Genomic DNA, 144,179 nt, shown 5'->3' with positions numbered 1-144,179 from the left:
TCGTTGGTGTCGAGCTTCTTGAGTTTTGTTGGAGATGCCCTCATCCAGGCAAGTGGAGAGTATTCCTTCACACTGTAGATGGTGGGCAGGCTTTGGGAAGTCAGGGGGTGAATCACTCGCTGCGGAATTCCTACCCTCTGATCTGCTCTTGTAGCCATTGTATTTATACGGCTAGTCCAGTTAAGTTTCTGGTCAATGTTAGCATCCAGAATGCTGATAGTGGGGGATTCAGCAATGGAATGCCGTTGAATGTCAAAGGGAGAAGGTTACATTATCTCTTGTTTAAGATGGTCATTGTCTGTCACTTGCCACTTATCAGCCCAAGCTTGAATGTTGTCCAGGTCTTGCTGCATGTGGGCAAAGACTACTTTAGTATCTGAGGAGTTGCGAATGCTACTGAACACTGCCATCATCAGTGCACACCCCCACTTCTGGCATTATAATGGAGGGAAGATCATTGATGAAGCAGCTGAAGATGTTTGTGCCAAGGACACACCTTGAGGAACTCTTGCAGCGATGCCCTGGGACTAACAGGTACAGCCATATACCTTTGTGCTAGGTATGACTACAACCAGTGGGAGTTTTCCCCCTGATTCTCATTCACTTCAGTTTTACTACGGCACTTTGATGCCACACTCAAGTGCTGCTCTGATGTCACTGCCACCTCACCTGTGGAAATCACCCCCTCTGTCCATGTTTGGATCCAGGGTCTAATGAGGTCTGGAGCCGAGTGGCCCTGGCAGAACCCAAACTGACCATCGGTGAGTAAGTGATGCTTGATAGCATTGTCATGACATCTTCCATTACTTTGCCGATGATGCGTATAGACTGATGGGGCAGTAATTAGCCAGGTTGAATTTGTGGGGGTTTTTTTGTGGACAGGACATATCTGGGCAATTTTCCACATTGCCGGCTAGATGCCAGTGTTGTAGCTGTACTGGAACAGCTTGGCTAGAGGCGTAACTAGTTCTGGAGCATTAGTCTTCAGTACTGCAGTTGGGATGTTGTCAGGGTGCATAGCCTTTGCTGCATCAAGTACCTTCATCCATTGCTTGATATCACGTGGAGTGAATCAAATTAGCTGAAGAATGTCTTCTGAGATGCTGGGGACCTCAGGATGAGGCTAAGATAAATCATCCACTCGGCACTTCTGGCTGTAAGGATTTCAGTCTTGTCTTTTGCACTGATGTGCTGGGCTTCCCCAGGTTATAATTGTTCACCATCATTTACGACTTGATGTGGCAAGTCAGCAGAGCTTTGCTCGGATCCGTTTGTTGTGGGGTTGTTGAGCTCTGCCGATGGCATGCTGCTTCCGCTGTTTAGCATGCATGCAGTTCTCTGTTGAAGCCTCACCAGGTTTGTACCTCACTTTCAGTCTGTCGGGGTCAACAACACGGGAAGCTAGCGGCTGGACGGAAGTTTAGAATGACTCATTTAATGATTGGGTCATGGAGGGCTGTGGTTCCCAGAATTCACAGCGGCTGGGAAAGGCCCCTATCTGTAGCACAGCTCTTTGTATACTCGCGCGGACCAAACTTTCGCTTTGATAATTAAGATCAAGTTGCTATTTTGTTGCAAACTGAAGTCCGTTTTCCTTTGAATCGAGTTGTTCTTTTAAATAACTAGCAAACATTAGCAGTGGGTGACGTCACACAAAATGGCGGACGCCCGTTTGCCCAGCTGTGATGACGCCACGGTGCTTTATTTACGTCACAAATCCGTAATTGGTTGATTCAGGGTCAGGGGTCACGGGCCCTCGGCAGCCTGCGCTCAGCCCCTGTGACTTCTGTCTCAAGGCTGTGGCCGAAGGGGTCAGTCCTTACATCTTAAAGGACAGTGCACGCAGCGTGTTTTCCCGAGTCTGCGGAATGGATGGAGACCTGGATTCACAGTGATGGCGGCGAAAGATAAATCTAGCTTAGAGAGCCGGGCGTCCAAGAATGATGGTGGTGAAGGAGAAGAGAGGATAGAGATTGAGTTCAAACATCAATGCCACCTATTCCCAAATATCATGCCAAGCCCTTCAGAAGGGGCGTTCATGCTGCCCTCCCTTAACCTCGTGTGATATTCAAGCACAGGAGACCTCGCGCCTGAATCTATTTGTTTATTTATTTATTTAGAGATACAGCACTGAAACAGGCCCTTCGGCCCACCGAGTCTGTGCCGACCAACAACCACCCATTTATACTAATCCTATATTAACCCCAGATTCTCTACCACATCCGCACCATTCTCCTACCACCTACCTACACTAGGGGCAATTTATAATGGCCAATTTACCTATCAACCTACAGGTCTTTGGCTGTGGGAGGAAACCGGAGCACCCGGCGTAAACCCACGCAGACACAGGGAGAACTTGCAAACTCCGCACAGGCAGTACCCAGAATTGAACCCGGGTCGCTAGAGCTATGAGGCTGCGGTGCTAAGCGACTCAGCATTAGAAGGAAAAATACCGGAAGATTCTCGGGTCTGAACAGAAACCTCCGACGATATGGACGGGAGAGAAACTTAGGTAGTGGAGGTGTGAAGCTCACCGGCGGATTCCTGGGGCGATGTTCTGTAAGTTCACGGAGATGGTATCAAAGGGAATGGAGCAGGGAGAGCGGATCTTGGGTGATGTTCTGTGCGTTCAGGGAGATGGTATAATAGGGAATGGAGCGGAACAAAGATTATCAGGGAAACATGTGATGGAGGGGCGAGAGTAAAGGGCATAGCAGAAAAGGTGGAGGCAAATAGTCGGCACATGCAGAAGAGAAAAGTGATGAGTCAGTGTGTGTTTGTGTGTGTGTGTGTGTCGGACCGAACCGGTGGGCAGTGTGTGTTGTGCGTATAACAAAAAATACAAAGATGGTGTCTCTTCATCAGCTAGGCCTCAGTATCGTCGTATCATTTCCATGGTTTGTGCTCTCTGTTGTGTGAGATAGGCCCCAGGCTCTGGGAATCAACCCAGGCAGTCTGCCTCTATGTTTGTCACATAGGCTTCAGGCCCTGGAAATCATTCCCAGAGGCTGTCCTCTCCGGTGCATTAGATAGGCCCCAGTCTGTGGGAATCATTCCTGGGTTTGTTCTGCCTGTTGTATCAGACGGACTCCAGGCTTTTCTAATAATTCCCAGCATTTACGCTCGATGGTATATTGTGTCAGATATGCACCAGTCTCGAGGAATCATTCCCAGAGTGTGTGCTCCCCCATGTGTCTGTGTTATATCTAATCTTTTTTTTTATGGGGACAGTGTAGAGGGAGCTTTACTCTGTATCTAACCCCAGTGCTGTACCTGTCCTGGGAGTGTTTGATGGGACAGTATTCTTCCACATACTACACTGTATCAGGCTGTGATGGAGCAGAGCGCTGCTCTTTAATACAACCTGACATGTGACTGTGACAGACCATTAGATCAGAGAAGTCAGCAAGGTGCTCTAGGTCTCTGTGCGGTCATCCCACCTCTGGGGATTGGCATAATTTCGCAGAGGAAAAAGGTGTCTTTACTCTGATAGGACTCCGGATGGCACAGCAGCTCCTTCACCAAAAGGCCTTGGGTTCAAAAACAACCCAGGCTGAACTGGTGAAAAATAGCTGTAAGGAAAGGGCGAAAACGTGTAACAGGAAACATGAAGCAGTGTTGATGGTCTTAGGGCAAATAACTCATCGCAGTCCAAGTTCGTGCATTCGTTATTCAAGATTTATTAACAATTGCAAAAGGAACGTTTTGCAGAGAACTTTTGTTTTAAAGAAAGAATCCAAAATGAATACGACAACTGTGTGTCACATTGAGAACAGAACACATGCGGTCTGCTATCTGTAAAACTGTAACAGACCAGGAAGAGAAAACAGGGCTCAACATAAAGGGAAGGAAACAATTGTGAATAAGGAATAGTTACTTATTTACACATGAAATTCAAACAACGATGAAACTCGAAGATACATTTACATTATAGCCAAGATTATCTCATACATTTCAAACAGAAAAACGGAAATATTGTTTATGGTTTTCTCAGCTACAGATTCAGAACCATAAACTGACGGCATTTTTCTTTTACAGTTTGTTTGGTAATACAGAGATGTTAAAAAAATGAGGAAAATCCAGGGCGGCTCAAATTCAATCGATCACCTGATCTGTAAAAGAGGGTCAAAAGAATGAAGCAAAGATTTCGTGTTCCGGGAAATTCATCTCAGAGTTTTTTTTTTAATCAATGAAAATTTTAGAGTTTTGTTAAACAGCTTCAGTCAGATTGAAGTGTGAGTGGATTGAATATTCACACCTTCACCAGAGTGACAGCAGCACTGTAGAAAATGCTCAGGAAGAACAGGATGATGAATGTGGAAGCGGTTGTCCAGGTGTTGTTTCTCTCTTCCTCATTGTCTTCAATCCAGATGTGGTCTGAGGAATCTACAGGGATGTAGAGGAGGAAATATATTTAGATCGTTTATTAATCCAGTATATAAGACTGCTATTTTGCATTCGCAGTCCTCGTCCTTCATTTTGTGCTTGAATTCAATTTTCACTACATATCTACTGTTGTTAATCACATTCAGCAATCTATCTCTGTTACTAACTCCACAGCCGTGCTTCCTTTATGAACCTCGCCCAGGCCGTGTTGGAAAATATGTCCGTTTTTTTTTCAGTGTCAGGCGCTGTTTTATTTTGGATCAATTTCGTTCTATCATTAGAGATTATTATGGTGAGATATCGAGGGAGGTTTACTGACCGATAACAATTATTTTGAAGATAGCTTCAGATAGCTACTTATTTGGAGATTGTCAATTGTGCTGGGTAAGCGATCGGAAGTGAGTTCCAATCTTGTTTGTTTATTTGTGATGAAAGTGGTCATAAATCATTAATTTATCTCAGCTTCTAAGTGAGAACATTGTTTCATTATGATTGCAGGTCCAACATGTATTAGGGAAATTGTTGGAGATGGTGGCTGTTCCAACAGTACATTTGAATTCTGCCCTCTTCTATAGTCTGGCGTTTTTCTTAGTGCGCTTTAGTGCTTGTGTATGTTTGTATGAGTATTTCTTGCTTTGCAATACTCTGTTTTTGTGTATCCATCTGTGCGTGTGTGTGTTAATGGGTGTGTTTATTTGTTCGTTTATGTACCTAAGTGTGAGTGTATTAATGTCCTTGTTTATATGTTGATAGCTGTGTGTATGTGTCCATGTATATTCATGTGTGTTAATGTGTCAATGTGAACTGATATGTGTATTCCAGTGACCGCATGTGTGTGTCCGTGTGTGTGTGTATGTATGTATGTTGTGCCTACCTGTCCATGTGTGTGTATATGAGCGTGTTAATATTTGTTTATGTGTGAATTTGTCAATCTGTGTTTCTGTTTTGGTGGATGTGTTTAAGTGTCCCTGTAAGTTAATGCCTGCTTATGTGTCAATGTGTGTATATGGGTGTGTTAACATGTTTGTTTATGTGTGTTTATGCCCCCATTAGTGTGATAATATGTGTGTTCATGTGTAAATCTTCACACTTATGAATTAATGCGTGTGTGAATGTGTGATTATTTGTACATGTGTGCTGATGTATGTGTTTATGTGTCTGTTTCTTTATCCATGTGTGTGTCAGTATATTAATGTTTATTTGTGTGGGTGAGTATGTTCATGTGTCTATTTATCGATGTGTTTCTTTGTGAGTTTGTTAGTGTGCGAGTATGAGCGTCCATGTACGTGTGTTAATGGTGTATCCTAGTCTGTGCTTTTATGTCTATGTTTCTGTGTCCGTGAGACTGTACTAAAGTGAATGTTTATGTTTATGTTTGTGTGTGTGACTATGGGAGCGTTTATATCAGCAATTAGGTTTGTTCGTGTATGTAGGTGTATGTGTGTGTTTGCGTTCGTGTGCCTGTGGATTTTTATCACTTTTCAAGTTCCACAGAAAACCAATAATCGGGTCTGGCCTTGACGGTGTGCATTGTAGAAAACATTCTTCACCGTTCTGTGTATAAATGTATTCTGTGCGAATTGCAATGTGACATCTGCTGAATGCATTCAGTAATGCAACTGATGGGCCTCAGAAACTGACACACACATGGATAAAGAAACTGATGGGCCTCAGAAACATCAGGAACACAAGCGTGAAAAAAACAGAGGAGGATTCTATCACCAGTTAGATTTAGACTATTAAAATGAAATGTGTTCGAATAAGATTAACGGGGAAAGGTTTAAAGATATTATGCTACATGAATATATATTTTACAATTTTATTCCCATGCGGAAAGCTTAAAACCTTTGCATAGTGAGCTAGAAGCCGACTTTGTACTGATGGCAACTGATGGTTCATATAATCTCTCTGGGGAGTGGGAGTATAGTGGGTGAACAAATGTCCTTGCTCCTTTCCCTGTTGAAGAAATTGGGGAGAGGACGTACAGTCGGTTCACAACTGCCTTTGCCCACTCTCTATTGGAGAAGTGGAGTTACAATGGATTAACAATTGCCCTTTCCCTGTCTCTGTTTAGGAAGTGGAGTTGCAGTGTGTTAATAAGTTGTCCTTTCCCCTCTTTCTAAGGGGGGGGCTTTTTGGTAAAGTTCGTGTTCGTGTGTGACCCTCATTTCAGTTCCCAGTGAGTGTGATGCTGCAACTTCAAACTGACCCCAATTCTGAAGGGATGGATAACACGAGAAGCCGGAACATCGAGATCTATATGTGTTGCAGTTGTTTGTTCGAAAAGGGAAAATTGCAGATTTCCTCCCAGAGGCAGGAACGTGACTGAAGTTACTCTACGGAATCCTGTAATGAATCTGCTTTCTTCCGTCACTAACCTGTGGTGTATCTGAGCTGGGAGCACTGGTTCTACAAGACCCGAGAACTGCAAATATCCTGCTTTAGATGAAAAGACCAACCCTCAGCAAATGTGGGAAGCAAACTTAATTCAGCGTTGTGTATTTAAATCGCGATTGTAAGAAAAGGTCTTTATTGGTTTTTATTTAAGAATTGAAATGCAATCGAGAGATTCTCATTGACATGAATTAACAGTGTCCAACAGTGCAAGGGAAATGTTCACAAAACTGGGTTTACCGCTGGATTTATTAACTGTTCTGTTGATGATCTTCAAGGGGATCGCTTCATGTCCCACCACACAGGAGTAAGAAGCGCCGCTGGCCCACTCCTCCGCTGCAATGGATAACAGGCTGTAGATGAAGTAGGAGCTATTGTCGTTCTCTGCCATCACCTCGGTGTTCTTGTAGTTGCCGGAATTCACCGACTTGTCATTGACGGTCCACTTGACGAAGATCTCTCGGGGGGAGAAACCTCTCACTAAGCAGGTGAGGGAGAGGAACCTCTGAGCGGAGACTTCTTCTGCCGGGGGCAGGAGGATAGACACGGACGGTTCCCGCAGATCTTTAACTGCAGAAAAAATAAAATAAATGTCAATAAACTGGAGAATTCCAGAGACAATGAATCCGGTGGCTGGATGTGAGAGAAATGTTTAAAGGTTTTCTTTTCCCCTCTGGGGCCTGTCCTGTTTTCCAGCCCGGAGCAGAGGCGGGGGCAATCTTTCTTGCTGAGAACGGAAAGAATTCGACTGGAAAATTACATCGAATTTACAGCACAGGAACAGGCCATTCGGCCCAACTAGCCTGTGCTGGTGTTTCTGCTTCACACGAACTTCCTCCCACCTTACTTCATCTCCTTCTATTCCTTTCTCCCTCAACTACTTATCTCGCTTCCCCTTAAATACATCACCTATGGTTCCAGAGAGGTGCGTTAGTGAATTACAATTACATTATCGGACTAATCCATTCAACCACTTAATAGGACGAATTGGGCCTTGCACAAACACCAGAAATGGACACAACCTCTCACGTATTGCTTCAATCTCTCCGCTCACCTTCTTCCTTGTGGATGGACTCTCTGAGAGGAGTCGGCAGATCCTGATGGCTCACCACGCAGTAGAACTCATTCCCACTCAGCCAGGATTGTGTCGAGATGTTTACGGTGCTGATCACACTATCGGGATCCTCTCCGGGTTGGACGGCAATCTCTGATTTCAAAGGCTTCTTTTCTTGGGTCCAGGACACGTTGACTCCATAAGGAGCATTAGACACGACGCAGGTTAAGGTCACCGTCGCCTCCAGTAAGATAAAAGCAAAATACTGCGGATGCTGGAAATCTGAAACAAAAACAAGAAATGCTGGATTCACTCAGCAGGTCTGGCAGCATCTGTGGAAAGAGAAGCAGAGTTAACGTTTCGGGTCAGTGACCCTTCTTCGGAACTGACAAATATTAGAAAAGTCACAGATTATAAACAAGTGAGGTGGGGGTTGGGCAAGAGATAACAAAGGAGAAGGTGCAGATTGGACCAGGCCACATAGCTGACCAAAAGGTCACGGAGCAAAGGCAAACAATATGTTAATGGTGTGTTGAAAGACAAAGCATTAGTACAGATTAGGTGTGAATACACTGAATATTGAACAGCAGCAAGTGCAAACCTGAAGAAAAACAACCTGAAAAAAACAGTGGGTAAGCAAACTGAACAAACTAAGATGAAATGAAATAAATGCAAAAAATGTAAAAAGGAATGCAAAAAAAAAGGAAGAAAAAATAACTAAAAATGACTAAAAATGAAAGTAAAGTGGGGGGCTGTCATGCTCTGAAATTATTGAACTCAATGTTCAGTCCGGCAGGCTGTAGTCTGCCTAATCGGTAGATGAGATGCTGTTCCTCGAGCTTGCGTTGATGTTCACTGGAACACTGCAGCAATCCCAGGACAGAGATGTGAGCATGACAGCAGGGGGGAGTGTTGAAATGGCAAGCAACCGGAAGCTCAGGGTCCTGCTTGCGGACTGAGCGGAGATGTTCCGCAAAGCGGTCACCCAGTCTGCGCTTGGTCTCCCCAATGTAGAGGAGACCACACTGTGAGCAGCGAATACAGTATACTACATTGAAAGAAGTACAAGTAAATCGCTGCTTCACCTGAAAGGAGTGTTTGGGGCCTGGGATAGTGAGGAGAGAGGAGGTAAATGGGCAGGTATTACACCTCCTGCGATTGCAAGGGAAGGTGCCCTGGGACGGGGACGAGGTGGTGGGGGTAATGGAGGAGTGGACCAGGGTGTCGCGGAGGGAACGATCCCTTCGGAATGCTGACAGGGGAAGGGAGGTCCAGTAAGACCTGTTCTATTGATGGTGGCAGTAGTTTAATTACTGAATCATTGCAGGAGCAAGGAACTGTAAAACAGAAATGAAAGTCAAACAAAGATTCATCTTCAGAATCAGACACCAATATTCAGCCTTCACTGTCTCTAGGAGAATAAATCAACTTCGAGACATCAACCTCCAGCTGTTGCTTAAATAATATCGTTTATTGGAAGGACAACAGCCTGAAAAAGCTTCCTGGAGATCCGATAACAGTTACTGTGTATTTGCACCCAAAGAAGCCTGTAATGGGCTTTTAAGCAAGTACCCCGGCGAAAAAATCGAATAATTGCGGGAGAAATTATGTTCCGCACTAAAGAACTTTCTTCCTGAAATCCCTGGCGGAGCAGGCTCGAGGGGCCGAGTGGCCTACTACTGCTCCTAATTCGTATGTTCGTATTTCCGTCCGTCTATCGATCCTTGCACCAGATCACATCTCCGCTGAATATAATGGCTCTGTCACCCAAGGACACGAGCTATACATAGAATTCACACTGGCTCAAAACGAATGTCAAATGAAACTCTGAATTTTTAGCCCAGCAGAAAACAAAGTTAAGTTTCTGGCGCCTTGTTACGATATTTGGGGAGATGAAAATATGTAGGAACCAATCGGAGGAGGGGTGAAAGGTCGGGAAAATGCAGTTCCAAGGAATCTTTTTGAGGTGGAGAATGTTTTGCAGTAACGGTATAAGGCAGTTTGCTAATATCTGTCCTGAGTGAGAACTCATGTGTCAGTCTGGAGTTAGAGGGTCATCTGACCAGAGGGTTGTCATAGAGACATAGGAAAAATAGTAGAATATGATCAGACAACTCAGGATACACCAGATATCAAAGCCACCTCACTCACTGTATGCCATCAAAGCAAAGGGAACCATTCTCTGGTGATGTGATGACATGTTGAACCGTGAGCTATCCGAACTCAGCACTCACAGCGGAATGAAGCATAAAAACTACATGATGGCGAATTAGAAAATTATTCTGTGCTTTGTACTAATTCCAATAAATTATTGAATTGGATTATCATTGGAACACAGAATGATCCGGAGCTTCCTCCGTTTGCTTCTCTTACCCTGAGATCCGGTGATGTTTTGGCTTTGTGTGACCCCTTGATGGGAGACCTGGCAGGTATAGACCGTGTTGGTGAACCATTCCCCGGCGGGGACTGTCAGCCGACTGGTTGCCGAGAAGTTCCCGTTCACTTCACAGGCGGGAGAGGTGACGAAGCCCGAATCCATGGGTTGTCCATCCTTCAACCAACTCACGGTTATTGACTCTGGTTGGAAATCGATGATTGAACACACGACAGTTGCAAATCTTCTGCTTGTGATTTCTTCACTGGAACTCTGGGTGAGGATAACAGTTGGATGGACCATGTCACCTTTACAATCTTCAAGAAAAACATGTTAGACATTTCTGGAAGAAATTAATAGCGAAAGCAAACTGTTCTTACATTTTAACAGGTTCTTTGCTGTCAAGCAGACACTAACTGGAGTTTCCAGGGATCAGAACTGTGCACAGTACTCTAAATGTGGTAGAGCCAAAACTCTATACAAGATCATTAAAACTTTTCTGTTTTTCACAGTTTCCTCAACACCAACCTGGCATTTCCTTGCTCCAGACCGACTCGCCACGTCGAACCTCGCAGTAGATTTTGCTGCTTCCCACCTCTGACTCGGTGATGGTTAACTGGCTGCTCTGGGTGTAGGTTCCCTTCTTGTGCAGCACTGACGGGTAAGTCTTCAATCCAGTGGTGATCGGCTCATTATCTTTCTACCAGGAAACGGTGGTGATTTCGGGGATGTAGTCCATCGCCAAACAGCCGTAGGCCACGGAGCCGTCTGTGTTGGGTTGTTCACAGGAGCAAAGACCGTAAAGAGTTGGGGGGAGACGGTGTCGCTGGGAAAGAATGGCAGATTGAACAGGTTAGACTCTGTGATTCACGTTCATTAAGTTACAAGACAACTCGGAATTTGAAACTAGCTCGAAACTGATTCCAATATTTTCCGATTAAAATCTTCATCCGCATTTGAGCTTCTACCACTTCCATCATTCGATGATCATCGCCTGTCGATCCCCTGGTCAGGAACACACCTCTCTTTCCGGATCTGTCACATTACAAAAGAGCCTTTTGACGTCATCTCAATAAAGTCCCTTTCATTGGATTAAACTGGAAGTAGGGATTTCCCGCTATTCCTGCCAGTAGTTATTTCGAAGCCAACAGCACTTTGTCAATAAATAAAATACTTGGCACTTATTAATTGCAGTTTTTGGAAATTTGCTCTCTGTAAATTGACTGCTGGGTTCCCTCACCCCTCCACCCCTACCCCCCAAAAATAGCGACTACTGTTAAAAAGTGCCATCTCAATGGGTGCTTATAAAATGAGCTTAAAGCTTGAAACTTGATACCAGGCAAAGTAATTCCATTAATTTCCCATAAAAATCTACAGTGGCATTTGAGCTTCTTTGGGTCGTTGGTGAACCAGGATTATAAAATAATAGAATTGATAGCAGAGAATGAGGCCATTCGGTCCATCAGGCCTGTGAAAGGTCATTCCAGTAATCCTGCTGACCTTCCAATCCCTAATCTTCTTTTCAAAAGTTCCATTTTATCTAGTTCTTATGGATTCTGCCGACACTCCTCTTTCTGTTAGGAGAATCCCAGATCCTAACAACCCCCTGTGTAGAAAAGTAGATCCATACCCTCTTCCTTCATTCTTTTGACGCTGATTTTAAATCAGTGCTCTCGACAGACCAACTCACTGATTTGGGGAAATTGGTTTCTGAATTTCAGTATAAAACCATTCATTATTCAAAACACCTCTACCAGACTTCATCTTAATCTTCTATGTCCCCATAACAATAAAGGACTTTTGCAATAAATGGTTGAAGTCTCCTTTAAAATATTGACTGAACCATTTAGTACCCAGATTTCAAAGCGGAATTTTTACACAACCTAGCTTTTGGAATTAAAGTTTTAGATGAATCTGCATTGATTCTAGGCTATCGCTTTCCTTCTCAGTACTTGAGGATTGTGATTTGTGTTCTATCTTGTTCTCCTGAATGGATCTCTCCCGAGTTTGCTTTTCCCTCCAACTCAATTAAACCCGATTCCTAAAATTGGTCATTTGAAACGATGTTGTTTAAATGGTCCAGTTAATTTTCCAAAGTGTCTTCCCACCTCTCACCAGTGAGAACTGGTGTTGCTGACTGTGTCGTTACAGTCACCTCTTGCTGCTGGTTAAACCGACCTTAATGTGACCATCAGGATAGGTTTCTTCTCTAAATATCTGATATTGACATCACTTACACATTATACATCGAGTGATGTATACAGTAGGTTCCATGCAAGGAAGGACAAAAATTCCTGAAGTGTTATTGCTGACATGGTCAACTCTAACTTGGTTGTGTGGACAATTCAAACACCTGGGGCTTATTGGTCAGATATTGAAAGCTCACTCATCAATATGATGTAAAAAAAGATTGTCGATGTTGGTGGCGCAAAAGTTGGACATCTGGGCTTTCAACTGGCATTGGATAACATACCACAAAAGAGAACATTCGGAAAATAGAAGCGTATGGATTAAAGGCATAGTGGTGACTTGATAATGTATAGGAAGCAGAGAGTAACGGTGAACCAATGCTTTTCTGACTGGAAAAAATTCAGGATTGTGATCCCCCTTGGGTCGGTCATAGGGTCATTGCCTTTTTTGTTATGTACAATGACGTGGAATTGGGTGTGGGGAGTAGAATTTCGAAGTTCGAGGATGATACAAAACAAATAGTGAGCAGGATAGTAACAGGGTTCAGGAGGACATAGACAGACTGGTGAAATGTTCAGGGACAGAGCAGATGCAATCTAACGCGGATAAGTGCGAAGTGCTGCACTTTTGAGGAAGAACATAGAAAGTTAATGTAATCTAAATGGTACTATTTGAAGGGTGTAAAAAGTAATGGAACCTGGGGTGCATACTCATAATGTTTTGAAGGCAGGTAAGGAAGCGAATGGAATACTTGGTCTTGTAAAATGGAATATTGATAACAAAAAAGAAACACGTCATATTAAAGCCTTACAAATCACTGATTAGGCTGGAATATTTTTGTACAATTCTGGCCACCACACTTTAGGAAGGATGTTGGGGAGAGTGCAGAGGCGGTTTACCAGGATGATGTCAGGGATGAGGGGATTCAGTTATGTAGAGAGATTATACCAGCCGAATTGTTCTCCTTAGGCGGTTATCGAACAGGTATGCTCAAAATTATGGGATGTTTTGATAGAGCTGATAAGGGCAAACTATTTCCTCTGTCAAGTGGGTCAGTAACAAAATAAATAATTGGCAAACAAAGTGGAACGTGGGGCGGGTGATGACTGCGGAAAGAGGTTTCTTTCCAGACAGAGGCTGTTTTCATAGAACCGTAGAATGGCTACAGCACAAAAGGAGGCTATTCGACCCATCGTGTCCGTGCAGGCTCTCTGCAAGTGCATCCGGAATGCACAAGGCAACCGGGCATGTCCTCGAAGGAGACTGATTTGCATGATTATGTCGTAAAAGCTGGCTTGTAGGATTAAATTGGAGAGCTCTTTGAGAGATAACACAGACGTGACGGGCTGAATGGCCACATTCCGTGCGAGAAGATTCTATGATTCTACCCGACTCAGCAGAATTAGTTCTTCAAAATGTAATGGGAGGAAAAGCTTCATAAATCTGAACATCTCTGTGACATATATTTTATTGATTGTTATTATGAAAGATGATTTTTGAAATAAGAGGATCTGAAGGATTTAATACAAATGAGTCAATCAGATACTGTCAGAGACTTAAAGCTTATTGTGATTGACATTGATTGCAGACTAACTGTATCACTTCAAAAGTTTCACACAAGCTGACTTCAGTGGCTTTGTGTTCTCAGCTGTGATCCAGTCCAAATCCAATGTATGTATCTCACCAGAGTTTATCACTGCCTGTTACCTATTGAAAATACTTGAACGAAATACTGGTTTAAACATGAGATTATCATGATGGTTATTGGGAGAGGGAGTCTCGACCGTCTCCATATAAATCGTCAAAAGAACTTCCAACCTCCCATCAGATCAGAACAAACGCCGCTCTCTGGAACGTTACAGTCACTTCCTGAAACTGTTTGTTCTGAAAGTGCGCTAAAAAAAATCAGGCCAATCTCATTTAATAATTATCTGATAATTAGCATGTTTAAATATTATTAATTCATTAAAACTTGGGCTTGAATGAATGGTAAAATCAATTAATATGCGTTGTTTTATCTGGGCAATGGAACAATTTATTTTCATATATCTGGGTCGAGAACGCGCAGCTTATGAGTTAGATGCAGATTAAGGTTCCTTGAACACTGCGGGAAAATCCTTCTCGGGTCAGATACAGGACAGTTAAGTTGTAAAGTAAAGGTCCCCCCTGTACGGCGCTATCATGAGCTGTAAGGTCAGATATTGTAAGTGCTTTATTCCGTGGAAAGCCTCCTCTGCACTGCACTGTCACTCTGGATCAGGTACACCTGTGCACTGTCCTATAAAATACATCCAGGTTTAGATACAGAGCAATTTCTCCCTCTACACTGTCCTTATCAAACGGTCCCAGGACAGTTACAGCATGGATTAAATATACGGTGAAGCTTCCTCTACATCGTCGAATCAAACACTCCCAAGGGAGGTACATTACTGATTACAAACTGACCAAAGCTCCTTTTACATTCTGTCTCTCATGTCTCTGAACTGTTATTTCTGATTGTCACAGACTGGAATACTGATCTCATCGCTGAGGCGTCTCATCAAACTTAAAGTCAAAGTTCCACATTTCTCACAGATACAAGTTTCTTAAATAAATGGATCAAATTTTACTCCTTAAAATACAGGAGAACGAACCAGGTTTACCCCAACCAGCCGGGAGGATATCTAGTCCCGATACAGTGAACAAGTGCACAGAAACAGAACAGGCACAAAGGATGCAACAATAGGGCTCTCAGCAGATAGATCTGCACAATCTGTCAATTTCAATGAAGCTGCTTGATTCTAATTTATCAATTGTCAAATTCTGACCACTCCAAGTCTGTAAGCTCTTCCAATTGAATTTATATTCATTTCAAATACTCCCTTCGACTTCCAACTGTTTCTCCCTGTCTGTCTGCAGTCTTAAAAACATGTAAGATATAGTTTACCTTAAAATGAGTAAATCAAAACAATTCATATTCAGGGTAATTTGATGTCTGTAACAGGAACTCAATAACAGAGTAAGAATTTAGCAAATCAGGAGATATTTACCTTGCAAACCCACTGGTTAGATACAATTTCACAATTAAATTTTACCCATAAAAATAATAATTGAAGCAATACACAAACTTAATTCATTAAAATCTGCGGCGACACGTTATCGAGTTAAGAACAGCTGAGTAAAAAATACATTGTTCTTTAAATTATTTTTAGACATAATTCAAAATTCTCCCCGACCCGTGAGATTTTGCACTCATTAGAATCCTGGCAATTATGTTACTCAATTGTGGGAGGTCATTTATGTTTAGTGAATTAGCACTGTTATATTCTAGGTTAATATGCATGTTAGCTGATTTTATACTGTATTTTTAAAAAATAGTTGATATTAATTCAAGACCTGTTTCTTCCTGGCACCTTGTGAAATAATGGTGTTTTAATTATATTATTATGACACTTAATCAATATTTAATAGTAAACATCATATTAATAGATGAAAACATTCAGACAAATATATTACTTTTACATAAATCAAATCACAGTTCAATAATTTAAAATGAACAATAATTTCTACTCCCTCCCTGCTTTCCATCTACAAACTTGTGAACTGCGCATGCATCTGAATGCATTGACATATCATAAACTCGGTCTGTTCTCAGCAAGTATTTCACACGATGAATTTATGAGTGGAATATTTTAAATAATTCCAAGCCTGGCCGGGATCACATCTCACTAACTGGCCATGGGCTGTAACATCGCCTGTTTGTGAAAGCAGGAGTCTCATGTTTAAATGTTGTCATAAATCTTAACTATGTAAGAAAAAAAGTCAAAAACATCCGAGCAGTTTGCAATCAGGAACTGTGCTGCCACTATTTAATCACACAATGTGTTTATACTTTACTCCCGTAATTCACACAATCCATGTAAATTAACTGTTAAATATATTGTGTTTTTATTGAAAGAAGCTCCAAAACGATCATTGTAAAAGTGAAACATAGAAACATAGAAAACAGGGGCAGGAATATGCCATTCGGCCCTTCGAGCGTGCTCCGCCATTCATGATGATCATGGCTGATCATCCAACTCAGTAGCCTTTTCCGGCTTTCGCCCCATACCCTTTGACCCCTTTAGACCAAGAGCTGTATCTAGATATATGAACAAGCTATATGAACAAGCTGTATGAACGAGAATAATTCTTTCAGATCATCTGCCACACTAAAATTTAATGAGTAAATGTAGCCGAGGTTTTGTCTATCAATTTAGTATTTTATAAGAATCAAGCATAACTCTCGGGTATAATCTGTTCTTTGTCTATTATTCTGTCCTATGTGCAGCACAGCTATGAGAGAAGGATGCTGTTATTGAATTCAACACTAACATTAACCATTTGAAATTAAATGAATTTGCTTGAATGTCAACGTGTTATTCGTTTGTCTTTAGCCTTACGCTGTCTGCAAGTTTCTTCAATTTAAATAAAATCACATGAACAATTATTTGACTGCCAGCGACTTCTTGTCTCAGGAAAATGGTTAATATTAGATTAGTGATAATTATCTCGCAACCAACAACTATTGACATTGAAGGAAGAACATGGTTTGGGCTGCACGCAAAAAATGTAATAACCAGACAGATATATTGCACTGAAAAACTGCAATTTACAACTCCTATTTAAGTTATAAGTAAATACAAGCTGTCATTCATCTGTTTTAATCAGGGACATAATAATTAATTTTAAAGCGCTCAAACTGAACAGAACACTGGAATAAGTACACTCTTATTGAAATCATTTCAAGCATAATTAAAAATTGTTTCCAGCCTATAAAATTTTGTGCGCACGACATACCAGAATTGTGAAAGGTGATTAATGAATAATGAACCTATGTTAATATTAAAGCATATTTGGTTTGTATGAGGAGGTATTCTCGCATTATAATTGTTTGAATTACATTAACTTTACTCTCCAATTTGCAAACTTGCTAATTGTGCAGTTTATAATTGCAGTAGCATTTCACGTACTGAATGAGTGTCACAACCATGGCTGAATAGTTTAATCTGCAATTATCACTTCAATTTAAAAAATGCCTTGAAATATCTATAAATATTTTCCTCATTTCTGAAACCTGCCAGTTTTCTGTCTTTAAACACGTAGAATGTTTCCATTCGATCAGAAAACCTGAAGCCACTCGATGTCACCGAGATTAAACAATGCAGAAACGCCAGTTTCACAAATTTTACTTATTCGAAGTGACATAGACACACACTCTCCACAGCAGATAAACACCAAATACATCACTGTACTGCTTCAGTACGTTTCATGGAGAAGCAGCTTAATTCTACAAGTACTTTCAGCAGAATCAAATGTAACATTGCAAAAAAAACTCAATGCAGAATCCACCGAGCCCGCCTGTGTCTGACTTACCAGAAATATAAAATAATGGCAGCAGAACTGTTAGTCCAAACAGCATGTTTAATAAATTAATATTGATACAATAGCATATTTCATTAATATTGGCTGATACCACTGCATTATAATAAGTGAGGTTAGATTGATGCATATCTGACCAAAGCTGCAAATTTGTTATTTATGTAGTTATTATTAACAGCAAAATTTATTGTATTACATATGAGCATTCGTGAGCAGTAGATTGATAGATGGCAATTTAATTGCCACAAATAAAAATAGATCAAAATATCGTAAGGCTATTTTCGAACACTGAAGCTTTCTAACTATAATCTTATTTCAAACATATTTAAACACTTATTGTTTGTATTAGATCAGAAAACCTGTAGCAACTAGATGTCACCGAGATTAAACATTGTAGAAACGTCAAAAAGTTGAACAACAGTTAGATATTTAAAGTAGCCCAGACACACAGTCTCATCAGCAAATAAATACCAAATCACATCAATCTGGAGCTGAATCCCTCAACAGAACCGATTGTGAAGAAACCATTAAATTCCTTCATCCCTTTGCAGCAGAATCACATGAAACATTGCAACAAATCTCAATACAGAATCTACCGAATCCACATTCCAGTGAACGAATGTATCATTAAAATAAACAGAAATATAAAATAAAAACACAAATAAATCAGTTACTGAATAAGTGCCTGTTTCTTACCTGCAGTCACCGTCACCATGGTCCCTTGTCCCCAGTAGTCAAGACAGTCACAGTGTTACATTCCCTGGGCTGGGTCACACAATAACTGGCTCTGCACAGAATAGAGAGAAATCTATCTTTATTTTAAATATCCACACCCCAGAGCCAAGATAAAATCATCATGATTCTTCATAGAATTATAACTGCGTTAATGATTCGTTTTACTCTTTATAAATTTCCCTGATGTTTTATATTTCACACAGTAACATGTCAGCAATTATTGAAATCATCAACTGATGAATGAATATTTATTAGTATATCCATCATAAACCGTGCTAGGTGGACAATGTTGGACACAAATAATGCTTCACTGTATATACAGTTGGATTGTAAAACGAGCACTGACCTCGATTCATCAGTTAGTGCCGAGGGTTTTTTTTTGTATTGACAGTAACTGCTGTGCCATCCCGGGACACACTGCTGTACCTTGCACAGTAATAGATGGCGGTGTCTTCGGTCTTCAAGTTCTTCATGTCCAAAGCGAAGATGTTGTTTGAAGTGTCTTTGGACGCAGTAAATCGATCCTTAACCCCTGGGGCGTAGTTATTACTTGATGAACTGAGGTACTCAAGCAGCCACTCCAGCCCCTGCCCGGGAACCTGTCGGACCCAGTTCATCCAGTCGCCGCCAAGATTGAACCCGCTGGTTTTACAGGTCAGTCTCAGGGAGCCTCCGGGTTTCCCGGTCTCTGCCGCTGGCTGAGTCAACACGATATCCGACTGGACACCTGTAAAAAAAATATCAAAAACCCCGAGGATTAATCCTGGTGAAATGATTCCTGACTCTGTAACATTCCAGAGAGAGACTAACACTGAGACAGTAACAGTGAGAGACAAGGCTAGCAAAAACTACTCACGGGATAAGAAAACCAGCAACGGACTGAGAGAAATCGCCGACCTCATCCTTCTGGCAATTCGGGGAAAATGGTTCTGGCAAGAACTCACTGAGCAGACCCGCTCCCGGACTGTTGTATTGCGGTCCCAGTGACCGGTATTTAAATACCCGGCAGAAGGGGGCGAGGTTATTAGGCGCCGCCTATTGATTCCCTGATAGAGGCGGTGACTGGATCCACGTCCCATCTTCCACATCATCAACAGAATGGAGTCATATCATTACACTGGGATATTATTGCATGTGAGCATTTTATCTATATCCAGGGTTAGTTAGTTGGCAATATAGTTTCAATGCAATATGTTGCTTGGTAGTAAATGGAGATATTGCAGTTCAGAATATGTTCCGGAATAATAATTGCATTGTGGACTGTGATTAAATCTCTTTATTTCCTCAACTCTTCATAAGGGCATGTGAATCTCTAAGATGAAATTACGTCACCAGAGTATAAAGTGACTGCTAATGTATGTTAATCCATCTCCCGTTATCTATCCCTTCAATCTATACCAGTGAAGGATGCCCACTAATTTGAATTGTGCTCAATTTATGCAACTAACTGCGGTACATTAGTGTTTCGATTTGCAGTGTGAATGGCTGCAGTTACACGATTTAGGACCAGAGTGAATAAAAACGCCTCACATTACACATGTCTCTCTCTCTCTCTCTCTCTCTCTGTATTTCTCCAGCTGCTCCTGACTCTGTGACCCGCAGCCATTCCTTTGAAAATTACCTGATAGAAGTCCGCTTGCCTGATCATTAAGGAGTGACACATATAATTCATATCAGCTTTTGAAAAATAGAAGTTAGTGAATCAGAACCGATGCAGTGATCGGCAAATCTACCCTCGGCACCCAGATCATTGCAGCTAACTTTAATAGCGACAAACAGTTTAACATACACTGGTATCAGGAACACAATGTATCAGGACTTAACGTTTATGCTACAGAATATCACAAAAACAAACGCTTTATCTGCTGTGGAAACGGATCACAAACTGGGCATTTCTCTATCCATTGGTATCCTGTCTATGAGAGGGCTGAATATGCAGCCCAAACCATCATAAATTAAACTGTACAGTACGCAGCTGTTAGCACTAATAAAGGATTCTTTAGTTTGAATGTGATTCACAGTTCTGTGAGAAAAGTCAAGGAAATGCAGCGGGTTCAATGCAATCCCACCTATGTATTTATTTACTTTGTGATTCCCACTTTTCTCAATACGGTGTCCACGGGTCATTAAAACCTCTCTCTACAACTTCATGCAGTACGAAATAAATAGTCTTAATTACCTAGAATTATATTTAATTGTCACGTGGGTCAATTTATTATTTTGCGACCCCATTTTATCACTGACTTTACCGAAGATCATTCTTTAGATGTGATGCTGTATTTTTTTTTTGTTTGTTTTGTAAGAGCGCTGCTGAATAAGTTCATGTTTAAATAGTTAAATCCCATCTTTGTCCATTCATATTCACGCTATTTTGCCCCCACACTGTATGTGGCAGCAACCCAGCCGACTGTCGTCGGGGAAGCTCGAGTACTGAATGTCATTTACAGGAAGCATCTGGAGTTCTGTGCAGTAAATCAAAGATCTGTTTCCTCACGACTGACCGCTTGTCTGCAAGCCTGCTTTAAAACATTGTCAATGAGGCCTATTCAGAAACAAATCTACCCAGCAACAACACTGAAGTCAATTTTATTTTTTCAATTGTGTACCTATGTGAACGAGAACGAGAGGGCACAGATTTGAAGTAATGGGTAAGGGAAGCAAAAGCGACATGAGGAAAAAAAATGTCACGCAGCGAGTGGTTAAGGTCTGGAATGCGCTGCCTGAGAACGTGGTGGAGGCAGGTTCAATTGAAGCAGTAAAAAGGGAAATAGACAGTTATATGAAAAGGCAGAATGTTCAGGGTTACGGGGAGAAGGCGCAGAATGGAACTGAGTTGCTCTTTTGGAGATCCAGTCCGGACGCGATGGGCCGAATGGCCTCCTTCTGCACTGCAACGTTTCTGTGATTCTGTACCGCCATACATTCATTGTAAGTCATTGCCAAAGTGAAATATATCCTGTAGGTATTGCACATTGTGGTCGCAAATTCAAATGTCCTTAACTCCTTTAACCACATTCCCCAGAGCCTCTCCATTCAGAACATTCATGCACTGAATTAATTGCTCACGAGTTCAGCTAATGACTTCAGTAAGATTTACTCAGGTTGATGGTACAGGGTCGTTGTGATAAGAACATAAGAAATAGGAGCAGGAGTAAGCCATTCGGCTCCTCGAACCTTTTAAGAAAACCATGCTGGGCTGATTGTGGCCTTAGCTTCACTTTCCTGCCGGCCCCCCATAATCCTTGATTCCCTTGTAGATCAAAACTATAAGAACAGATGAAATAGGAGCAGGATGGAGACATATGGTTAGAGTGGACATGGTGTATCAGCCGGACAGAGCTCAGTCGGTGACGTTGCTGAATATAGTGATTTCAATCACAATTTTGAACATGATTCTCAGACCTGTGCTCTATGGCATGAGGTTAATGCAGAATCCTGATTTTCATCCAGTTGCACTTCGGTGTTAGACTTGTTTAGTTTCGGGGAAAACTGCTGTATGCATGTAAAGCCTCCAGTAAAATGCTAGAAAGTCAATATTCAGTAATTACTTTTCACCACAAATTCCTGCTCTGAATCTATACCTTGAAACCCTTCCAAAGTGCTGAAGAATGTAATATTAATATTGAGGTATAATTGGTGATGTGTTTATAGGGGAATGGCGCCGAGTTGATGGATTCCTGATTGACCCCTCCCCCTTGCAAAAAGGCTGCCTCCCATAAACTAGGATTATTAATCTGGTTTGTGCATAGTTCCCATTCCCGCTCGGTACCCCACCAGTAGGAGTAGCAAACTGTCTCTGTTCCAATTAACAGAAACAGACAGGCGGGGAGACATTTCCGGATCAATAGGTTATTTTACTCTTATACAAGCGGGAGGTATCATCTTCAAAATAAATTATCTTTTTCAAAATTTTTGTTCGTGATCATGTTTCCCAAACAGAGGTTGATTCTCAATCCAATGATAGTTCCCAATCTATTGATAGATCCACAACCACCAACTTGCTCAAACAATTGATAACTTGCAACCGATTGATGTTTCTCGATGTACCAATGATTCCCAATCCTCTCACCAATGATGTTTCTCAATCTGTTAATGATCACCAATTCTTTAACGATTCACAGTCTACTGAAGTTTCTTATGCAGAAAACGACCGACTTTGTCCATACAGCTTTTGGATAATTTTACAGTTCTGGGTTACCTACTAAATGGTTGAATGATGCAGTGTAGTTTCCAGATTGGCAGAGCTGATCCGGTGTTGGATTCCAGGTCACGCCCATACTCAGTACTACCCGTCCTATCAACATCTTGCCTTTTGTTATCTCTTGTTCCATCCCCACTTTATTTGCTTAGAACCTATTACATTTCTAACCTTTGCCAGTTCTGATGAAGGGTCACTGACCTGAAACGTTAACTCTGCTTCTTTCTCCACAGATGCTGCCAGACCTGCTGAGTTCTTCCAGCATTTCTTGTTTTTATTTCTGTACTACCGGCCGTACCGTACATTACGGGGGACTACCTGAGAGGCCCGGACTCTGTCTGTTTTAACACTGTATCTATATTGGAAGTTGAACTGCTAAATACCTGGAGTTCCATTTACCTATTAATCCTTGGTCTATATTTTAATTAGCACCGACTTTCGACCGCTCGTTTTGGCTAAGTTTGGCACTCTTTCCTCTGAGTTTGCGGGCTCCAGTTTCTCGGACATAAGCGCAAAAATTACATTGGCATTCTAATGGAGTGCTGCACAGTCGGCAATACATACTGTCTTTCTGATGGAACATAAAACCGAGGCGGAGTCTGCTCGTTCGTGTATCAAGGATCCCATGGTATTACTTCGAACCAGTTCGGGGGAGTTCTTGCCAGTATCCTGGTCAACGTTTATTCCTCAATTCACGTCACACTGACGCAGAGTATCTGGTTATTATCGCATTGCTATTTGTGGCGGGGCCAGCTGGCCTGCTCTTAATTCACAAGTAGTCCATTGGCTGCAAAGCCTTTGAGACGTCCTGTGGTCGTGAAAGTCTCTATAGAAATGCAACTTTTTCTTTCGTGCATTTTGTTTCATAACAATAGGTGTACAAAAAAGGTGTGTTGGATTGAGCCAGTAAATCTTACACTCCTGGAATGATAAAGCTGAGAAGGAGGCCATTCAGCCCTTCAGGACTGTACCAGCTCTTTGAGAGAACTATCTAATTATTCCACTACTCCCTGCTATTTCCTCAGAGCCCTGCAATTTTTATTCATTTGAAATATTCATTAAATTCCTTTCTAAAAATTACTATTAAATCTGCTTCAACGACCCTTTCAGGCAGTGCATTCTAGATCATAACAATTCTCTCTGTCATTTATCTTCTCCCTCATATCACCTAGTGTCATAGAGTTATGGAGTCATTTACGGCACAGAACGAGGCCATTCGACCCATCGAATTCATGACGGCTCTCCACAGAGCTTCAGTCAGTCCCACTCCCCTGCTCAATCCTCGTAGCCCTGCAAGTTTATTTCCTTCAAGTGGCCACCAAATTTCCTTTTGTAGTCACTTCTTGTCTCCGCTTGCACCACGCTTGTGGGCAACAAGCTCCAGGTCATTGCCACCCACTGTGTAACAAAATTCTTCCCCTGCATCTGATATCCAAAACCTGCAATCTGTGTCACCCAGTCCTTGTACCATTCGTTAATGTGAACAGTTGTTCCTTGTCTAACTTACCTAAGTCTATCATAATCTTTTACATTTCTATTAAATCTCTCCTCAAACTTCTTTTTCTAAGGAGAATGACCTAACCTTGTAACTAAATTTCTTCATACCTGGAACCATTCTGATAAATCTCTCTCAAGGGCCCGCATATCATTCCAAAAGAGTGGTGACCAGAACTGGATGCAATACTCCAGTGGGCGCCGAACCCGAGCTTTATAAACGTTCAGCATAACTTATCTGCTTTTGTACTCAATGCCCCTGTCTATGAAGACCAAGATCCCATATGCTTTACTAACCTCACTCTCAATATGTCCTGCCACTGTCAAAGATCGATGCACACGCACCTCCTGGTCCCTCTGTTCCTGCACATACTTTAAAACTATGCCTTTAGTTATATATTGCCTCTCCCTATTCCTTCTGTCGAAATATATTACCTCACATTTGTCAGCCTTAAATTCCATCTGCCACTTATCTGCCCACTTTTCTGGCCTATCCATATCCTGTTGTAGACGGTTAATATCACCTTCACTGTTTGCCATACCTACAAGTTGGGGTCATCTGCAAATTTTGAGATTCTACTCCATATTCCAAGATCCAAGTCATTTATATGTAGCCTTTGGTTACTTTGCTATTTACCTTGAATCTGTGCTCTCTGGTCATCCACCCTTCTGGCACTGGAACTATTTTCAGTTTATTTATTCTATCAAAACACTTCATGATTTTGAACCCCTCAATGAAATCTTCTTTTCACCTTCTCTCCTCTCAGTAGAGTAACCTCAGCTTCTCCACGTAACTGAAATCTTTCATCCCTGGTACCATTTTAGAAAATCTTTTCTGAACCCTCTCCAAGGCCTCGGTGTGCTTCTGAAAATGTGGTCTCCACAACTGGACACAACACTGCAGCTGAGGCCTACTGGTGCTTTGTAGAAGTTTATCATAATCATTATTTTTCTACTGGAGTGCTCTATGTCGTCGGGTAATGAGAACTGAGATAATATAATCAGATACATGGCGCGGTGTAGTAATAGCTGAGACAGGATCTAATGCAATAAAAATTGACACATTGTGCAATGTAGTAATAAATAACACAGTATCTCGTGTAATAGAGAAACACAGCCGTAGTCGAGTGCAGTAATAACTGAAACGATGTCTTGTGTAATACAGTCAAAGACGTGACATAGTGTAATATAAACAGCGAAATCGTCTTGCACAATAAATTTAGAGCCTTAGTCAGATGTATTGAATAATATGAAATTACATTTTGAATAGCAGGAAATAAAATGCTAAAACATAACTTGCGAAGATAATCTATCCTTGTCAAATCCACTTTTAAATATTAATAATAACGTGCTTTCTACACACACAAACTATATATATACACACATATACACATACACACACATATGTGTGTGTGTGTGCGCGCGCGCGCACACTCGGTTAGTTTCAGGTTATTCCAATCTAGCAGCCGAGAGCCGGAGCAATAGTGGAGTTTAAGATCCTGCAGCAGCCCATACGGCTGTGTTGTGTGGTCACGGTCCCAGACCCTGTCTGTGGGTCAGACGAAAGCTGAATAGAAAATCCTGCAGGAAAAAAAAAACAATCCTTAACAAGAAAAAGAAACCGTGAGAAATTATCACAGTACAACACAAGTGTAAATTAGAAAACTTTTACACAACAGTTTCTCACTAAGTAGTGCAAAGTGCAGTTCACGATTGCTCACCTTTAGGCCTGTCCCTCAATTCCAGTTCATTCCTGGGAAATTGTTACAAGATTCACTCCATGTTTTCAACACAACTATTACCCACATAATACGGGGGAAATTAGAAATTGCACACAGCTGCTGATCGCTATTCACAAGATTAAACGTATGCTTCCAACTAACAATGATTGCACCCCCACACAGAGACATACATTTTAATTTATATTCATATCCATCTATCCATAGAACAGTGAAATTGTCTGGTGCCGTAAAATAACGGAGACACGGCCTGGTATAATATAACAAGATGCACTGCAGCAACGCACCAAGGCTCACTCGACAGCACCTTCCAAACCCGCGACCTCTACCACCTCGAAGGACAAGAGCAGCAGATGCATGGGAACATCACCACCTGCAAGTTCCCCTCCAAGCCATACACCATCCTGACTTGGAACTATATCGCCGTTCCCTCACTGTCGCTGGGTCAAAATCCTGGAACTCCCTTCCTAACAGCACTGTGGGTTTAGCTACCTCACATGGACTGCAGCGGTTCAAGAAGGCAGCTCACCACCACCTCCTCAAGGGTAATTAGGGATGGGCAATAAATGCTGGCAGAGCCAGTGACGCCCACATCCCATGAATGAATAAACAAAAGTAGCGCTGTAAACCTCTGCAGCGACTTGTTTATTCCCAATGAGCTAGTTGCTGCTTAGAAAAGGTCGGTCAAGCGCTAGTTACCAAAATGGAGCGCAGCCTCTTTAATGAGCACTAACTGGCAACTTCAGTGACAATCAGTGGCTGAATGATCCTCCTGGTGGCTGATCCTATCACAAGCGTCAACTCCTTTACCAAAATGGCACCTTGCGCTAAACACGGGATACATCAATGCTTCCGCTTAATATCCACTGGAGGCTCCTTAGCACTTAAGGTATCGGGGAATTCGTCCCCACTGTCTTTCCGGTGATATCATGAACCAATAATCTCTCCCCTCCCCCTTCCACTTGTCTGTTGATGTGGATATTAAAGCTCCCATGGTCCCCACACTGTGCCTGGGTCAACAATCCTCCCTTCAACCATGGTTTGATATCCTTCCATCTACGAAAGATGATGGACTTGCAGCAAACGATCCATTTAGGTGGGGTGTCATCTCTTGGTGCACCATTGCTGATGGCTGTGAAGACCAATCCTTGACAGGCAGGTTCTGTCAGAAGTGCCGCAACTCCTTCAGCCAAGATCAACGAAAATGCATTAACCAGAGTTCAGCCACTTTGCTCTATTATTGATGTCTCTGCACACAAATCGGCCACGTTCATCTGGAATTAGTTGCACCACAAATTTTGGGACCTCGTAGAGAAGGTGATGAGCTGGTACATCAATGCATGTTGTTTCTTGGTGTATTAATATCAGAAGCAGTAACTGACATCGACATTTTCGCAACAGGAGCAATGGCCAAACAAAACCACTAGGTGTCAGTGAAAGCCCGATTATTTACATTACATGAAACAGGCGCTGCCTCAGTTATTACTGCTCCAGATCCTGTCTCTGTTTACATTACACTCGGCCCTGTCTCAGTTATTACTGCTCTAGACCTTGTCTCTGTTTACATTACAGTAGAGGCTGTCTCTGTTTATATTGTAAAAGCAAAATACTGCGGATGCTGGAAATCTGAAACAAAAACAAGAAATGCTGGATTCACTCAGCAGGTCTGGCAGCATCTGTGGAAAGAGAAGCAGAGTTAACGTTTCGGTTCAGTGACCCTTCTTCGGAACTGAACTTCCGAAGAAGGGTCACTGACCCGAAACGTTAACTCTGCTTCTCTTTCCACAGATGCTGCCAGACCTGCTGAGTGAATCCAGCATTTCTTGTTTTTGTTTCTGTTTATATTGTACTTGACTCGGTCTCAGTTTATATTAAGCTAGAACCTGCTTCAGTCAATATTGTATCAGATGTCGTCTCTGTTTATGTTACACATAGGTCATTGTCCTATTTGTATTGCAACAAACGTTGACTCTGATCATATAAAATCAGTCCATGCCTCATTTATTTGGCCCAATCTCAGGTGGTAATATACTGGACCATGTTTCTGCTTGTACCACACAATACCCTGTTTAGGTTATTGCTGCACTCGACCACGTTTCTGTTTATATCACACAATTTCCCGTCTCTGTTATTACTGTACTGAACGATCTCTCTGTTACTACTACATGTAACCCTGTCTTACCTATTGCTGCATTTGTCCATATCTCAGCTCATAGAAATCGAGGTCCTGTATCAGTAATACTGCACTAGGGTGTGTCTCTGTTTATATTACACAATGTCGTTTAAAACTACACTGGACCTTGTCTCCGTTTTTCTTATACTAGACCTGGCTCACTTATGACTGCACTATAGGATGTCCCTGTTAACATGACACAAGAATCTGTCTCAATTATTACTGTACTCGACTCATTTCATACTACACTAGATCGTGTATCTGCTTAAATTACACTAGACCGTGTCAGTTATTACTACACGAGACCCAACCTCAATTTTACTGCACTAGACCCTGCCTTAATTATTACTGACTAGGCCCAGTGTTGGTTTATATTACTGTAGGTCCTGTATCAATAATTGGTGCACTGGGCCCTGTCTCGACATTTTCACAATAGGAGCAATGGTCAAACACAACCACGAGGTGTCAGTGAAAGCCCGATTGTAAACATTACATGAAACAGGCGCTGCACAAGACCCTATTCCTGTTTATATCAGAGTCTATCTCTGATCAGTTTGCACCAGTCCCTCTCTCAGTTATTACTGCACTCGACCCAGTCTCAGCTGTTACTGCATAGGACTATGACTCTGGTTATATTAAATTCGGCAAAGTCTCAGTAATAGCTGCACCAAACCCTGTGTCTGTTTATACTACACTAAACCCAGTCTCCATTAATGCTGAACTAGTCAATGTCTCCGTTTATACTACTTGGGACCGTGTCCCTGTTACTATTGCACTGGAACATATCTCTGTTGGTATTTAACTAAGCCCTCTCTCTTCATTAATATTGTGGTTATATTATAGTAGGATCTCTCTCTCTCTCTCTCTGTTGATATTGCACTGGACCCTGTCTCTGTTTATACTACACTAGACAGCATCTCTGTTTATATTAATGTAGACCCTGCCTCTCTTTATATTACACTAGACGCCATCTCTGTTTGTGTGATATGATACCCTGTTTGTAATCATATTAAACAAGGCCTTGTCTCTGTTTATAATACACTAGACCCCATCTCTGTTTATATTTATGTAGACCCTGTTTCTGTTATTATTACATTTGGCCCTGGCTCTGTTTATATTAAACTAGGCCCTGTCTCTGTTTATGTTATCCTAGACCCGGTATCTGTTTATATTACACTAGACCCCTAGATCCTGCCTCAGTTTATATTACACGAGACCCTGTGTCAGTTATCACTGGACTTCACCATGTCTCTGTTTACATTACACTAGACCCTATCTCTGTTCTTACTGCACTAGGCCCTGTCTCTGTTCTTTTACACTAGACTCTGTCTCTGTTTATATTGAACTAGACCCTGTGTCTGTTTATATAACACTAAACCCTGTCGCAGTTTATATTACACTAGACCATGTCTCAGTTATCACCGGAATTTGCCCTGTCTCTGTTTATATGACGCTAGACTCTGTCTCTCTACTTACCGCACTAGGCCTTGTATCTAATTATATTACACTAGACCCTATCTCAGTACTTACTGCACTAGGCCCTGTGTCTGTTTATATAACACTGGACACTCTGTTCATATTAAACTAGACCCTGTGTCTGTTTATATTACACTCGACCCTGTCTCAAGTATCATTGGACTTCACCATGTCTCTGCTTGTACTACACTAGACCATGTCTTTGTTAGGCTCAAGTTTATAACCCCGCCGAACAATAGCAGCCCGCCCGTGCGGCGGCGGCTCATTTAACTAGCCGGGGCGGGCCTTCCCGCCATTGACATGGAGGGGGCGGGCTGTCTGCCCCCAGCAATGGCGTCAGTTGTCTGTGCGCAGCTGCTGACGCCATTTTTAAAGAACTCCGAGCCCTACCGTTCAATTTAAAATTTTAAAGAGCCATTGAATTAAAAATATTATAAACATATATTTTAGCCAACTACCCCACCCCCAACCAATAGCCATAGAATTAATTACTTGCCCTCTCCCCCAAAAAACACTTACCTTATCCACCTGACCTTCCTCCCCCAAAGTACATCAACTTTAATCTCTAACCCTTCCCACCATCCTCTATACCAATGATATTACATTGACTTCGCTCCCCGCACCCCACACAGAGAAACTACCTCCCCACATCTGTTCCACCTCGTTTACCCGGATGGGAGTGCCCACCAGCGGCACGAAGATCGCACCGGGACAGACGGCAGGAATGTGAATATAATTAATTCAATGATTTTAATATATATAAATATTTAAATGGCAGTCCGTCGCCGCGCAGTGGGAGGGCCGCCATGAGGCCTCACTGCCTCCAGCAATATTGGATGGACACTCCCGGCATCAGGGTGCTTGGCGACCGTTTCCCAGGGGCATTTTTACAGCTCCCCGCCGCGACTCACGACGTTGCAGGGACTGTAGAATTCAGCCCCATGTCTCTGTTTATATTACACTCAACCTTTTCTCAGTTTCTATTACACTAGAACCTGCCTAGGTTATCACTGAACTAGGCCATGTCTCCATGAGATGAAAAGATATTATTATGAATAAAGATGTTGGACTGGAAACTGGTCTCCAGCGACAGCCCAACACGGTCGCTATCGGATTGTCCACCCGTTCTTAGCCACCCCTGATATTCAGTTTCATTACAGTCTATTCAATATTAGGTGCTGCCTCGACCAGGCAGTCACTCCGTTACAGCCCTGTCTGTGCCACTGCCTGAGAACAACTTCTACCTCATATATCTGTGATTGTGGGAGGGTGTAACCATTTTATGTATGAAAGAATAAGTTTAATCGTGTTAATAGTGATCAGCAGCTGTGTGTAATTGCTAATTGTTCCGGGGTTATGTGGTAATATTTGTGTTCAGATGATGGGGTGACTCTTGTACCAATCTTCCAGAAATGTACTGGGGTTGAGGGACAGGACTTAAGCTGAGCAACAGTGTACTGCACTTCACATTGCTTAGTGAGAAACTCTGTTGTCTTAAAGTTTACTTATTCACACTTGTGTTGTACTGTGACAATTGCTCGGTTTTTAATGTTAAGGGTTTTTTTTGTCCCTGCAGGATTTTTCATTTAGTTTTCACCAGACCTTGTGATTGTGCTACAAACAGCTTGGAACAGTGACCTCACATTACCGGGCGATGGGCCACCGCAGTGTCCTAATATCCTCTCTCATCTCCATCAATAGGAAAAACTGAAATGAGAGCACATAGTGTGTTATTATATCCGAGTGTGTATGAGTGTGTGTGCGTACAAAATAGATCCTTAATGATCGCGAGGTCGTTCCACGGAGACATGTAAGTATTTCACAGGATTTTTTCTGCATTTTATTTCTTTGTATTCAAACTGTAATTGCAGATTGTTTAATGTCGTGTAATAAAAACAGAGATCTGGGCAAGTGCAATACTAATAGGGAGACCGGATCTAAGGTCAAACTAGAAGAAACATGCCTTTCTGGAATAATAGTTGAAACAAAACTTTGTACAATAAAGTGGCCACAGTGTAACACGAACAGAAGTAGGGTCAACTTTAACAATAGCAGAAACAGATTCTGATTGAAAACTGATAGGGACAAGGTTTATGATAATAATAATAATGGAGGCGGACACTAGGATTGGAATAACAGACGGGTGTTTGTTCGAATAATAACAGTGACAGGGTATAAGTGTAACAATTACAGAGACAGGGTCGAATACAATAAGAGTGGAGGCAGGACCCGAGTGCAACAGCAAAGAGGTGGCTTCCTTTGAGTGTAACAAAGTCAGTGTTTGATCCAGAAATAACAGAGGCGAGCTGCAGTGTATTACCGAGCACATCAGTAGATCCAGAGTGATGATAACACAGTCGGTATCTAGTCCACCAAAACCAAAGTTCCGGTCTCATATAATAGTGAGCGTGAGTCAGAATCTATTGATATAATAGCAAATTCTTTACCTAATAACAGAGTCAAGGGCCACTGCAGTCTGAATGAGATGGGGTTAGTGTAATAACACAGGCACTGTTCAATGTAATGGCAACTGAGAACAGATGATGTTAGCATTGTCTAATTGGTGACCCTTTCACCCCTGAATCTGAAGGTTGTGTGTTTAAGCCCCACTCCAGAGACTCGACCACATAATCTAGGCCGCTGCTGCTGGTGGCAATATAAATGCAGGTCTTTCTGTTCTTCAACTCACTATTTTCTTAGACTCAGAAGGAGGAAGGGGAATGGCAGACAGAGAAATTCAGTACAGTTTCTCCATCCAGCGAGGCAGGGGTTCCCAAAACATCATTGCAGGTTTGACGTGTTGCCCACACCTAAAAAAAAATCTCTTTACCCTTGGATTTGTGAAGGGAGTTCTGACTGCAGAGCCCGGGGCAGACCTGGTATAATAATAATCACAGAGGCCTGCTCCAGTGCATCAATAACAGAGGCTGTTTTTACTGCAAGTACTCTTACATTGAGGAAGTACTCTTACACCCGATTGCAACAGGGAGACGAGGTGCGGGGAAACAATGATGTTTTGGGCCGTGTGCAGGCTTCTGTGTTATGGTGAGTGGCACAGGGATTTGTGTGATAAAACAGGAGTGGCAATCTCATGACAGAGGCACGTGTGACTGACTATGAGCTGATACACAAAAGGGGGGTTGACCATGAGGACAAGGCGGACTCCAGAGATTTCTAATATCTGAGGTGACAGAGCATTTCTCAGAGGAACCGAAAAGAATCTGTTCCTTTTCATCCTTCTGCAGCTGTCAGCTGTGCCTCAGTTGGTAACACTCTCACCTCTGAATCACAAGCTTACAGGTTCAAGACCCACCCCAGGGTTGAGCACAGAAGTCAAGGCTGGCACTGTAGTGCAGTACTGAGGGAGCGCTGAGGTGCTGTTTTTTTCAGTTGAGATGTTAAACTGAGGCCGTGTCTGCTTCTTTGAGTGGATGTAAAAGATCCCATGGTACTATTTTGAAGAAGAGAAAAGGAGCTTTGCCTGGTGTCTTGGCCGATATTTATCTCTCAATCATGATCACAAAAACAGGTTATCTGGTCATTATCATGTTGCTGTTTGTGGGAGCTTGCTGCGTGCAAAGTGGCTGCTGAGTTTCCTATATTACAAGTGACCGCACTTCAAAAGTACGTCATCGGCTGTAATGCCTTTGAGACATCTGGTGGAAGTGAAAAGCGCTATTCAAATGCAAGTCTTTCTTTTTCCTTTTTGCAGTCCCCGCGTTACACAGAAATATAGGGTCTGGATCTGACAGTTTGTAGAAACCAATCTTTTAAATCTTCTGTTTGAGGCAAATTATGACTGAAAAGATCAAACTTCTAAACCTCACCAGAGGAAAACTCAGAGCGCTGCAAAAGTGTCTAATTAGTCCCATTCCCCATAACGCTGCCAATTTGCTCCCCTTCAGCTATTTATCCAATTCCCTTTGAACGTTACTGTTCAATCTGCTTCCATCACCTTTTCAGGGTGTGCATTCCAGATCACAATAAATCACTGTATAAAAACAAAATTCTCCTCATCTCTCCCTCTGGTTCTGTTGCCAAGTATCTTAAATCTCTGTGTCCTCTGCTTACAAACCCTCCTGCTATTGGAAACAGTTTCTCCCTATCTACTCTATCAAAAAAAAAATTCTGGATTTTGCACATTTCTATTAAATCTCCCCTTAATCTTCCCGGCTCTAAGGAGGAGAACCCTTGTTTCTCCTTACACAATCTATCAAAACCCCCTTATTATTTGAACACCTCGAGGAATAGGAACACACACAAATGCAGAGTGATACGAGAGAAGGAGAAAGAAAAAGACAGAGAGAAAATCTAAGGGAGACTAAAAAGTGCAGAAACATGAGATGGTGAGAGATAAAAGCAGAGAAATAGAGGAAACAAAGAACACACATTGAGAACGATATAAAATGAAAGGGTGCAAACTACCAGCTCCCGGCTCCAGAGAGCAGAGGGAGATTGGTGACTGATCCACAGACACTGCCAGTTATGTCCGAGAATGGAGACTCGAAACAGAAACAACAGGTTCATTTGCAAATGTCACCACAATGTGATTTGTGTGACTCTGCACCGACTCTGTGGCCAGATATAGGCCGCCTTAGCAGATGTTTCCACCAGATTGTGGCCCCTGGATTTATTTTCTGCTCAGAAGTGAGATGTGCGGTTTGGAACCGGCAGCAGAGAAACAGGAAGTTGTTTTGCCTTGAGAATGAAATAGCAGGTGTCAGTTTCATGTTATCACCATGAACAGTCCTCCTGCCTGTGAGGGTGGATTCACTCTGACAGCACCAAGAACCAGATTGCTTCATTCTTAACATTACATTCACCTCCATTCTCATTTAAAGAATAAAACACATGAGTTCATTTGGGTTTTGGCGTATTCACTGAAGGGGGAGATGGACCGAGCGTTATCACTGAGAGAAAAGGGGGGAAATTAACAAAATGAATTTTCCCAAAGAGAATTTTTAGAAAATAGGAGATTTTATGTAAGTCAGGGTCTGCTTGAGAGAGAAAGAGAAAGATAGAGAGCGGAGAGAGGTTCAGTGAGTTCAGTCTGTGAGAGAGGAGAAAGGTTCAGTGAGTTCAGTCTGTGAGAGAGGAGAGAGGTTCAGTGAGTTCAGTCTGAGAGAGGAGAAAGGTTCAGTGAGTTGAGTCTGTGAGAGAGGAGAGAGGTTCAGTGAGTTCAGTCTGTGAGAGAGGAGAGAGGTTCAGTGAGTTCAGTCTGTGAGAGAGGAGAGAGGTTCAGTGAGTTCAGTCTGTGAGAGAGGAGAGAGGTTCAGTGAGTTCAGTCTGTGAGAGAGGAGAAAGGTTCAGTGAGTTCAGTCTATGAGAGAGGAGAGAGATTCAGTGGGTTCAGTCTGTGAGAGAGGAGAGAGGTTCAGTGAGTTCAGTCTGTGAGAGAGGAGAGAGGTTCAGTGAGTTCAGTCTAAGAGAGGAGAGAGGTTCAGTGAGTTCAGTCTGAGAGAGGAGAGAGGTTCAGTGATTTTGGTGCAGTCTGAGAGACAGAGAGGTTCAGTGAGTTCAGTGACAGACCTGCTCGCCTTGGTAACAGTTCTGAAGAAGGGTCGCTGACCTGAAACGTTAAATCTGCTTCTCTCTGCACAGACGCTGCCAGACCTGCTGAGTATTTCCAGCATTTATTGTTTTTATTTCAGATTTCCAGAATCCGCAGTATTTTGCTTTTAAATGCGCCTTGGTAATGGACTGGTAAGTTTGAGATCGCTTTCTCACAGCACACCACAGAATCGGTTGTGAATAATTGTTATTGTTTATAAACGATTTGCAATGTTATTACATTTTGAATAAATTGCAATATAATAAAATGTTGAAAAACACTTGCTAGACATAATCACCTATCTTGCTGCACTGCATTGCAAGCATTAAGAATTGTGTATTCTTGGCACTCTGCACAAAGCTGCCTTCCAACCAAAATGATTATATCCTCAAAAATGTATGTCTTTATTTCATATTAATATGTATGACTCACAATGTCTGTCTATCCATCTATTTGTCTATTTATTTGTCTGTTTATCAATTTGTCTATATTTTTTGTCAGTCTGTCTATCTATCTATCTAAAAAATCTATCAGAACATAAGAAATAGGAGCAGGAGTAGGCCATTCGGCCCCTCTATCTAGTTGCACCATTTAGTAAGATTATGGCTGATCTGATCATGACCTTGACTCCACTTTCCTGCCTGCACCACCACCCCACCCCCTCCCCCCTCCCCTCCCCCCCGCCCCATCACCCCACCCCCTCCGGCCCCCATAACCATTGAATCTCTCATAGATCAAATATGTGTCTAATTTAGCTTTGAATATAAACAATGACACAGCCTCCACTGCCATCTGGGTCTAATCTATCCCATCCTGTGATAATCTTGTACATCTCTATCAAATATCCTGTCAATTTCCTTTGCTCCAAGGATAAAAACCCCAGCTTCTCCAACCTAACCTTGGAGCAAAAATCCCTCATCTCTGGAACCATTCTGGTAAATGTCTTCTGTGCCCTCTCAAGGACCCAGATTTCCTTCCTAAAGTGTGGTGACCAGAACTTGATGTAATACTTTAGTTGCAGCCTAACCAGAGCTTTATAAAGACTCAGCATTACTTCCCTGATTTTCTACTCAGTTCCTCCATTTTTGAAGCCCAAGATCCCTTTTGCTTTGTTCTGCCACCTCTAAAGATTTTTTTCACGTTAACCTCGAGGTCCCTCTGTTCCTGTACACTGTTTAGCACTGTACCATTCAGTCTATATTGCCTCTCCTTACCCCTTTTGCCAAAATGCAACACCTCACATTTCTCTGTATTGACTTCCATCTGCCACTTTTCTTCCCATTCTACTAGTCTGTCTATGTCCTGTTGCAGTTGATTGGTCTCATTCTCACTGTCCGCCAAATGGTTTTCTAAATGTCCTGCTACTGCTTCCTTAAGAATGGATTCCAGCATCTTCCCAATGACAAATGTTAGGTTAACTTGCATATAGTTTCCTACTTTCTGTCACCCCCCTTATTTGAATAGAGGTGTTACATCTGCGGGTTTTCTATCTATCTATCTATCTATCTATCTATCTATCTATCTATCTATTTATCTATCTATCTATCTATCTATCTATCTATTGATCTATCTATTTTCCTATCTATCCATCTGCCTGTATGTCTGTCTGTCTGTCTATCTATCTATCCATCCCTCTCTCTCTATCTGCCTGCCTGCCTGCCTGCCTGTCTGTCTGTCTATCTATCTATCTGTCTGTCTGCCTATCTATCTATCTATCTATCTATCTATCCATCCCTCTCTCTGTCTGTCTGCCTGCCTGTCTGTCTGTCTATCTATCCATCTATCTATCTATCTATCTATCTATCTATCTATCTATCTATCTATCCAGCTATCTGGCTATCTATCTATCTATCTATCTATCTATCTATCTATCTATCTATCTATCTATCCAGCTATCTGGCTATCTATCTATCTATCTATCTATCTATCTATCTATCTATCTATCTATCTATCTGGCTATCTATCTATCTATCTATCTATCTATCTATCTATCTATCTATCTATTTATCTATCTATCTATCTATCTATCTATCTATTGATCTATCTATTTTCCTATCTATCCATCTGCCTGTATGTCTGTCTGTCTGTCTATCTATCTATCCATCCCTCTCTCTCTATCTGCCTGCCTGCCTGCCTGCCTGTCTGTCTGTCTATCTATCTATCTGTCTGTCTGCCTATCTATCTATCTATCTATCTATCTATCCATCCCTCTCTCTGTCTGTCTGCCTGCCTGTCTGTCTGTCTATCTATCCATCTATCTATCTATCTATCTATCTATCTATCTATCTATCTATCTATCCAGCTATCTGGCTATCTATCTATCTATCTATCTATCTATCTATCTATCTATCTATCTATCTATCCAGCTATCTGGCTATCTATCTATCTATCTATCTATCTATCTATCTATCTATCTATCTATCTATCTATCTGGCTATCTATCTATCTATCTATCTATCTATCTATCTATCTATCTATCCAGCTATCTGGCTATCTATCTATCTATCTATCTATCTATCTATCTATCTATCTATCTATCTATCTATCCAGCTATCTGGCTATCTATCTATCTATCTATCTATCCAGCTATCTGGCTATCTATCTATCTATCTATCTATCTATCTATCTATCTATCTATCTATCTATCCAGCTATCTGGCTATCTATCTATCTATCTATCCAGCTATCTGGCTATCTATCTATCTATCTATCTATCTATCTGGCTATCTATCTATCTATCTATCTATCTATCTATCTATCTATCTGGCTATCTATCTATCTATCTATCTATCTATCTATCTATCTATCTATCCAGCTATCTGGCTATCTATCTATCTATCTATCTATCTATCCAGCTATCTGGCTATCTATCTATCTATCTATCTATCTATCTATCTATCTATCTATCTATCTATCTATCTATCGATCCAGCTATCTGGCTATCTATCTATCTATCTATCTATCTGGCTATCTATCTATCTATCTATCTATCTATCTATCTATCTGGCTATCTATCTATCTATCTATCTATCTATCTATCTATCTGGCTATCTATCTATCTATCTATCTATCTATCTATCTATCTATCTATCTATCCAGCTATCTATCTATCTATCTATCTATCTATCTATCTATCTGGCTATCTATCTATCTATCTATCTGGCTATCTATCTATCTATCTATCTATCTATCTATCTATCTATCTATCTAGCTATCTGGCTATCTATCTATCTATCTATCTATCTATCTATCTATCTATCTATCTATCTATCTATCCATCTGCCTGTATGCAGGACTGGGAGTGGCTTAGTGGAATATAAAAAAAAACATGGTCATCTCAATATGAAGTGAGTAAGGGCCAGGCCAGGCGTAATATAAACAGAGACATGGTCTCGAGAAATAGAAACAAAAATGGTCATTTTTATGGTAAACAGAAACACTGGCTTGTACAGAAATTACTGAGATAGGGCCAAGTGACAGGATCTGGAATAAAATAAACTGAGACAGGGCCTAGTGCAGAGATCACTGATACAGGGTCTACGTTAATATAAAGTGAGACAGGGCCTTGTGCAGAGATTACTGATACAGGGCTTAGACTAATATAAAGTGATACAGGGCCTTGTGCAGAGATTACTGATACAGGTCTTAGACTAATATAAAGTGAGACAGGGCCTAGTGTGGGAATTACTGATACAGGGCCTAGATTAACATAAAGTGAGACAGGGCCTAGTGTGGGAATTACTGATACAGGGCCTAGATTAATATAAAGTGAGACAGGGCCTAGTGTGGGAATTACTGATACAGGGCCTAGATTAACATAAAGTGAGACAGGGCCTAGTGTGGGAATTACTGATACAGGGCCTAGATTAACATAAAGTGAGACAGGGCCTAGTGTGGGAATTACTGACACAGGGCCCAGATTAATATAAAGTGAGACAGGGCCAAGTACAATAATTACTGACACAGGGTCTAGATTAATATAAACTGAGACAGGGTCTAGTGTGGGAATTACTGACACAGGGTCTAGATTAATATAAAGTGAGACAGGGTCTAGTATAGAAATTACTGACACTGGGTCCAAATTAATATGAAGTGAGACAGGGTCTAGTATAGAAATTACTGACACTGGGTCCAAATTAATATAAACTGAGACAGGGCCTAGTACAGGAATTACTGACATAGGGTCTAGATTAATATAAAGTGAGACAGGGCCTAGTACAGGAATTACTGACACAGGGTCTAGATTAATATAAACTGAGACAGAGTCTAGTACAGGAATTACTGACACAGGGTCTAGATTAATATAAAGTGAGACAGGGCCTAGTACAGGAATTACTGACACAGGGTCTAGATTAATATAAAGTGAGACAGGGTCTAGTATAGAAATTACTGACACTGGGTCTAGATTAATATAAACTGAGATAGGGTCTCGTACAGGAATTACTGACACAGGGTCTAGATTAATATAAAGTGAGACAGGGTCTAGTATAGAAATTACTGACACTGGGTCTAGATTAATATAAACTGAGATAGGGTCTCGTACAGGAATTACTGACACAGGGTCCAGATTAATATAAACTGAGACAGGGCCTAGTAGAGGAATTATTGACACAGGGTCTAGATTAATATAAACTGAGACAGGGCCTAGTACAGGAATTACCGACACAGGGTCTAGATTAAAATAAACTGAGACAGGGTCTAGTACAGGAATTACTGACACAGGGTCTAAATTAAGATAAACTGAGACAGGATCTGGTATGGGAATTACTGACACAGGGTCCAGATTAAAATAAACTGAGACAGGGTCTAGTAGAGGAATTACTGACACAGGGTCTAGATTAATATAAACTGAGACAGGGTCTAGTACAGGAATTACTGACACAGGGTCCAGATTAATATAAACTGAGACAGGGCCTAGTACAGGAATTATTGACACAGGGTCCAGATTAATATAAACTGAGACAGGGTCTAGTACAGGAATTACTGACACAGGGTCTAGATTAATATAAACTGAGACAGGGTCTAGTAGAGGAATTACTGACACAGGGTCGAGATTAATATAAACTGAGACAGTGTCTAGTAGAGGAATTACTGACACAGGGTCTAGATTAATATAAACTGAGACAGGGTCTAGTACAGGAATTACTGACACAGGGTCCAGATTAATATAAACTGAGACAGGGCCTAGTACAGGAATTATTGACACAGGGTCCAGATTAATATAAACTGAGACAGGGCCTAGTACAGGAATTATTGACACAGGGTCCAGATTAATATAAACTGAGACAGGGCCTAGTACAGGAATTATTGACACAGGGTCCAGATTAATATAAACTGAGACAGGGCCTAGTACAGGAATTACTGACACAGGGTCTAGATTAATATAAACTGAAACGGGGTCTAGTACAGGAATTACTGACACAGGGTCTAGATTAATATAAACTGAAACGGGGTCTAGTACAGGAATTACAGACACAGGGTCTAGATTAATATAAACTGAAACGGGGTCTAGTACAGGAATTACTGACACAGGGTCTAGATTAATATAAACTGAAACGGGGTCTAGTACAGGAATTACAGACACAGGGTCTAGATTAATATAAACTGAGACAGGGCCTAGTACAGGAATTACTGACACAGGGTCTAGATTAATATAAACTGAAACGGGGTCTAGTACAGGAATTACTGACACAGGGTCTAGATTAATATAAACTGAAACGGGGTCTAGTACAGGAATTACAGACACAGGGTCTAGATTAATATAAACTGAGACAGGGTCTATTGCAGGAATTATTGACACAGGGTCTAGATTAATATAAACTGAGACAGGGCCTAGTACAGGAATTACCGACACAGGGTCTAGATTAAAATAAACTGAGACAGGGTCTAGTACAGGAATTACTGACACAGGGTCTAAATTAAGATAAACTGAGACAGGATCTGGTATGGGAATTACTGACACAGGGTCCAGATTAAAATAAACTGAGACAGGGTCTAGTAGAGGAATTACTGACACAGGGTCGAGATTAATATAAACTGAGACAGTGTCTAGTAGAGGAATTACTGACACAGGGTCTAGATTAATATAAACTGAGACAGGGTCTAGTACAGGAATTACTGACACAGGGTCCAGATTAATATAAACTGAGACAGGGCCTAGTACAGGAATTATTGACACAGGGTCCAGATTAATATAAACTGAGACAGGGTCTAGTACAGGAATTACTGACACAGGGTCCAGATTAATATAAACTGAGACAGGGCCTAGTACAGGAATTACTGACACAGGGTCTAGATTAATATAAACTGAAACGGGGTCTAGTACAGGAATTACTGACACAGGGTCTAGATTAATATAAACTGAAACGGGGTCTAGTACAGGAATTACAGACACAGGGTCTAGATTAATATAAACTGAGACAGGGTCTATTGCAGGAATTATTGACACAGGATCTAGATTAATATAAACTGAGACAGGGTCTATTGCAGGAATTACTGACACAGGATCTAGATTAATATAATCTGAGTGAGAGCCTAGAGCAATGATTACTGATACAAGTCCTTGATTAAAATAAACTGAGTCAGAGGCTAGTGTAATATAAGTAGAGACAGGGTGTAGTGTAATATAAACAGAGACAGAGTCCAGTTTAGTATAAACAAAGATGAGGTCTGGAGTAATATAAACAGAGACAGGGTCTAATGTAATATACACATAGATGGAGTCTATTTTAATACAAACAGAGGCAGGGTCTAGTTTACCATAAACTGTGACAGAGTCTAGTATAATATTTAAGAAAGGAGGGAGAGACAAAATGGGGATATACAGACCTGTTAACCCGCCATCAGTAGGAGGGGGAAATGTGAGAATCTATTACAAATGATGTGATAAGTGGAGACTTAAAAAAATAATTGTAGGATTGGGCAGAGTCAACATGGACTGATGAAAGGGAAATCGTGTTTGACAAACCTGTTAGAGTTTTTTGAGGATGCAACTAGCAGAATGCATAAGGGAAACCAGTGGATTTGGTGTATTTGGATTTTCAGAAGGCTTTCAACATAGTCCCACACATGAGGGTAATAGGCAAAATTAGAGCACATGGGATTGGGGGTAATATTCTTTCTTTTCTTTTGGGCCTCCTTATCTCGAGAGACAATGGATACGCGCCTGGAGGTGGTCAGTGGTTTGTGAAGCAGCGCCTGGAGTGGCTATAAAGGCCAATTCTGGAGTGACAGGCTCTTCCACAGGTGCTGCAGAGAAATTTGTTTGTTGGGGCTGTTGCACAGTTGGCTCTCCCCTTGCGCCTCTGTCTTTTTTCCTGCCAACTACTAAGTCTCTTCGACTCGCCACAATTTAGCCCTGTCTTTATGGCTGCCCGCCAGCTCTGGCGAATGCTGGCAACTGACTCCCACGACTTGTGATCAATGTCACACGATTTCATGTCGCGTTTGCAGACGTCTTTATAACGGAGACATGGACGGCCGGTGGGTCTGATACCAGTGGCGAGCTCGCTGTACAATGTGTCTTTGGGGATCCTGCCATCTTCCATGCGGCTCACATGGCCAAGCCATCTCAAGCGCCGCTGACTCAGTAGTGTGTATAAGCTGGGGATGTTGGCCGCTTCAAGGACTTCTGTGTTGGAGATATAGTCCTGCCACCTGATGCCAAGTATTCTCCGAAGGCAGCGAAGATGGAATGAATTGAGACGTCGCTCTTGGCTGGCATACGTTGTCCAGGCCTCGCTGCCGTAGAGCAAGGTACTGAGGACACAGGCCTGATCCACTCGGACTTTTGTGTTCCGTGTCAGTGCGCCATTTTCCCACACTCTCTTGGCCAGTCTGAACATAGCAGTGGAAGCCTTACCCATGCGCTTGTTGATTTCTGCATCTAGAGACAGGTTACTGGTGATAGTTGAGCCCAGGTAGGTGAACTCTTGAACCACTTCCAGAGCGTGGTCGCCAATATTGATGGATGGAGCATTTCTGACATCCTGCCCCATGATGTTCGTTTTCTTGAGGCTGATGGTTAGGCCAAATTCATTGCAGGCAGACGCAAACCTGTCGATGAGACTCTGCAGGCATTCTTCAGTGTGAGATGTTAAAGCAGCATCGTCAGCAAAGAGGAGTTCTCTGATGAGGACTTTCCGTACTTTGGACTTCGCTCTTAGACGGGCAAGGTTGAACAACCTGCCCCCTGATCTTGTGTGGAGGAAAATTCCTTCTTCAGAGGATTTGAACGCATGTGAAAGCAGCAGGGAGAAGAAAATCCCAAAAAGTGTGGGTGCGAGAACACAGCCCTGTTTCACACCACTCAGGATAGGAAAGGGCTCTGATGAGGAGCCACCATGTTGAATTGTGCCTTTCATATTGTCATGGAATGAGGTGATGATACTTAGTAGCTTTGGTGGACATCCGATCTTTTCTAGTAGTCTGAAGAGACCACGTCTGCTGACGAGGTCAAAGGCTTTGGTGAGATCAATGAAAGCAATGTAGAGGGGCATCTGTTGTTCACGGCATTTCTCCTGTATCTGACGAAGGGAGAACAGCATGTCAATAGTCGATCTCTCTGCACGAAAGCCACACTGTGCCTCAGGGTAGACGCGCTCGGCCAGCTTCTGGAGCCTGTTCAGAGCGACTCGAGCAAAGACTTTCCCCACTATGCTGAGCAGGGAGATTCCACGGTAGTTGTTGCAGTCACCGCGGTCACCTTTGTTTTTATAGAGGGTGATGATGTTGGCATCGCGCATGTCCTGGGGTACTGCTCCCTCGTCCCAGCACAGGCATAGCAGTTCATGTAGTGCTGAGAGTATAGCAGGCTTGGCACTCTTGATTATTTCAGGGGTAATGCTGTCCTTCCCAGGGGCTTTTCCGCTGGCTAGGGAATCAATGGCATCACTGAGTTCCGATTTGGTTGGCTGTATGTCCAGCTCATCCATGACTGGTAGAGGCTGGGCTGCATTGAGGGCAGTCTCAGTGACAGCATTCTCCCTGGAGTACAGTTCTAGGTAGTGCTCAACCCAGCGGTCCATCTGTTTGCGTTGGTCAGTGATTATGTCCCCCGATTTAGATTTGAGGGGGGTGATCTTCTTGATGGTTGGCCCAAGAGCTCTCTTCATGCCATCATACATTCCTCTGATGTTTCCGGTGTCTGAGGCCAGCTGAATATGGCTGCATAGGTGTTGCCAGTAGTCGTTTGCGCAACGCCTAGCTGTTCTTTGTGCAGTACTTCTGGCTGCTTTAAGTGCTGCGGATGTTAAATCGCTGGGGGCTTTCTTGTAGTTCAAAAGTGCAATGTGCTTAGCGGCTATGACAGGTTCCAGCTCTTCATTATGAGATTGAAACCAGTCTGCATTTCTCTTCGCACTTTTGCCGTAGGTGGTCAAAGCTGACTCATAGATGGCGTCTCTGATGTGGGCCCACTTGGTCTCAGCATCCCCTGTGGGAGTGTTTTGAAGGGCTGTTACAAGTGAATTTAGAAATTTTTGTAACAGCTGTGGGTGAGAAATTCTGCTCGTGTTGATGCGCGGGTGGCCCTTCTGCTTGGAATGATGCAACTTCTTTGGTCTGAGTCTAACCTTGCTGCACACCAGGGAGTGGTCGGTGTCGCAGTCCGCACTGTGGAAGCTGCGTGTGATTTGAACACTGTTTAAGGCGGCTCGCCTTGTGACAATGAGGTCTAGCTGGTGCCAACGACGTGATCTTGGGTGCCTCCATGAAACCTGGTGACAGGGTTTAGTGTGAAAGAACGAGTTGGTGATGCAGAGGTTATGATAGGTACACAACTCAAGCAGTCTCTGCCCGTTCTCATTCATCCTTCCAACGCCATAGCGCCCAAGGCAGGAGGGCCATGAGTCATGGTCGGCCCCAACCCTGGCATTAAAGTCCCCCAGCAGGAATAGGTGTTCGGTGTTGGGGATGCTGCTAATGATGTTATGGAGTTGTTCATAGAACTGGTCTTTAGCTTCAGGTGCGGAACAGAGTGTTGGAGCATAGATGCTGAGTAGGTGTACTGGACCAGAGGTGGTGAGCAGTCGGATGGACAGTATGCATTCCGAGCCATTTGAGGGAGGCTCTATCATGCTGAGCAAGGAGTTTCTGATGGCGAAGCCCACTCCATGCTGTCTTGGTTCTTCAGGATCCCTGCCCTGCCAGAAGAAGGTGTAGTCTTGCTCTGCTAGAGAGCCACTCGCAGGGAGGCGAGTCTCCTGAAGTGCTGCAATGTCCACATTGAATCTACTGAGCTCGTTGTTAATGATGGCGGTCTTCCGAGAATCGTTGATTTGTGTAAGGTCTTCCGACAGGCCAGGACACATAGTTCTGACGTTCCAGCTTGCAAAGCGAAGGGCTGGTACCTTCTTTCCTTTTTTCATGTTGTTTGGTGCGGTGTATCAGTCCACCTTTCGGGCAATGACCCTGAGCTCCAAGCACCCATTGAAGCAGGCAGACTGTGGCGGGACAGAACCTTATTGACCGGGGGCTGCCCGGTTTGAGGCGGGCGGTAGCTGTCCAGTGAGGTGCAATGACCTCTCCCACCGACAAAGGCAACCCGTGGCGCCCAGTTTCTACGCCAATTTATCTGGACTTATAACCCGTAACTGCTGCCTTCCGTGTTGTTTCAGTCGCTGTGAGGCAACTATGGAGTGACCTCTCCATGGCGCATGCCTGGGCAAATTTATGGAGGTTGAGAGTTGCCCAGTCGTCAAAACCCCCCTCTCGGCCTTTCTGGTGGGGTCCAAAGGAGTGCAGGACACGACGTTTGGCACCAGTATGGCTGCAGGAACTGCCGGAAACATGCCAAAGGTGACACATGACCGCCTACGGGGTTCCGCTCCGGATTTTCTGTTAGGGTTTACTCCCTTAGCCTTGGTCTCTCCCGAGACGCCCACAAGGCAGTGGGGTTGTTGGGGCCCCTACACAGGTGTAGGATGGTGCCGGTGGGAGGAGGGGATGCAAGGGGGAGGGGTAGAGGGAGGGGGTGGGGGGGGGGTGCAGGGGAAGGGGGTGCGGGGTGAAGATGGTGCGAGGGGGGTGCGGGCTGGGACGGGGTTGTGAGGGGGTGAGCTGAGAGGGTGGAGCAGGGAAGGGGACGGGGGTGGGGGGGGTGGAAGGGGGGTAAAGGGGGGGGAGGGGGGGGGAAGCTGGTGCAGGTAATAAGCCATTTCCTCAGTGCCCACCATCGACGTCCGGAAAGCTCATCCACGTCCTTCGGGAGGTGAAGCATCATTTGGCAGACTTAGAGGTGATTACATTTGCTAAGGGTTTTTTTTTTCCAGTGGTTTAAATAAAGGCATGCAGCATTGCCGACAGTGCGCTGCAGATGCTCTCCGAGCCATCTCCCGCGGGCGCTTTGAAGTTGCGGCCGGGGGGGCCGTTCGTGGATGTTTTGGGTGTTCGGGGCACCTTTTCACAGGACTTCTCTCGGGTCCCGCAGCTCCTTCTTCACCTCAATGGACTCAATGGGGTAATATACTGGCATGGATTAAGAATTGGTTAACAGACAGAAAACAGAGAGTAAGAATAAACATGTCATTCTCAGATTGGCAAATTGTGACTCGTGGGGTACTGTTAAGGATCAGTGTTTGGGCCCCAGTTATTCATAACCTATATCAATGATTTGGATGTGGGGACCTCATATGATATTTCCAGGTTTGCTGATGACACAAACCTAAATGGGAATGTGAGTTGTGAAGAGGATGAAAAGAGGCTTCAGGAGGATTTAGTCAGGCTAAGTGAGTGGGAAAGAACATAGCAAATGGACTATAATGTGTAAAGATGCATAGTTATCCATTTTGGTTGGAAAAACAGATATTCAGTCTATTTCTTAAATGGTGAGAAATTGGGAAGTGTTGATGTCCAAAGGAATCTGGGTCTCCCTGCTCATGAGTCACTGATAGCTAACCTGCAGTGCAGCAAGCAATTAGGAAGACAAATGGTATGTTGGCCTTTATTACAAGAGGCTTTGAGTACAGGAGTAAAGAAGTCTTGCTGCCATTGTATCGAGCATTGGTGAGACCGCACCGGGATCATTGTGTACAGTTTGGGTCTCCTTACCTAAGAAAGGATGTACTCGCCATAGTGGGAGTGCAATGAAGATTCACCAGACTGATCCCTGGTAAGGCGGGAGTGTTCTATGAGGAAAGATTGAAGAGACTGGGCCTACATTCTCGAGAGGTGATCTCATTGAAGCATACAAAATTCTTAAAGAGCTCGACAAGGCAGATGCAGGGAGGATGTTTACCCTGGCTGAGGGGTCAAGAAACAGTCTCAGAAAAAGAGGGTAGCCATCTAGGACTCAGATGAGCAGGTATTTATTCATTCAGGTGCTGATGAATCTTCAGAATCTTTTACCCTAGAGGGCTGCAGAGCCTCAGTCATTGAGTATGTTCAAGACAGAAATCGATAGATTTCTAGATATTAAAGATACCAAGAGACAGTGGGATGATGCAGGAAAATGGCATTGAGGGAGAAGACCAGCCATGGGGAGGTCGTGGCGTCGTGGTGTTGTCACTGGACCAGTAACCTAGCGACCTAAGGTATTGCCCTGGAGATATGGGCTCGAAGCCTACCACAGCAGAAGGTGGAATATTGAATTCAATTAACAAATCTGGAATTAAAAGATAACCTAATGATGGCATGGTATGAAACCATTGTCGATTGTTGTTAAAACCCCATCTGGTTCACTAATGTCCTTTAGGGAAGGAAATCTGCTGTCCTTACCTGGTCTACATGTGACTCTGGACCCACAGCAATGTGGTTGACTCTTAAATGCACCTCTTAGGGATGGGCAATAGATGTTGGCCTAGCCAGTGACGCCCACATCCCATGAATGAATAAAAAAAAGATCTAGTTGAATGGTGAAGCAGGGTCGAGGAGCAGAATGGTCTACTCCTGCTCCTATTTCCTATGTTCCCATGAGATAGGGTCTAGTGTAATGCAACAGAGAAGGGGTCCAGTGCAATATGAACAGAGACAGGGTCCAGTGAAATACAACCAGAGGCCGCATCTAATGCAATGTAAACAGAAACCGTGTCTAATGTAATACAGACAGAGACCGTATCTAGTGAAATATAATCAGACGGGGTCTAGTGTAATCTAAACAGAGACAGGGTCCAGTGAAATATAAACAGAGACAGGGTCCAGTGTAACATAAACAGAGACAGGGTCCAGTGTAATATAAACAGAGACAGCGTCCAGTGTAATATAAACTGAGACAGCGTCCAGTGTAATATAAACAGAGACAGGGTCCAGTGTGATATAAACAGACAGGGTCCAGTGTGATATAAACAGAGACAGGGTCCAGTGTAATCTAAACAGAGACAGCGTCCAGTGTAATATAAACAGAGACAGGATCCAGTGTAATATAAACAGAGACAGGGTCCAGTGTAATATAAAAACAGAAACAGGGTCTCTATGTAATACAAACAGAGTGGCTCCAGTGCTGTGAGGCTGCGCCTATTTCATGTCAAGAATTAGGTTTTCACTGCCATCCACTGGCCAGGCATTGACATTGCTCCTGTTGTGAAAGTGTCGATGTTAGTTACTGTTTGTGATAGTAATGTATCAAGAAACAACTTGTGCTGATGTACCAGCTCATCGCTTTCTGTGGGAGGTACCAAAGGATTTAAAATGAAACTTATTCCAGGTAAACGTGGCCGGTTTGTGCACAGATACATCAGGAATAGAGCAAAGTGGTTCAATTGCTGTTAATGTATTTTTGTTGATCTTGGTTCAAGGGAGGAATGGTGATCAGGACACAGTGTGGAATCATGGGATCTTTAATGTCTACCTCACCAGAAAAGGTGTGGGGGAGAGATTATTGTTTCAGATTGTCCCTGGAAAGATAGTGCCCTTTCAGCACTGTACCAATTGGAAACCAATGGTTAATATACTCAGTTTCATCGCTTCTCGGCCTTTTGGCTAAGATCAAGTGTTGTATCTGTTCTTATCAGTTTAATACTTGGCAGAGGAGAAACCATGATCAGTGGCTTTTGATCCTGGTTATGCTTTGAGTAAAATGGCTATAACCAATCCCCGAACTTCAGGCCAGGGAGTGCGTACCACTGTTCAGGTGGTGGTGAAGGACAATGGAGGAGATGAACAGGTTGATCGCACCTTTTTCATCAAGAAAATCCTTATCGATTGCTGTGGATTTCAAACTATGGACATCTTCTGCCTGCAGGATTTCCCCAGCAGTGGATATTTCGACGTGATGTTCCAGAACGTGGCGGGATGCATCAAGTTCCTGGAAGCGTTCAAGGAGAAAGGCGACCGGGCACCACTGTCGATCCTCTCAGTGGAGCCACTCTTCACACTTCCGTCACAACGTGACTGGGTGGTGACAATTCACCTCTATAATCCCCATGTTCCGGTGGTGGATGTACTCACCTTTCTCGCCAGGTACGTCGAGGTGGCCAGCAGCAGCACTGATGTCAAGGACCCTTTTGGGATTTGGACCAGCAAGCGGCAGGTCAAGGTGACCTTGAAGGTCGATCCCAGTAGAACCATCATCCACCCTCCCTCCAGCTTCGCTATCGGGGGAAGTCGAGGCTTCTTGGTCTACGCTGGGCAGCCCAGAGTTTGTCGCACCTGTGGCAAATCTGGTCACGTGGCAGCTAACTGCAGCACGGTTGTCTGCAAGAACTGCAAGGAGGAAGGCCATCAGATGAAGGACTGTAAACAGGGCGAGTGTTGCAACTTGTGTGGTGCAGCAGGCCACCTCTACAAAACCTGCCCCAAATGCTGTCTCAGTTATGCTCAGGTGGCAAAGTCCAAGGAAAGGCCGGAAGAAGGTATGACGAAGGCATCCGGTGCTGGAAAGGAGACAAGCAACCTTCTCCACAGCAAGGAAAGTCTACCTGAGAAAGAGAAGAAAGGGAAGGCAGCTGAAACCAGTGACCCAGCATCTACCCTGCGCCCCAAAACCCCTCCTCCACAGACAGAATCAATGGAGGAGGAGGCAGCAGAAGGACAAACAGGTCAGTGGCAAGTGGTACAAAGGAAAACCACAAAGAAAAGACCTCCAATAGCGGAACAGGCCACCACCCAAACCAGGGGCAAGGGGAGGTTACTGTCTGAGACAGACTACAGCAGCTCCTCTTCACTGGACGAGGAAGTGCTGGAACGATGGCACCTTCAAAAGAGGTGGCATAACTCAAAGGAGCTGGTAGATAAAGCCCCCCAGCCCCCGGGCAATGGAAGCTGCGATGGGCCCGGCATGCCCCAACCCCAAAGCACCACACCTAGTGACATGGCCAGCACATCCCAGCTCCGGGACACCGCGAGCGAAGACATGTCTGGCACACCTCAGCTCCAGAAAGCCAGGAGCAGTGATGTTTTCGAGGAGGAACAGAGGGGAACAGCAGAGAACAGCCCAATCCTTTCAGCCTACAAGACCCCCCACCCCCACCCCGATGTCACCCCTGCGGAACAAGCTCTACATGAAAACCAGGAGGGATTTCTGAGCCCAACCAACATGAAACAGCTTGCGTACACTATGAGTATGCAGGAACATCCCGAAGGACTGGGACTAGCAAGGACAAATGGAATGGGAAGCAACAACTAACTTTTTAAAGATGGGTATAAGGATTGCTTCAATTAATGTGCGTAGCATTAAATCTACTACACGATGTGTTTCAACCTTGGATTACCTCACCAAGGTCAAAGCTGACCTACTGTTTCTGCAGGAGTGTGGAATACCGCACCTCAGCACCTACAGGCAATGGATGCGATGGTGGTCCCATGGGCCATCGATCTGGTCAGGGTGTAACGATTGCTGTTCCTCTGGCCTGGGTATTCTGCTGTGGGGAGGTAATGTCACCATCTCCGAAGTTAATGTGGTCGCTTCCTCGTAGCAGATGTAATGTACAAGAATGCTCCGCTCTGGTTGATCAACGTGTATGCCCCGGTTCAAAGCAACGAGTGGCTGACTGTCTTCCAGCAGCTCCCACTGCTGCTGGCGATGTCCAGGCCGGTCATCCTAGGTGGTGACTTCAACTGCATCATCGATGCAGCTGGACGATCCGGCAGAGATGACAGCAAACTGGACGCTATGTCCAGATTTCTAATAGAAACAGTAAAAAAAGCCAAACTGCACGATGTCTTCAGCAAACCTGCAGACGGAGTGCAGCATAGATACACATGGTCGAGATCGAATGGTCTGCCCGTTCCAGGATTGACTTCCTGTTTGTGTCCCGTGCTGTCATGATCAGATCCACCGATGTCAAGTCGGTGTTCTTCTCCGACCCTTGCTTCTTACTGGCCGACTGTCACTTACAGGATGAGCAGCGGGTTGGCAGAGGGACGTGGAAGCTCAATGCTACACTGCTAACCCCAGAGAATGTTGAGGAACTCAAAAGGGACTGCAAAGGTTGCAGAACCATGAAACCCCTCTTTAAGTCTCCAGTTCACTGGTGGGAGGTGATCAATGAAAACATCAAGAGGTTCTTTATCTTCAAAGGTGTTCAGAGGGCGAGAGAGAGACAGAGGGAAATGTCCCAACTCCAGAAAAGTATGCAAAATCTGCTCTGGCTGCAGTCGAGGGGGGTCGTGGTCATGGAGGATCTCCATGAACTGAAGAGCCAGCAGGCCTCGCTCTTTGCCACGGAGGCTTCCAAGATCATCTTCCAGTCCAGAGTCCACTCCATTGAGCAGGATGAGATGTGCTCGCGTTACTTCTTCCAAAAGGTACACACAGAGAGCTCTGTTATCAGCCGCCTGAAGGAAGAGGATGGCTCGGTAACGTCTTTGCAGTCCGACATACTAAGGATCAGCAAATCCTTTTATGCTGGGCTGTATGATGCGAAGCCCACAGACAGCAGAGCCTCCCAATCTTTCCTGTCATCTAACACAGAGGTCTTAGATGACAGCAGGAGGGAGAGACTGGAAAAGCCGCTAACTCTGGACGAGCTGACAAAGGCCGTCAAGTCCTTCGAGATGAGCGACAGCTTACCAGTCGAGTTGTATTCAGGCCTGTGGGACTGGGTCGGCCCGGACCTGCTAGAAGTATACAAGAGTATGCTCCTGGCCAGCAGCATGTCAGAAATCATGAGGAAAGGCATCATCACCCTCATCTACAAGCGGAAGGGGGAGAGGGCAGAAATCAGAAATTGGTGGCCCATCTCACTGCTTAATGTTGACTACAAGATTCTGTCCAAAGTCATAGCCAGTCGAGTCAAGTCTGCTCTGGAGTTGGTGATCCACCCTGATCAGACCTGTACTATACCCAGCAGGAATATCTCTGATAGTCTCGCGCTACGCAGGGATACGATCGCCTATGTGCAGGACAGCAGGGTGGACACCTGCCTCATCAGCCTGGACCAGGAGAAGGCTTTTGACAGGATATCACACACCTACATGATGGACGTGCTTTCCAAAATGGGGTTTGGGGATGGAATCTGCAATTGGATCAAACTGTTCTGCACAAACATCAGTAGCGAAGTCTCAATCAATGGGTGGGAATCAGAAAGTTTCCCGATCCAATCTGGAGTCAGACAGGGCTGTCCTCTCTCCCCTGTCTTGTTTGTTTGCTGTATTGAACCCTTTGCTGAGTCTATTAGGAAGGATGCGAGCATAAGAGGGGTGACAATCCCAGGCAGTGGAGGCACTCAGGTTAAAACCTCCCTGTACATGGATGACGTCACCGTCTTCTGCTCGGATCCACTATCTGTGCACAGACTGATGAGCATCTGCGACCAGTTTAAACTGGCCTCGGGAGCCAAAGTTAACCACGGCAAGAGCGAGGCCATGTTCTTTGGGAACTGGGCTGACCGAACCTTTGTCCCCTTCACCGTCAGGTCAGACTACCTAAAGGTGCTGGGGATATGGTTCAGAAGGGCTGGGACATGCACCAAAACCTGGGAGGAGCGAGTAGCCAGGGTACAACACAAGCTGAGCATGTGGGAGCAGTGATCTCTCTCCATTGTGGGTAAGAACCTGGTCATCAGGTGCGAGGCACTCACGTTGTTGCTGTACGTGGTGCAGGTCTGGCACATACCCCACTCCTGTGCTGTGGCGGTCACCCGAGCCATTTTCCGCTTCATCTGGGGATCCAAAATGGACCAGGTCTGGAGGGACACGATGTTCAAACCTCTGGATAAGGGCGGGAAAAATGTACCCAACATCGCCCTCATCCTGATATCTACCTTCATGTGCGGCTGCATCAAGCTGTGTGTAGATCTCCAGTACACAAACTCCAAGTGTAACTATAGGCTGAGGTTCTATCTGTCCCCAGTGTTGTGAAGGATGGGCCTGGTCACATTGCCGCGGAACGCTCCATCCATTTGGACCCTGCCGTACCACCTATCCTTCATGGAACAGTTTCTGCAGAAAAACACCTTTGACCACCGATCCATCAGGCAGTGGTCTCCACAGAATGTCCTCAAGGCCCTACGAGAAAAGGAGATGGTGGATCCTGTCGGATGGATCCCTGAGCAGACCGCCAAAGTCATTTGGCAGAATGCCTCATCACCAGAACTTTCAAACAAGCACCAAGATGTAGCTTGGCTGGTGGTGAGAAGAGCCCTCCCCGTCAGATTTTTCCTGCACGCCCGAAGTCTCGACCCTTCTGCACAATGCCCCCGCGGTGGCTGTGGTGGGGAAGAGATGGTTGTCCACCTCCTTCTGGAATGTGTCTTTGCAAAGCAGATGTGGAAAGAGATGCAGTGGTTTTTGTCGAGATTCATCCCAAGCAGCTCTGTAACGCAGGAGTCTGTGCTCTACGGGCTGTTCCCAGGGATGCACACCGAGACAAACATCAACTGCTGCTGGAGGACTATCAATTCGGTGAAAGACGCCCTTTGGTCTGCCCAGAACTTGCTGGTCTTCCAGCGCAAAGGGTTGTCCACGACCAAATGTTGCGGACTGGCACATTCCAAGGTCCAGGACTACGTGCTGAGGGACGCACTGAAGCTTGGGGCGGCCGCAGCAAAGGCTCAATGGGGAAAGACCACTATGTAAGGTTCACCCACCAAGCTGAACTGAGTGGCTGGATCCATGGAAAACCCCTCGAACTGTATCAGGAAAATTTTCGTTTGCTGTAAATGCATATGGCATGAAAAATGAAATGGAAGAGTTGTGAGGCAACTCACTCCTGTATTGAAGGAAACTGACCTCATTTGCACTGTTTGTATTTTTTGACTTGGTGCTGTTTGGAACTGTTTTGTCATGCATCTTTTACAGATTTTTATGACTAAAGTACATTTTGGAAATTAAAAAAAATACTCAGTTTCTGAAGCTGACGTGGAATCCACAATTTACTGATTCTGAAATCAGAGTCAAGTTACTTTAGCCAAGCTGCTACTGAAATTTTAATGTGTCCAGGTGACATTTTATATCTACATTGGTTAATACTATTGCTGTTAAGTTTCCATATACTAATATCGCAAATACCAACTTCAGGAGCACAATTACAAAACTTTTGATTAATGCAATTGAAATTCAATGAATCATGGAATATGACAGCACCGGAGGAGGCCATTCGGCCCATCGTGGCACCTCTCTGAAAGAGCTGTCCAATCAGCTCCACTCTCCTGGTCTTTCTCCAAAGTCCTGAAGATCCTTCCTTTTCAAGTAATTATTCAATTCCCTTTTGAAAGTTATTATTGAATGTGTTTACACCGTCCTTTTGGGTAATTCATTCCAGCTCATAACAACTGGCTTCATTAAAAAAAAATCTCCACATCTTCCTCCTTCTTCCCTTGCCAATTATCTCAAATCTGTTTCTTCGGGTTAGCGACATTCTGGCCAGTGAGAACAATATCTCACCAGCAACACTATCAACATCATTCACAGTCCATTAGCTCAGTTAAATCTCCCTTTAGACCCCTCTGCTCTAAGGCAAATGATCCCAGCTTCTGTAATCTCTCTGCAGAACTGAAGTCCCTCATCCCTGTTCCAATTCTATCAAATTCCCTCTGCACCCTCTCCAAGACCTTATAATCCTCTCTGAGTGTGGATTGAAATGGATTTAGTTATTATTTCACCTTCAGATTATTTCTAAAGCTACCTGGTCTATTAACATTGAGCTGTCCAGCAATCTGAGTATTATTAATATTGATACCAATAATCTTCCTTGCTCTGACAGTGCAGACAGTGACTTATATGCTCAGCAACATCAACCTCTGCATTGTCGATAAATCAATATGATCACTGTTGTTACCTGCTGATGGGACATTTCATTGTTTTAGAGACTCTTTATAAATACAGATCATTTTTTTTATTTATTCAGGGGATGTGGCATCGCTGGCTAGGGCAGCATTTATTTCCCATCCCTAATTGCCTTTGAGAAGGTGGTGGCAAGCTGCCTTCTTGGACCACTGCAGTTCTTGGGGTGTAGGTACACCCGCAGTGCTGTTAAGAAGAGAGTTCCAGGATATTGACACAGCGACAGTGAAGGAATGGCGATATAGTTCCAAGTCAGGATGGTGTGTGGTTTGGAGGGGAACTTGCAGATGTTCCAAGCAGCTGCTTCCCTTGTCCTTCGAGATGGTAGAGGTCGTAGGTTTGGAAGGTGCTGTCGAAGGAGCCTTGGTGATTTGCTGCAGTGTATCTTGTAGATGGTACAAACCGCTGCCATTGTGCGTCGGTGGTGGAAGGAGTGAATGTTTGTGGATGGGGTGCCAATCAAGCAGGCTACTTTGCCCTGCATGGTGTCGAGCTTCTTGAGTGTTGTTGGAGCTGCACCCATCCAGGCAAGTGGAGAGTATTCCATCACACTCCTGACTTGTGCCTTGTAGATGGTGGACAGGCTTTGGGGAGACAGGAGGTGAGTTACTCACTGCAGAATTCCTAGCCTCGGACCTGCTCTTGCAACCACAGTATTTATGTGGCTGGTCCAGTTCAGTTTCTGGTCAATGGCAACCCCCAGGATGTTGATAGTGGAGGATTCAGAGATGGTAATGCCAGTGAACTTCAAGTGGAGATGGTTAGATTCTCTCTTGTTTGCTATGGTCATTGCTTGTTCTTATTGTTGTTGACATGTCTCTGTTTATATTACAGTGGGACCTGTGCTTGTTATTCTGAATGTTGAACATCTCTCTGTTTGTATTACACAAGGCTCTGCCTCAGTTATTTCTCCAGACAATGCCTCTATTTATATTGCATTTGTCCTATCTTTATTGTAACTATGCTAGACGATGTCTCTGCTAACATTATTCACCTTCCTCTCGATTACACTGTAATAGACCAGGTCTCTCTTTATATTACACTCAGTCTTGTTTCTGTTTATATTACATGGACCCTTTCTCTGTTTTATTACAATGGACCCTGCCTCAGTTTACATTGCACTAGACGCTGCCTCAGTTTACATTGCACTAGACACTGCCTCAGTTTACATTGCACTAGACACTGCCTGCCTCAGTTTATATTACACTAGACTGCTTGGTATCATATTTTGTTTCGTAATGCTCTTTGAAAGCATCTTGGGACTTTTTATTATGCTGAACGTGCTAACTAAATGCAAATTGTTGCTGTTTCAGTGCTCGGATTCTGCAGTTAATCATGTCCAGGGCTGAACCATGTTCATTCTGAAAGTGGAATTTGTTTCTGCTGATGTTAATAGCCCCTACAACTGGGCTGGAGTTTAATTTTGTTATTTACTAAATAAATAAGATTTGTGTCAAACACACACTTGTTCAGTCCTTGATTTTTCCAGGAGAGGAGGAGACTAATTGATGTCCTGTTACCAACTGTTCGATTTTTTGGGACTTTTCTCCTTTCTAACTCTAGATTATTTCAGTTCTCATATCTTCGGTTACACTCATGGATAAGTCTCTGCTCCCCATACTTTTCAAATTGTCTCGCCTGGCCTTGGGATCCAGGGAAGGTATTGGTAACACACCCAGGGTCACTAAACGCAAAATCCAGTCTGTTAATCACTTTCAGCTACTGGACTTAGTGTCTGTCCCACGGCATCTCTCTCACCTTCAATGTGTGAATAGAGCATCACACCTGAAAACCCGGTTCAAATTTAAACTTAAATCTTCTGAGCAAATGTATTTAACAACTGATGAGCACCTCAAATAATTGGCAAAATACTCAGCGAGTTGCTGTGATCTGGAATGCACTGCCTGAAAGGGCGGTGGAAGCAGATTCAATTATAACTTTCCAAAGGGAATTGGATAAATATTTAAAAAGAGGAGTTTGCAGGGCTCTGGGGAAAGGCCGGGGGAGTGGGACTAATTGGCAGCTCTTCCAAAGATGCTGCAGGCCCTACACTGCAGCTCTATATTGACAGGAGACAGTCTGATGTCCAACTCCCCCAGAATAAAAAAAGATCCAAACTCTCTAATAAATCAGCTTTATTTCAAACCATCTGCAGCAAGTTGGGCTCCAGTTGCCCTGCTCCCCCGTCCCTGGGGTACAAACACTGTGAGCTGCTATGCTCTCTAATTGTGGTCCTGAGGCCACGCTGCCTGTTTAAAGTGCTGCAGCGCCGCCTCCCCGTAGTTCAATCCTCTGCTGTCCTCGCACTCACTTCTATCCTTTCTGGAGATCTAGCTGTTGTATAATTGTACCAGCAGTTAAACAGGTTCCTGTGAAATCCTCCATCCGCTCTTTTCATGCAGACTTCAGAAAATTTATTTGAAGCAAGTTTTGATTAAATGAATTAACGCCTGCTTAAAAATGGTCATCTCAGGACTGTCACACTGACGTGAAAATTTGGTAGAATTATTTTCAGACTGGAAACTTCAACCTGTCATTTCACTTTCAGTCAGGAACAGATCACAGTTTTACACCAATCTCTGATTTGACAGCACGTTTCCAGCATTCACCATTGCTCTTCCTGACTCTAAACACAGTTGTAAAGGAGCCTTCTGTTCTGTGCCCAGGAGCTCCGAATCATGGAAGGGAGTGGCTGGGACACATTTCTTACAGGCCTCAAGATTAACCCACACGGGGAATTTGCTGTCAGTAAAGAGAGACGAGAAAGACCAAAGTGCCATTTGTCTCTCTCAGTGTGATCCTGAAGGACTGTGTCCAGGCTGAAGTTCTGTTCCTGCCGTACGATCCTCCCCCCCAGATTGTCCTTTCTGAGCTCCAGCCTGGTGATGCAAAACAGGCAGCTGGGAAAGACAAAAACCTACAATATATTTAAAACAAAGCTGATTTATTTCACGTTCATTCAGAATATTAAACCTCAGCAACAAATGACGACTGTCAAAATTAATATGGTTCAGTTCTGGATGTGGTTAACAGCAGAATCCAACCCTTACAGGCACTTGTGAACTCGCTGGTGTGTTAGCAGGTGGGATGACTGAGTGAATCCCTTCCCACACACAAAGCAGGTGAACGGCCTCTCCCCAGTGTGAACTCGCTGGTGATTCAGCAGGTTGGATAAATGTGTGAATCCCTTCCCACATGTGGAGCAGGTGAATGGCCTCTCTCCAGTGTGAATGCGCTGGTGTGTCAGCAGGTTGGATAACTGAGTGAATCCCTTCCCACAGACGGAGCAGGTGAACGGCCTCTCACCAGTGTGAACTCGCTGGTGATTCAGCAGGTTGGATGAACGGGTGAATCCCTTCCCACAGACAGAGCAGGTGAACGGCCTCTCCTGAGTGTGAACCTGCTGGTGTGTCAGAAGGTTGGATGAACGGGTGAATCCCTTCCCACACACAGAGCACCTGAATGGTCTATCGCCCGTGTGAAGTTGCTGGTGTATCAGAAGACTGGATGAATTCATGAATCCCTTCCCACAATCAGAGCAGGTGAATGGCCTCTCCCCTGTGTGAACTCGCTGGTGATTGAGTAGGGCGGATGAACGGGTAAATCCCTTCGCACACACAGAGCAGGTGAAAGGTCTCTCCCCAGTGTGCGAATATTGGTGTGTTAGTAGATCCTTTTTGCTTTTAAAGCTCTTCTCACAGTCAGAACAATTAAAAAATTTGGTATTAGAGTGAACAAGTTGATGTGTTAGAAGGTGGGATGATTGAATGAATCCCTTCCCACACATGGAGCAGTTAAACGGCCTCTCCCCAGTGTGAATGCGTTGATGTGTCAGCAGATCCTTTTTGCATTTAAAGCTCTTCTCACAGTCAGAACATGTAAATGGTCTCTTATCAGTGTGAACAAGTTGGTGCGTCACAATGTGGGATGACCGAGTAAATCCCTTCCCACACACCGAGCAGGTGAATGGCCTTTCCCCACTGTGAATCTTCTGGTGTGTCAGAAGGTTATATGAATGGGTGAATCCCTTCCCACATACGGAGCAGATGAACGGCTTCTCCCCCGTGTGACTGCGTCGATGAATTTCCAGCTGGGATGGGTAACTGAATCCCTTCCCACAGTCCCTGCATTTCCATGGTTTTTCCGTGGTGCGGGTGTCCTTGTGCCTCTCCAGCTTGGATGATCAGTTGAACCCTCGCCCAGACACAAGTGTGGAGTTTCTCCCCGCTGTGAATGGTGCAGTGGTTTTTCAGGCTGTATAACTGGTTAAAGCTCTTTCCAGTCAGTGCAGTGGAACATTCTCACTCGGGTGTGTGTGTCTCAGTGCTTTTCCAGTCACACTTCGGTCTGAATGTTTTCCCACAGACAGAACAGACAAACATTTCTCCTTCCACATTCAACGGCCGGTGATATTCAAGTCCTGATGAATTGATTGATCCTGACTGATCTTGATGTGAGGTTTGATTTGAGCTTCCTGTGCATAAATTCTCCCCTTCTAATACTCTGTAAAAGGAGTTTACAAAATTCATCACTGTCAGTACAGAACAAAAATTCAGAACAGACAATTCTAGATTCTATCAAACATTTTTACCTCTCTTGTTCCCCCAAAGCTGTAAATTCCCGTCCCACACACTCTCCCTCCTCCTTGTGCTGAAATCCAAACCCAACTGCACCATTTCTTTAACAAAAACAAGAAATACTGGAATCACTCAGCATGTCTGGCAGCATCTGTGGAAAGAGAAGCAGAGTTAACGTTTCGGGTCAGTGACCCTTCTTCGGAACTGACAAATATTAGAAAAGTCACAGATTATAAACAAGTGAGGTGGGGGTGGGGCAAGAGATAACAAAGGAGAAGGTGCAGATTGGACCGGGCCACATAGCTGACCAAAAGGTCACGGAGAAAAGGCAAACAATATGTTAATGGTGTGTTGAAAGACAAAGCATTAGTACAGATTAGGTGTGAATACACTGAATATTGAACAGCAGCAAGTGCAAACCTGAAGAAAAACAACCTGAAAAAAAACAGTGGGTAAGAAAACTGAACAAACTAAGATGAAATGAAATAAATGCAAAAAAAGATTGTAAAAAGGAATGTAAAAAAAAGGAAGAAAAAAATAACTAAAAATGACTAAAAATGAAAGTAAAATGGGGGGCTGTCATGCTCTGAAATTATTGAACTCAATGTTCAGTCCGGCAGGCTGTAGTGTGCCTAATCGGTAGATGAGATGCTGTTCCTCGAGCTTGCGTTGATGTTCACTGGAACATTGCAGCAATCCCAGGACAGAGATGTGAGCATGAGAGCAGGGGGGAGTGTTGAAATGGCAAGCAACCGGAAGCTCAGGGTCCTGCTTGCAGACTGAGCAGAGATGTTCCGCAAAGCGGTCACCCAGTCTGCGCTTGGTCTCCCCAGTGTAGAGGAGACCACACTGTGAGCAGCGAATACAGTATTCTGCATTGAAAGAAGTACAAGTGAATCGCTGCTTCACCTGAAAGGAGCGTTTGGGGCCTGGGATAGTGAGGAGAGAGGAGGTAAATGGGCAGGTATTACACCTCCTGCGATTGCAGGGGAAGGTGCCCTGGGACGGGGACGCGGTGGTGGGGGTATTGGAGGAGTGGACCAGGGTGTCGCGGAGGGAACGATCCCTTCGGAATGCTGACAGGGGAAGGGAGGGGAAGATGCGACTGGTAGTGGCATCACGCTGGAGGTGGCGAAAATGGCGGAGGATGATCCTTTGGATATGGAGGCTGGTGGGATGAAAAGTGAGGACAAGGGGAACCCTGTCACGGTTCTGGGAGGGAGGGGAAGGGGTGAGGGTAGAGGTGGGGGGAATGGGTCGGACACGGTTGAGGGCCCTGTCAACCACAGTGGGGGGAAATCCTCGGTTGAGGAAAAAGGTCATATCAGAAGCACCGGCATGGAAGGTAGCATCATCAGAGCAGATGCGTCGGAGACGGAGAAACTGGGAGAATGGAATGGAGTCCTTACAGGAGGTAGGGTGTGAAGAAGTGTAGTCGAGGTAGCTGTGGGAGTCAGTGGGCTTATAATGGATATTGGTAGACAACCTATCCCCAGAGATGGAGACAGAGAAGTCGAGGAAGGGAAGGGAATTGTCAGAGATGGACCATGTAAAGGTGAGAGAAGGGTGGAAATTGGAAGCAAAGTTGATAAAGTTTTCTAGTTCGGGGCGGGAGCAGGAAACGGCACCGATACAGTCATCAATGTACTGGAAAAAGAGTTGGGGGAGGGGGCCTGAGTAGGACTGGAACAAAGAATGCTCGACATATCCCACAAAAAGACAGGCATAACTAGGACCCATGCGGGTACCCATAGCGACACCTTTTACTTGAAGGAAGTGTATGGAGTTGAAGGAGAAGTTGTTCAATGTGAGAACAAGTTCAGCCAGGCGGAGGAGGGTGGTGGTGGATGGGGACTGGTTGGGCCTCTGTTCCAGGAAGAAGCGGAGAGCCCTCAAACCATCCTGGTGGGGGATGGAGGTGTAGAGCGATTGGACGTCCATAGTGAAGAGGAGGCGGTTGGGACCAGGAAACTGGAAATTGTCAAAATGACGTAGGGCGTCAGAAGAGTCACGGATGTAGGTGGGAAGAGACTGGACCAGCGGAGAAAAGACAGAGTCTAGATAGGAAGAAATAAGTTCAGTGGGGCAGGAGCAGGCTGACACAATGGGTCTGCCGGGACAGTCCCGTTTGTGGATTTTGGGAAGGAGGTAGAAGCGGGCTGTCCGGGGTTGTGGGACTATGAGGTTGGAAGCCGTAGAGGGAAGATCTCCAGAGGAGATGAGGTCAGTGACAGTCCTTTGGACGGTGGCTTGATGTTCGGTGGTGGGGTCATGCACCATTTCTTTCCTCCACTGCCAGTTTTCTCCCTCCCTCTACTCTGGCTGGGTTCAGTTCTCCAGCCCCTCCCTGTGTGCCGAGTGAGAATCAAATCAATGAGTCAATGATTTTCTCTCCTGGTCACTGGGACCCTGAAGCCCCGCCCATTCTGTGTCGTCACCAAGGTGGTCGCGCATGCCGGGCTGGTCACCGCGGGGTAAACACGGAGCCTGTGGCCTCTGTATCTGGGCCTCAGGCCTACCTCAGCTGCCGTCCGGCAGAACGCAGAGAGGATTCTTCGGTGGAACTTATTCGGACCCTAACGCCCTTCAACAACTTTTTAACCCCAGCGTTGGGCGGTCGGGGCACAGCATCCCCGCAGATTCTCCCGGTTCCGCTTCCACCGACCTGCTCCGGAGCCGCAGCCCCAGGCTTTTGACAAAGCCCACTTCTTCCGCGCCTGCGCACCGGCCTCCTGGAACAAGGATAGGGCGGATTCCACCCCGCTGCGCATTCTGGGAAACCACATGCTCCATTGAATGTCAGTAATTGGAGAATTTACTGATTTGACTGAGATGGAGCTGAAGCGAAATGAAATCAACTGAATGAAAATACGAGAGCCCACGACCATTAATGTTTTGAATAAGGAAATCAACTGCCGCCCTCCCAGACAACTTTAAATACAAATGTTAATTTGAACACGTACTCCCTCTCTCTGTAGCTGGCAGTTAAAGGGACAGACAGAATTAAAGGCGGAGTGACTCTGTGAGGCAGTTTGTTAAAAGCAAAGTGCGCAGGAAGCAATTCACCTAGTCAAGCACCAACATTTACACATTGAATTGACCAGCTGGTTCACACTGGCGAAATATCTTTTCACTGTTCGAAAAATGCGAACAGCTTAAAAAGGAACAAAAAATCTGTAGACAAATTAAACCACTCACTCAAGGGACAGATTGGTCACCTGCTCTGCGTGTGGGAAATAAATTACTTATTTATCCAACCCGTGGAGACACCAGCGAGTTCACATGTGACTCCGAGGGTCAGAATCTGCTATTATTGCTTGTGTTAATCTCATCTAAGTTTGAATCTTCTTAATTCTGACAGTTAAGATGTGTTTCTGCTGATATTAATAACCCTCAACTCGGCTGTAGTTCAATATTCTGCATAGTTAATCAAAGGCTGAAGGGTCAGGTAAAAATTCTGTGTTTGCCTCCAATTAGTTTATGTTTACTTTTATGAAATACTTCATTCTTCAAAGGACTTTCTTCGAATACTGAAAGTTACCACAAATGGAGTAAAGCTCCGTTAAACAACTGATCATAACTTAACTGAAGCTCCTTCCAAGTGAATCAGTGATTTACTTGTCCTTTCAATTCAGTATTGTGTATTCACTGCTCACAATATGGTCCCCTCTACATTTGGGGAGGCCAAACGCTGACTGGCTGACTGCTTTGTGGAAAACTTCCGTTCAGTCTGCAAGTATAACTCTGAGCTGCCAGCCTCCTTCTCCCTTTCACTGGCTCAAAACCTATTACATTTCTACCTTTTCCTAGTTCTGATAAAAGCTCACAGACGTGAAATGTTAACTGTTTCTTTCTACATAGTTGCTGACAGACCTGCTGAGTGTTTCCAGAATTTTCTTTTTATTTCAGATTTCTAGCATCGGCAGTATTTTGCTTTTGTGTCGACGGTACAGATTCGGTTTGGTTTACTCTAGGAAAGAGCCAATACAGCCTAGATGTGGCTGAGTGCAGGAGATGGAGGCTTCCCTCCTTTAAACTCCTTCTGAGAGCGCTCAGGATCAGACACTGAACATATTGCACACCACACAAATATCACATATTGTCCCCTCCTAGGACAGCTCAGGGTCAGAGCCTGAACATACTGAACCCAACAGGAACATCACAAGCTGCCCCCTCCCTGGAGCAGATCAGGGTCATACACTGAACATACTGCACTCCACAGGGACTTCAGAAACGTCCGCCTCTCTGCGCAACTCAGGGTCAGACACTGAACACACTGCATGCCACAGGGACATCACAAACTGCCCCCTCCCTGAAGCAGATCAGGTTCAGACACTGAACATACTGCACCCCACAGGGACATCACAAACTGCCCCATCTCTGCGACAACTCAGGATCAGCCATTGAACATACTGCACTTCACAGGGACACCACAAACTGCCCCCTCCCTGGGACAGCTCAGGGTCAGAACCTGAACACACTGCCCCCACAGGGATATCATAAACTGACCCTTCCCTGGGGCAGCTCAGAGTCAGATATTGAATACAGTGCTCCCCAACAGGGCCATCTAAAACTGCCCCCTCCCTTGGTTAGTCATTGCTGGAGAGATGGCAGCCAGAATATAGGAACAGGAATAGCCATTCAGCCCCCTCGAGCCCGCTGCACCATTCCATTAGAGCATGACTGAACTGCAGCTAAACTCTATTTTCCTGCCTTTGATCCATTTCCTTCGCTATCGTTACCTACAAGAATCTATTGATTCTTGTCTTGAGAATTTCAACGACCCCCAGAATCCACAATCTTTTGGGAAGACTGGTCCAGATTTCCACCACCTTTTGTTTGAACAATTTATTCCTGATTTCACTCCAAGCTCTATTATCTAGATTGTGCCTCCTTGTTCTGGATTCCCAGCAGAGGAAACAGTTTCTCTGTACCTCCCCTCACAAGCACCTTTATCATTCTAAAGACCTCCATTAGATCACCACTGAAACTTCTATACTCAATGAAATGCAAACCAGGTTTCTGCAGCCTGTTTTCATAAATAAGCACCTTCCGTCCTGGTGAATCTGTTCTGGACCATCTCCAAGGCCGTTATATCTTTTCTGTGGTTGGTGCCCAAAACTGCACACCATTCCCGCTGGAAAATAAATGTTCTTCAATACAGATTGAGTATTAAACGATGACTGAATGACTAATGCAAGCACCAGAGGCACAATCAAGTTCCCTTTAGGGAATACATGCAGCTGGTCAGATTGCTTAACTGAATTCTGACCACAGAAAGTTCATGTGAACAAAACCAGACTGAACAGGAAGATAAGGTGGAAACAGAAGCAGATGTGATGGTCCACGATTAACCACAATGCAAACTGAATTCGAGTGAACATTGGAGCAGCTTAATTAGATTCAGAATGTATAAATAATAAACTGACCTCATTCATTTCCAGGGTAATGATTATACTGGGCATGGTGAGGAATGATTTGATTCTGAGAGGATAAGGATGGCTTTAAGAAAATAAGAAATAGGAGAAGTAGGCCGCCATCATCATAGCTGATCTGATTGTGGCCTTAACTCCATTTTCCTGCCCCCACCCAGCACACACCCCCTACCCCCCCTCCCCCACCCCCCACAGCACGCCCCCTCTCCGCCCCATAACCCTTGACTCCTTTGTAGATCAAAAATCTGTCTATCTCAGCCTTGAATATATTCAGTGACCCAGCCTCCACTGCTCTCTGGGGAAGAGAATTCCAATGATTAACAGGAGTTTGGGAGAGGATAGAGGTGGTGGCTAGATGACGTTAAGTGCCAACATCAAGCTGTGAAGGATAAGATCAAGACTTATTGAGACAATGAGGTGGATATACAAAGGAAGAGAGTCAGTCAGTCGTGTGATATGTGTAGGTTTGAGAGTTATTAATAAATAATTAATTCCTGTTAGCTTTCTCGCCTCTGAGGTGGAAACCCAACTCCAGACAGTCTTGGTGAGAGGAGACGGCTCTCCAGCTCGTTATGCGTTGATCTCAGGCAGGATCAGTCTGTCCAGAGGGTGGTGGGGGTCATGAACTCACTGCGTGAAAGGGTGGTAGAGGCAGAAACCTTCAACTCATTTAAAAGGTGTCTGGAAGTGTCTGTAAATAGAGGGGAAATTCAAAAACTTAGCACTTCTATAGCACTTTTCACGACCATAGGACATCCAAAAGCACTTTACAGTCAATGAAGTCGTTTTCAAGTGTAGTTAGTGTTGAAATGTCAGAAACACGGCAGAACTCATGCACAGCAAGCTCCCACAAACGGAAATGTGATAATGACTAGATAATCTGCTTTCGTGATGTTTATTAGGGGCTAAATATTGCCGTGGGCATAGGGAAAAACCCCCTCCCCACACACACTCTTTTGAAATAGTGTTATTAGATCTTTGACATCCACCTGAGAGCTTGGTTTAACATTTCATCTGAAAGATGGCACCTCCAACAGTGCTGCACTCTCTCAGTACTGAACTGAAGTATCAGCCTTGATTTTTGTGCTCAAATTTTGGAGTGAGACATGAATCCACATACTTATGAGTCAGAGGCAGGACTGCTACCAACTGAGCCACAACTGACGACTTGACAAATGAAAGAGGAATGGCAACTTGTTAGAAAACATCTGTAAATGGAGGATAAATGGCATCAGGTCGAGAAACATTTGTAAATAGGGAGAAATGGAGATCAGTCAGGGAGTGTCTCCAAATCGGGAGAAACTGAGACTGGTTGGGAAGTGTCTGAAAATGAGAAGCAATGGCGATGATTTAGAGAATGTTTGTCAATGAAACACCTCTGCAGTCAGGTCATGGATTAAAGGAAGGAGAATTGGTAACAGGCCAGGGATGCTCCATAATGAAAGTGTTTGTAAAGCATCAGAATTACTTATGTAACACACAGACTAAAAGTGAACACAGCGACTATATAGAGACACAGCAGTGTTATATTAGTATCTTCAGTAGTTCACCTCAAGTCAGGTTGGAAAAATCTGTTGCTAGTCTGATTAATCCTTTCCTTAAAACATTGTGTAGACTTGGATGGAAGTGAGATTGTGCTGGTGAGAGGAAACTCCAGGCCTGAGTCTCAGACTGCATTCTTAAAATAAACTGGGTATTTTTGTAACTGCATCACTGATGCCACTTCCTGCTTGCAATGTGAGAATCAGAGCCCACTGAACTGAAATCAAAAGTTTTTAAAGTAAGATTTGCTTTTTCTGATAATTACTGCAGTCACGAATGGTTGTGACTTAGTTACAATCGAATATTAAATTGAACTGGTTTTCCTTCAACGCCAAAGTGACCAACTGGAAATTAAAAGTGGTTTGTTAATAGAAAAGAGTTCTGCAGGGTTCTCGTCTGAGACCCTGGTGTTTGTACAATTCATTTGAAAAAGAGAAATACAGAACGGGGACTTCTAGTTATCGGAAATTTACTGATTGGAGCAAACTGGAATTAGGGGACTTGTATAAGGAGGATTAGAGTGACTTAACCAGATGGATAAATTCATCTATGAACACACATTGAACAGTCAATGTGAAATAAATATACTAGAAAGAACTGAATTGAAGAAAAGATGGTTTAGGATAGGCCTGATCCCATTCTTTCACAGTACACAGTGAGAGATTTTCGAGAGTCCATTCAGCCCTCAGGTAATTTAACTGTCAGCTGTGCCTTGGAGTTGACGAAGTGTCTGTAAGGCTGTGGAAAACTGTGATATACCCTGAGATTTCCAGAAGAATAAAGGCAAGAATATTAATCCAAGTCAACTTCAGGAGACATCTGTTCAGATCACAGTTCCAACTCACAAGTACAGTTAACACAGCAGTCTTGTGACCAACGTTGCCTTTTCTTCATCCTCTGTCTCCAGTTCAAGGTGGATCCTTCCACCTCCAATCAATCTCATACTGACACTCCTTCCCCCTCCCTCCAATTTCACACTGACACTCCATCCCCATCCCTCCAATTTCACACTGACTCCTTCCCCCTTCCTCCAATTTCACACTGACACTCCTTCTCCCTCGCTCCAATGTCACACTGTCACTCCTTCCCCACCCCCCTCCAATGTCATACTGACACTCCTTCCCACTCCCTCCAATTTCACACTGACACTCCATCCCCCTCCTTCCAATTTCACACTGACACTACTTCCACTCCCTCCAATTTCATACGGACACTCCGTCCCCCTCCCTCCAATTTCATACTGACACTCCTTACCCCTCCCTCCAATTTCATACTGACACTCCATCCCCTTCCCTCCAATTTCATACTGACACTCCATCCCCCTCCCTCCAATTTCACACTGACACTCCTTCCCCCTCCCTCCAATTTCATACTGACACTCCATCCCCCTCCCTCCAATTTCACACTGACCCTCGATCCCCCTCCCTCCAATTTCACACTGACACTCCTTCACCCTCGCTCCAATTTCACACTGACACTCCTTCCCCCTCACTCCAATTTCACGCTGACACTCCTTCCCCCTCCCTCCAATTTCACGCTGACTCTCTATCACCCTCCCTCCAATTTCACACTGACACTCCATCCCCCTCCTTCCAATTTCACACTGACACTACTTCCACTCCCTCCAATTTCATACGGACACTCCTTCCCCCTCCCTCCAATTTCATACTGACACTCGATTCCCCTCCCTCCAATTTCACACTGACACTCGATCCCCCTCCCTCCAATTTCACACTGACACTCCGTCCCCCTCCCTCCAATTTCATACTGACACTCCTTACCCCTCCCTCCAATTTCATACTGACACTCCATCCCCCTCCCTCCAATTTCATGCTGACACTCCATCCCCCTCCCTCCAATTTCACACTGACACTCCTTCCCCCTCCCTCCAATTTCACACTGACCCTCGATCCCCCTCCCTCCAATTTCACACTGACACTCCTTCACCCTCGCTCCAATTTCACACTGACACTCCTTCCCCCTCACTCCAATTTCACGCTGACACTCCTTCCCCCTCCCTCCAATTTCACGCTGACTCTCTTTCCCCCTCCCTCCAATTTCATACTGACACTCCATCCCCCTCCCTCCAATTTCACACTGACACTCCATCCCCCTCCTTCCAATTTCACACTGACACTACTTCCACTCCCTCCAATTTCATACGGACACTCCTTCCCCCTCCCTCCAATTTCATACTGACACTCGATTCCCCTCCCTCCAATTTCACACTGACACTCGATCCCCCTCCCTCCAATTTCACACTGACACTCCTTCCCCCTCCCTCCAATTTCACACTGACACTCGATCCCCCTCCCTCCAATTTCACGCTGACACTCGATCCCCCTCCCTCCAATTTCACGCTGACACTCCTTCCCCCTCCCTCCAATTTCACGCTGACACTCCTTCCCCCTCCCTCCAATTTCACACTGTCACTCCTTCCCCCTCCCTTCAATTTCACACTGACACTCCTTCCCCCTCCTTCCAATTTCAGACACTCCTTCCCCCTCCCTCCAATTTCACACTGACACTCCTTCCCCCTCCCTCCAATTTCACACTGACACTCCTTCCCCCTCCCTCTAATTTCAATCTGAAACTCCTTCCGCCTCGCTCCAATTTCACACCGACACTCCTTCCTCCTCCCTCCAAGGTCACACTGACACTCCATCCCCCTCCCTCCAATTTCACAGACACTCCTTCCCCCTCCCTCCAATTTCACACTGACTTTTTTTTATTTCCAAATATACTTTATTCATAAAAATCTGTAAAAATTACATTACCAGTTTCAATCAGCACCAAGTCAAAAAATACAAACAGTGCAAAGGAGACTCGTTTGCTTCATTACAGTCATGAGTTGCCTCACCACCCTTCCATTTCACATTTGTCATGCCAATTACATTTTTACATTTTACAGCAAATGAAAAATTTCCCAATACAGTTCGAGGGGTTTCCCATGGATCCAGCTCCTCAGTTCAGCTTGGTGGGGGGACCTTACACAGTGTTCTTTCCCCATTGAGCCTTTGCTGCGGCTGCCCCAAGCTTTAGTGCGTCCCTCAGCACGAAGTCCCGGACATTGGAATGTGCCAGTCTGCAACATTCGGTCGTGGACAACTATTTGCGCTGGAAGACCAGCAGGTTTCGGGCAGACCAAAGAGCATCTTTCACCGAATTGATAGTCCTCCAGCAGCAGTTGATGTTTGTCTCGATGCGTGTCCCTGGGGTACAGCCCGTAGAGCACAGACTCGTGTTACAGAGCTGCTTGGGATGAACCTCGACATAAACCACTGCATCTCTATCCACACCTGCTTTGCAAAGACACATTCCAGGAGGAGGTGGGCAACCGTTTCTTCCCCACCACATCCACCGCGGGGGCATTGTGCGGAGGGGGCGAGTCTTCGGGCGTGCAGGAAGGATCTGACGGGGAGGGCTCTTCTCACCACCAGCCAAGCTACATCTTGGTGCTTGTTTGAAAGTTCTGGTGATGAGGCATTCCGCCAAATGACTTTCACGGTCTGCTCGGGGAACCATCCGACAGGATCCACCGTCTCCTTTTCCCGTACGGCCTTGAGGAGATTCCGTGCAGACCACTGCCTGATGGATCGGTGGTCAAAGGTGTTTTCCCGCAGCAACTGCTCCACGAAAGATAGGTGGTACAGCACAATCCAACTGGATGGAGCGTTCCGCGGCAATGTGACCAGGCCCATCCTTCGCAACACTGGGGACAGATAGAACCTCAGCACGTAGTGACACTTGGAATTTGCGTACTGGAGGTCGACACACAGCTTGATGCAGCCGCACACGAAGGTGGTCATCAGGATGAGGGCCACATTGGGTACATTTTTCCCGCCCTTATCCAGAGGTTTGAACATCGTGTCCCTCCGGACCCGGTCCATTTTGGATCCCCAGATGAAGCGGAAAATGGGTCGGGTGACCGCCACAGCACAGGAGTGGGGTATGGGCCAGACCTGCGCCACGTACAGCAACAACGTGAAGCCCTCGCACCTGATGACCAGGTTCTTACCTACAATGGAGAGAGATCGCTGCCCCCACATGCTCAACTTGTGTTTTACCTTGGCTACTCGCCCCTCCCAGGTTTTGGTGCACGCCCCGGTCCTTCTGAACCATATCCCCAACACCTTCAGGTAGTCTGAACTGACAGTAAAGGGGACAAAGGATTGGTCAGCCCAGTTCCCAAAGAACATGGCCTCACTCTTGCCGTGGTTAACTTTGTCTCCCGAGGCCAGTTCGAACTGGTCACAGATGCTCATCACTCTGTGCACAGACAGCAGGTCTGAGCAGAAGACAGCGACGTCATCCATGTACAGGGAGGTTTTAACCTGAGCGCCTCCGCTGCCTGGGATTGTCACCCCTCTTATGCTCGCATCCTTCCTAATAGACTCAGCAAAGAGTTCAATACAGCAAACAAACAAGACCGGGGAGAGAGGACGGCCCTGTCTGACTCCAGATTGGATCGGGAAACTTTCCAATTCCCACCCATTGATTGAGACTGCGCTACTGATGTTTGTGTAGAGCAGTTTGATCCAATTGCAGATTCCCTCCCCAAACCCCATTTTGGAGAGCACGTCCATCATGTAGGTGTGCGATATCCTGTCAAAAGCCTTCTCCTGGTCCAGGCTGATGAGGCAGGTGTCCACCCTCCTGCCCTGTACATAGGTGATCGCATCCCTGAGTAGCGCGAGGCTATCAGAGATCTTCCTGCCGGGTACAGTACAGGTCTGATCAGGGTGGATCACCAACTCCAGAGCAGACTTGACTCGACTGCCTATGACTTTGGACAGAATCTTGTAGTCAACAATAAGCAGTGAGATGGACCGCCAATTTCTGATTTCTGTCCTCTCCCCCTTCCGGGGGGGGGGGTGGGGGGGGGATGAGCTTACCCCACCCCCGCTTTACTTGCTTATAACCTTTGACATTTCTAATATTTGCCAGTTCCGAAGCAGGGTCACTGACCCGAAACATTAACTCTGCTTCTTTCTCCACAGATGCTGCCAGACCTGCCGAGTATTTCCAGCATTTCTTATTTTTATTTCTTAATTTCTCCGAGATGTCCGGTTCCCTACTCTTCCATTTTTGGGCCTTTTCGCCTTTCTAACTTTATACTGTTTCAGTTCAATTACTCAAGGACAAGTCCCAGCTCCCCATACCTTCCAGAGTGTCTCTCCTAGCCTTGGGATCCAGGGAAGGTATCGGTAACACGCCCCGGGATCACTAAACACAAAACCCAGTTTGTAAATCACATTCAGCTACTGGACTGAGTCTATGTCCTACAGCATCTCTCTCACCTTCAATGTGTGAATCGATCATCACATCTGCAAACCCGGTTTGAAATTCAAATCCACTCAGGAAGTGTGTTTAACAGAAGCCTTTAGGTTGATGAGACTCTCTGAAGGTACAAACATTATAAACCCACAGCTAAATCTGCAGGCAATGAGTTCAAATCCTTTAATTCACATGTTTAAAATTAAAGTGGGATTTATATCGTGGCAATTTTACACGTCTGGGTAAATCAGCATTTTTGCTGCATAGAAATCAGCCTTTTCCTAACACTCGTAGTAAGACAATGGTGATCTCACAAAAAGGGACGATCAGTGGGGCTTTAAGTCAGCACCTGACTCACACCAGGATGAGTCCAATTTCCTTCCACTCTGATTAACATTGTTCTTATCCACCATCAGCTTCACGGACCCTGATTAGAAACGACTGGGAACATTAGACCAGTTGTGTCTGTACGAGGTCACCGCACTGGACTCACCTTGGGTGTTGTGTTAGAGTTATTAGGAGGCCATTAAACCCGTCACGTCCATGCTAGCTCTCCACAGAGAAATCCAGTCATCCCAATCCCCTGCTTAATCCATGTAGCCCTCAAGTTTATTTCCTTCAAGTGTCCATCCAATTTCCTTTTCAAATCAGAGTGTTTCCACTTCCACCACCCTCGTGAGCAGCAAGTTCCAGGTTACCACCGACTGCATATAGAAGTTCTTCCTCACATTCCCTCTGCATATCTTGCCCAACACCTGAAATCTGTATCCCCTAGTCTTTGTACCATCAGTTAATGGGAACAGCTTTTCCTCGCCTAACTTATAAGCCTGTCATAATCTTGTACACCTCTATCAGATCTCCCCTCAATATCCTTTGCTCCAGGGAAAACAACCCCAGCTTTTCCAACCAAATGGCGTAACTAAATTCCCCCATCACTGGAACCATTTTTGTAAATCTTCACTGCACCCTCTCAAAGGCGCTCACATCTTTCCAAAAGTGTGGTGACCAGAACAGAATGCAATACTCTAGTTAGCGCCTAACTCTACTGAAGGTTGTCGGCTCAGGAAGTGAGACCTCCAGGAGTAGACTGTAAGAAAGCAGGGTTTGAGCATCCTGACAAATATATGGTGAGCAACCAGAGGAATCCTTACAAAGGAACTGTCTGGGCTTTTACCTGACACTGAACATACAGAGAGATATCACAAACTGTCCCCTCCCTGGGGAAGTTCAGGGTCAGACACTGAACAAATTACACCCCACAGAGTTACTCGCTGCAGGATAAGTGACAAGTAACATCTGTGCCACACAAGTGCTAGGCAAAGACTACCTCAAACAAGAGAGAATCTAACCATCTCCTCTTGCCATTCAGTGGTATTACCATCACTGAATCCCCCACGATGATGAACAGCCTGAGGGTTACCGTTGACCAGAAACTGAACTGGAGTAACCATATAAATACAAGAGCATGTCAGAGGCTAGGAATCCTGCAGTGAGTAACTCACCTCCTGACTCCCCAAATCCTGTCCACCATCTACAAAGCACAAGTCAGGAGTGTGACAGAATACTTCCAACACTCAAGAAGCTTGACACCATCCAGGACAAAGCAGCCCACTTGATTGGCACCCCATCCACCACCTTCAACATTCACTCCATTCACCACCACAGCAGTGTGTATCATCTACAAGCTGCACTGCAGCAATGGACCAAGGCTCCTTAGACAGCACCTTCCAAACCTGCAACCTCTACCACTAGAAGGACAAGGGCATCAGATGCATAGGAACACCACCATTTACAAATTTCCCTCCAAGCCACAAACCATCCTGACTTGGAACTATATCGCTGTACCTTCAAAATCGTGGGACTCCCTTTCTAACAGCACTGTGAGTGTAACTACCCCACATGGACAGTGGCAATTCAAGAAGGCAGCTCACCACTACCTTCCCAAGGGCAATTAGGGTTGGGCAATAAATGCTGCCCGAGCCAGCGATGCCCACATCCCATGGATGAATAAAAAATAAAAACTGATTCGACATCTTGATCTTCCGAGCCAAGACCATTTCTCACTACTGTACTGATCTCATCCTTTATTAACAGAGCTATTCCACCTCCTTTTCCTTTCTCCCTATCCATTCGAAATGTCAAATATTTTTGAATATTTAGCTCACACCTTGTAACCATGTCTCTGAAATGGCTATCATAGGACAAATAGAAATAAATGGGTATGATCTCAATTCATCCATCTTGTTACGAATGCTGCATGTGTTCAGATAAAGTGCCTTTAATTTTGTCTTTTTATTATTTTTCCCTACTCTGACCTTATCTCCTGGTGCACTATTACTCTCTATCCCTTCCTGTCACACTCTGGCTATCATTGCCTGTATTGCTACCTTGCAATATTGCCTTGTCCTTTTTCATTAACATTCACCTGAACCCTCCCCACCCTCTCCCACTGTTCTCCGCCAACCGCACCCCCTCACATCATTTAGCTTAAAGCCCTCTCCACAGGCCTTGTATTACGACTCGCCAGGACTCTGGTCCTAGCGCAGTTCAAGTGAAGGCCGTCCCAGTGGTACAGATCCCTCTTTCCTCAGTACTGGTGCCAGTGACCCATGAATCGAATCCCATTTCTCCCACATCAATCTTGGAGCCACACATTCAACTCTCTGATCTTATTTACCCTAAGGCAATTTTCTCATGGCTGAGGTAGTAATCCAGAGATCATTACCTTTGTGGTTCTGCTTTTAATTTAGGCCCTAGCTACTCATATTCCCTCAGCAGAAACTTTTCATTAGTCCTACCTATGTCATTGGTACCTCCCTGCACCATGACAACTGGATCCTTCCCCTCCCACTCCAAGTTCCTCTCCAGCCTCAAGGAGCTGTCCTTAACCCTGGCACAGGACAGGCAACACAGGCTTTGGACTCACACTCTCAGCTGCAAAGAACAGTATCTATCCCCCTAACTATACTGTCCCCTACAACCACATTTCTTTTTACTTCCCCCACTCGAATGGTCCCCTGCAGCACGATGCTGTGGTCAGTTTGCTCATCCTCCCTGCAGTTCCTGCTCTCATCTATACAAGCTGCAAGAACCTCAAACATTTTGGACAATTACAACGGCTGAGGCTCCTCCATTGCTACCTTCTGGATTCCCATACCTGCCTTACTCACGGTCACACCCTGCTGTCCTTGACTATGGACCCAACCTGAAGTACCTAGCCTAAGGGGGTGTGACTGCCTCCTGGAACAAAGTGTTCAGGTGACTTTCCCCCTCTCTGATGCATTGCAGTGTCTGAAGCACGGACTCCAGCTCATCAATTCTGAACCTAAGTTCCGCAAGTTGCAGACGCTTACTGCAGATGTGCTTGCTATGGATCACACTGATATCCACCAGCTCCCACATGCTACGGCTGCAAAAACATCACCTCCCCTGCCATCTCTATTGTGTTATATTTAACTAATTAGGTTTTAGGTTTAGAAATATCACTGATAATTTGCAGTTATATTTAGTAATTTACCAATTCACCTACATATTTAATACAATACTTATATCTCGTCAGAACCAGTTTAAACTACTGACCCAGTTTAGAAAGGGAAAAAAATTAATACTCAGCAACCAATCACCTACCTGCTCCCTTACTAATGCCTCTGGGCTTCAGACGTCACTGTCTCCCTCTCTTGGATCACTGTTTGTTCTGTAAAAGACCAGAACAGCACCTCCTCCCTCACTGCATCAAATTCCAAGTTCAGCTCGCAGTCGAGCAGATCTTTTTGCATTAGCAAAACCTCCTGTATTTATATTAACTAGAAATCCAGAGCCCTGAGTCAGGCCCTGCTGACTGGAGAATAAGTTCCAACTAGCTACCTAAGTAACTAACTGTGCAGCTGATACTAGCAGGCAGCTTGTTTACCATTGACAAAGACTGAAAGGAATTACAATTTAATGTTATTGTTAAAGTCAAGCTAAATGCTAAATGGAAACCTGACCAGATTTTAGAAAGAGATCAACCCTTGAAATTCCCACACTTAAAAAAAATTCCCGAATTAAGCACTCTGTCGTGGAGCACCCAGTCGTGGGTCTGTTGCATTAATGCAGAGTTCGTGAGTTCGAGTCCTGCCATGGCAGTTTGAGAATTGAAAGGCACAATCTGGAAATAAAAAAGCTGGTTCTCAGTAGAATTGACCATGAAGCTGCTGGATTGCTCAAGAACGTTCATTTATACAGCACCTTTCCCAACCTCAGGGCGTTCTAAAGTACTTTTCAGCCAATTAAGCATCTTTAAAATGTGTACTCACTCTTGTAATGTAGGATAACGTGGGCAGCCCAAGCTGTGCACAGCAAGATCCCGCAAACAGCAAAAGGATAAAGGATCAGATAGTCTGCTTTTTCGCAATAGGCATAAAATTGGTTCGTTAAAGCCCTCGAGATGGAAACCTGCTAACTTTACCCAGTCTGGGCCTGTATCTGTGACTGAAGTCTTACACTAACATGGGTGACTATTAACTGCCCCCTGAAGTGGCCGAACGAGTCACTCAGTCATATGAAACTGGTTCAAGAAGGCAGCCGCCCACCACCAGCACCTTCTCAAGGGGCGACTAGGGACAGGGTAACGAATACCAGCTTTGTCAGCGATGCCCATTTCCCAAGAATGAATTCGTAAAAACTTGCTAACAGGATGAGCAAACTGACCACAACATCATGCTGCAAGGGACCATTCAAGTGGTGGAATTAAAAAGGAATGTGGTTGCAGGGGACAGTATAGTTATAGTTGCTAAATCCAAGCTCACTAATTATCAACCAGGTTGTCTTGCACCCATTTTAAAAAAAAATTCATTCAAGGGATGTGGGCATCACTGGCCAGGCCAGCATTTATTGCCCATCCCCAATTGCCCTTGAGAAGGTGGCGCAAGCTGCCTTCTTGAACCGGTGCAGTTCATTTGGGGTAGGTATACCCACAGTGCTGTTAGGAAGGGAGTTCCAGGATTTTGACCCAGCGACAGTAAAGGAACGGCGCTATAGTTCCAAGTCAGGATGGTGTGAGACTTGGAGGGGGACTTGCAGGTGGTGGTATTCCCATGTATTTGCTGCCCTTGTCCCTCTAGTTGGCAACGGTCACGGGTTTGGAAGGTGCTGTCTAAGGAGCCTTGGCACTTTGCTGCAGTGCATCTTGTAGATGGTACACACTGCTGCCACTGTGCGTCGGTGGTGGAGGGAGTGAATGTTTGTGGATGGGATGCCAATCAAGCGGACTGCTTTGTCCTGGATGGTATCGAGTTTCTTGAGTGTTGTTGGAGCTGCACCCATCCAGGCAAGTGGATTGCCTCCCCCTCAAAGGCTATGACATTAAAGTCCCCGTGTTTCAGTGTTTTGGGTGACCCCAGTCAGAGTGGTGTCCTCCCCAGGAGAGAGGCCAGGCCGGGGCCTACCGGCTGGCGCCTCCCACTCGAGCCCCGAGCCCTCTCCGCGGCCTTGCTCCTGGCCGCTCACCTGCTGCTACTCAGCTTGAGCTCGATGGCCCACCTGTGCCGGCGCGCGCCGTTACCAAGCCCCTCCCCGCAGCCATGGCAACGCCGGCGATCGTTAACCGTTTCCTGCCCAAACTTCGCCGCGAGGCGGAAACAAATCCTCGGTGCGCCTCCGAAGTTCGCGCGTGCGCAGCTGCTCCGCTCGGGAAGAAACGTCAAACCCCGCCCCCATCTTTGTTCGGGGCAAATCTGCACGAACGTGCGATTGAACCAGGCGAAATGAAGCACCGCAGCCCCAAAGAAAGATGGACGCCACTCCCGAAAAGGACATTTCACAATGTTGCTTGTTTTAAAAATAAATTATCTTTTGTAAGCTGGTGTGGGCCTTATTTGTAGTTCTTATTAGGCGAAACATTTTGCAAGTATATTTCAATGTTGACTTACTGGTATCTATTCGTTTCTCCTTACACAGACGGCCAAAATCTCTGAGTCTGCCTTTGAAGCTTTCAATGGTATTTAATCAGGATTCCCCGCGGAAGTGAATGTGCCCGATTCACACTATCTGAACCCAGTGCGCAGGCGCGGTGCTGGACTGTATTTGGAGCATGCGCAGTGCCACTTTGATCAGAGCTGGGCGACTGCTGAAGATGTTTTTCTAGCGGGTGAGAGTCGGTGGGACACAGGGGAGGAATGGAGGCGGGTGGGCAGGGAGTCTTCAGAAACACCTAGTATAGGCCGCAAGTCCCGAATAATAACCTCCTGGTCCCGCGTTTGCAGCTCCGGGGCTTTTTCCGGAGAACAGTCCCCAACTAAAAAGCCGCCATCTTGGTTGCGTGGGGAGCAGAGCGCATGTGCGGCCATTTGGTGACGACACTGAAGGTGGGCGGGGCTTCAGGGTCCCAGTCACCAGGAGCGAAAATCATTGACTCATTGATTTGATTCTCACTCTGCACACGGGGGCTGGAGAACTGAACCCAGCCAGAGTAGAGGGAGAGAGAAAACTGGCAGTGGAGAAAAGAAATGGTGCGATGGGTTTGCATTTCAGCACAGGGAGAATGTGTGGGACGGGGATTTACAGCTTTGGGGGGGAACAAGAGAGGAAAAAATGTTCCACAGAAACTAGAATTGTCTGTTCTGAATTTCTATCCTGTACTTAACAGTCATAACTTTTGCAAACTCCCTTACAGGGTATTCGAAGGGGAGGATTTGCAGACATTGTATTCCCACTCTGCACACAGGGGTTTTCTCACCATCTCTTCTGAAGGTGCTGGTAAGTTTCAGGGTTACTGTTTACATCCCTCTGAACTGTAACAAATGATCTGAAATTGTTGAACTCAGTGTTGAGTCCGGAACACTGAAGTGCCAAGTTGAAAGATGAACTGCTGTTCCTCGAGCTTCTGTTGAGCTTCATTAGAAAAGTGTCAGAAGCCGAGGGCAGAGAGGAACAGAGAATTAAGGTAACAGGCAACCAAAAGTTCAGGGCTATGTTTGCGAACTAAATGGAGATATTCCACAAAGCGGTCACCTTATCTGCATTTGATCTCCCCAGTCTGGAGGAGACTGCATCATGAGCAGTGAATACAGTCTATTAATTTGAAAGAAATGCAAGTAAATAATTTTTTGACCTTGAGGGGGTGTTTGGGTCCTTGGACAGTGAGAAGGGAGGAGTTAAAAGGGCGGGTGTTACATCTCCTGTGTTTGCATGGGAAAGGAAATGGGTGTTGGATGTGATAGAGGTTTAGACCAGGGTGTCACAGAGGGAACAGTCTGACCAGAATGCTGAAAGGGGAGGGGAAGATGTGTTTGGTGGTATCAGACTGAAGGTGAGGGAAATGATGGAGGATGACGCGTTGAATATGGAGGCTGGTGGGGTGGAAGGTGAGAGCAAGGGGAACCCTGTCGTGCTTCTGGGAGTTGGAGAAGTATGAGAGCAAAAGTGCGGGAAATGAAACATGAAGGAGGAAGCTGGGGAAGTGGATTTATAAACCCTGGGGCAATCAGGGTTTCACACACACTGAGTGCAGTCCCAGGCCCCAATATAAAACAGGGAACATTATCCGATTAACAAACTTCCGATGTAGGTCTCAATTCCTGAATAAAGAACCTTCCAGTTCCCATGTTTCTACCGAGCAAGGTGACCTCTCCCAGAGACAGGCCCGGGTTAATGGCCATCACCTTTATCTCAGGAAATATGGAGCAGGGAGTATGCACGGCCATCCTGGATCAGAAAACAGGAGGAGACAATGTTGTGAATTTCTGTGCTGGACTGACAGTGATAAATTTTATTAACTCCTTTTACAGGGGGTTAAAAGGTGAGAATTTACACACGGCAAACTCAAAACAACCATTACGCCAAGGTCTGACAGCCACTCGATTCATCAGGACCAAAACATGATCGTCCTTTTAATGTGGAAGAATAAATGTGTGTTTGTTTTTGCCTGTGGGAAAAGATTTCAATCATCAGTGTGACTGGAAAAGCACCGAGAAGCACGTACCAAGTGAGAGTATTCCAGTGCACTGACTGGACAGTCCACAACTGAAAAAACTGTGGGGAGAAACTGTGCATGTGTTCTCTGTGTGGCTGAGGCTGCAACTGATCATCCAACCTGGAGAGACACAAGGACACTCGCACCACAGAGAGACCGTGGAAATGCGGGGACTGTGGGAAGGGATTCAATTACCCATCCCAGTTAGAAACCCATCGACGCAGTCACACTGGAGAGAGGCCGTTCACTTGTTCCGTGTGTGGGAAGGGATTCACTCAGTCAGCCAGCCTCTATACACATCAGCAAGTTCATGCTAGGGAGAGGCCATTCGCCTGTACTAAATGTGAGAAGGGATTTAATACTTTATCGAACCTATGGACACACCAGCGGGTTCACTCTGATAAGAGACCGTTTCAGTGTTCGGACTGTGAGAAGAGCTTTAAAAGCAAAAAGGATCTACTGAGACACCATCGGATTCACACTGGGGAAAGGCCGTTCACTTGCTCCATGTGTGGGAAAGGATTCACTCAGTCATCCAACCTCCTGACACACCAGCGTACTCATACTGATAGGCGTTTTAAATGTTTTGACTGTGAGAAGAGCTTTAAAACTGACAAGGATTTACTGACACACCAATGTGCTCTGACTGGGGAGAAGCCATTCACTTGCCCTGTATGTGCAAAGGGATTTACTTGTTCATCCCACCTCCTGACGCACCAACTTGTTCACACTGATAAGAGACCTTTTAAATGTTTTGATTGTGAGAAGAGCTTTAAAAGTAAAAAGCATTTACTAAGCCACCAACGCACTCACGCTGGGGAGAGGCCGTTCACTTGCTCTGTGTGTGCGAAGGGTTTCACTCGATCATCCCACCTTTTGCGACACCAGCGGGTTCACACTGGGGAGAGACCGTTCACCTGCACTGAGTGTGGGCAGGAATTCATTGATTCATCCAACCTTCTGAAACACCAACGAATTCACACCGGGGAGAGACCATTCACCTGCTCTGTGTGTGGGAAGGGATTCACTCAGTCATCTCACCTCACTGAACACCAACTTGTTCACACTGATAAGAGACCTTTTAAATGTTCTGACTGTGAGAAGAAATTTAAAACTCAAAGGAATCTGCAGACACACCAGCAAGTTCACACCGGGGAGAGGCCGTTCACCTGCTTTGAGTGTGGGAAGGGATTCGCTCAGTCAAACAACCTGCTGATACACCAGCGAGTTCACACTGGAGAGAGGCCATTCACCTGCTCAGTATGTGGGAAAGGATTCACTCTGTCCTCCACCCTACTGAGACACCAGCGAGTTCACACCAGGGAGAGGCCTTTCATGTGCTCTGTGTGTGTGGGAGGGGATCCGCTCTGTCAAGCAACCTTCTGACACCAGGCTTGTTATAGCAGGGGGGAGGCTGTTCACTTGCTCTCTCTCTGGGAAGGGATTCACTACTTCATCCAACCTGCAACAAATGGGACAGTTAATAAATGATACTTCTCAGAATGGCATAGAATCCTTATGGAAATAATAGGCATAGTATGAGACCATCTGCAGAAAAGCTGTGTTTTCTCTCCAAGGGACAGAGAAGCAACTTTTAGTAGCCTGGGACACCACTGGGAGAGAGAAAGAGAGGAGCCAAGGAGTATGAATGTCCTGAAGGGGCCATATAGAAGCCATTAGACACTATAGACATTCTTAATCTGATAGAAGGGAGTCTTCTGACTCTTTGTGTACCCTCTTATCTTTAATAAATGTCTCACAAAGGCTAACAAATGGCCCCTAGCATGAGGTAAACTGAAAGATGACCTCAAGCTGAAGTGATGGACAAGGGGGAGGTGACCACCCCCTGACGTCTTGTAATCATTGGTCAGAAGAGTTCAAACAAGTGATTGACATGGGGTGAACTACCTGCCCCGAGAATTAATGTATATCAATGGATGCTCGGGGGCAGAGGGACGTCCTCGTCAGGCAGAAGAAGACCTGGAAAGAACCTCCTGACACTTCAGCTAGCTCGAGAAGACCGAGAACAAAGAGAAGGTGGCTGTAAACAGAACAAACCAGAGACTGCCACCTCCAGCTGCAGAAATTGGTTTCATACGTCCGTTTGCTCTCTGGGATCGGTAATCTGTTCACACCTGTCATTGTCATATGTTTTTCTGTCCATTTAACCTATACATTGTATTTAAGCTGTTGCTTCTTACTAAACTACTTTAAAAATCACATTTTGAACTCGACCCCCTTCTTTGGAGTATCTGTAGCTCCTGAACCCAAATCTTACATATGGCACTTGGAGTAATCTTAAGATTACTGCTTTTGAGGTCCTTTTTGCTAGTCTCCTTTCCAGCTCCCTAAAATCTGCCTGCAGGATATCACACAAGATGAGCATTTCCATTTTTACTGCCTGGAATTTGTTATTTTGGGGAACAAATTGGATGCAGAAGCACAGAAATGTCAGGAATCAAACGTCTTATTGTGGGGCAAAAACAAAATACTTCAGATTTTGGAAATCTGAGATAAAAGCAAAAAATGCCAGAAATGCTCAGCAGGTCCGGCAGCAGCTGTAGAGAGAGAGAGAGAGAGAGTTAATGTTTCAGGCTCAATGACCTTTCATCAGAACTTAATGTGGGGACTGTTAATGTTTCTGTGAGGGGCTTTGGGATGTTTTTTACAGTGGTAGAGGTGCTATATAAATGCAGGTGGTTGTTGTTGGCTGTGGGCAGGGATTCAGTTGCCCGTCTGAGCTGGAAACGCCTGGGTACAGTCACGCTTGGGAGAGGGTGTTCACCGGCTGAATGTAGAAATCGATTCACTCAGTCATCCCATTTACTAATACACCAGCACAGAGGAGAGGGACTGTTCAGATACTTCACATGTGTGAAGCGGTTTACTGTTTTCCCATCTGTTAACATCCTTACTTTAAATGGTTGAAGGACTTGATGCACCATCAGCACATTCTTACTGGAGAGTGGCTGTAAAAATGTCTCTGTGTGAGAACAGAATCACTCATTCATCCCTCACGCTGACACACCAGTGAGTTCACGTGATTCTGCTGTTATTGCTGCTGTTTTGGGGACTCTCAATTCCCATTCCGCTTCTTTCTGTTGGATAATAGAAGGTCCGTGCACTTGGTTTCTGTATAATTTGTTTCCTAATTTTATTCATTGAACCTCTGGCCCAGTCTCCACCCCATTACAGCAATAAAGTGACTCTTCATTAATTGGGACTTTCAATGGCGGAGCTTTTACCCAGCATTCTCCGTGGTGGTGACTATCCCCGATCCACGCTACAGAAGGCCAGTGCGCAGGTGCAGTTATGAGCAGCGCAGTGCGGCTGATGATGCGGGGAGGTGCTTGTGGGTCGCATCTGCAGCAGATAAGCGGCGGAGGGAGCGATGAAGCCGGCCGGAAGTCCTTGTAAATACCTGGTGTAGGGCGAAACCCTGATTAATAAGCTGCAGCTCCCGGGGTAGAACCGAGCGAGGCATCTCCTGGAAATAAACCCAGTTTAACGGCCACCACATTGCTCCAGGAACACTGAGCAGGGTTTCAGGACCTGTTCCCAACAGCTCCAGGTACCCGGGAGAGAAAACCATTGGTTGATGGTAGTCACGTGTGTCCGGCGGGGCTTCTCCAGGTGACAGGCTGGGGTTCATTGCCGCCATCTTTATAGGGGGCAATGTGCAGTAGGGCGCATATGCGGTCATCCTGGACCAGGAAGCAGGAGGAGAGAATGTTCAGAATTTCAATCCTGATGGGTTTTACAGGGGATTAAAAGGGGAAGATTTACACACAGCAAACTGAAACCAAGAGAAATGTTTGTCTCTTCTCAAACTGGACGGGTTACACCTGGGCAGGACCGGGACTGATGTCCTAGGGGGAGTATTTGCCAGAGTGGTTGGGGAGGGTTCAAACTAAAATGGCAAGGAGTCAGAGGAGGGGGTATCAAAGACAAGAACAAAAGACAGTAAGGGGAATAAGAAAAGTGATAGGCAGAGAAATCAAGGGCCAGAAACAAACAGGGACACAGTGAAAACTATTGGGAAGAGGACAAGTAATGTTAAAAAGACAAGCCTTAAGGCTTTGTGCCTTAACGTGCGGAGCAATCGCAATAAAGTGGATGAATTAATCACGCAAATAGATGTAAATGGGTATGATGTAGTCGGGATTACGGAGACATGGCTGCAAGGTGACCAGGGATGGGAAATGAACATCCAGGGATATTCAGTCTTTAGGAAGGACAGACAAAAAGCAAAAGGCGATGGAGTTGCATTGCTGGTTAAAGAGGAAATTAACGCAATAGTGAGGAAAGATATTAGCTCTGACGATGTGGAATCTGTATGGGTAGAGCTGAGAAACACTAAGGGGCAAAAAACGTTAGTGGGGGTTGTATATAGACTACCAAACTGTAGTCGTGATGTTGGGAATAGCATTAAATAGGAAATTAGAGATGCATGCGATAAAGGAACATCTGTAATTATGGGTGACTTTAATCTGTATATAGATTGGTCAAATCAAATTAGTCATAATACCGTAGAGGAGGAATTCTTGGAGGAGATATGGGATGGTTTTCTGGACCAATACGTGGAGGAACCAATTAGAGAACAGGCCATCCTAGACTGGGTATTGTGTAATGAGAGAGGAATAATTGACAATCTAGTGGTGCGAGACCCCTTGGGGCCGAGCAACCATAATATGATAGAATTCTTCATCAAGATGGAGAGTGACATAGTTGATTCTGAGACAAGGGTCCTGAATCTTAGTAAAGGAAACTACGAAGGTATGAGGCGCCAGTTGGCCATGATAGATTGGGAAAGGTTACTTAAAGGGATGACAGTGGATAGGCAATGGCAAACATTTAGAGTGCATGGATGAACTGCAACAATTGTTTATCCCTGTCTGGCACAAAAGTAAAGCGGGAAAGGTAGCCAAACCTTTGGGAAATTAGAGATAGCATTAGATCCAAGGAAGAGGCATATAAATTTGCCAGGGAAAACAACAGTGCTGAGGATTGGGAGCAGTTTAGAATTCAGCAAAGGAGGACCAAGGGATTGATTAAGAAGGGGAAAATAGAGTACGAGAGCAAGTTTGTAGGGAACATAAAAGCTGACTGCAAAAGTTTCGGTAGGTATGTGAAGAGAAAAAGATTGATAAAAACAAATGTAGGTCCCTTACAATCAGAAACAGGGGAATTTATTATGGGGAAATAAAGAAATGGCTGACCAACTAAATGCATACTTTGGTTCTGTCTTCACAAAGGAGGACACAAATATACCAGAAATGTTGGGGAACACAGGGTTTAGTGAGAGGAACTGAAAGAAATCAGTATTAGTAGACAAATGGTGTTGAAGAAATTGATGGGATTGAAGACTGATAAATCCCCAAGGCTTGATGGTATGCATCCCAGAGTACTTAAGGAAGTGGTCCTGGAAATAGTGGATGCATTGGTGGTCATCTTCCAAGATTCTACAGACTCTGGAACAGTTCCTACAGATTGGAGGGTAGTTAATGTAACCCCACTATTTAAAAAGGGAGGTGGATGGAAAGCAGGGAATTATAGACCAGTCAGCCTGGATGTCGGTAGTGGGAAAATTCTAGAGTCCATTATCAAAACTTTTATAGCAGAGCACTTGGAGAACAGTGGTAGAATCGGACAGAATCAGCATGGATTTACGAAAGGGAAATCATGCTTGACAAATCTACTACAATTCTTTGAGGATGTAACTAGTAGAGTTGATGAGGGGGAGCCAGTGGATGTGGTTTATTTGGACTTTCAGAAGGCTTTCAACAAAGTCCCACATTAGAGATTAGCATCTAAAATTAAAGCACATGGGATTGGGGGTAGTGTATTGCGATGGATAGAAAATTGGTTGGCGGAGAGGAAACAAAAAGTAGGGATAACTGGGTCTTTTTCTGAATGGCAGGCAGTGACTAGTGGGGTACCGCAGGGATCGGTGTTAGGGCCCCAGCTATTCACAATATACATTAATGATTTAGATGAGGGAACTAAATGCAATATCTCCAAATTTGCAGATGACACAAAACTGGGTGGGAGGGTGAGTTGTGAGGAGGATGCAGAGAGCCTTCAGGGTGATTTGAACAAGTTGAGTGAGTGGCAAATGCATGGCAGATCCAGTATAATGTGGATAAATGTGAGGTTATCCACTTTGGTAGCAAAAACAGGAAGGCAGATAATTATCTGAATGGCTATAAACTGAGAGGGGGGAATATGCAGCGAGACCTGGGTGTTCTCGTACACCAGTCACTGAAGGGAAGCATGCAGGTGCAACAGGGGGTAAAAAAGGCAAATGGTATGTTGGCCTTCACAGCGAGAGGATTCAAGTACAGAAGCAGGGATGTCTTGCTGCAATTATACAGGGCCTTGGTGTGGCCACATCTGGAATATTGTTTGCAGTTTTGGTCTCCTTATCTGAGGAAGGATGTTGTTGCTATAGAGGGAGTGCAGCAAAGGTTTACCAGACTGATTCATGGGATGGCAGGACTGACATTTGAGGAGAGATTGAGTCGGTTAGGATTATATTCGCTGGAGTTCAGAAGCGTGAGGGGGGGGATCTCATAGAAACCTAACAAGATTTGACAGGGTAGATGCAGGAAGGATGTTCCCGATGGTGGGGGAATCCAGAACCAGGGGTCATAGTCTAAGGAAACGGGGTAAATTTCTTTCAGGACTGAGATGAGGAGAGATTTCTTCACCCAGAGAGTGGTGAGCCTGTGGAATTCGCTACCACAGAAAGTAGCTGAGGCCAAAACTTTGAATATTTTCAAAAAGGAGTTAGATATAGCTGTTGGGTCTAAAGGGATCAAAAGGTATGGCGTGAAAGCGGGAACAGGCTACTGAGTTGGATGATTAGCCATGATCATAATGAATGGTGGAGCAGGCTCAAAGGGCCAAATGGCCTACTCCTGCTCCAATTTTCTATGTTTCTATGTTTCTCAATTTCTATCCTGGGATTGACAGCACCACACTTTAGGAAGGATGTGAAAACATGACAGAGGGTGCAGAAAAATTCATGGCAATGGTTTCAGGGATGAGGAATTAAGGTGAAGTAGATAGATTGAAGGATTTGGGGCTGTTTTCCTTGGAGAAGAGAAGGTTAAGAGGAAATTTGATGGAGATATTCAAAATCATGAAGGGTCTGGACAGAATAGATAGGGAGAAATAGTTCCCATTGGTGGAAAGATAGGAACTTCGGAACATAGGAGCAGGAGTAGGCCATTCAGCCCAGGGAGCCTGCCCCGCCATTCAATATCATGGCTGATCATCCACCTCAATGCCTTTTCCCCACACTATCCTCATATCTCCTGATGTCATTTGTATTTAGAAATCTGTCAGTCTCTACTTTAAACATACTCAATGACTGAGCTTCCACAGCCCTCTGGGGTAGAGAATGCCAAAGAATCACAACCCTCTGAGTAAAGAAATTTCTCCTCATCTCTGTCTTAAGTGTCCCTTATTTTGAAATTGTGTCCCCTGGTTGTAGACTCCCCAACCAGGGGAAACATCTTACCTGCATCTACCCTGTCTAACTATCCCTTTAAGTATTTTGTATGTTTCAATGAGATCACCTCTCATTCTTCGAAACTCTGGAGAATACAGACCCAGTTGACCCAATCTCTCTCCATAGGACAGTCCGCCATCCCGGTTAGAAGTCTGGTGTATCTAGGTTGCACTCCCTCTATGACAATAATATCCTTCCTAAGGTAAGGGGACCAAAACTGCACACAGTACTCCAAGTGCAGTCGAACCAATGTTCTATACAATTGAAGCAAAACTTAACTACTCCTGTACTCAAATCCTCTTGCGATAAAGGCTAACATATTAGCCTTCCTAATTGCTTGCTGCACCTGCATGTTAGCGTTCAGTGACTTATTGACAAGGACACCCAGGTCCCTTTATACATCTACACTTTCTAATCTCTTTATCATTTAAGAAATACTCTGCACATCTATTCCTCCTACCAAAGTGGATAACCTCACAAGTTTCCACATTATATTCCGTCGGCCACATTCTTGCCCACTCACTAAGTCTGTCCAAATTTGCTTGAAGCCACTTTGTATCTTCCTCACAACACACATTCCCACCTAGTTTTGTGTCATTCGTGAACTTGGAAATACTACATTTGGTCCCCGCATCCAAATCATTGATATATATTGTGAACAACGGGGGCCCAAGCACTGATCCCTGTGGTACCCGACTGGTCAGTCTGCCAACATCTCCGCTTTCTGCCTGCTAACCAATCCTTAATCCAGGTCAGTATATTACCTCCTGTCCCACGTGCTTTAATTTTGCTAACCAACCTCCTGGGGGGACTTTATCAAAAGCTTTCTGAAAATCCATGTATACCACGTCCACCAACTCCCCTTTATCAATTCTGTTAGTAACATTCTCAAACAACTCCAACAGGTTCATCAAACTTGATTTCCCATTCATAAATCCATGTTGACTGTGCCCAATCAGATCATTATTATCCAAGTGTCCATTTATCACATCCTTTAGAATAGATTCTAGCATTTTCCCAACAACTGATGTAATGTTAACAGGTCTGTAATTCCCAGTTTCCTCTCTCCCTCCCTTCTTAAATAGTGGGGTGACATTTGCAACCTTCCAATCTGCAAGAGCCGCTTCAGAATCTATAGCATTTTGGGAGATGATCACGAATTCATCTGCTATCTCCATAGCTACCTCTTGCAACACTCTGGGATGTAGAATATCAGGACCTAGGGACTTCTCAACCTTCAACGCAATAAAATTCTCCTTCTTTCTAATACTAATTTCCTTCAATTCCTCATTCCCCCTAATCCTTGGATCTCTTATTCTGGGAGATTTCTTGTATCTTCCTCAGTGAAGACAGACACAAAGTAATCATTTAGCTTCTCTGCCATTTCTCTATTCCCCATTATAAACCCTCTTGACTCTGCTTGTAATGGACCCACATTTGTTTTCGCCAAATGTTTCCTTTTTACGTACCTGTCAAAGCTTTTAGTCCGTTTTTATATTTTTTGCTAGCTAACATTAGAACATAGAACATAGAAAAATACAGCACAGAACAGGCCCTTCGGCCCACGATGTTGTGCCGATCCTTTGTCCTCTGTCAAGGACAATTTAATCTATACCCCATCATTCTCCTTTATCCATATACCTATCTAAAAGCCGTTTGAAAGTCCCTAAAGTTTCTGACTCAACAACTTCCCCAGGCAAGGCATTCCATGCCCCGACCACTCTCTGGGTAAAGAACCTTCCCCTGACATCCCCCTTATATCTCCCACCCTTCACCTTAAATTTATGACCCCTTGTAACGCTTTGCTCCACCCGGGGAAAAAGTTTCTGACTGTCTACCCTATCTATTCCCCTGATCATCTTATAAACCTCTATCATGTCACCCCTCATCCTTCTCCGTTCTAATGAGAAGAGGCCTAGAATGTTCAGCCTTTCCTCGTAAGACTTATTCTCCATTCCAGGCAACATCCTGGTAAATCTCCTCTGCACCCTCTCCAAGGCTTCCACATCCTTCCTAAAATGAGGCGACCAGAACTGCACACAGTACTCCAAATGAGGCCTTACCAAGGTCCTGTACAGCTGCATCATCACCTCACGGCTCTTAAATTCAATCCCTCTGCTAATGAACGCTAACACCCCATATGCCTTCTTCACAGCCCTATCCACTTGAGTTGCAACTTTCAACGATCTATGCACATAGACCCCAAGGTCTCTCTGCTCCTCCACATGCCCAAGAACCCTACCGTTTACCCAGTATTTTGCATTCGTGTTTGTCCTTCCAAAATGGACGACCTCACACTTTTCAGGGTTAAACTCCATCTGCCACTTTTCAGCCCAGCACTGCAACCTATCCAAGTCCCTTTGCAGACGACAATAGCCCTCCTCGGTATCCACAACTCCACCAACCTTTGTATCATCTGCAAATTTACTGACCCACCCTTCGACTTCCTCATCCAAGTCGTTAATAAAAATCACAAACAGGAGAGGACCCAGAACTGATCCCTGCGGCACGCCACTGGTAACTGGGCTCCAGGCTGAGTATTTACCATCTAAGACCACTCTCTGCCTTCTATCAGTTAGCCAATTCTTAATCCAACTGGCCACATTCCCCACTATCCCATGCCTCCTGACTTTCTCCATAAGTCTACCATGGGGGACCTTATCAAATGCCTTACTAAAATCCATGTACACCACATCCACTGGTTTACCCTCATCCACTTGCTTGGTCACCTGCTCAAAGAATTCAATCAGGCTTGTGAGGCAAGACCTACCCCTCACAAAACCGTGCTGACTGTCCCGAATCAAGCAGTGTCTTTCCAGATGCTCAGAAATCCTATCCCTCAGCACCTTTTCCATCAACTTGCCTACCACCGAAGTAAGACTAACTGGCCTGTAATTCCCAGGGTTGTTCCTATTCCCTTTCTTGAACAGGGGCACAACATTTGCCACCCTCCAATCACACAATCCAATCAACATTCATATCCTATTCTCCCTTTATCCGTCCTCCTTTGCTCTATTCTAAAATCCTCCCAATCCTCATGTTTACCTACTATTTCTGGCAACTTTATAGGCCTTTTCTTTTAATCTTATACAATCCTTAACTTCCTTTGTTATCCACTGTTGACTGCCTTTACTTTTGGGGGTTTTGTGCCTTGAAGAAATGTGTAGTTGCTGTAAACTATGTAATATTTATTTAAATACTATCCATTGCCTATAGTTAGTCATATCTTTTCATCTATTTTCCCAATCCATCTCAGCCAATTTGCCCCTCATACTTTCATTTCCTTTTTAAAATTTAACACCCTGGCTTCAGATTGAACTACCTCACTTTCAAACATAATGTAAAATTCAATCATATTATGGTCACTCATCCCCCTAAAGGTTCTTTTACAAGAAGATTATTAATTAGCCCTTTCTCATTACATAAACTAGATCTAAAATAGCCTGTTCTCTAGTCGGTTCCTCAACATACTGCTCTAGAAAACCATCCATAACACACTCCAGAAACTCGTCCTCCACAGCATTCGTGCTCATTAGGTTTACCCAGTCTATATGAAGATTGAAATCACCCATGATTATTGTATTACCCATGCCACATGCTTCTCTACTCCCCTGATTAATACCGTGCCCCACACTAAAGGCCTGCTACCCAACCAGACGGGACCCGATGACGTGTCGGGTTCGGGTCGGGCCCCTCTTGCAGGTCCAGTTTCAGGCTCAGGTCAGGCTAGACACTCACGGTAAGGGCTCTGCCAGTATGTATTGAAATTAAAAAACTTAGCTGAGCTGGGAGTCCGGGACAAAACTGAGTGAGTGACGTCATTATGACATCATCACGCATGCGCTGTAGCTTCCTGGAGGTTCCGAGTCAGAAGGTAAGTAAAGGGATAGTCGGGTCGGGTCAAGTCGGGGTTGGGTCGGGCTCGCTGTGGTTCGGTCAGGTTCGGGTCGGGTTCTTTTTCCTGACCTGAACAGGCCTTTACCCCACACTACCACGACTGTTTGGTGGCCTATAAACAACTCCTACCAATGTTTGCTGTCCCTTGCTGTTTCTTAGCTCCACCCAAACAGATTCCACATTTTGTTCTTCCGATCTGAGATCCTCCCTTACTCATATACTGATCCCATCCCTTGTTATTAGTACAATACCACCTCCTTTTCCATTTTTCCTGTCCTTCCTACATGTCAAATATCCTTGAATATTCAGCTCCCAGTCTTGGTCACCCTGTAGCCAAGTTTACATTATGGCAATTAGATCATACTTATTTACCTCTATTTGAGCCTTTAAATCATCTACCTTGTTGCGAATGCTGCATGCATTTAGGTAGAGTGCCTTGTCTTCTTGACATTCTGCATTCTAAGCCTAGTTGATGCTCGCCTTTATTTCGCCTGCCTTCTAATGTCACTTGCTACTTTTCTACCTGCTGTTTCCAGCTTTACTTCCTTCCAATTTGAGCTACCCCTCAGGTTCCCATCCCTTTGACAAGCTAGTTTAAACCCACCCAACAGCACGAGCAAATCTCCCTGTGAGGATATATATATATATTTTTTTTAAAAATTAGTTTTGGCCCTGTTAAGGTGTAGCCCGTCCATTTTGTACGGGTCCACCTGCCCCAGAACCGGACCCAATCCCTCAGAAATCTGATGCCCTCCCTCCTACACCAATCCTCCAGCCATGTGTTCAATCGATCAATTTTCCTATTCCTATGCTCACAAGCACGTGGCACTGGGAGTAATCCTAAGATTACTGCTTTGGAGGTCCTGCTTTTTAATATCCTTCCTAACTCCCTAAAATCTGCTTTCAGGACCACGACCTCTGGCTGTTCATCCTTTCCCAAAAGGATGTCTTACAGCCGCTCCGTGACATCCTTAACCCTGGCACCAGGGAGGCAACACGCCATCCTGGAGTCACGTTTACTGCCGCAGAAATGCCTGTCTGATCCCCTGACTTATTGAATCCCCTATCACTATTGCTCTTCCGCTCTTCCTCCCCTCCTGTACAGCTGAGTCACCCATGGTGCCACAGACTTTGCTCTGGCTGCACTTCCCTGAGGAACCATCACTCTTACCAGTATCCAAAATGGAAAACCGATTAGCAAGCAAGATAGACTGCCTGGTTCTCTTAGGACTGCCTGGCTGTCACCCATTCCCTCTCTGCCTGCATGCTCCTAACCTGTGGTGTGACCACCTCTCTAAACATGCTATCCACATAGTCTTCTGCCTCGCGGATGCACAACAGTGACTCCAGCCACTGCTCGAGTTCCAAAATCCGGAGATCAAGCTTCTGCAGCCGGTTACACTGACTGCAGATGTGTTCGTCTGGGACACGTGCTACGTTGATGACTTCCCACATACTGTAGGACGTACAATCCACTTGGCCGAGCTGACCTGCCATAACTAAACTTTAAAAACTTGTTATTACAATGAGAAGTAAAATAACTTACCAGTTACTCACCAATCAACTTCTTCCCCTGTACTGAAGAGAGAGGCAGCTACTGGAAGCTGAAAAAAAGAAAGGAGCCCCTCCCTCACACACCAAACTCCCAGTTTACACTTTGTGCACTCTAATTTATTTTCTTCTTAATTTATAGTTCCCCTCATTACTGAACTCCCTCATTTACCAAACTCCCTTCTTAACACTCTGTACCCTCCAGCAGCACTCCGTGCAGGATTGAGAACCAGAGGGCACAGATTTAAGGTAATCAGCAAAAGTCGCAATGGCAACAGGAGGAAAAACTTGTTCATGCAACAAGTGGTTAGGAACTTGAATGCACTGCCTGAAATTGTGGTGGAGGCAGGTTCAATCGAGGCATTCAAGAGGGAATTAGATTATCTGAAAAGGAAGAATGTGCAGAGCTACAGGAGAAGGTAGAAGTGGCACTAGGTGATTTGCTCCTTCAGAGAGCCAGCACAGAGATGATGGACTGAATGGCCTCCTTCTGTGCTCTAACCATTCTATGACAGTGATGCTTTTGTAATTGGAGAAATTACAGCTATCAGAAAAGAATTGAACAGGGTGGGGCTTTTTTCTTTAGAAAAGGGAAGACTAAGAGGTGATGTGATAGACATCCTTAAAATTATGAATGGGTTGGACAGGGTAGATGTGGAGAGAATGTTTCCACTTGTGGGAGAATCCAAACTTAGAGGCAATAAATACAAGTTAGTGAAAAATCCAGAGGACATATTTCTTTACTCAGAGTGGGTAGAATGTGGAACTTGAGGCAAATGGCTTAGATGCTTTCAAAACAAAACTAGACAAGTCCATGAGAGCAAAGGCAATAAAAAGATATGCTGAAAGGCTAGGGTGAGGTAGAAGGAATGGGAGGAGATGCAAGAGCATCTTGGAGATGCAACACCAGCACAGACTAGCTGGACTGAATGGCCTGTTTGTGCATTGTATATTGTATGTAATCCTATGTGAACCCCTATCACAGGGTATTAGAAGGGGAGGATTTGCAGATGGAAAGTTCAAACCAAACATCACGTCAAGACCTGACAGTCACTCAATTCATCAGGACCAAAACATCATCAGCCTTTGAATGTGGAAGGAGAAATGTCTGTCTGCTCTCTCTGCGGGAAAAGATTTCAAACATCAGTTTGCAGTCCATTAACACCCTATCTGTACGAATGCTTTGTCTTTCAACACACCATTAACATATTGTTTGCCTTTGCTCCATGACCTTCTGGTCGGTTATTCTCTGTGACCTTGTCCTATCTACACCTTCTCCTTTGTTATCTCTTGCCCCACCCCCGCTTTACTTGCTTAAAACCTTTCACATTTCTAATATCTGCTGGTTCTGAAGGGGCACTGACCTGAAACGTTAACTCTGCTTCTCTCTCCACAGATGCTGCCATATCTGCTGAGTATTTCCAGCATTTCTTGTTTTTATTTCAGATTTCCAGCATCCACAGCATTTTGCTTTTATTTTAGTGTATAAAACACTAGTTGGACCACAGCTACAGTACTGTGTACAGGTCTGGTCACTGCATTACAGGAAGGATGTGATCACTAGAGAGGGTAGAAAAGAGATTTAAAATGTTCCCAGGACTGGAGAATTATAGCTATGAGGAAAGATTGGACAGGCTGGGGTTGTTTTCTTAGGAACAGAGGAGGCTATTATTACCACAATTGTGCACCAGCTTCTTTTCGAAAGATCACTGCACTTCTCGAATGGCTACTTTTGTCTCCCTCAATTGTGGGTGATATTTGTCCCTATTCTCCTGTAATTTTTCTAATAATTCATCTTATTCCAAACTGGGACTGAGTTCGGGGAGTCAGGCATCATTCACCCTTAGACCTACACTGGCAGGTAAAACCCCAGACAGTCCCTTAATAAGGATTCCTCTGGTTCCTCACCATATATTTGTCAGGATACTGAAACCCAGCTTTCTTACAGTCCACTCCTGGAGGCCCCACTGCTGAAGGTTGTAGTCTCAGGGTCAGTGGTGAAATTCCACAGCGGGAGTGATCCCAGAGTATCTGGCAGGATCACATCCTCATGGATGTTCTGGGTCATGTATTTTTAGTTATCTTGGTGTCTAATACACACACACACACAAAAAAAAACAGGGAATTCCTGAAAACACGCTGCAGGTCCTTCTTTATCTGGGCGATCAAATGTTTGTTGTATAATTGTACCCGCAATTACAGGCTCCTGTAAACTCCTCTGTCTGCTATTTTAATGCAGACTTTATTTATTTTAAATGAACTTATTTTAAATAAGTCAACGTCTACTTTGAAATGGTAGATTCAGGACTGTCACACAAACACGTTAAATCTTTGTAAATAATTACCACAGTCATTTTCAGATTGGAAACTTAAACCTGCTATTTCACTTTCAGTCAGGAACAGATCACAGTTTTACACCAATCTCTGATTTGACAGCACGTTTCCAGCATTCACCTGTTGTTCTTCCTGACTCGAAACACAGTTGTAAAGGAGCCTTCTGTTCCGTGTCTAGGAGATCTGAACTATGGAAGAGAACGGCTGGGACACATTTCTTACACACCTCAGGATTAACCCACACAGGGATTTTGCTGTCAGTGACGAGAGATGTGAAAGACCAAAGTGCTGTTTGACCCGCTCAGTGTGATCCTGAAGGACTGTGTCCAGGCTGAAGTTCTGTTCCTGCCGTACGATCCTTCCCCTCAGATTGTCCTTTCTGAGCTCCAGCCGGGTGATATTAAACACTCGGGTGGGAAAGATAAAAATCTACAACAATGTGTTTAAAACAAAGCTGATTTATTTTAAATCTATCCAGAATGTTAACCCCTGTAACTGGGCTGGAGTTTATCAACAACAGAAACAACCCTCAACTATCAGAATAGAAACATGGGAAGTTTACTGCACAGTAGACCATTCAGCCCATCGTATCAATGTGTTTAAAACAAAACTGATTTATTTCACATTTCTCCAGAATATTAATCCCTAGAACTGGGCTGGAGTTTATTAGAATCAACAGAAACAAACCCAAACTGACAAAAATATTCAACAATGCATTTGAAACAAAGCTGATTTACTTCACATTTATATTAACAATATTATTAACAAGAATATTAACAACCACAATAAGTGGGCTGGAGTTTAACAGCTGAACATAGTTCATTCATGAGTTCTGATGACAGGTTACAGACCTGAAACATTAACTCTGCTTCTCTCTCCACAGATGCCGCCTGACCTGCTGAATATTTCCAGCACCTTCTGTTTTTATTTGACTTCCAGCATCTGCAGTATTTTGCTTTCATATTCTTATGAACATATTTCAGTCCTGGATGTGATTAACAGCAGCAATAACAGCAGAATCCAACCCCTGCGGTCACTTGTGAACTCGCTGGTGAGTCAACAGGTTGGATGAACAAGTGAATCCCTTCCCATACACGGAGGAGGTAAACAGCCTCTTCCCAGTGTGAAGTCATTGGTATGCCAGAAGGCTGGATTTCTGAGTGAATCCATTTCCACACACAGAGCTCGTGAATGGTTTCTCCCCAAGGTGAACTCTCTGGTGCGTCAGCAAGTTGGATTTATGTGTGAATCCCTTCCCACACATGGAGCAGGTGAACAGCTCTCCCCAGTATGAACTCTTTGGTGGGTTAGCAGGGTGGAATACCGAGTGAATTCCTTCCCACACACGGAGCAGGGGTATGGCCTCTCCCCAGTGTGAAGCCGCTGGTGTGACAGCAGGTTTGATTTTTGTTTGAATCCCTTCCCACACACGGAGCAGGTGAACGGTCTTTCCCCAGTGTGAACTCTCTGGTGTCTCAGCAGGTTGGATGACTGAGTGAATCCCCTCCCACAAATGGAGCAGGTGAATGGTCTCTCCCCAGTGTGAATTCGCTGGTGTTCCACCAGTCGGGAGGACTCGATAAATCCCTTCCCACACATTGAGCAGATGGACGGCCTCTCCCCAGTGTGAACTCTCTGGTGTTTTAGCAGGGTGGATGACTGGGTGAATTCCTTCCCACACACGGAGCAGGGGAAGGGCCTCTCCCCAGTGTGAACTCGCATGTGCCTGTGGAGACTGGATAACTTTGTGAATCCCTTCCTGCACATTGAACAGGTGAACGGCCTCTCCCCAGTATGAACTCGCATGTGCCTGTGGAGACTGGATAACTCTATGAATCCCTTCCCGCACATGGAGCAGGTGAATGGTCTCTCCCCAGTGTGACTGCGTCGATGAGTTTCCAGATGGGATGGGTAATTGAATCCCTTCCCACAGTCACCACATTTCCACGGTTTCTCTGTGACGCGGGGATCCTTGTACCTCTCCAGGTTGGATGATCAGTTGAAGCCTCGTCCACACAAAGAACAGGCGTACAGTTTCTCCTCGCTGTGGATGGTGTGATGTTAGTACAGGCTGTGTAACTGGTTAAAGCTCTTTCCACAGTCAGTGCACTGGAACACTCTCACTCAGGTGTGTGTGTCTCAGTGCTTTTCCAGTCACACTGATGTTTGAAACTTTTTCCCACAGACTAAACAGACAAATATTTTTCCTTCCACATTCAAAGGACGATGATATTCAGGTCCTGATGAATTGAGTGACTGTCAGATCTTGATGTGATATTTGGTTTGAGCTTCCTGTCTTCAAATGCTCCCCTTCTAACATGCTGTAAAAGGAGTTTACACAGAATTACATAGAACATACAGCATAGGAACAGGTCATTTGACCCAACTAGTCTGTGCTGGTGTTTCTACTCCCATCTCAGCCTTTCAGCAGATCTTTCTATTCCCGTTTCTCTCATTTATTCACCTGGTTTCCTTTTGAAAGTATCTCAGCTTTTTACCACAAGCACTAGCTGCTGTAGTGAGTTTCACATTCTAACCACTCTAAGTAAACACATTTCTCCTTATTTCCCTGTTGGATTTATTTGTAACTATCTTGCATTTATGGCCCTGGTTTTGGATTGTCCCACAAGTGGAAACATTGACTCTACATCTACAAGGTCTCACACAGCAGACTGGTCAGAAAGCCCACGAGACCCACGGGCAAGTGGCCATTTGGATCCAAAATCGGCTCAATGCCAGGAAGCAAAGGGTGTCTTGTGACTGGGGTTTCACAGGGCTCAGTCCTAGTTCCCTGCCTTTTTGTAGTATACATCAATGATTTAGACTTAAATGTAACGGGCATGATTAAGAAATTTGATGAAACAAAAATTGGACGTGTGGTTGACCGTGAGGAGGAAAGCTGTATAGATATCAGTGGACTGGTCAGGTGGGCAAAAAAGTGGCAAATGGAATTCAATACATATGAACATACGAATGAGGAGCCGAAGTAGGCCATTTGGCCCCTCGAGCCTGCTCTGCAATAAGATGATCTGTTTGTGTCTCAAATTCCACACTCCCATCTACCCCCGACAACCTTTGATTCTCTTTCCTAACAAGAATCTTTGTACCTCCACCTTAAAGTATTCAATGACCCAGCCTCCACCAGCTTATGAGGCAGAGAGTTCCAAAGTCACACAACACTCAGAGAAAACAATTCTCCTCATCTCTGTCCGAAAGGGCGACCCGAACAGTGGCCCCTAGTTCTGGACTCACCCATATGAGGATACATCCTTTCCACATCCACCTTGTCAAGACTGTTCAGGAGCTTATAAACTTCAATCAAGTCTCCCCTCACTCTTCTAAACTCCAGTGAAAACAAGCCCAGTCTGTACAACCTTTCGTCATAAGACAACCCGCTCATTCCAGGGATCAATCTAGTAAACCTCCTCTGAACTGCCTCCAACTTATTTGCATCCTTACTCAAATAAGCAGACCAAAACTGCACACTGTATTTGAGATATGTTCTCACCTTGCCCTATATAACTGAAGCATAACATCCTTACTTTTATTTTCAATTCCTCTCGTAATAAAGGATAGCATTCCATTAGCCTTCTTTATTACTTGCTGTACCTGTCTACTAACTTTTGTGATTCATGCACTAGAACACCTAGGTCCCTCTGCATCTCGGAATTCTGTAGTCGTTTAAGCCATTTAAATAATACTCCGCTTTTTTGTTCTTCCTGCCAGTGAACAATTTTACATTTTCCCACATTATACCCCATCTGCCAGATTTTTGCCCACTCACTCAACCTATCTATATTGGTCTGCAACCTCCCTATGTCCTCTTCACAACATACTTTCCTACTTATCTTTGTATCATTTGCAAATTTAGCTACCATACCATCATTCCCCTCATCTAAGTCATTGACATGAATTGTAAAATGGTGATGCCACAGCACAGATCCCTGCAGGACTCCACTCGTCACATCTTGTCAATCAGAAAATGACCCATTTATCACTACTCTGTTTTCTGCCAGCCAATCTTCTATCCATGCTAATATGTTACACTATCAGCTCCTACTTTGCGCAATAATCTTTTATGTGGCAACTTGTCAAATGCCGTCTGAAAATCCAAGTATAGTACATCAATGGGTTCCTCTTTATCCACAGCGCATGTTACTCCTTCAAAGAACTCCAATAAATTGGTAAAACATGACCTCCTTTTCCCAAAGCATGCTGACTATTCCCGATTACCTTGAGTTTTTTTTAAGTGCCCATCTATGGCCCCCTTAATGATCGATTCTAACACCTTCCCCAGGACAGACATCAAGCTAACTGGTCTATAGTTATGTTTTCTCCCTCCCCCCACCCCTTCTTGAATAGAGGGGGTATATTTATTACTTTCCAGTCTGATGGAACCTTTCCAGAATATAGTGAATTTTGAAAAATTAACTCCAACACATAAGAGCCTAGGATGAAGCCCTAGGATGACGGGCGGCACAGTGGCGCAGTGGTTAGCACCGCAGCCTCACAGCTCCAGGGACCCGGGTTCGATTCCGGGTACTGCCTGTGTGGAGTTTGCAAGTTCTCCCTGTGTCTGCGTGGGTTTTCTCCGGGTGCTCCGGTTTCCTCCCACAAGCCAAAAGACTTGCAGGTTGATAGGTAAATTGGCCATTATAAATTGTCACTAGTATAGGTAGGTGGTAGGGAAATATAGGGACAGGTGGGGATGTTTGGTAGGAATATGGGATTAGTATAAATGGGTGGTTGATGTTCGGCACAGACTCGGTGGGCCGAAGGGCCTGTTTCAGTGCTGTATCTCTAATCTAATCTAATCTAATCAGTAACCGGGGATTTGTCAGCCCGCAGCTCCAGTTTGCTTCCCTGGTAATTTCACCAAGTTGCTCTCTTCCTTGAACCTCCTGATTTACAGCTATTACTGGAATGTTTTTTGTATCCTCTACAGAGAAGACATGAGAAAAATACTTGTTCATTTCATCCACCATTTCCTTATTATCTATTATTAACTCCCCATTCTCACTCTCTAGAGGACCAACACTCACTTTACTTACACTTTTCCTTTTTAAATACCTGTAGAAGCTCTTGCTATCCATTTTTACATTTCTGGCTTGCTTCCTCTCAAACTCTAATTTCTTTCTCCTGATTAACCTTCAAGTCCTTCTCTGCCATTCTTTACATTCAGACCAATCATCTGACCTGCCACTCATCTTTGCGCAATTATCTGCTTTTTCCTTCAGTTTGATGCTTTCCTTAACTTCATTAGTTAACCACAGATGATGGGTCCCCCGGAGAAGTGTGAGGTAATGCATTTGGGAGGGCAAACAAGGCAAGGAAATACAGAATAAATGGTAGGATCCTGTCCACAGATTCCTGAAGGTAGACAGGTAGATAAGGTGGTTAAGAAGGCATATGCATGTGGGATACTTTCCTCTATTAGTCAAGGCACAGAATATATGAGCAGGGAGGTCATGCTAGAATGGGATAAAAGATCAGTTAGAGTACTGCGTACAGTTCTGGTCATGTTATAGGAAGGATGTAATCTCATTACAGAGGGTAGAAAGGAGATTTACGAAGATGTACCAGAAATAGAGAATTTCAGCCATGAAGAAAGATTGGATAGTCTGGGTTTGTTTTCTTTGGAACATGGGAGGCTGCGGGGGGGGATTTAATTGAGGTGTAAAGAATTATGAGGGGCTGAGATAGAGCCGATCGAAAGGATGTATTTTTCTCTTAGAGAGGTTAATAGTCAGGGGGCATCAATTTAAAGTAATTAGCAGAAGGATTAGAAGGGAACTGGGAAAAAAAATGTGTCACCCAGAGGGTGCTGGGGGGTCTGTAACTCACTGCTTGAAAGGGTGGTAGAGGTAGAAACCCTGATCGCATTTTAAAAATCTCTTAGTATTTACCCTGTCAAGCCCCTTCATAATCTTGAATGTTTCAATGAGATCACCTCTCATTCTTCTAAACTCCAGAGAATATAGACCCAATTTACTCAGCCTCTCATCACAGGACAACCCCCCTACAGGGGGCCTATAAACTACTCCCACGAGCATCTTCTGACTCTTGCTATTCCTAATCTCCACCCATACTGATTCCACTTCCTGATTTTCTGAGCCAAGATCCTTTCTCACAAATGTTCTTATGTCATCCTTTTCCTCCTCCTTTTCCATTCTGCCTGTCTTTTTGAAATATTTGTACCCTGGAATATTTATTTCCCAACCTTGGTCAATTTGTAACTATGTCTCTGTAATGGCGATTAGATGTAAATCATTTATCTCTATTTATGTCACTCATTCATCTATCTTATTGCAGATGCTCCACGCATTCAGATAAAGTGACTTCAATTTTATTTTTAAACTACTATTCCTTGCAGGATCCTTACTCTCTGATGTACTATTACCATTAAACTCTGTCCCTTCCCATCCCACTCAGCTTGTCTTTACCCACATTTTATATTGCCTCAACTTTCATATTTGGATTTCTAAATCTCCCTTCACCCAAACCCTCCTCCCCCTCTGTTAGTTTAAAGCCATTTTTTCCCAATCTAACCATATTTGTTGGTATACTCTGTCCCTTCCTGTCACACCGTGGTTACCATTACCTGTATCGCTGCCCAGCACTATAGCCTTGTCCTTTCACTTTAACTTTTCAAATCTCCACTCACATGAACCCACACCACCTATTTAGTTTAAAAAGCCCTTTCTGCAGCCCAGCCCCAGTGAAATAATTCATCAGGACCTCTGGTCCCAGCACGATTCAGGTGAAGACTGTCCCAACAGTACAGCTCCCTCTTTCCTCAGTACCGGTGCCAGTGACCCATCAATCGAAACCTGTTTCTCCCACACCAATCTGTGAGCCATGCATTCAACTCTCTGATCTTATTTACCCTAAGCCAAATTGCTCGTGGCTCAGGTAGTAATCCAGAAATTATCACCTTTGTGATTCTGCTTTTTTAATTTAGCCCCTAAATGCTCATACTCCCTCAGTAGAACCTCTTTCTTAGTCCTACCTATGTCATTGGCACCCAACTGGAACCTTTCCCTCCCATTCCAAGTTCCTCTCCAGCCCCAAGGAGATGTCCTTAACCCTGGCACCGGGCAGGCAACACAGCCTTCGGGACTCATGCTCTCGGCCGGACACAACAGTATCTAGTCCCCTAGTACAACTACATACGCTTTTACTCCCCCTACTTGAATGGCCCCTATGCCACGCTGCCTTGGTCAGTTTGCTCATCCACCTGTAGTTCCTACTCTCATCAACACAAGCTGCAAGAATCTCTAATCTGTTGGACTATTGTAGGGACTAAGGCTCCTCCAGTGCTACCTTCTGGGTCCCCATACCTGCCTCACTCACAGACAAATCCTCCTGTCCCTGACCATGGTCCAAATCTGAAGTACCTAGTCTAAAGGGTGTGACTGCCTCCTGGAACAAAGCGTCGAGGTGACTTTCCCCCTTCCTGATGCATCGCAGTGTCCAAAGATTGGCTGATCAACTCTGAGCCAGAGTTCCTCGAGCTGTAGACACTTATTGCAGACATTGTCTCTCGAGACAAGGAGGCCAAAGAAGAAGAAGAAGAGTTGCAGTGGATCACACTGGTATCCACTAGCTCCCACATGCTGCAGCTGCAAAATATTACCTGCCCTGCCATCTTTATTGTGTTTTACTGAATTAATTAGATTTCAAGTTTAGAAATAGCACTGATAATGTGTAGTTATATTAAGTAGTTTAACTAGTTAACATACAAATTTAATAAAATGCTTTTATCTTGTCAGTACCAGTTTAAAATACTGACCCAGTTTAGAAAGGGAAAAAAACTTAAAATTCACCAACCAATCACCTACCTGCTCCCTAATGGATGTCTCTGGGCTTCAGCTCTCAGGTCTCACTGTCTCTGGCTCCCTCTCTTGCATCACTGTTTGTTCTGTAAAAGACCAGAACACCATCTCCTCACTCACTGCACCAAATTCAGCACTTAGTCTTGCAGGACTCAGTCGAGCAGATCTTTTTGCATTAGCAAAACCTCCTGTATTTATTAGAGCTGGAATTCCAGAGTCCTGAGTCAGGCCCTGCTGACTAGGGAATCAGTTCTAACTAGCTACTGAAGTAACTAACTGTGCAGTTGACACTAGCAGACAGCTTGTTTACCACTGACGAAGACTGAAAGAAACGACAATTTAATGTTGGTTAAGTTAAATGCTAAATGAAAACTTGACAAGATTTTAGAAAGAGATCAACCCTTGAAATTCCCACACTTACCAAATTTCTGAGTTCCACACTCTGTCATGCAGCACTCAGTCGTGGTTCTGTTACATTAATCCAGAGACCGTGAGTTCGAATCCTGCCATGGCAGTTTGAGAATTGGAAGTCAAAATCTGGAATTAAAAAAGCTGGTTGTCAGTAGAAGTGACCATGAAGCTGCTGGATTGCCTAAGAACGTTCATTTATACAGCACCTTTCCCGACCTCAGGGTGTTCCAAAGCACTTTTCAGCCAATTAAGCACCTTTAAAATATACACTCACTCCTGTAATGTAGGATAATGTGGGCAGCCCAAGCTATGCACAGCAAGATCCCTCAAGACAGCAAACAGATAGTAGTCCACTTTTTCACAACTGGCATAAAATTGGTTCATTAATGCCCCTTGAGGGATGGAAACCTGCTGTCCTTACCCAGTCTGGGCCTGTATATGTGACTGAAGTCTTACACTAACATGGGTGACTATTAACTGCCCCTGAAGTGGCCGAATGAGCCACTCAGTCGTATGAAACCAGTTCAAAGAGGCGGCTGCCCACCACCAGCACCTTCTCAAGGGGTGACTAGGAAGAGGGTAATAAATACCAGCTTTGCCAGCGATGCCCACATCCCAAGAATGAATTAGTAAAAACTTGCAGCCAGTCCTTTCCTCGAAGGGACTGGTGGAAAATCTGAAGCCCACCCACTGGAGACACTAAAACCCATCCAAGCTCAGTAATTATCAACCAGGTTTTCTCGCACCCATTGCCTCCCCCTCAAAGGCTGTGACATTAAAATCCCCCTGTTTCAGTGTTTTGGGTGGCCCCAGAGTGGTGTCCTCCCCAGGAGAGAGGCCAGCCTGCCGCCTCCCACTCGAGCCCCAGGCTCTCTCCACGGCCTTGCTCCTGGCCGCTCACCTGTGCCGGCGCGCGCCGTTACCAAGCCCCGCCCCCGCAGCCATGGCAACGCCAGCGACCGTTAAACGTTCCCGTTCAAACGTCTGGAAACTGAAAAAAATCCTCCACGCGCCTCCGACATTCACCAATCGCACAGTTCGCGCAAGCGCAGCTGCTCCGTTTGGGAAGAAAAGTCAAACCCCCACCCCCATTGCCGCCATCTTTGTTCGGGGCAAGTCTCACGAACGCGCGCGATTAAACCGGGCGAAATGAAGCATCGCAGCCCCAGAGAAAGATGGACGCCACTCCCGAAAAGGACAATTCACAATATTCTTGTTTTGTAAAAAAAAAGTATTTATCTTTTGCCAGCTGGGGTTGGCCTTATTTTCGATTCTTCTCGGTTGAAATATTATGCAGGTACATTTTTTAATTTTAATGTTGATTTACTTGTACCCATTCGTCTCTCTTTACAAAGATGTCTGAAATCTCTGAACCTGCCTTTGGGGTTTGCAATGGCGGGTTGGTTGACATCCTTCCATCTACAGAAAGATGATGGACTCGCAGCAAACAATCCATTTAAGTGGGGTGGCTTCTCTTGGTTCACCTTCGCTATTGCTGTGAAGGCCAATCCCTGACAGGCAGGTTCTACCACAAGTGCTGCAGGTGAAGCTGCCAAGTGACGCTGAGTTGTTTTTGATATTGACGCCTGTTGTGAAGCTGCTGTAGCAACTGGTCATCGTGGTCGTGCAAACCAGTCCACAGGATGTGTCACCATTTCCCTCTTTCGTCAGCTAGTGTCTCCGCGGTGCGATAGTCGACATTTGGCCTTCATGTCACCCTTGCAAGCAACCTTGAAGCGGAGCTTTAGGCGCCTCGCTGGTTGTCTGGCCCCGGCCACCTCACCATACAGAAGGTCCTTGGTCATGCGACGGTCATCCATCCTGTGGATGTGTCTGATCATTCCCTGTGTAAGTGAATGTGCTTTATTCACATTACAATAGCCCAGTGCGCAGGTGCAGTGCTGGACTGTATCTGGAACTGGCGCACTGTCACTCTGATCAGAGCTGTGCGAGTGTTGAAGATGCTATCCCTGAGAGCAGGGATAGGCACTGACATGTTGAACCACGGACATTTGACAAAATGATTGACTCAGCCATAGACATAGGGCAATTAAGCTGTATATAAACTCTGTAGTCAAACGAATATATATTATCAAATATCAAGGGAGAGCAGCACAGCTCGCTAGCAAGCAAAATATTATGCAGTGCCAATGTGAATTATGTTTGTTAACAGAATAGAGCTAACTACACCATGTCATAGGGTGATAGACAGACCTTATCAAATGACATTTGTAGATTCGCTCTGTGTCAGGAGTACAAATTCATCCAATAAACCATGATACTCAAGAGGAGAGGATTGTTATTGTGGTCATTGAGATGAGGCAGTTGTTACGACCAGGTGAGAAAGCAGTCTAGGCTTCCCTTTCAGCTTTCACCTGGTCTTACTGTAACAGGGTTTAAGTTTAAACACCGCATTTTTAGCTCCCCCGTGGTAAATCCTTGTCCTCCACTTTTCAATTATAAGGCAAAGAAACCAGCACAACAGGTTTTTTCAGGTTTAAAGAAGAAAAGTGAAATTTATTGAACTTAAACTCTAATTCGGTTAATGCCTACAGATACATGACACGCCCACACTCGCATGCATACGCGATACACACATGCAGATAGGGACAGAAAGAGCAGAAGAAAAATAAACTGGAAACGTTTGAGGCAATCTCTGAAGCGGGTTTTTTGTTTCTGTGCTTCGAACTCGCTGTGGAGTCCTTGATTGTAGGTAGATTTTGCTTTTCATTGGGGCCCAGTATTCTTCTTAAACCTTGTTCACTGTAGGAGACTTTTCTCTCTTATGGTTCATGTGTCTTCAGTGGGTTTTGGAGTTCCGCGAGAAAGAGATGGGAGCAGACAGCAGAGGCTGTGGCAAGCCAGCCAGGAGAGGTCTTTTCAATCCAGAAGTAAACAGCATTCTACCAGCTCTCAGTTCAAACTGTAACCTGCTCGGCAACCTGGGGTTTTCTGAATTGTAGTCATGTGACTAACTGGTCTGACCATGTCTTGGCTCTGTGTATTGTGTGTGTCAGGGAATGGTCCTTTGTCCACAAACACTGTCTGTTAATATGCAAAAATGTCTTTCCAGCCAGGGGCTTGGCAACCCCTTGGAACAGGTCTTCTCTTCTTCCCAGCAACAATTTGAAATTTAATGTCCATGTGGTGAAATTAATATACTTCATTCTTGCCTGCATGACACTTCCACACCCAGGGGAATGAAATGCGATTTGGGAAAAGCGCATTTCATGAAAAGGGTTGAGAGAAAATATATAAGATGCAGAAAATCATGCATTTCTCTCATTCATTCATGAATCCTAAAACTTACTAAAGCTGTCTTTTCTTGGTGCCAGCGCTGCTTTAATTTCCCCTTTTCGGCATCCCAGTAACCATGTGGTTCTTTGGGGGAAGTTTTTCTTCAGTTTGCCCATTTCCATGGCTGCCGAGGGCCTTTGTTCCTGTTGAGGTCTGAAAAGGGGGATGGGTGGTTTCTCTTTGGTTCTGACTGTGAGGGGAGGATTCTTTGTTAATCTCCCCTTTGTTCTCTGGGACATTCCTGCCTGCAGGTATTTGTGCAGACTCTACTGCACTCCCCATACGGCACTTCGACTAGATGAGGTGCCACCCTCATGGTTTCTCTGCCCCATAGAGGTCTTTCTTTGTCTCTGCAGGTTCCTGTAAACGCTGTTAGCAACTCTGGTGGGGTGCTTCTAGAGTCTGCATTTACATAGGAGGATGTGGGGTCTAACTTTTCAAATTTTTTTGGAGTTGGCTGACCGTTTAGTAGGGGTTTTCATCCAGGAGTCCTCCCGGACTTCCTTTAACCTGCCCTCTTGGTCACCTTTTTCCCTTTACTGTCAAACCTCTTGCCAACCTTGTGCCTGCCTGTCCCTTTTTGTTCTTGGCGGGGGTCCCTTATAGTTCACCAGCCCTCTGCTGGAGGGTCCTCCTAACACCGGTACAGGACTTAGGGGTGCAGGTTTCACTGTAGTTTGGGGTTTCCCCTCAACCTGGCACATGTGGCAACTCCTGCAGTACTCCACCACATCTTTGTGGAGTTTTGGCCAGTCAAACTACTGTCATATGCGGACTTTGGTCTTTCGGATACTGGCATGTACTGTCACTGTCGTCTCGTGCTCCCTTAATATTTCTCTCCGATATCTCTGCGGCACCATTAACTGGTGAACTACTGCCCACTCCTTGCTCTCAGGTCTGTGAGGAGAACTCCATTTCCTCATCAGTACCTCATTCTTTAAATAGTAGCAATCAGGGACTCCCTCTGCTTCACTTTCAGACTGGGCAGCCTGTGCTAACTCTCACAATACTGGGTCAGTTGCTGAGCCTCAGCAAGGGAAAATCCAATTAATTAATTCCCTGGGTCTCCTAACTTTCCAAAGAAAGTCTCAGACAGGCAGACCTCATGGTCATCTGCCTGCAGTGCCAATGCAGTCTCCTCTAAGGGAGCTGGTTTGATCGTGGCCTGATCCACTACACATTCAGGGAAACTGCAGGGGTCCATCTCCCGCCATTACCCTGTCTCTCTCACCTCCTGCGGTCTTTCTTTCACTTTTGGGGGGGGCTACCACCTTCACCCTCGCCAGATCATTACCTGGAGCAGGTCAACCCCATCCACAGGCAAACTAGGGACAATCCCTACAGTTCCTTCTCTGTCGCTGGGTCAAAATCCTGGAACTCCCTTCATAACAGCACTGTGGGTATACCTACCCCAAATGGACTGCAGCGGTTCAAGAAGACAGCTCACCACCACCTTCTCAAGGGCAATTAGGGATGGGCAATAAATGCTGGCCTGGCCAGTGACGCCCACATCCCATGAATGAATAAAAAAAAAAAGTGTTTAAATGCTCAAGCTGCGACAAAAGCTTAAAAAACGCACATTCACACCAGTTCCACACCCGTCAGCTGCTCTCATTGTGGGAAGAGGTTCAGGCGCTTGTTCGCCGTGCTGCAACACCAGCAGGTTCACACCTTTGAGAGGCTACTCAACTGCTCCATTGTGGGAAGGGATTCACTCGGTCATCCAATCCCCATACATACCAGCGTGTTCACCAGCTCCGTGTGTGGGAAGGGATTCACTCGGTTATGCAACCTCCATAGACACCAGCATGTTCACACCGGGGAGAGGCAGTTCAACTGCTCCGCATGTGGAAAGGGATTCATTACTTCATCCAACCTGTTGACGCACCAACATGTTCACACTGACTGCGGGATTAGGTTCAGGCGAACGTCTGAACTCACTGTACACCAGCGCACTCACACTGGGAAGAGGCTGTTCACCTGCTCCAGTTGTGGCAAGGGATTCACTACATCATCCCACCTTACTACACATTGACGTGTTCACACTAATAAGAGACCTTTTAAATGTTCTGACAGTGAGAGGAGATTTAAAAGCAAACAGGGTCTGCAGAGACACCAGCGAGTTCACACTGGCGAAAGGCCATTCACCTGCACCGAGTGTGGGATAGGATTCACTGAGTCATCTGACCTACAGAAACACCGGTGAGTTCACAAGTAACTGCAGGGGTTCGATTCTGCTGTTATTGCTGTTCTGACAGTTGGAATTTGTTTCTGCTGCTGTTCATAACCCTTCTATCTGGGGCTGGAATTTAATATTCTGGGTAAATGCCAAATAAATCAGCTTTGGTTTAAACACATTGTTGTAGATTTTTGTCTTTCCCACCTGAGTGTTCAGCATCACCTGGCTGGAGCTCAGAAAGGACTATCTGGGGGGAGGATCGTACAGCAGGAAGAGAACTTCAGCCTGGACACAGTCCTTCAGGGTTACACGGAGAGGGACAAACGGCACTTTGGTCTTTCTCGTTTCTTTTCACTGACAGCAAAGCTCCCATGTGGGTTAATCCTGAGACGTGTAAGAAATGTGTCCCAGCCACTCTCTTCCATGGTTCAGATCTCCTAGGCAGGGAACAGAAGGCTCCTTTACAACTGTGTTTAGAGTCAGGAACAACAATGGTGAATGCTGGAAATGTGCTGACAAATCAGAGATTGGCGTAAAACTGTGATCTGTTCCTGACTGAAAGTGAAATGGCAGGTTTAAATGGCAGATCTGAAAATCACTGTTGTAATTGCTTTGTGGAGATTTAAGATGTTTGTGTGACAGTCCTGAGTTCACCATTTTAGCACAGGTGTTACTTCATTTCAGATAAACCTTTTGAAACTAAATAAATTAAAATAGCAGGCAGAGGAGTTTACAGGATCCTGTTAACTTCTGGTACAATTATACAACATAAATTTGATCTCCAGATAAAGAAGGACCTGCAACATGTTTCCAGGTATTCCGTTTTATTGATGTGCGAGTGTTAGACACCAGGATAACTAAAAATACACGGAACATCCGCAGGGGTGCGATCCGACAGTTACTCTGGGATCACGCTCACTGTGGAACTCTACCACTGAGCCTGCTGAAGATTCTAGGCTCAGGGAGTGGGGCCTCCAGGAGTGGACTGTAAGAAAGCTCGGTTTCAGTATCCTGACAAATATATGGTGAGGAACCAGAGGAATCCTTACTAAGGAACTGTCTGGGGTTTTACCTGCCAGTGTAGGTCTAGGGATAAATGATGCCTGACTCCCTGAACTTACATAGAACCCAGTTTGCAACAAGATGAATTCAGTTTCCAGGAGAACAGGAACAAATATCACCCACAAATGACGGAGACAAAAGGAGCCATTAGAGAAGATGAGAGATCTTTGGAAATTGTAATAGCAGCAAAAGCTTTTCCAGCTACTTCAGGAGTGAGAAGATGGTTTAGGGCCACTGAGACACAGTGCAGGACAGATTGAAAGATTGCCACTGTATGACAAAGCTGCTAAATGACTATTTCATATCAGTCTGCACTCCTGTGGATGATATCCACCCAAGGGTGTATAAAGAGATGGGACGGGTGCTCTATGAGCCCCTTGCCCATACCTTCAACAGCTTAATAGAGTCTGGGATTGTTCCCTGAGTTTGGATGGTAACTCACGTAGTTCCCATTTTCCAAATCGGGGACAAATCAGACTCAGGAAACTACAGGCCCATCTGTGTGAACTCGATCACAGGGAAGATGCTTGAAGGGATCCTAAGAGATGCTGTTTCTGATCACTGGGGAAGAGAAGGAGCCATTAGAGATACTTAACACAGCTTCCGGAAAAAGATTGCATCTTACAAACTTGTTTTGTACAGTTTCAGCATAACCGCCCTCTCATCTTTCATTGACTTCAATGTAATGGAAACTGACAGTTGGAACCTGTTGAAAGATATTTACAAATGATTCAAGAGTTTCTTACAGTTGGGATCTTTCTCTATTCTGTCCACTCGAGGTGTTGGCTAACAGATTTTCCCCTGTGAATATCAAACTGGAATACTGGGCAATGATGTGTTTCCTTATTCAACTTGTTGACCCTCAATGTTGAGTCTTGTCGTTTCAGACACCAGATAATCAAGCTCACAACAACAGATTGTCTTTTCCTGACTTTATCAACAGCACTGTAATAATACAGACAGAGTATAGTTACCCAATCCAGAGAACAGAGATAATACAGTGGATTCAGAGCTCTCTTCTCCACAGGTCTGATCTAACAAGCTGCAGCTACACTGGTGATATTTGTATTTATCTTGTTCACTACATTTGTGATCTGCTTCTGCTCAAACCATAACCACAATGATATCTGTGCATTGCTCTGACTGTGAGCACACAAGGCTGTGTCACTAAAACACATAGATACTGTTTCCTTGTTTCACATCTCCATACAAAGACCATCTCTTTACACATCCCCTTTCTGCACAATTGCAGCAGACATGAGCAAGGATGTGAGGCTCATTAATCTACACCCAGATTTCAGAACAGCAAAGGTTATACTAGGGTAAAGGTTCAGTCATTTTCCATTACAGGTAAAATATAGAGCAGTACAGCAGCACACTGGCAGCTTAACAGAGTCTCATCAGCCTGCAGACTCCTGTTAATTATATTTCCTGAGTGGATTTAAACCAGGTTTACAGGCATGATGCTCTATTCACACATCGAAGGCGAGAGAGATGCTGTGGGGGGGAGACTTAGTCCAGTAACTGAAAGTGATTTACCAACTGGGTTTTGTGTTTAGTGATTCCGGGCAAGTTACCCATACCTTCCCTGGATACCAAGGTTAGCAGAGGCACTCTGGAAGGTATGGAAAGTTGGGACTTGTCCATGAGAGTAACCAAAGGTATGAGAACAGAAATAAGCTAGAGTTAGAAAGCAGCAAAGGCTCACAAATGTAGTAGTCACTAACAGGACATCAATTAGACTCCTCTTATCCTGGAGTAATATAGGACGGCACAGTGGCTAGCACCGCAGCCTCACAGCTCCAGCGACCCGGGTTTGATTCTGGGTACTGCTTATGTGGAGTTTGCAAGTTCTCACTGTGACCGCGTGGGTTTTCGGCGGGTGCTCCGGTTTCCTCCCACAGCCAAAAGTCTTGCAGGTTGATAGGTAAATTGGCCATTATAAATTGCCCCTAGTATAGGTAGGTGGTAGGGGAATTGTGGGGATGTGGTAGGAATATGGGATTAATGTAGGATTAGTATAAATGGGTGGTTGATGGTCGGCCCAGACTCGGTGGGCCGAAGGGACTGTTTCAGTGCTGTATATCTAAATAAATAAATACAAGACGCTCTGTGATTCCACCAAAACTGATTTATTCTTGACATAGTCAGAATATTAAACTCCAGCCTACTTCTAGGGGTTATTAACAGCAGCAGAAACAAAGGATATGATTAACAGCAGAATCCAAGCCCTGCAGTCACATGTGAACTCGCTGGTGTGTCAGCAAGTGAAATGATCGAGCAAATCCATTCCCACACATGGAACAGTAGAATAGCCTTTCCCCAGTGTGAACTCGCTGGTGTGCCTGAAAGTTGCACAAACGACTGAATCCCTTCGCACATACAGACCAAGTGAACGGCCTCTCCTCAGTGTGAATTTGCTGCTGTTTCCGCAGAATTAATGAGTGAGTGAATCCTTTCCCACACATGGAGCAGGTGAACGGCCTCTCCCCAGTGTGAACTCGCTGGTGTTTCTGCAAGGTGCATGACTGAGTGAATCCCTTCCCACACACAGAGCAGGTGAATGGCTCTCCGCAGTGTGAATGCGTTGGTGTGTCAGCACCTTACTAGTGCTTTTAAAGCTCTTCTCACACTCAAAACATTTAAAAGGTCACTTAAGGTGTGAACTCGCTGGTGTGTCAGCAGGGTGAATAATTGAGTGAATCCCTTCCCACAGATGGAGCAGGTGAACGGCTTTTCCCCAGTGTGAATTTGCACATGTACATGGAGCTTGGATAACTCTGAATCCTTTCCCACACAAGGAACAGGTGAATGGCCTCTCCCTGGTGTGACTGCGCCAATGAATTTCCAGCTTGGATGGGTAATTAAGTCCCATACCACATTCCCACAGTTTCTCCATGGTGGGGTGTCCCAGTGTCTCTCCAGGTTGACAATCAGTTGAAGCCTCGTCCACACACAGAATGTGTACAGTTTCTCCTTGCTGTGAATGGTGTTATGTTTTCCAGGCTGTGTAACTCATTAAAGTTCTTTCCATAGTCAGTGCATTGGAATACTCTCACTCAGGTGTGTGTGTCTTGGTGCTTTTCCAGTCACTTTGATGTTTGAAATGTTTTCCCAGAGAGAGAGCTGACAGACATTTCTCTTTCCACATTCAAAGGCCGATGATATTCAGGTCCTGATGAGTTAAGTAACTGTCAGATCTTGATGTAATGTTTGGTTTGAACTTACCGTCTGAAAATCCTTCCCTTCTACGAACGTACGAATTAGGAGCAGGAGTAGGCCACTCGATCCCGCTCCGCCATTCAATAAGTTCATGGCTGAACTATTACTCCACATTTCCACCGACCCCCTGATAACCTTCCACCCCCTTGCTCATCAAGAATCTATCTACCTCTGCCTTAAAAATATTCAAGGACTCTGCTTCCACTGCCTTTTGAGGAAGAGAATTCTAAAGACTCATGACCCTCAGAGAAAAAATTTCTCCTCATCCCTGTCTTAAATGGGCGACCCCTTATTTTTAAACAGTGACCCCTAGTTCGAGATTCTCCCACAAGAGGAAACATCCTTTTCACATCCACCCTGTCAAGACCCCTCAGGATCTCATATGTTTCAATCAAGTCGCCTCTTACTCTTCTAAATTCCAGCGGATACAAGCCTAGCCTGTCCAATCTTTCCTTGTAAGACAGCCCACCCATTCCAGGTATTAGTCTAGTAAACCATCTCTGTACTGCCTCCAACGCATTTACATCCTTCCTTAAATAAGGAGACCAGTACTGTACACAGTACTCCAGATATGGTCACACCAAATCCCTGTATACCTGAAGCATAACCTCCCTACTTTTGTATTCAATTCCCCTCACGATAAACGATAACATTCTATTAGCTTTCCTAATTACGTGCTGTACCTGCATACTAACCTTTTGCGATTCATGCACTGGGACACCCAGGTCCCTCTGCATCTCAGAGCACCACAGTCTCTCACCATTTAGATAATATGCTTCTTTTTTATTCTTCTTGCCAAAGTGGATAATTTCATCCTTTCCCACATTATAGTCCATCTGCGGAAGTCTTTGCCTACTCATTTAACCTATCTATATCCCTTTGTAGCTTCCTTATGTCCTCTTCACAAGTTATGTTCCTACCTATCTTTGTCATCAGCAAATTTAACAGCCATATCTTCAGTCCCTTCATCTAAGTCATTTATATAAATTGTAAAAAGTTGAGGCCCCAGCACAGATCCCTGTGGCACTTCACTTGTGACATCTTGCCAACCAGAAAATGACCCATTTATGCCTACTGTGTTTTCTGAAGGCTAACCAATCTTCTATCCATGCCAATATGTAACCCTCTACACCACGAGCTTTTATTTTCTGCAATAACCTTTGATGTGGCACCTTATTAAATGCCTTCTGGAAATCTAAGTATAATACATCCACCGGTTCCCCTTTATCCACAGCACATGTAACTCCCTCAAAGAACTCCAATAAATTGGTTAAACATGATTTCCCTTTCACAAAACCATGTTGACGCTACCTGATTGCCTTGAATTTTTCTAAATGCCCTGCTATAACATCTTTAATAATAGCTTCTAACACTTTCCCCTAAGACAGATGTTAAGCTAACTGGCCTGTAGTTTCCTGCATTCTGTCTCCCTCCCTTTTTGAATAAAGGAGTTGCATTCGCTATTTTCCAATCTAAAGGAACCTTCCCCAAATCTAGAATGAAGTCCATCAGGACCCGAGGACTTGTCAGCTCCAACAATTTGTTCAGTACCACTTCCCTGGTGATTGTAATTTTGAGTTCCTCCCTCCCTTCCATTTCTTGACTTACAGCTAATACCCTGTAATAGGAGTTTACATAGGATTACTTAAAATGTACAAAACACATATAGGCCATTCAACCCAACTAGTCTGTGCTGGTGTTTATACCGTTCATGCTTCTCCTCCCATTCCGTCTACCTCATCCCAGCCTTTCAGCATATCTTTCTATTGCCTTTACTCTCATGGACTTGTCTGGTTTCCTTTTGAAAGCAGCTAAGCCATTTCCTCAACCACTTGCTGTGGTATCGAGTTCCACATTCTACCCACTCTGAGTAAAGAAATATCGCCTCTGGATTTATTACTAACTACTTTGTATTTATTGCCCCTAGGTTTGGATTCTCCCACAAGAGGAAACATTCTCTCCACATCTACCCTGTCCAACCCATTCATAATTTTAAAGACCTCTATCACATCACCTCTAAGTCTTCCCTTTTCTAAAGAAAAAAAGCCCCACCCTGTTCAATTCTTTCCCGATAGCTGTAATCTCTCAGTATACAAAAGCATCACTGTCATAGAATGGTTCCAGCTAGAGGCCTGCTAGCCGACCCAAACCCAACAGGACCCGATGACATGCGTCGGGTTCGGGTCGGGCCGGACACACACGGTAAGTATTGAAATTAAACTTATTGGAGCTGGGAGTTCGGGACGAAACCGAGTCTGCGCAGTGAGCGAGTGACGTCACTATGACATCATGGCACATGCGTTGCAGCTTTGTGGATCTTCCCAGTCGGAAGGTAAGTAAAGGGATAGTCGACTCAAGCTCGGAGCAAAATCGGAGGGACTCGGGCCAGGTCGGGTTCTTTTTTGCCAACCTGAGCAGGCCTCTAGTGCCAGCACAGAAAAAGGCCATCCTATCTGTGCTGGCTCCCTGAAGGAGCAATTCACCTCGTGCCACTCCTCCACCGTCTCCCCGTAGCCCAGCATATTCCTCCTTTTCAGATAATAAACCAACTCCCTCTTGAATGCTTCAATTGAACCAGCCTGGGCCTTTTATCCTTTTTTTTAGAATTAGAATTAGAACATTACAGCGCAGTACAGGCCCTTCGGCCCTCGATGTTGCGCCGACCTGTGAAACCATCTGACCTACACTATTCCATTTTCATCCATATGTCTATCCAATGACCACTTAAATGCCCTTAAAGTTGGCGAATCTACTACTGCTGCAGGCAGGGCGTTCCACGCCCTTACTACTCTCCGAGTAAAGAAACTACCTCTCACATCTGTCCTATATCAATCACCCCTCAACTTGAAGCTATGTCCCCTCGTGTTTGCCATCACCATCCGAGGAAAAAGACGCTCACTATCCACCCTATCTAACCCTCTGATTATCTTATATGTCTCTATTAAGTCACCTCTCCTCCTCCTTCTCTCCAACGAAAACAACCTCAAGTCCCTCAGCCTTTCCTCATAAGACCTTCCCTCCATACCAGGCAACATCCTAGTAAATCTCCTCTGCACCCTTTCCATAGCTTCCACATCCTTCCTATAATGCGGCGACCAGAACTGCACGCAATACTCCAGGTGCGGTCTCACCAGAGTTCTGTACAGCTGCAGCATGACCTCGTGGCTCCGAAACTCGATCCCCCTACTAATAAAAGCTAACACACCATATGCCTTCTTAACAGCCCTATTAACCTGGGTAGCAACCTTCAGGGATTTATGCACCTGGACACCAAGATCTCTCTGTTCATCTACACTACCAAGAATCTTCCCATTAGCCCAGTACTCTGCATTCCTGTTACTCCTTCCAAAGTGAATCACCTCACACTTTTCTGCATTAAACTCCATTTGCCATCTTTCTTACACTTGATAATTTCAGTTCTCATATCTTTGGTTATTCTCACGGACAAGTCCCAGCTCCCCATATCTTCCATAGTGCCTCTCCCCGGCTTGGGTTCCAGGGACGGTATCGATAACGTGCCCAGGATCACTAAACACAAAACCCAGTCTGTTTATCATTTTCAGCTACTGGACTTAGTGTGTGTCCCACAGCATCTCTCTCACCTTCGATGTGTGATTACAGTATCACGCCAGTAAACCTAGTTTAAATTTAAACCCACTCAGGAAATATATTTAACAGGAGTCTGCAGGCTGATGAGACTCTGTTAAGCTGCCAGTGTGCTGCTGTACTGCTCTGTATTTTACCTGGGAGGGAAAATAACTGAATCTTTGCCCCAGTGTAACCTTTGCTGTTCTGAAATGTGGGTGTAGATTAATGAGCCTCACATCCTTGCTCATGTCTGCTGCAATTGTGCAGAAAGGAGATGTGTAAAGAGATGGTCTTTGTATGGAGGTGTGAAACAAGGAAACAGTATCTATGTGTGATAGTGACACAGCCTTGTACTCACAGTCAGAGCAATGCACAGATATCATTGTGGTTATGGTTTGATCACAAATGTAGTGAAGATAAATACAAATATCACCAGTGCAGCTGCAGCTTGTTAGACCAGACCTGGGTGGGGGGAAAGAGAGCTCTGAATCCACTGTATTATCTCTATTCTCTGGATCGGGTAACTATACTCTATTATTACAGTGCTGTTGATGATAAAGTCAGGAAAAGACAATCTGTTGTTGAGCTTGATTATCTGGTGACTGAAACCACAAGACTCAATATTTAGTCAACAAGATGAACAAGAAAACACAATATGGCCCAATACTCCAGATCGATATTCACAGGGGAAAGTCTGTTACCCAACACCTCGAGTGGACAGAATAGAGAAAGATCCCAAATTTAAGAAACCCTCAAATCATTTGTAAATATCATTCAAATGCTGACAAGTTCCAACTGTCAGTTTCCATTACATTGAAGTCAATGTAACAGGAGAACACGGTTATGCCGGAACTGTACAAAACACTAGTTAGATCACAGCTAGAGTACTGTGTACAGTTCTGGTCGCCACGTTACAGGAAGGATGCAATCACATTAGCAAGAGGACAGAAGAGATTTATGAGGATGTAGCCAGGACTGGAGAATTTTATCCATGAGCAAAGATTAGATAGGTTGGGGTTGTTTTCTATGAAACAGAAGAGGTCGACGGGAGATTTAATTGAGGTGTATAAAATTATGAGGAGACTAGACAGAGTGGATAGGAAGGACTTATTTCCATTAACAGAGAGGTCAATAACCAGGGGACATTGAATTAGTTTAATTGCTAGAAGGATTAGAGGGGAATTGAGGAATTATTTCACCCAGAGGGTGGTGGGAATCTGGAACTCACTGCCTGAAAGGGTGGTGGAGGCAGAAACCCTCATCCCATTTAAAAACACTTGGATATGCACTTGAGGTGCTGTGACCTGCAGAGCTATGAAGCAAGAGCTGGAAAGTGCGAATGGACTGAGTAACTCCTATTCGCCAGCACAGGCACAATGGGCTGAATGGCCTCTTTCTGTGCTGTAAATTTCTATGATTCTGTGATGACATGTGGTCCTTGTGTTTTATCCCAGACAGGCCTGAGCCCAGTCATTTGCTCCACTGTTGATGTGATGGTTCAAGCTAAGAGGTGCCAGGTATCGGAAGCAGCAGGAGCAGTGAATAAAATCTAACTTTCAGTAAGTAGCGATATAGTTTATCTGCCTCTAGTTCTATTTTAATAACTTCTGCTGAATGTGGCCCTCACCCAGTGCCAGGATATCGGATCAGACCCACCATGGAAAATGAGTTTGGCACTCCTGAGATACACAATGTCAACCGGACCCTCAGTATCTCTGTAACCTCCTCCAGACCCACAACTCTCTATGTAAATACAAGTTGTTGTTGTTTGATTACACCCCTGAGATAGACAATGTCAACCGGATTCCCCTCATCCACCAACACAGCAACTTCTTCACAAAACACCAAAAAGTTTGTAAGATGCGATCTTTTTCCGGAAGCCGTGTTGAGTATCTCTCATGGCTCCTTCTCTTGCCCAGTGATCAGAAACTGCATCTCTTGGATCCATTGAAGCATCTTCCCTGTGACTGAACTCACACTGATGGGCCTGTAGATCCTTGGCTCTGATTTGTCCCCGATTTGGAAAATGGTAACTACGTGAGCTATCGTCCAATCTCAGGGAACAATCCCTGACTCCATTGAGTTGAAGAAGATACGGGCAAGGGGCTCACAGAGCACTCGTCCCATCTCTTTAGACCCCCTTGGGTGGATATCATCTGGACCTGGAGATTTCCTATTTTATCCAGGATGACAATCCTTTTATTTTAATATTTATGATGTTGTTGTCGACAGTATATCCCACAGCTGGAATCTGAGCATCACCCACAGGAGTACAGACTGATGTGAAATAGTCATTTAACAGCTCTATCAGAGTGGCAATCTGTCTCTCAGTATCTTACTCTATAGTTGATTAAATGCAGTGACCAGATCTGTATGCAGTTCTCGAGCTGGTGGGGGGTGTAACTAGTGTTTTACACAGTTCTAGCATAATCTCCCTGCTCTTATACGCGAGGCCTCGGCTAATAAAGAATCCTGTATGTCTTCTTGACCACCTTATCTACCTGTCCTGCTACCTTCAGGTATCTGTGGATGTGTACTCCAAGGTCCTTCTGTTACTCTACATTTTGCAGGATCCTACCATTCATTGTGCATTCCCTTGCCTTATTTGTCCTCAAGTGTATTAATTTATACTTCTCCGGGTTGAATTCCATTTGCCTCTTATCTGCCCACATGACCAGTCCATTGATATCTTCCTGCAGTCTACAGCTTTCTTCCTCACTGTCAACACAGCCAATTTCTGTATCATCTGCAAACTTAATCATGGCCCCTACATTTAAGTCTAAATCATTAAAATTTACCACAAAAAGCAAGTGGCCTCGTGCTTTTGTTTTTTCACGGGATGTGGACGCCACTGGAAACAAGCTTCCAGTCAGGATTCAGTCCTGGATGTGATTAACAGCAGCAATAACAACAGAATCCAAACCCTACAGTCACTTGTGAATTCGCTGGTGTTTTAGCAGGTTGCCTTTACTTTTAAAACTCTTCTCACAGTCAGAACATTTAAAAGGTCTCTTATCAGTGTGAACAAGTTGGTGTTCAGTGAGGTGGAATGTCTTTCTGAATCCCTTCCCACACATGGAGCAGGTGAATGGTCTCTGCGCTGTGTGAACTTGCTGGTGCATCAGAAGCTCGGAAGAATCAGTGTATTCCTTCCCACACTCAGAGCAGGTGAATGGCTTCTCCCCAATGTGAAGTCGCTGGTGTGTCAGCAGATTGCCTTTACTTTTAAAACTCTTCTCACAGTCAGAACATTTAAAAGGTCTCTTATCTGTGTGAACAAGTTGATGTTGAGTGAGGTGGGATGACCGAGTGAATCCCTTCCCACACACAAAGCAGGTGAATGGCCTCTCTCCTGTGTGAATTCGGTGGTGCATCAGAAACTCAGATGAATCAATGAATCCCTTCCCACACTCAATACAGGTGAACAGCCTCTCCCCAGTGTGAGTGCGTTGGTGGTTCAGTAAATAATTTGCGCTTTTAAAGCTCTTTTGACAGAGAGAACATTTAAAAGGCTTCATATCTGTGTGAACAAGTTGGTGTTGAGTGAGGTGGGACAACCGAGTGAATCCCTTCCCACACACGGAGCAGGTGAATGGCCTCTCCCCAGTGTGACTACGATGATGAATTTCCAGCTGGGACGGGCAATTGAATCCCTTCCCACAGTCCCCACATTTCCACGGTTTCTCCATGGCGCGGGTGACCTCGTGTTTCTCCAGGTTGGACGATCAGTTGAAGCCTCGTTCACACACAGAATCTGTGTACAGATTCGCTCTGCTGTGAATGGCGCAATGTTTTTTCAGGCTGTCTAACTGTTTAAAGCTCTTTCCACAGTCAGTGCACTGGAACACTCATTTGGGTGTGTGTATCTCGGTGCTTCTCCAGACACACTGATATTTGAAATCTTCTCCCAGGCAGAACAGGCAAACATTTCTCCTTCCACATTCAGAGAAAGATGATATTCAGGTCCTGATAAATCGAGGTGACTGTCAGATCTTGACAAGATGTTTGGTTTGACTTTCCCATCTGCAAATCCTTCCCTTCTAATCCATGTAAAAGGAAATTACACAGAATGACATAGAATGCACAGTACACAAACAGGCCATTCAGTCCAATTAGTCTGTGCTGGTCACAGAATCTCAGAATTGCTACAGCACAGAAGGAGGCCATTCAGCCTGTTGTGCCTGTGCTAGCTCCCCCAAAGAGCAGTTTACCTAGTGCCACTCCCCTGACATCTCCCCAGAGCCCTGCACATTCATCCTTTTCAGATAACAATCCAATTTCCTTTTAAATGTCTCAATTAAACCTGCCTCCACCACACTCTCAGGCAGTGCATTCCAGATCCTAATCACTCGCTGTGTAAAAAAGGGTCTCCTCATGTCACCATTGCTTCTTTTGGCAATTACCTGAAATCTGTGCCCTCCTGTTCTCGAGACCTCCACCAATGGGAACAGTTTCTCCCGATCAACCCTGTCCAGACCCTTCATGATTTTGAATACCTCTATCAAATCTCCTCTCAACCTTCTCTTCTCCAAAGAAAACAGTCCTAGTCATCTAATACTATCCTCAATCTCCTAAGTAATCCACGGATGGATCTTTCTCTGAGTTTTTGTTTTTCAATGGAATGTATTTTTGTTGAACATTTTAAATTGTTTCTTTAAATGTTTCCCACTGTTTATTTACTGCCATACCTTTTAGTCTATTTACCCGATCAACTGTAGCCAGTTCTACCCTCATACCTACATAATTGGTTTAGTTTAAGATTCTTGCTTGTGACTGGAGTATGTCATTTTCAAACTTAAAGTGGAATTCAGTTGGGCTATGATCATTATTTGCTAGTGGATCTTATACAGTGACATTACGAATTAACCCTGCCTCGTTGCACAATACTAGATATAAAATAACTTTATCCCTAGTTGGTTGCATAACACATTGTTCTAGCAAGCTGTCACAAAAGAATTCTGCAAATTCATCTTCCAGACCACCTTTGCCAATGGATTGGTCCAGTCTAGATGAAGATCAAAGTCCCACACAACTACTAAATTGCCTTTGTTACAAGATCTGATTATTTCTTGCTCAATGCTCTGTCGAAAGGTATAACTACTGGTAGGGGGCCTATAAACCTCTCCCACCAGTGTTTTGACTCTTGCTATTCCTATTCTCCACCCATACTGATTCTACTTCCTGATTTTCTGAGCCAAGATCCTTTCTCACTGATGTCCTTATGCCATCCTTTACGATCAGGGCTACTCCTCCTCCTTTTCCATTCTGCCTGTCTTTTTGAAATATTGTGTATACTGAAATATTTATTTTCCAATCTTGGTCACCTTGTTACCATGCCTCTGTAATGGTGATTAGATCTGAACTATTTATCTCTATTTATGCCACTAGTTCATCTATCTTATTGCAGATGCTCCACACATTCAGATTAAGTGACTTCAATGTTATTTTTTACTACTATTCCCTGCAGGGTCCTTACTCTCTGATGCACAATTACCATTAAACTCTTTGTCCCTTCCCGTCCCACTCAGCTTGTCTTTACCTACATCTATATAATTTTCTATTGCCTCAACCTTTACCCTCCTTTCACCCGAACCCTCCTCCCCTCTGTTAATTTAAAGCCATTTTTCCCAACTCTGACCTTATTTGCTAGTGCACTCTTATGTTTGTGCGCTCTGTCCCTTCCCAGTTACCATTACCTGTATCACTACCCTGCATTATTGCCTTGTCCTTTCTCTTTATTCAAATCTCCCCTCACGTGAAACCACACCACCCCCCAAAAAAATTTAGTTTAAAGCCCTTTCTACAGCCCTAGTTATACGATTCATTCAGGACACTAGTCCCAGCACAGTTCAGATGAAGGCTATACCAATATTACAATATTGATAGGTTAATTGGCCTTTATAAATTGTCCCCAGTATAGGTAGGTGGAAGGGAAATATAGAGACAGGTGGGGATGTGGTAGTAATGTGGAATTAGTGTAGGATTAGTATAAATGGGTGGTTGATGGTCGGCACAGACTCGGTGGGCCGAAGGGCCTGTTTCAGTGCTGTATCTCTAAACTAAACTAAACCCCCTCTTTCCCCAGGACTAGTGCCAGTGCCCCATGGATCAAAACCCATTTCTCCCACATCAATCTTTGAGCCACGCATTCAACTCTCCAATCTTATTTACCCTAAGGCAATTTGCTCGTGGCTCAGATAGTAATCCAGAGATTATTACCTTTGTGGTTCTGCTTTTTAATTTAGTCCCCAGTTGTTCATACTCCCTCAACAGAACCTCTTAGTCCTAACTGTGTCATTGGTACCTACATGGACCACAATATCTGGATCCTTCCCCTCCCACTCCAAGTTCCTCTCCAGCCCCGAGGAACTGTCCTTAACCCTGGCACTGGACAGGCAACACAGCCTTTGGGACTCACGGTCTCAGCAGCAAAGAACAGTTACTATCCCCCTAACTATACTGTCCTCTACTACAACTACATTCGTTTTTACTTCCCCCGCTTGAATGGCCCCCTGCACCACGGTGCCATGGTCAGTTTGCTCATTGTCCCTGCAATCCCTGTTCTCGTCCTCACAAACTGCAAGAAACTCGAACAAGTTGGACAATTGTAAGGCCTGAGGCTTCTCCATTGCTACCTTCTGGGTCCCTATAACTGTCTCACTCACAGTCACACCCTCCTATCCCTGGCCACAGACCAAATCTGAAGTAACTAGTTTAAAGGGTGTGACCTCCTCCTGGAACAAAGTGTCCAGGTGACTTTCCCTCTCCCGGATCTGAATCTCAGACCCTAGCTCATCAACTCTGAGACGAAGTTCCTTGAGCTGCAGACACTTACTTCAGATGTGGTTGCAGTGGATCACACTGGTGTCCACCAGCTGTCATATGCTACAGCTGCAACACATCACCTGGCCTGCCATTTCTACTGCGTTTTATTTCACTCATTAGGTTTCAAATTTAGAAACAGAACTGATAATTTGCAGTTACATAAGCAGTTTAACTAGTTAACCTACAAATTTAATACAATACTTATATCTCCCCAGTACCAGTTTGAACTACTGCCCCCATTTAAAAAGGGGGAATAAAAATGGAAACTTAAAACTCAATCACCTATCTACTCCCTAATTAATGCCTCTGGGCTCAGCTCTCAGGTCTTACTGTCTCCAGCTCCCTTTGTTGGATCACTGCTTGTTCTGTAAAAAAGAACAGCACCTCCTCCCTCACTGCACCAAGTTCCCACACCTTACCCAATTCCCATGTTCAGCACTGTATCAAGCAGAAGTTTGTGCTGTTTACTTTGTGTATTGCCAAAACCTCCTGTATTTATACTAGCTGGAATTCCAGGGACCCAAGTCAGGCTCTGTTAACGAGGGAATCAGTTCTAACCAGCGACCTAAGTTACTAACTGTGCAGCTACCACTAGCAGGCAGCTTGTTTACCAATAAGACTGAAAGGAACTACAATTTAATGTGCAAACTTGACTAGATTTTAGAAAGAAATCAACCCTTGAAATTCTCACACTTACCAAATTCTCGAGTTAAGCACTCTGGCACACAGTCGTGGTTCTGTTGCATTAATCCAGAGGCCGTGAGTTCGAACCCCGCCGTGGCAGTTTGAGAATTGGAAGTCAAAATCTGGAAATAAAAGAGCTGGTTGTCAGTAGAAGTGACCATTAAGCTGCTGGATTGCCTAAGAACGTACAGCACCTTTCCTGACTAGAGTGTTGCAAGGTGTTTTTCAGCCAGTTAAGCATCTTTAAAATGTGTACTCACTTTTGTAATGTGGGCAGCCCAAGCTGTGCACAGCAAGATCCCACAAACAGCAAAGGGTTAAAGGACTATATGGACCACTTTTTCACAATTGGTGTAAAATTGGCTCATTAATGCCCCTTGAGGAATGGAAACCTGCTGGCCTTACTCAGCCCGTATATGTGACTGAAGTCTTCCACTGACAGAATTGACTATTAACTGCCCCTGAAGTGGCCGAACGAGCCGCTCAGTCGTATGAAACCGGTTCAAGGAGGCAGCCGCCCACCACCAGCACCTTCTCAAGGGGTGACTAGGGACAGGGTAATAAATACCAGCTTTACCAGCGATGCCCATATCTCAGGAATGAATTAGTAAAAACTTGCAGCCAGTCCTTTCCTCAAAGGGACTGGTGGAAAATCTGAAGCCCACCCACTGGAGACACCAAAACCCATCCAAGCTCAGTAATTATCAACCAGGTTTTCTCGCACCCATTGCCTCCCCCTCAAAGGCTGTGACATTAAAATGCCCGTGTTTTGGGTGACCCCAGTCAGAGTGATGTCCTCCCCAGGAGAGAAGCCAAACCCGGAGGCTCTCTCCGCGGCCTTGCTCCTGGCAGCTCACCTGCTGCTGCTCAGCTCGAGCGCGATGGCCCACCTATGCCAGCGCACGCAATTACCAAGCCCCACCCCCGCAGCCAATGCAACGCCGGCGACCATTAACCGTTTCCTGTTCAAACTTCACGAAGCGGGAAAAAACCCCTCCGCGCGCCCCCAACAACAGCCACTTCCGCAATTCACGCACGCGCAGCTGCTCTGATCGGGGAGAAATGTCAAACTCCGCCCCCATGGTTGCCATTTTTGTTGGGGGCAAATCTGCATGAACGCGATTAAACCAGGCGAAATGAAGCACCGCAGCCCCATAGAAAGATGGACGTCACTCTCGAAAAGGACATTTCACAAAATGCCTGTTTGGTGGAAAAAAGGTATTTATCCTTTGCCAGCTGGGATGGACCTTATTTTCAGTTCTTCCTGCGCGAAATATTATGCAGGTATATTTTTTTTCTTTGGCCTCCTTGTCTCGAGCGCCTGGAGGTGGTCAGTGGTTTGTGAAGCAGCGCCTGGAGTGGCTATAAAGGCCAATTCTAGAGTGACAGACTGGTATATTTTAATTTTAATGTTGATTTACTTGTACCCATTCGTCCCTCCTTACAAAGATGTCTGAAATTTCTGAACCTGCCTTTGGGGTTTTCAATGGCGGGTTGGTTGACATCCTTCCATAGAGTTGTACAGCACAGAAACAGGCCCTTTGGCGCATCGTGTCCGTGCCGGCCATCAAGACCTAACTATTCTAATCCCATCTACGAAAGATGATGGATTCGCAGCAAACAATCCATTTATTGGGATGTCTTCTCTTGGTTCACCTTTGCTGATGGCTGTGAAGGCCAATCCTTAAGAGGTAGGTTCTGCCTCAAGTGTTGCACCATAGACATTTGACAAAATTATTGACTCAGCCGTGGACTTGGGCCAATTAAGCTGTGTATAAAGTCTATAGTCAATCCAATGCCATCAAAACACAGTCCGATTGAAGACACATTTCTCCCGAAAAGTAGCTGAGCATACAAACATCAATGGAGAGCAGCACAACTGTATTAGCTAGCTAGCGAGCAAGCAAAATATTATGCAATGCCAATATGAATTACCTTTGTTGACAGAATAGTTAGGGTGGTTGATGGACCTTATCGGATGACCTCTGGATTCACAATGTGTCAGGAGTGCAAATTCATCCAATAAACCATGATACTCAAGGAGAGGATTGTTATTGTGGTCGTTGAGGTGAGGCAGTAGAAAAATCAGCAATAGGAATCAGACCATTTCTCATACTGTTATTGTCACAAGACAATTTAACTCATTATGGTCTCTGTTTGTGCAACTTCTCCATCTGCTTGTAATCTGTATCTGAAGAAAGGGCAGCCAACAAAAGGGCAGTGATCTACAAATCAGGAAAATTTTCTAGGGTGAAGCAGATAGTACTTCAGAAGAGTCATGTAAAACAGAAAAGCAGAGTGTGACAGGAAGGGACAGAGAGATTAACATTAGGTAGCCAAGACTAGTTTAGTCATCTTGACAGGCTGTGAAACCAGGTCCTGGATCCTAAAATACAGAAACAACAGAATCTCTCATGGACAAAATGTCATTTGCTCACCAAGGCTAGTGACAAAATTAGATAAAGACATATACAAATAAAGAGCACCCTTCAGTTCCTGCAATAACGTGATCCTCTTAAATTTACTTATGTCTATATCTCAGTTTATCACTGTCGATTCCGATTCAACTGTGACAAGATAATTATTAACAAAAAGATGAGCAGTTATTACTGCATGTATTATTCAGTTACAAAATGTTTAGTCACTATCTGTCAGATTGTACTCCAGACTAACCAATTTATGTCCAAGCCAAATCTCTTTCCTATTAGCAAAGGCGTACTTTTAATGTAATGCACTTAAATGATACAGGCAACTTTCAAATTACTTTGGCCACTCAGATTATCTGCCCTCAAATTGGATAGTAACTGATGCACATTGCAGTTACTGATCTTTGACATACTTGTAAAACTTGACCTTAATCCAATCCGCAACAAAAAAAACAATTAATGACGGTTTCTAACATGGTCATTGAAACATGATCAAATTTTACTATGTCTTCCCTGACAGTTTTTATGCAAATGCAGCATAGATTTTGTTAAGGAATCATATCTATGCAAATGCAGCATAGATTTTGTTAAGGAATCATAGCCAGTTCATCATAGATTAAGGTTTATTTAAGCTCTCCGTTATATTGTATTTACTAACTATTGTATATAGGTCAGCACCATCCTGTTTTTGCCAATATCACTGAGCCCCAATGCACCGTACTATTGTATTCATGAGGAACTTACAGTGCTGACTTATGGAGATTCCTTGGATTTTCTTGCCTATTTTCCCCTCAATACAAGTTCAGAAACAACATGATTTCAAATGGATAGCAGCAGAATTGTGACATTTATATGGAAGTGAAAGTCCAACAGCTTTCAAGATGTCACTGAGCTTGTGTCGCAGGTGAAAGTAATGTGTGTCAGAGTGCAAAAATCAAGACATTCGCTTAGTGATTTTTGCCATTTTAAAACGAGTCTACATAACACAAGTCTTTAAGCTTCTGTTTCAAAATAACCTAGCTTCTAGATTAAAGGCTTGAAGCAGGGGTGTCCAATCGCTTCGCGCGGGGGACAACATTACAATTTTCGTCATGCATCGGGGGCCAGTGAGTCAATTTCAGAAAGATAAAGACATTAAAAATCTATCTTAATATTAATCAAAACAACAAATGTGCATTTTTATCAAGAAGCTTTAAATAAGACTAATTTATTAACTTACTTTCTCTTCACTATGTTGGACACTGATTTAGTGAGATACCTGGCACCTTTTTGCTTGCAGAAGTAGTCAGTCAGTTTGCCCACACACTTGTAGCGATGTGGAGTATTCCAGATAGATGTCCATATATCAGGAGAGATCTTGATCTCTCTCTCTCTCTGTTCCCCCTATGTTATCTCCCCCTCTTGCTGCCCCCTCTCTCTCTGCCCCCTCTCTCCCCCTGTCCTCCTTCTCACTGAACCCCCTTTCCCTGAACCCTTCTCTCTCCCTGTCCCGCCCCCTCTCTCTCGCTCTCTCTCCCTGTCCTCCCTCCCTCTCTCTGTGCCCTCTCTGTCTCCTTTCCCCTCTATGTCCCCTGTCTGTATCTCCCAGTCCCCCTCCCCTCCTTATCCCCCCTTCTATCTGCTTGTCGCATCCTCTCTCTCCCAGTCCCCCCTCTTTCTTTCTGTCTCCCCCCCCTCTCTCTTTTTGTTGCCTCTCTCTCCCTCTCTGACAGTCGCAGAGAGCGGGAACTCTCAACTGAGCAACTTCGGGGTTGGTGACAGGTACTTCGAGCAGAGACCATGCTTCTGAACCTCAGACAAGTTCAGGGTTGATAACAGGTACTTCAAGCAGAGACCGCACTTCCGAACCTCAGACAAGCTCGGGGCTTTTGGCGGACGCTAAAAATCAATCGGAACCTGCCGGCAAATCATGAAGTTGTCCGAGGTACAGAGGTGCTGTCTCTGCTCTAAGCACCTGTCAGCTCTGAAACTGACGCTTGTGATTTTTTTTTTTAAGCTGGTCTGGTCGGAAAGAAGAAGCCAATGGGAAATTACCAGTCATGGACCTCAAAGATTTTACCACGGACACTGGTGTCCATGTACGGACACGTTGCCGACTCCCTGGCCACACCTCCCTGAAGGAATTGCCTGTCTTTCACCGGAATCTATTCAGAGTCAAGAACATGTTCGTGTCAGGCCGCTTCCCCTGCTGGCGGAGGAGAGGTTCTGACTGTCTGGGCAGCCATCTCCGAGGTCCAACCGATATGTGGAGGAGTAGCTGAAGCCTCCGGGACACCCCTCACTGTGGGTGTCAAGGGGGCTCGGGAGTGTGGAGTGCCCCAGGCCAAAGTGACCCCCGCTTGGTCGAAACTGCTCATCAGACCCAGGCCCTAAAACCCTCCTCGGGAGCTGGTCCCACACAACCTGAGCCACCTGTCGGAAATGCCCTCCGTGTCATTCCATACTGTGCGGAGCGGTTTCCTGTACGGGCTGTTCCTGCATACTCTCCACTTCCACGCCCTTGTCTGCCACCCGCACATGCTGTGGCGGTCCATGATGCCATCTGGCGGCGAGGGGAATCCCCAGTGGTGGTCTCTCTACACGGGAGTCCTCCCCCTTTACATCGTGAACCTGGGTGGAGAGTGCTGCACAGTGCAGTCCTGTGCAATACGCTTTGAAGTAGGTTTACAGACTCCCAGGGTGCCTGTAATTTCTGTGGCTTGGATGAATCCATATACCAGGTATATACAGAGTGTGAGAGGTTGCAGCCCCTCTGTGAGTACATAAGGGGACTGCTCCTCAAGTTTTGGTTGCTCTTCAGGCCTATGCTCCTGATCTTCCGCAGGAGGATCTCCTCGTTGGTCTGCTCCTGGGCCAGGCCAAGGTGACAACTCACAGGTCCAGGCTGCGGGCCATTAGGGAGTCCCTCCGTCCTGATTGCCTGCCCCTCTTTTGAAGTTACGTTTGCGCCCGGGTGTCCCTGGAGTAGGAGCATGCAGTGTCCACCAGTTCACTTGAGGCCTTCCATGACCAGTGGGCGCAGCTGGGGCTGGAGTGCATCACTGATGCCGAGAATGGCATTTTCATTTGAGTTTTGCTTTATTTTATCTGCTTTTAATAAGGTTATTTATTTAAAATGCTTATAAAAGGGCCTGGGGAATAAAGGCCCCCTTGACAAAAATGAATAAAAGGGCCCTGGCGCATAAAGGCTACCTTTAAAAAAGAAAACAGGATTGGCTCCTGTCTGCATAAAAAAGAAAAAAACAACAAAATAAAAATGGATAGATACAGAGTAAAGCTCCCTCTGCACAAAAAAAACAGTTTAGATACCCTGTCCCATCAAACACTGCCAGGACAGGTATAGCGCAGGTTTGTTACAGTGTAAAGCTCTCTCTACACTGTCCCCATCAAACATTCCCCGGGCAGTTTCAGCAGGGGTTAGGTACAGAGATCATAAGAAATAGGAGCTGGACTTGGCCAGTTGGGGTAAAGCTCCCTCTAAACTTCATTGGCTGTAAAGTGTTTTGAGCTGCCCTGATGTCATGAAAGGTGTTACAAAAATACAAGTCTTTGTTTAACAGAGCAGAAAAGGCTCAAAAATGGAACAGTCAACAGCAGCATTTCAATTATTTATTTATTTATTTAGAAATACAGCACTGAAACAGGCCCTTCGGCCCACCGAGTCTGTGCCGACCAACAACCACCCATTTTTATACTACCCCTACAGTAATCCCATATTCTCTCCCACCTACCTACACTAGGGGTAATTTACAATGGCTAATTTACCTATCACCTGCAAGTCTTTGGCTGTGGGAGGAAACCGGAGCACCCGGCAAAAACCCACGCGGTCACGGAGAACTTGCAAACTCCGCACAGGCAGTACCCAGAATCGAACCCGGGTCCCTGGAGCTGTGAGGCTGCGGTGCCCACTGCACCACTGTGCCACCCTCTTTTCCTGGAAACAAATTCTCCACACACTGTGTCTTGGAAATAAACTGATTTACTTGACATTTATCCAGAATATTAAACTCCAGTCCAGTCATTGGGGTAATTAACATCGGTAAACACAAACATCAACTGCCAGAATGAACATGAGTCAGTCCTGCATGTGATTAACAGCAGCAATAACAACAGAATCCAATCCGTGCAGTCACTTGTGAACTTGCTCGTGTCTCAGCAGGTTTGATGAATTGTTGAATCCCTTCCCACACACAGAGCAGATGAATGGCCTTTCCCCAGTGTGAGTATGTTGGTGTCTCAGCAGATTAAATCTACTTTTAAAGCTCTTCCCACAGTCACATTTCAAAGGTCTCTTATCAATGTGAACAAGTTGGTGTCTCAGAAGGTGAGGTAACTGAGTGAATCCCTTCCTACATACAGAGCAGGTGAACGGCCTCTCCCCAGTGTGACTGCGTCGATGAATTTCCAGCTCAGACGGGTAATTGAATCCCTTCCCACAGTTCCCACATTTCCATGGTTTCTCCATCGTACAGGTATCCTTATGTCTCTCCAGCTTGGACGCTCACTTGAAGCCCTGTCCACACACACACAACAGGTGTAGAGCTTCTCCCTGTTGTGAATGGTATGATGTTTTTTCAGGCTGTCTAACTGTTTAAAGATCTTTCCAGTCAGTGCACTGGAACACTCACACTGATGTTTAAAATCTTTTCCTAGACAGAACAGACAAACAGTTGATATTCAGGTCTTGATGAATCATGTGACTCTGTCAGATCTTGATCTGCTGCTTGGTTTATGTTTCCTGTCTTTAAATCCTCACCTTCGAATCCCCTGTAAAAGGAGTTTACAAAAGACATCACTGTCAGTCCAGGTTAGAAATTCACAACATTCTCTCCTCCTACTTCCTGGCCCAGAATGGCTGTGCATGTGCCCTGCTGCACATTGCCCCCAATAAAGTTAGCAGCTCTTAACCCAGGCCTATCACGGGGCTGTTAACTCTGGCCTGTCACTGGGAGAAACCCCACAGCTGCTGCCCTGCTTGATGTAAACGTGGGACTGGTAGCTTCTTATTCGGGGTTTGATTCCTACACCAGGTGTTTGTAAATCAGATAATATTCCCTGTTTTATATTGGGACCTGGGGCTGCACTCAGTATGCGTGAAGCCTGCACTGCCCCAGGATTTATTAACCCGCTCCCTCCAGCCTCCTCCTTCCTATTCCATTACATTTCCACACTTTTGCTGTCATCCCTTCCCCATCTGCCAGAACCACAATATGGTTCATCTTGTCCTCACCTTCCATCCCACCAGCCTCCATCATTTCCCTCACCTCCAGCGTGATGCCACTACCAGACAGATCTTTCCCTCCCTTTTCAGCATTCTGGTGGAACCATTCCCTCCACGACACCCTGGTCCAAACCTTTATCACATCCAACACCCATTTCCCTTCCCATGCAAGCACAGGAGATGTAACACCTGCCTTTTTAACTCCTCCTTTCTCACTGCCCAAGGCCCCAAACACTCCCTCAATGTGCAACAGTGATTTACTTGTACTTCCTTCAATTTAGTATACCATAGTCATAATTCAGTCCCCGATATATTGAGGAGAGCAAACGCAGATTAGGTGACCGCTCTGTGGAACACCTCCATTCAGTTCACAAGCATAGACCTGAACTTTTGGTCGCCTGTCATCAGAACTGTCTGTTCCACTCCCACCCTGCCCTCTCTATCCTCAGCCTCCGACACTGTTCTATTGAAGGTCAACAGAAGCTCAAGGAATGGCAGCTCATCTTTCAATTTGGCTCTTCAGTCTTCCGGACTCAACACTGAGTTCAACAATTTCAGATCATTTCTGTTACAATTCAGTGAGATGTAAACAGTAACCCTGACACTTACCAGCACCTCCAGGACAGATGGTGAGAAAACCCCAGTGTTCAGAGTAAGAATAAAATTGTATGCAGATCCTCCCCTTCTAATATCTTGTAAAAGGAGTTTACAAAATTCATCACTGTCAGTACAGGACAGAAATTCGGAATAGACAATCCTAGTTTCTGTGGAACATTTATTCCTCTCATGTTCCCCCAAAGCTGTAAATCCCGTCCCACACACTCTCCCTCCTCCCTGTGCTGAAATCCAAACTCCTCTGCACCATTTCTTTCCTCCACTGCCAGTTTTCTCCCTCCCTCTACTCTGGCTGGGTTCAGTTCTCCAGCCCCTGTGTGCAGAGTGAAAATCAAATCAATGATTTTCTCTCCTGGTCATAGGGAGCCTGAAGCCCCGCCCACTCTGTGTTGTCACCAAGATGGCCGCGCATGCGCTCTGCTCCCTATTCAGCCAAGGTGGTGGGCATTAAACTGCGCTTGTTTTGGTAAAAGCCCCAGAGCTGCAAACGCGGAACCTGGAAGTTCTTATTCGGGGCTTGCGGCCTACATCAGGTGTTTCTGAAGCCTCCCCGCCCAGCCGTTGGCTCCATTCCTCCCCTGCGCCCCGCCGACTCTCACCCGCAAAACACACCTCCAGAACTCGCACAGCTCTAATCAAAGTGACACTGCGCATGTTCCTGATACAGTCCCGCATTCCGCATGCGCACGGAACTCCTGCAGTAACTACACTGTCACTTTCCATCACATATTGCAAACTCCATCTTAAATGAACTTGTCCAATAATACCGTGAGCTTTAATTATATCAACAAGCTTCGTATTCACCACCTTATCAAACCCCTGTTGACAATCCATCTGCATTTTCTTGCTCTCTGCACTGTTATTCCCTCAAATAATCCCTGAATTAATCTATTTCACTGACAAATATTGCAGTGTTTGCGCCACACGCACAGGGCTTCGTCTCTGCAAAGCCACACAGGAAGGGCCAATTTTTTCCTTTGAGAAATCAGGTTTCAAAATGATGCAGAATTTCAGCCAATGAGGGGGATCCGGAATAAAAACAGAAAGTGCTGGAAATACTTAGCAGGTCTGGCAGCATCTGTGGAAAGAGAAGCAGAGTTAACGTTTCAGGTCAGCGACCTTTCATCAGACCTGAGGGGGATCCGCGCTCAGCCCGACCCACTCTGTGCTGAAAGCCCCGCCCTCATTGACTCTGATTGGTTGGAGGACCAACTGCCTGCTCGGGCCTCCATTCCCGTCCCACTCATCCCATTGGCCGGAGCTGACGTCAATCATCCTATCATTGTGAAGTGAGCAGGGGGAGGCGAGTAACAACGAATTGTATTTAATATAATGAAGTGCCCCAAGGCGCTTCACAGGAGCATTCAAAAACAAAAAATAACACCGAACCACGTAGGGATTTATTAGGTTAGATGACCAAAAGCTTGGTCAAAGAGGTAGGTTTTAAAGAGCCACTTAAACGAAAAAAGAGAGGTGGAGAGGTTTAGGGAGATAATTCCAGAGCTTGGGGCCCAGGCAGCTGCAAGGATGGCCATCAACGCTGGAGCTTCCCTGTGCCTGGATGATGCCACTGTTTTCTGCTCGGATTCGCTGTCAGATGTTGCAACCAGTTTGAACTGGCCTCGGGAACCAAAGTAAATCATGGCAAGAGTGAGGCCACGTTTTTGGGAATTGGGCCATCCGATCCTTTGTCCCCTTGACCGTCAGGGGGTGCTGGGACATGCACCAACAACTGGAAGAAGTGAGCAGCCATGGTGAAACAGAAACTGGTCATATGGAAGCAATGCTCCCTCTTCATTGTAAGTAAGAGTCTGGTCATTAGGTGTAAGGTGCTCTCAGTGGTGCTGTACATGGCACAGGTCTGGCCCATACCCCACTCCTGCACCGCAGTGGTCACCTGAGCCATATTGCACTTTATTTGAAGATCGAAAGTGAACCATGTCCACAGGGACACAATAGTCAAACCTCTAGATAAAGGCAGAAAAAAACACCCAGCATCCTGAGCCTGCGCTCAGCCCTAAGCCTGATCGGGGAGGGGGGGGCACCTTTCTGTGGCGAAGTTCGGGCCTAAGAAATTTGGGCCAGTGGGTGGGGGGGGGATGGGTACGGAAGTGGAAGCAGAGACTTTGACTGAGATGGAAATCTCTGAGCCTCAGCGCCCCTCCCAGAATAAGATGAGGAGGCACCCCTCCTCTGAAGGGGGCCATGAGTTGTGCGGTCCATCTCCTGGTGGGGGTCCTTGGGCTTCCCGCGCCACCAGCGCCATCAGCCCTAAGCCGCAGCCCTCTGTCCCTCAGGGTTGAGTGGGGAGAGAAGCCCCTGTTAATTTAGCAACTCCCGATGAGGGGGGAGAGTGTCTGCCTGTCGTGGGAGAGACTGTGGACACCACAGGAGAAATATCTCTTTAGCTGATAGGTCAGATGTCAGGGTGGGGGTGAGACCTATGAGAGTAAACACTCCCAGCAGCCTGATGCTGCCACCCAGGATGTACCCTACCGGAGGCCAATTTGCAGAGCAATTTGCAATCTGCCAGCTCTCTGGGCACTGGCAGAGCAGGAGTTGGCCTCCTCTCTCTGCCTCCAGTCCCGGTGCCAGCTGGATTTCCAGAGTCGGGAACTATCATCTCCCCTTGGCCACCCACGAACCTTAGGATGGAGGTGCAGGGGGTTCCTGAACCACTGGCACCCATAGGCACCAGTTCCCTAGGAGAACCCAGAGAGGACTCCTCCGCCATCAGTCCTGGGAGTGAGATTGGGACCAGCTGGAGCAGGTGGGACGTCCGTTCCACAGTGTGTGGTGAGTGTGTCGGTCGGTGGCAGTGATGACCCAGAGAAGGATGGCAACTCGATGTGGGGCACGGGGGACGATGTTGAATCCATCACCACCGAGGTGGTGGAATCCGTCGTGCCTCCTACTGAGTCTCCTCTCAGCCCCATTGCAGAACTCCTGGACTTCCCTACTGCCTGTAGGGCTTGCTTCAACAATGTTCAGCTGGCTCTGACCAGTGGTCAGATTTGGTGCTGATCATCTGGTCCATCCGTGCCATCCTCAGATGTGGGGGAAGGGCACAGGCATGAAACTGGTTGTGAGGTGCCAGTTCAATGCGTTCCTCTGTGGGTTGCTGAGGGAGTGGAATGCAAGGTACAGTTCCACTCCATCCTTACAGTGAGGTGATGGTGACAGGATCAAAGTACTTTTGACATGACGCTATGCATAGCCAGCCTGAACATCAGTGGTAGCAGGGGGTCTCTCCACAGATTTCAGAGTCTGGAACATGGTCGCCTCCAGTCAGGGCACTCCCCCACCGGTAGAGGATAGGGCTCCGACTGTCCAGGCGGCTGGCTCTGGGGACACACCGACAGGTGGAGGAGTAGCTGAAGTCTCAGGGACGCCCCTCACTGTGGGTGACGAGGGGGCTTGGGAGTGTGGGGTGCTCCTGGCCGAGCTGACGCCCATTCGGCAGGAACTGTTCTTCAGACCCAGGCCCCGAAACCATCCTCGTGAGCCAGTCCCACACAACCTAAGCTACCTCTTGAAAATGCCCTCCATGCTATTCCATACCGCGCAAAAGCGTTTCCTGTATGAGCTGGTCCTGCACACTGTTCACTTCCTCACCCTCGTCTGCCACCTGACCATGCTGTGGCGGTCCCTGTTGCCATCTGGTGGTGAGGAGAATCCCCAGTGGAGGTCTCTCTATGTGGGAGTCCTCCCCTTTTACATCGGAGACCTGGGATGGTTGTGCTGCACAGGGCAATCCTGCGCAAAAGGCTTTTAAGTAGGCTCACAGACTCCCAGGCTGCCTGAAATTTCTGTGGCCTGGATGAGTCGGTGTTCCATGTTTATATGGAGTGTGTGAGGTTGCAGCCCCTCTTTGAGTATTTACGGGGGCTGTTTCTCAAGTTTTGGCTGCACTTTAGCCCTATGGCTGAATGGGGAATAAAGGCCCCCTCAACAAAAATGAAAGGGGTCTGGGGTGTAAATGCAACCTTAAAAAAAACAGGTTAGATACAGAGTAAAGCTCCCTCCACACTGTCCCATCAAACATTCCGTGTGCAGTTACAGCTCAGGTTACATACAGAGAACATAAGAAATAGGAGCAGGGGTAGGCCATTTGGGGTTAGGCTCCTGCAGCTTTCCTGCTACTTTCAGATTCAATTTAATCCAACCAGGGTGACTTGTCCGTGACTACAACTAACCACTATGGGTACAGGTATATGTTGGTTATGATGTTGGTTATAAGTGTAGCAGATTTATTAAGTAGTTTATATTCAGTGCAAAGAGGCAATACTGAACAAAGACATTAGTCATAGTCTATTCCTCAGAACCTCGGCAGTAGCCCTCTGAGTGACTGTGGCACAGTCTCAATTCCTTTCTCTCTTCATTCATTATCTTGTTGCATCATAAACAAGTGCTTTTGCGATGTTACAGGATTCATGCCGATCCCTCGAATTAAATTCTTGTGTTCATTGAACTTCTATATTTACTCATTTCCAAGAAATTTTGTGCTGTGATCATGTTTAGTTGTAATCTTGGCTGGCACAACAGGTGCTTCAAGAGGCAAGTGTGGACCAGTAAGCATATTAACAGCAATAACTGAGTTATAACCAATACATGTGAAATTATTCACCGTTCACCTATAGTAGTTGTCCCCACCTACAGATCACCTAATTTAATAATGTTCTAAACTATTAGCACAAAAGTGCATAGAATTCAAAGCAATCAATTATTCATGGACTTAATAGATTCTCCAGTTCTCCTTTTACCTGTATATAATTTGTATATAATTCTTACTAAATACTAGACCTATGTATTTCATTCTCTTAATGCAGACTCCATATCCCTCTTTATGTTAATTTTACTCCCTCTGACAGGTAACATTCTACTTTAGAGTCAGTTTGTCTCTGGTGAATGTGTCAATGCCTTGATGATATAAAATGTTGTCTCACTCTACTGGCCCCAGTAACAATGTCATGCCTTAACGTTTGTCAAGAAGTTGAACATGTCGTGAGCGGTTCTTCAGTGCATTTCACCAAGTATTTCTGCATGTTAGTTCCTTCACATAGAAAAATAGGAGCAGGAGTAGGCCATTCGGCCCTTTGAGCCTGCTCCGCCATTCAATATGACCATGGCTGATCATCCAAACTCAGTAACCTTTTCCCGCTTTCTCCCCGTATCCCTTGATCCCATTAGCTGTAAGAACTATATCTAACTCTTTCTTGAATATATTTAATGATTTGGCCTCAACTGCTTTCCGTGGTACAGAATTCCACAGGTTCACCACTCTCTGGGTGAAGAAATCTCTCCTCAGTCCTAAATAGCTTACCCCTTATCCTTAGACTGTGACACCTGGCCCTGGACTCCCCCACCATCTGGAACATACTTTCTGCATCTAGTCTGTCCAGACCTGTTAGAATTTTGTAGGTTTCTATGAGATCCCATCTTATTCTTCTAACCTCTAGCGAATACAAACCTAATCGACCCAATCTTTCTTCATACGTCAGTCCTGCCATCCCAGGATTCAGTCTGGTGAACCTTCACTGCACTCACTCCATAGCAAGAACATCCTTCCTCAGATAAGGAGACCAATGTAGCAAGTCACATGTGCACTCTTACACCAGTGTCCCAATATCATGCCACACATTCTCGACTCTAAGGTGATCTTATCAAAAAGTGGGGAGTGGTGTTTGTCTCCCCCTGTATGGTCCCGATGCCTTGGGTAATTTCCCCACTATGAAATGTGGTTTTCTTAAAGAACAAAGATTGTAGGCAAGGATACAAATATCACCAAAAGAAAGCTATCAATTACAATTTTTATCTACATTTTCCTGACTTCCAGTGGAAAGTGCTAGACTTTTCGGAAATTTTACACTATATTAATTCCCACAACCAACGGATCAGATCTAAGCACTGCAATTCTGACACATCCAGATGTGAACGGTGCTGGACAATTAAACAACTAACTGGAGGAGGTGGCTCCACAAATATACCCATCCTCAATGATGGGGGAGCCCAGCACATCAGTGCAAAAGGTAAGGCTGAAGCATTTGCAACAATCCTCAGCCAGAAGTGCTGAGTTGATGATCCATCTCGGCCTCCTCCTGAATTCCCCAGCATCACAGATGCCAGACTTCAACCAATTTGATTCACTCCATGTGAAAGCAAGAAACGACAGAAGGCACTGGATACTGAAAAAGCTATGGGCCCTGACAACATTCCAGTAATAGTGCTGAAGACATTTGCTCCAGAACTTGCCGTTCCCCTAGCCATGCTGTTCCAGTACAGATAAAACACTGGCATCTACCCAGCAATGTGGAACATTACCCAGGTATGTCCCGTACACAAAAAGTAGGAAAGTGCAACCCAGCCAATTACACCACCGCCCCCCGCCCCCCCCCCCCCCCCCCCACACACACACCACCCCATCAGTCTACTCTCAAGACTCAGTAAAGTGATGGAAAGTATCATCGACTGTGCCATCAAGCGGCAGTTGCTTAGCAATAATCTGCTCAGTGGCGCTCAGTTTGGATTCTGCCAGGGCCACTCAGTTCCTGACCTCATTACAGCCTTGGTTCAAACATGGACAAAAGAGCTGAACTCAAGAGGTGAGGTGAGAGTGACTTCCCTTGACATCAAGGCAACATTTGACAGAGTATGGCATCAAGGAGCCCTAGCAAAACTGAAGTCAATGGGAATCAAGGGGAAAACTCTCCGCTGGTTGGAGTCATACCGAACGCAAAGGAAAATGGTTGTGGTTGTTGGAGGTCAATCATCTGAGCTCCAGGACATCACTGCAGGAGTTCTTCAGGGTAGTGTCCTAGGCCCAACCATCTTCAGCTACTTCATCAATGACCTTCCTTCAATCATAAGGTCAGAAGTGGGCATGTTCACTGATGATTGCACAATGTTCAGCACCATTCGTGACTCCTCAGATACTGAAGCAGACCATGTAGAAATGCAGCAGGACCTGGACAATATCCAGGCTTGGGCTGATAAGTGACAAGTAACATTCGCGCCACACAAGTGACAGGCAATGACCATCTCCAACAAGAGAGAATCTAACCATCTCCCCTTGACATTCAATGGCATTACGATCACTGAATCCCCCACTATCAACATCGTGGGGGTCACCATTGACCAGAAACTGAACTGGAGTAACCATATAAATACCGTGGCTACAAGAGCAGGTCAGAGGCTAGGAATCCTGCGGCGAGTAACTCACCTCCTGACTCCCCAAAGCCTATCCACCATCTACAAGTCTCAAGTCAGGAATGTGATGGAATACTCTCCACTTGCCTGGATGGGTGCAGCTCTAACAATACTCAGGAAGCTCGACACCATCCAGGACAAAGCAGCCCACTTGATTGGCACCCCGTCTACAAACATTCACTCCCTCCACCATTGATGCACAGTGGCAGCAGTGTGTACCATCTTCAAGATGCACTGCAGCAACCCACCAAGGATACTCAGGCAGCACCTTCCAAACCAGCGACCTCTACCACCTGGAAGGACAAGGGCAGCTGATGCATGGGAACACCACCACCTACAAGTTCCCCTCCAAGTCACACAACATCCTGACTTTGAACTATATTGTCGTCCCTTCACTGTCGCTGGGTCAAAATCCTGGGACTCCCTTCCTAACAGCACTATGGGTGTACCTACCTCACATGGACTGCAGCGGTTCAAGAAGGCAGCTCACTACCAATTCTCAAGGGCAATTAGGGATGGGCAACAAATGCTGGCCTAGCCAGCGACGCCCAGATCCCATGAATAAGTAAAAAAATAAATAAATAAATTGACTGAAGTCTGCATGAAGAGAGCAGATGGAGGATTTCACAAGAGCCTATTAACTGCTGGTGCAATTCTACAACAGTTAGATCTCCAGAAAGAAGGGAAGCAAGTGTGGGGACAGCAGAGGATTGAACCTCTGTTCCTCTCTGTTTCTATTACATAAGGCTCTGTCTCAGTTATTACACCAGACAATGTCTCTATTTATAATACATAGAAACATAGAAAATAGGAGCAGGAGTAGGCCATTCAGCCCTTCGAGCCTGCTCTGCCATTCAATACAATCATGGCTGATTGTCCAAACTCAGTACCCTCTTCCCACTTTCACCCCGTATCCCTTGATTCCTTTAGCCCTAAGAACTATATCTAACTTTTTCTTGAATATATTTAATGATTTGGCCTCAACTGCTTTCTGTGATAGAGAATTCCACAGGTTCACCACTTTCTGGGTGAAGAAATCCCTCCTCATCTCAGTCCTAAATGGCTTACCCCTTATCCTTAAATTGTGACCCCTGGCTCTGGACTCCCCCGCCATCGGGAACATCCTTCCTGCATCTAGTCTGTCCAGTCCTGTTAGAATTTTGTGGGTATTTATGAGATCCCCTCTCATTCTTCTAAACTGTAGCAAATACAAGCCTAATTGACCCAATCTCTCTTCATATGTCAGTCCTGCCATCCCAGGATTCAGTCTGGTAAACCTTCGCTGCACTCCCTCTATAGCAAGAACATCCTTCCTCAGATAAGGAGACCAAAACTGCACACAGTACCCCAGATGTGGTCTCACCAAGGCCTTGTATAATTGCAGCAAGACATCCTTGCTCCTATATTCGAATCCTCTCGCTATGAAGGCCAACATACCATTTGCCTTTTTAACTGCCTGCTGCACCTGCATGCTTACCTTCAGCGACTGGTGCACAAGGCCACCCAGGTCTTGCTGCACCTCCCCCATTTCCCAATCTATCGCCATTAAGATAATAATCTGCCTTCCTGTTTTTGCCATCAAAGTGGATAACCTCACATTTATCCACATTATATTGCATCTGCCATGTATTTTCCCATTCACTCAACCTGTCCAAATCACACTGGAGCTTCTCTGCATCCTCCTCACAGCTCACACTCCCACCCAGCTTAGTGTCGTCTGCAAACTTGGATATATTACATTTAATTCCCTTATTTATATAATTAATATATACTGTGATTGGCTGAGGTCCTAGCACTGATCCCTGCGGTACCCCACTAGTTACTGCCTGCCACTCGGAAAAACACCCGTTTATTCCTCCTCTTTGTCCATCTGTTAAATACATTTGCTTTGAGGATTTAAGTTTAAATTTAAATCGGGTTTGCAAGTGTGATGATCTAGTCACACATCGAAGGTGAGAGAGATGTTGTGGGACACACACTAAGTCCAGTAGCTGAAAGTGATTAACAGACTGGGTTTTGTGTTTAGTCATCCCGGGCGAGTTACTGGTACCTTCCCTGGATCCCAAGGCTAGGAGAGGCACTCTGGAAGATATGGGGAGCTGGCACTTGTCCATGAGAGTAACCCAAGGTACGAGAACTGAAATAATCTAGAGTTAGAAAGGAAAAAAGCCCCAAAATGGAACAATCGGTAACAGGACATCAAGTAGTCTACTCTTGTCCAGGGGGAATCCAGGACTGGACAAGTGTGTATTTGAGACAAATCTGATTTAGTTGGAAAATATCAAAATTGAACTCTAGACCAGTTGTAGGGGTTATTAAGATCAGCAGAAACAAACTCCACTTTCAGAATGAACGTGGTTCAGTCCTGGACGTGATTAACAGCAGAAATCAACGGCTTCAACAAAAACAACTTGCTTTTAGATAGCACCTCCAGCATAATAAAACTTCTCAAGATACTTTACAAAGAGCATTATGAAACAAAATATGATACCAAGCAGTCTAGTGTAATACAAAAGATACCGGCTCTTGTGTAACATAAACAGATGCAGGGACTAATGTAATATAAACAGAGACAGGGTCTAGTATAATATAAAGAGACAGAGTCCAGTGTAATATAAACAGATGCAGGGACTAGTGTAATATAAACAGATGCAGGGACCAGTGTGACATAAACAGATGCAGGGACCAGTGTAACATAAACAGAGGAAGGGTCTAGTGTAATATAAACAGATGCAGGGGCCAGTGTAACATAAACAGAGACAGGGTCCAATGTAATATAAACAGAGACAGCCTAGTGTAATATAAAGAGAGACCTGGTCTATTACTGTGTAATTGAGAATAAGCTGAATGCAATATTAGCAGAGACATGGTCTCACATAGTAATAACAAAGATAGAATCCAATGTAATATAGAGAAATTGTCTGATGTAATAACTATCAGAAACAGTAACTAAATTCTAACTAAATTGAAATTTTCACAATAGGAGCAATGTTAATGTCTGACCAATGGGTGGTAGTGAAAGCACGAAACACTTGGCTAAAGTGACTTGACTCTGAGTTCAGAATCAGTAAATTCTAATTAAATCGAAATTTTCACAATAGGAGCAATGGTATTGTCTGACCAGCAGATGGCAGTGAAAGCCTAATTCTTGACACCAAACAGGCGCTGCCTCACCGCACTGGAACCTCAGTCTGTTTATATTAAATAGACCCTGTATCTATTTATATTACACTTAGACCCCGTCTCAGTCTACATTACACTAGAACCCGTCTCTGTTTATATTTCAATCGACCCTCTCACTGGTTATATTAAATTAGATCCTGTCTCTGTTTACATTTCACTGGACCCTTCCTCTGTTTGTTAAACTAGACCCCATCTCTGTTGATATTACACTAGACCCCATCTCTGTTTATATTACACTAGACCCCGTCTCTGTTGATATTACACTAGACCCCGTCTCTGTTTATATTAAACTAGACCCCGTCTCTGTTGATATTACACTAGACCCCGTCTCTGTTGATATTACACTAGACCCCATCTCTGTTTATATTAAACTAGACCCCGTCTCTGTTGATATTACACTAGACCCCATCTCTGTTTATATTAAACTAGACCCCGTCTCTGTTGATATTACACTAGACCCCATCTCTGTTTATATTAAACTAGACACCGTCTCTGTTGATATTACACTAGACCCCGTCTCTGTTTATATTACACTAGACCCCGTCTCTGTTTATATTAAACTAGACCCCGTCTCTGTTTATATTACACTAGACCCCATCTCTGTTTATATTAAACTAGACCCCGTCTCTGTTTATATTACACTAGACCCCATCTCTGTTTATATTAAACTAGACCCCGTCTCTGTTTATATTAATCTAGACTCCATCTCTGTTTCTATTACACTAGACCCTGTCTCTGTTGATATTACACTAGACCCCGTCTCTGTTTATATTAAACTAGACCCCGTCTCTGTTGATATTACACTAGACCCCGTCTCTGTTTATATTACACTAGACCCCATCTCTGTTTATATTAAACTAGACCCCGTCTCTGTTTATATTAATCTAGACTCCATCTCTGTTTCTATTACACTAGACCCTGTCTCAGTTTATATGAAACTAAACTCTTTTTTTATTCATTCATGGGATGTGGGCGATGCTGGCCAGGCCAGCATTTATTGCCCATCCCTAATTGCCCTTGAGAAG

At 44.8% G+C, this 144,179-nt stretch overlaps 5 protein-coding genes, 1 long non-coding RNA gene and 2 pseudogenes across 26 annotated transcripts; 3 read left to right on the top strand and 5 right to left on the bottom strand.

The window, feature by feature from the left end:
• Positions 1–6,915: 6,915 nt before the first annotated feature.
• LOC137348510 (Ig heavy chain C region, secreted form-like) lies at positions 6,916–19,487 on the bottom strand (annotated as a pseudogene).
• A 15,038-nt stretch (positions 19,488–34,525) lies between these two features.
• On the top strand, positions 34,526–82,302 carry LOC137349089 (zinc finger protein 774-like). Of its 5 annotated transcripts, XM_068014414.1 has the most exons (4): positions 34,526–35,019; positions 35,120–35,316; positions 78,804–78,886; positions 79,918–82,302. In XM_068014414.1, exon 4 carries the CDS (start codon positions 80,610–80,612, stop codon positions 81,486–81,488), a length of 879 nt encoding a protein of 292 aa, XP_067870515.1. In that variant the 5' UTR covers positions 34,526–35,019; positions 35,120–35,316; positions 78,804–78,886; positions 79,918–80,609; the 3' UTR covers positions 81,489–82,302. The 5 variants fall into 5 exon arrangements, with proteins under 5 accessions (XP_067870515.1, XP_067870514.1, XP_067870513.1 ...); XM_068014413.1 differs by having other exon boundaries at positions 34,526–35,316; XM_068014412.1 differs by lacking the exons at positions 34,526–35,019; positions 35,120–35,316 and adding an exon at positions 77,970–78,278.
• LOC137349439 (U2 spliceosomal RNA) lies at positions 49,058–49,189 on the top strand (annotated as a pseudogene).
• Positions 58,246–78,161, bottom strand: LOC137349090 (zinc finger protein 239-like). Of its 7 annotated transcripts, none has more exons than XM_068014420.1 (3): positions 78,061–78,161; positions 59,912–60,048; positions 58,246–59,823 (listed from the first exon to the last, which is right to left on the bottom strand). In XM_068014420.1, exon 3 carries the CDS (start codon positions 59,105–59,107, stop codon positions 58,367–58,369), a length of 741 nt encoding a protein of 246 aa, XP_067870521.1. In that variant the 5' UTR covers positions 59,108–59,823; positions 59,912–60,048; positions 78,061–78,161; the 3' UTR covers positions 58,246–58,366. The 7 variants fall into 7 exon arrangements, with proteins under 7 accessions (XP_067870521.1, XP_067870522.1, XP_067870523.1 ...); XM_068014421.1 differs by lacking the exon at positions 78,061–78,161 and adding an exon at positions 77,672–77,774; XM_068014422.1 differs by lacking the exon at positions 78,061–78,161 and adding an exon at positions 76,447–76,829.
• A 13,540-nt stretch (positions 82,303–95,842) lies between the features above and the next one.
• On the bottom strand, positions 95,843–104,737 carry LOC137349086 (zinc finger protein 239-like). 2 transcript variants are annotated; one of them, XM_068014400.1, is made up of 4 exons: positions 104,548–104,737; positions 103,657–103,772; positions 103,242–103,321; positions 95,843–97,721 (listed from the first exon to the last, which is right to left on the bottom strand). In XM_068014400.1, the coding sequence occupies exon 4, from the start codon at positions 97,249–97,251 to the stop codon at positions 96,625–96,627; it is 627 nt and encodes a 208-aa protein (XP_067870501.1). In that variant the 5' UTR covers positions 97,252–97,721; positions 103,242–103,321; positions 103,657–103,772; positions 104,548–104,737; the 3' UTR covers positions 95,843–96,624. The 2 variants fall into 2 exon arrangements, with proteins under 2 accessions (XP_067870501.1, XP_067870502.1); XM_068014401.1 differs by lacking the exon at positions 104,548–104,737 and adding an exon at positions 103,921–104,537.
• A 48-nt stretch (positions 104,738–104,785) lies between these two features.
• On the top strand, positions 104,786–130,460 carry LOC137349088 (uncharacterized). Its single transcript, XR_010969239.1, has 3 exons — positions 104,786–104,943; positions 118,449–118,553; positions 128,926–130,460. It is a non-coding gene; the product is annotated as an uncharacterized lncRNA (long non-coding RNA).
• On the bottom strand, positions 116,367–125,515 carry LOC137349085 (zinc finger protein 436-like). 4 transcript variants are annotated; one of them, XM_068014395.1, is made up of 3 exons: positions 125,361–125,515; positions 124,517–124,625; positions 116,367–121,034 (listed from the first exon to the last, which is right to left on the bottom strand). In XM_068014395.1, exon 3 carries the CDS (start codon positions 120,681–120,683, stop codon positions 119,925–119,927), a length of 759 nt encoding a protein of 252 aa, XP_067870496.1. In that variant the 5' UTR covers positions 120,684–121,034; positions 124,517–124,625; positions 125,361–125,515; the 3' UTR covers positions 116,367–119,924. The 4 variants fall into 4 exon arrangements, with proteins under 4 accessions (XP_067870496.1, XP_067870498.1, XP_067870499.1 ...); XM_068014397.1 differs by having other exon boundaries at positions 125,416–125,515; XM_068014398.1 differs by having other exon boundaries at positions 125,460–125,495.
• Positions 130,461–130,548: 88 nt separating the features above from the next.
• LOC137349087 (zinc finger protein 239-like) lies at positions 130,549–133,933 on the bottom strand. Of its 7 annotated transcripts, XM_068014403.1 has the most exons (3): positions 133,897–133,917; positions 132,760–132,842; positions 130,549–131,696 (listed from the first exon to the last, which is right to left on the bottom strand). In XM_068014403.1, exon 3 carries the CDS (start codon positions 131,392–131,394, stop codon positions 131,059–131,061), a length of 336 nt encoding a protein of 111 aa, XP_067870504.1. In that variant the 5' UTR covers positions 131,395–131,696; positions 132,760–132,842; positions 133,897–133,917; the 3' UTR covers positions 130,549–131,058. The 7 variants fall into 7 exon arrangements, with proteins under 7 accessions (XP_067870504.1, XP_067870507.1, XP_067870508.1 ...); XM_068014406.1 differs by lacking the exon at positions 132,760–132,842 and having other exon boundaries at positions 133,897–133,933; XM_068014407.1 differs by lacking the exon at positions 132,760–132,842 and having other exon boundaries at positions 133,885–133,904.
• Positions 133,934–144,179: the final 10,246 nt, after the last annotated feature.

This window comes from Heterodontus francisci, chromosome 34, assembly GCF_036365525.1.
Source record: "Heterodontus francisci isolate sHetFra1 chromosome 34, sHetFra1.hap1, whole genome shotgun sequence".
NCBI lineage: Eukaryota > Metazoa > Chordata > Chondrichthyes > Heterodontiformes > Heterodontidae > Heterodontus > Heterodontus francisci.
The sequence above is the reverse complement of the archived record's forward strand: the minus strand, read 5'-3'. Positions and strand labels throughout refer to the sequence as shown.

Bases quoted from the DNA above. Each gene is read 5' to 3' on its own strand.
- LOC137349090 (XM_068014420.1), bottom strand. From the start codon at position 59,107: ATGTGTGGGAAGGGATTCATTCAATCATCCCACCTTCTAACACATCAA.
- LOC137349089 (XM_068014414.1), top strand. From the start codon at position 80,610: ATGTGTGGGAAAGGATTCACTCAGTCATCCAACCTCCTGACACACCAG.
- LOC137349086 (XM_068014400.1), bottom strand. From the start codon at position 97,251: ATGTGCGGGAAGGGATTCATAGAGTTATCCAGTCTCCACAGGCACATG.
- LOC137349085 (XM_068014395.1), bottom strand. From the start codon at position 120,683: ATGGAGAAACCGTGGAAATGTGGGGACTGTGGGAAGGGATTCAATTGC.
- LOC137349087 (XM_068014406.1), bottom strand. From the start codon at position 131,394: ATGGAGAAACCATGGAAATGTGGGAACTGTGGGAAGGGATTCAATTAC.